This window comes from Heteronotia binoei, chromosome 11, assembly GCF_032191835.1.
Source record: "Heteronotia binoei isolate CCM8104 ecotype False Entrance Well chromosome 11, APGP_CSIRO_Hbin_v1, whole genome shotgun sequence".
Lineage (NCBI taxonomy): Eukaryota > Metazoa > Chordata > Lepidosauria > Squamata > Gekkonidae > Heteronotia > Heteronotia binoei.
The window spans coordinates 5,388,306-5,523,460 of NC_083233.1; the positions used below are offsets into that span (position 1 = coordinate 5,388,306).

The window sequence follows — 135,155 nt, forward strand, 5'->3', positions numbered from 1 at the left end:
CCCGACCTTAATTTAAACCAATTTAAATTAACGGTCTCCAGACCCATCACCATCTTCGTGGCTCTTCACTGGACCCCTTCCAGCTTGTCTACGGTATATCCTTCTTAAAATGTAGTGCCCCAAACTGAATACAAGACTCCAGGGGAAGTCTAACCAGAGCAGAGTAAAGTGATACCATCACTTCATAAGATGGGGACCCTATACTTCTGTTGATACAGCCCAAAATTGCATTGGCATTTTTAGTTACATCACACTGCTGACTCATGTTCAGTGAATGGTTCATTAATACCCCAAGATCCTTTTTGCACAGACTACTGCCAAGACAACTCTCCTCCATCCTATAATGATGCATTTTATTTTTCCTACCTAAATGCCGACCTTTACATTTATCCCTATTAAAATTCATTTTATTTGTTTTAGCCCAGTTTTCCAGTTTGCTTCTTGAGAAGAGAAAAGCAACAGAATTGTTAGGGGCTGGACAAGGCTGGCGTGTGGAGCAGGCCATGGAGGCAGCTGGCCCACGGTGTCTTTCCCCTGCCCGAGACTTGGGCGGAGGAAAAAGGCAGCTTGGCCATGCTCAGAAATGGTCCTCAGACTCCAGTACCTTGCCCTACGGAGCCCAGATGCTTTCATCTGTGGGCGCCTTCTGTGATATGGCAATCTCTCACCCTCTGCCAGGGGGAGTGTTTTGAATTTCCCTGCCACTTCTGGTGCTTCTCCTTCTAGTGCCACTCTAAGCCCTGCAACTGGTTAACAGGGCAGGTAGACCAGCCATGCTGGACCTGATGAATCCCCCCTGCTATGTCCTGCTGGTGTAGCTGCTTCTCTGTAGTACGGCTGCCAAGTCCAATTCAAGAAATATCTGGGGACTTTGGGGGTGGAGCCAGGAGACACTGGGGTGGAGCCAGGAGCAAGGGTGTGACAAGCATAACTGAACTCCAAGGGAGTTCTGGCCATCACATTTAAAGGGACAGCACACCTTTTTAAATGCCTTTCTTCCATAGGAAATAATGGATAGGGGCACCTTCTTTTGGGGCTCATAGAATTGGACCCCCTGGTCCAATCGTTTTGAAACTTGGGGGGTATTTTGAGAAGAGGCACTAGATGCTATACTAAAAACTTGGTGCCTCTACCTCAAAAAACAGGGCCCCCCCCCAGAGCCCCAAATACCCGTGGATCAATTCCCCATTATTCCCTATGGGAATCGTTCTCCACAGGGAATAATAGAGTGCCCAGTAGACATTTCCCTCCTCCCCATGCTTTCTAAAGCGGGGGGGGGGGAGGGCCTCCAAACCAGGGAATCCCCTGCCCCCTCCCTCCCTCTCTCACACAAATACTTACTGGGTCTTGTTCCTGCAGAACTTTACTTGCTCCGAAAACCCAAAGCAAAAGAAAGGGAGGGGCCGTTCTCCTACGGAACTGTTACTGAGCCTTTCCCATGAGGCCCTTCCTGCTTCCTGCTCAGCCTTAAAGGCACACAGACCTGTTTGCAGGTTTCTAAACGTCATGGTGACTGTGGGGGCGGGGCTTCCCCTCCGGCCAGCTGGCTGGGGGTGTGGGGGGGGGAAGCCTGTAAAAACAGGGGATCCCCGCTGGGACCTGGGGATTGGGAAGCCTACTCTGTAGGGGCCTCGGCTGGTGAACCAGAATGAGAGTCGTGCGGCTCCCAGCCAGAGGTGCTGTGCTGTGGTGTGGACACACATGAAGCTGTCTCACGCTGAACCAGGCCGCCCGTTTCTGAGGAGCCTTGCCAGGCTCTTTCCTGCCTTCTGTGCCTTGGAAAATGGGTCTAGCTCTGCCTGGCAGTGATGAGGATAAGTGACGGATGTCATGTACTTTTCAAAGGTGAAAACTATCTGAAAACAAGAAGACTCAGGAGGAGCATTCGGGACATCTCATGCCCCCTCTGAAGGCACAACAGAGCTCCTGGCTGCCAGAGCAGCACTCACATCGAGCTCTTTATGAGCTGGACTCAAACCTCAGCTTTAGGTTTGGCTTGTCATGAGCAGGAGCAATCCCCGGCCTCCCTGAGCTCAACGGAGCTGCTGCCCAGGAAGTGTGCTCAGAACTGCAGACCCCCAGCAACATCTGAAGCTCATCTAAGTAACTCCCTTCTGAGCCCACCCACTTCCCTGTGGAGGATGAGCTTGAGTCTTCATGTTCTAGGCTGCCTGCACCAAGCAGGATGGAGCCGCTCAATTTGTGTCTAGTAGGAGAGACCCCAGAGACTGACAACATTTGAGGGGGGGGGGGGTGTCAGCTGACCAAGGGAGCTTGGACTCTGGGAAGCCTGTGCCCCCAAAGCCTTGCCAGAGTCTCAGGTGCTCGTGGACTCCAATCTGGCTGCTTGGCGCAGACAGACCCAGCTGTCCTCTGCAACTAACAGGACGGAGACCATCTCTCCTCACCCTGGCTTTTGGGGGAAGCCCCCAGCACTGTGCTTGAGGGAGGGGTCATTTCCCAGTTCCTGATTTCAGCTCACAGCCAGACGTCCCTGACATGAAAAATGCCAGCACCCTTCTAAGCGATCCCGATCCCAGAAGCCCTTCACAAGATGACCTGCTGCCCCTTCTGTCAAAAACACACAAAGCACATTTGTGCTGTAGGCTTAAACAGCTGGTGATGACTGGGGTGGGGCACAGGCTCCAAAGACTACAGTACCCAGGACCCTTTGGGGCAGGCCAGGACAGTAAAAACAGTAAAAATCAATACTGAGCCAAAGATTGCACTTCTAATCGCCTCCAAGGCATGTCACACATGACACTGTTCTTTGGACCCGTGTGTGTGGAGGGCCATCAAGTCACTTTTGGCTTATGGCGCTCCTTCCTAGTCTAGTCATGACCTCCAAAACACCCTGCTGTTAAAAGCCTTATTCAGGCCTTGTGAACTGTGACTTCCTTCACTGTGTCCATCCATTTGCAAATGCACATGAAGCTCCTGCTGGCAATTAATAGGGAACATCTTTTCGCTGGCAACCCAATTCAATTAAAACAAGGAAGTGTGATATGCTGAAATGTGCACAAAGAATCCCCCCCCCCGCCAATTTGGGGATCCTTCCAGTTTTGAAAATTATTGTGTTCTTTATTTGGGGTATTACTCTTATCCACTTTCTTCATTCTTTACTCATCTCCATTGGTTCCAACAGGAAATACATTTCCAACTATAACTTTTGCTTGTTTCTTTCCCACCCAGCTAGGATGAAACGCAGAGGGGCTGCACTCCCTGCACAAGAGTCCCCCCCCCCCCCGCCGATTTGCAGGAGAAGAAAAGGTCTCCGGTTTTTAGGCAACTTAAATTGTCAGTCACAGGACAAGCTGAGGCAGATGTTTGGCAGCCAAAGAAGTGAGAATTGTGCAGAAATAATATATAATTTTAGGGACAAAAAACTTCTGTTTTAACAGAATTATAAATTAACTAGGAGTAAAGCTCATTGAGAAAAAATGCAACGGGCTTTAGAAGGAGAGTCTGGGCAAGAGCCTTTGCTGTCTTTCCACCCACCCAAGTGAGGGCATTAACCTCCCCCCACCTCAAGGGGAGCTGATCTCTGCCATCTAGAGAGCAGTTGTAAATCTGAGTGATCTCCAGTGGTTCCCTAGGAGGAAGTTGCATTTTACCTGTCTGAGGCTCCACCCTTCCACAGACCCCACCCCTTAAATATCCATGAATTTCCTAACCTGGAGTTGGCAACCCTATCTCCTTCCTTTTATCTGCCCCTCTGACTTCGGCTGTCTTTCTCCACAGTGAGGGGGGAGAAACCAAAGCAGCTTGCATCATACTCCTCAGGGCCAGCGCATGGGAGTCGGTGGGGTACACTATAATAATTATATATATATATATATATATATATATATGTATGTTTGTTGAAAATTGCATAGTCTTCTCATTGTTTTTGTCTAGCTTGGAGACCGTGGTGTCTTGTGTTTTGCTAGCAATAAATGTGGTGTCAACTTGCCAACAGCAGACTGCGAAATCCCTGAAGATTTGGGGCCAGACCTCAGGAGGGATGTAATGCGATGCAGCCATGATTCCAAAACAGCTGTTTTCTCCAGAGTCTGAAGATCTGCTGTAATTCCAAGAGAACTCCAGGCCACACCAAGACGTTGGTGAGCTCACCAGTTGTTTCTCCTGGACAGAGAGCAAGAGAGCTCGCTTGCAACGGGCCCAGTCACTGAACTTCATGGCTCTGGTGACTGTCGACCCACCAGGATGAAACAGAGACCCTCGTGTGTGGTAGGGCCAGTCACACCATGGCCATATCTCATTCTAGCCTCACAACAACTCTGTGAAGTAGGTCTAAATCCTGTGCTACTGAGGCAGTATGGAAGACCCAGGCGCTCTGAATCAGATGGTGACTGAGTTGGACGTCAGGTGAACAGCTGACTCCCAGAAGGCCTGTGGGTGTGCCTGCTGCAGCTGCCTGCACTGGCCGTGGGGCAAGGAGCCCAGTTCTAGCTCCAGGTCGCTGGCAATGGAAAGTCTTCAAAGATAAGAGAGGAGCTTGCTGGGCATTGTTCTTCTTGTGCTTTCCTCAGAGGATAATGTATTCCGTGGTTCTGACATTTTGTTCTCCTCCCTACCCTCCCCACCTCAAAAAGAACTCCACAAAGTTTCCATATATGCGGCTTGAAAGCCCCCCTCTAAACACTGTGTTTTTTGGTCGACATGAGCTTGAACCCTTCGTCCAGGATGGAGCGCCTGTTGCGCCTCAGCCGCCTCTGCCTCTGGAGGTAAACGACCACTCCCAGGAGGGCGCTGGCCATGAGGAAGAGCACAATCCCTGCGATGGTGAGGAGGAGGAGGGTGGCCTCCACTTGTCCCGGGGCCACTTTGGCGCCAAACAAAAGGATCTGGCCGGAGTCCTCCTCTTCCGAGTCAAGAGGAACTTCTGAGAATAAAAATGGGTGGGGAAGAGAGTCCCAGTTTAGGAAGCAGCATGACTGATGGGGAGCAAAAGCCCTCCCGCCCCCTCCCCGCTGTTGTCATCACTCTGAGAGGGACCATCCAGAGGAAGCCTGCTGCACTCCAGTCCTCCCTGGCAGGAGCTGACCGCTTTGTTGCTACATCTGGCTGAAAAACTGCCCACCGATTTGAGATCTAACCTATTAGGAGGAGGCCAGGATAGAGCTCTCCTTAGCAAAGCCCCCGATTCCCCATTCAGAAAGTGCTTGACAGACAAGAACAACATTTCAAGCCTCTCCGCCCCCCCATAAAAACAGACATTTAGTGGTGGAGGGGGGGATAGAGAGAGACTTAATAATAGCTTTACTGCTTTCAAAATATGAAATGTAGAATTTGCTTAAAACTGTGCTCCTTGATATATTTCTGAAATTTAAAAATATAAAAGCCTTAATTTTATTCAGCAATAATTGCTAATCTACCAATAATAAGACATGGAACTCCAACCTAAATCACCCTTTAAGAGCTCCTAAATCTCTCAGATTTCTCCAGATGTGAAATTAGGAAAACAGAAAGAAGAAATGAGTAATGTGGTAGCAAACCAAAAAAACTCTTATTATCTGAGTTCAGAAAATGTCTGAGTTCAAAAAATGTCACAGCGTGTCTTTTTGAAGAGGCAAAGCCTATATAAGTTAAACGTCCTTATGATTGGGTAAGGTGGGGCAATAAGGCTGGATTAGATATAGATTAGATATAGACTGCAGTCCTGTGCGCATTTCAGTGGGAGGGAGCCCCACTGAGCACAGTGGGACTTGTTTCTGCGTTACAGCGCCTTTCTAAACAATTATGCCCTTCTAAATCTATTGAAGTCAATGGGCTTAGAATAATGTAACTCTGTTTAGGATTGCGCTGTCAGTGTGCAAAGGACCTGTCTGCAACTGCGAGTAACTGTAGATAAAATATGGTGTTCTAAACCCATGTTTGCTTTTTATTTCTCATTGAAGCTCATTAAATTATATACCTCTAAAAAACTAGCAGACGAATGTTTATTTCTCTACCTGGTGTCTGCAGGATTTCCCCCCAGAAAGATCTCAGCTTCCAGTTCTGAACAGCACCCTAACCACTATACACCACTGGAGTACAGCACACTAACCCTTCCCACAGCTCAGAATCTTCAACGTTCTTTGCCATCTGGGACACTTGAGACGCATAAGGATTTGTGAGGAAATGGAAGTCTTACCTGCATCGGAATCAGCATCCAAGAGCACTGGACCTGCCAGGAACGAGCAACATCTTAGTGGGCAGCATAAAAAGAGGACATTTGACAGATACCCCTTGGTCCCTCTTCAAAGAGATGGGGATGTGCTCTGGGCCCCTGCGGTGCCTGTATGAGGGCAGACATTCCTCCAGGAAGTGGTGGTGCGTGGCCCTGGCCCTGACTCCAGCTCCACCACTCCTCCCCAGGAGCTCAAGGGCAGACCCTCCTGCCAGTGGATGGCTCCCTGCCTCTTTGCTCTGGGCCAAGCCTTCCTTAGGGCAGACTGCCTTGCCACTCTGGCCTGGAGCTCTTCTCAGCCCCAAGGGCTTGTCAGCCTTTCCACTCTGCTCGTTCTTGGGGGATGGGGCTTTTGCAGTCCCTGGCACAGGGCTGATGTCAGCATACCCTGGGGTGGGGCAGCTGCCAGAACCCAGGGGTCCTGCCCACATACTCCTCCTGCTATCGGTCCATGTTTCAGGGCTGGGGCTCTTTAGCTTAGAGAAACGTCAACTGCGGAGTGACATGATAGAGGTTTACAAGATAATGCATGGGAAGGAGAAAGTAGAGAAAGAGGTACTTTTCTCCCTTTCTCACAATACAAGAACTCGTGGACATTCGTTGAAATTGCTGAGCAGTCGGGTTAAAACGGATAAAAGGAAGTACTTCTTCACCCAAAGGGTGATTAAACCATGGAATTCACTGCCACAGGAGGTGGTGGCGGCTACAAGCATAGCCAGCTTCAAGAAGGGGTTAGATAAAAATATGGAGCAGAGGTCCATCAGCGGCTATTAGCCACAGTGTGTATGTATATATATAATATATTTGGCCACTGTGACACAGAGTGTTGGACTGGATGGGCCACTGGCCTGATCCCACACGGCTTCTCTTATGTTCTCAGAGCCAAGGACAGAGCAAATGCTGTGCCGCCACCCCCTGCCCCTTTCTTCTTCCTGGTCTGTGCACACAGACCCAGGCAGGAGAGAGCAGCCACCTTGCAGCTGTGTGTGTTGTGTCCTCAGACCAAGGACAGAGCAAACACTGCAGTGCCGCCCCCACCCCTTTTTCCTTCCCGGGGTTCCATCCACAGTGGATGGGAAAGGGTGCCTCCTGGCTTTTTAAAAAGCCCCCAACTTTTAAAATCCTGGCTATGTCCCTGCTGGTGGGGGAACTGATCCTTTGATTTGGGGGAATCCGAAGCCTGGGGGGGGGGGGGAGCAACTGCTGCTGCAGAATGGGCCACAGGCACTCACAGTCCCAGGAAGACTCTTGGATGGAAATTAAAGACATGTGGCAAAGACACTGTTGCTGGGAAAAACCAGCTTGTCCTCTCAAAGTAGGAAAAAAATTAATTGATTATTAGATTATATTTTAATGGCTCTCCAATAAGAACTAGTTTCTTTGCTTTGATAAGAAAACAAAAAAAAATCAAGGGCTAAATTGGCTGCACGAAGATCAAAAGCATTTGCAAGTGACTAAACTGGAATATGGACTGACCACACAATCTAGCTGTCATTCTTACAAGTCACTTTGAATGAGAATAAGGCAAGGATCTTTGCTGTGGACCCCACAGCTGCAGCCACAATTTTAAAAGTCGGGGGGGGGGGGCTTTTTAAAAAGTCTGGGGGCCCCTTTCCCATCCCCTGGAGGGCTTCCCGCTTCTCAGAAGCTTTCTGAGTTAGGGGTAAAAGCTGGAGGCTCTGAATGTGGCCTAGTCGAGGCAGCCGACCCTCAAACTTTGGAGTCCAGAAGGGGCTGCACCTGGCTTCCTTCCACCTCCCTCTCCCCAACTCTGGCACTTCACACTGAAGCTCACAGTCAGCAGCTCCATCCATCCCCCCTCTGCAGCCCATTCTGTGTGGCCACCTCTGCCTTCTGTTCCTCTCCCTCCCTCCTCTCCGCCTGCTGCTTTTGCTGCTGCAGTGCACTACTCCCTGCTCAGGTCTCCCGTCTCTGGCTGCCTCTGCTGCTGCTTCACCAGCTCAGCCACAACAAAAAAAAAAAAGAGCAGAGAAAAAAGAAAAGAAAAGAAAAGAAAAGAAAAGAAAAAAGCAGGCTGTGCTCTGGAGGGTCGCTGGGGAGTCAGGGGGCCAAGCCTAAAACTCAGGAGGCAGGGCCCCATACAAAATGCTTTCTGCAGTCATTATTTTGTCATTTCTAAAAATGACTTTCTTTTTTTCCAGTTTAAAAAATAGTGATGCAATCTGATCAACATGGAGCTAAAATATCAAAGCGCAATCTGTTTTAAAGGAAACTCTGTAGAACTGATCTAGATTGTCATAAGCAGAATTTTTATTATTACTGTATAATAATATTTATTTTATTTTTGTTCGATTTATATCCCGCCCTACCCCACTAAAGCGGGCTCAAGATGCTTTTCTCCCCAGGGGGGATCCAAAGCAACTTGCAACATTGCTCTCCTTTCTTCCACTTTATCCTCACAACAACCTTGTCAGGTAGGTTAGGCAGAATGTGAGACTGGCCCAAGGTCACCAGCAAGCTGGCATAACTGAACCTGGCTCTCCCAGATCCTGGCGTGGCACTCTAACCATGGGCTGTCCCCAGTTAGGACACCTCCACAACACTACAGTTGTTACCCCAATGGCATATCTGAGTTTGCTGCAGCTGACAAGTAGGTTGTACGTGTGTATATACATTTTTAAGCACTTATGCACACATGTCTGGGAAATTAGGCTGGAACTGAATTCCCACACATTTTTAAAGAGATATTTAGTACTTTTTTTTATCTTGCTCATTCACCCAAGTTGCACAGAGTTCTGTCCATTGTTTTCTCATCCTCTCTCTTATCTTCACAACAACCTTGTGAAGTAGACTAGGTTTATGCAATAATTAAATGTTGGCTCAATTACAAGTTTAATGAAGTAGGATTTTTGCTCACAAGGCTCAGCAGCTTAGCGGGAACATTGTATAGATTGCTAGAGGGTGGCCACCTTACCTGGCCTGGGCAAGACAGTGAAGAGGGTCTCCATGCCGGCGTGGATGTGGTCAGCCACATGGCAGTGCAGCAGCCATGTACCAGGGTTGCCAACCAACATTTCCACCATTTCAAAAGTCCCAGGAAAGAGGTCCACAACATCTGCTCTGTAGCTCTTGCCGCTCTGTCAGAAGGAGAATGAGGAAAGGGAGCGTTAGTTGGGAACAGATCTGTGTAGTGTAGAGAACTAACTACCTGAATCTCATTGAAGGGTGTGTCTAGTCTGTGCCAAAAAAACCCTGAATCAATAACTGATGGATTATGCTAGTTGAGAGAAATTTCTTTTGCATGGCAATGGTTTATTCTACCTCTGCGCATCATCAGGGGGAGGCCAAGGGCGTTTTCGCACTGACCTTAATCGGCAGCGACGCCCCTCTTCACCGCGCAGGATCTGCGCGGATTTTGCACTAATTGCCGCAGAGCACCCGGAAGAGCCGGAAAGTCCCGCGGCTTTTGTGGCGCAAATGGAAACTGGTTTTTGGCGGTTTCCGTTTGCGCCGAAAAGCCGCGGGACTTTCCGGCTATTCCAGGTGCTCCGCGGCAATTAGTGCGAAATCTGCGCAGTGAAGAGGGGCGTCGCTACCGATTAAGGTCAGTGCGAAAATGCCCCAAGAGTTCTGCAAGGCAGGGCAACTCATACCAGCTGAGGAGAATACCTGGCACGGGGGAGATCTGCTGGCACCATGAGGTGAGATTTGCTAAAGCAGATCATGACAGGAGAACAAGAGTGAGCTTGTGGCCGAGTCCCTCCTTGAAAACAATGCCTGTCATATAGTGGGAGACCTCCAAGCAATTAAGTCCCGACCACAGAGTTCCTGGCAATTCTTACAGGCAGCTACCCAGAAGTGACAAAGGGTGGCTCTAGAAATTGCCAGGAACTCTGTGGTCAGAACTTCCTGTAAGTTGATGAGGACTTCTTTTTCTTTTTAATTCTACCTCTGGATGCTGCCCCCCTCATGGATCACTGCCTTGACACGGTGAGGGGGCTTGCGTGGTTCGATGAGGCTGTGGGCTATACTGTGAAGGGCCACCCTGGACAGACAGGCCGCAGTGGAGAACTCAGACAAAACACAAGCCACTGGAGAAGGATATGGCAACCCACTCCACTATCCTTGCCAAGAAAACCGCATGAACAATAACAAAAGGCTAAAAGATACGGTGCTGGAAGATGAGCCCCTCAGGTCAGAAGGTCCCCAAGAAGAGAAGAAGAGCGGAGAGAGGAGGGCAAGTCCAAGTAATCACAGAAAGAGTGAAGCGGCTGGGCCAAAGCCGAAAGGATGCTCAGCTGTGGATGTGTCTGATGGTGAAAGAATAGTCCGATGCTTAGCGTTGCCAAGTCCAATTCAAGAAATATCTGGGGACTTTGGGGGTGGAGCCAGGAGACATTGGGGGCAGAGCCAGGAGCAAGGGTGTGACAAGCATAATTGAACTCCAAGAGAGTTCTGGCCATCACATTTAAAGGGACAGCACACCTTTTTAAATGTCTTCCTTCCATAGGAAATAATGAAAGATAGGGGCACCTTTTGGGGCTCATAGAATTGGATCCCCTGGTCCAATTGTTTTGGGGGCAGGGTATCCCCTGGTTTGGAGACCCTCCCCCCGCTTCAGGGTTGTCAGAAAGCGGGGGGAGGGGAGGGAAATGTCTGCTGGGTACTCTATTATTCCCTATGGAGATTTATTCCCATAGAAAATCATGGAGAATTGATCCGCGGGTATCTGGGGCTCTGGGGGGGCTGTTTTTGGGGGTAGAGGCACCAAATTTTCAGTATAGCATCTAGTTCCTCTCCCCAAAATACCCCCCAAGTTTCAAAAAGATTGGACCAGGGGTCCAATTCTATGAGCCCCAAAAGAAGGTGCCCCTATCTTTCATTATTTCCTATGGAAGGAAGACATTTAAAAAGGTTGCTGAAAAGGTGTGCTGTCCCTTTAAATGTGATGGCCAGAACTCCCTTTGGAGTTCTATTATGCTTGTCCCCGCCTTGATCTTGGCTGCACCCTTAATGTCTCCTGGCTCCACCCCCAAAGTCTCCTGGCTCCACCCCCAAAGTCCCCAGATATTTCTTGAATTGGACTTGGCAACCCTAATCTCCACATAGGGAATAATGAAGTGCTCAGCAGAAGTTTCCCTCCCCTTTCCCTCCCCCCCCAACCCCGTTTCTGGCGACTCTGAAGGGGGATTGGCCTCTCTACTCACGAGTTGCTGCCAACTTCTTCACAGCAACACAGACACCCCATCCCAAGTCTCCTTTCAATCGGAAACTGAAGCCTCCGGATGTGCAAAGGCACATAGTCCTCTGGGGGCGGGTCTTCCCCCCTCCCCCGCTGGCCAGCTGACTGGGGGCGGGAAGGAGTCTGGGAAAGCGGAAGAACCCCCACTGGGACCTGGGGATCAGCAAGCCTAGAACATCAGCATCTTGGGAATCAGTGAATTAAAATGCATGGGAATGGGCGAATTTAACTCAGAGGATCACTACATCTATTACTGTGGGCAAGAGTAATGGGATACAATCTCAGTCCATATCCAAGGCAAACCATTCAGTATCACAATAATCCAAGTCTATGCCCCAACCAGTTGATGCAGAAGAGGCTGAAGTGGACCAGTTCTATGAAGATCTACAACACCTAGAACTAACACAAAAAAAGATGTCCTCCTCATCATAGGGGACTAGAATGCCAAAGTAGGAAGTCAAAAGGTAACCGGGACAACAGACAAGTTTGGCCTTGGAGAACAAAACGAAGCCGGGCAAAGGCTAAAAGAGTTTTGTCAAGAGAACAAGCTGGTCATAGCGAACACCCTCTTCCAACAACCTTGTCCCAGGGGAAGATCAGGCATTCAGGGGACACCTGGTACCACCCTCCCCAGAGCCCCTGGATCCTGAGGCTTTGGTCAGAGGGCCCTGAAGCCTCAGCTCCAGGTGGTGCTGCCATCTGGCCAGACGCTGGAGCAGCAAGCTCTCTTCCTTGGTGCCAGACCCTGGATCACCATTCACCCCGCTGAGTAAAAGCAGCAGATGCAGTGGGCCCACCAGGAGGCACCTCAACAACCATGCCAGCCTAGCGGCCACCTTCCTGCCACGGAGCCAGATCACTACCTGGGCACATTTTCTTCCTTTGCAGGGTCAGGGTTCCATAAAACCCTGACTGGAGCCCAGAAACAGGTGGGGCTGCTTCCTCCTCAGGATATTTCAGCTCTGAGCTATGTCCAGCCGGCGAGTGTTTGCTCTGCCCATGAATAGGGGATGCAGCTAAATTCAGACTGACTGCAGTGCTGCCCTGAAAACCAGACTGAGCCTCCAGCTATGGCGCAGAGATGCCTCTTTGCCAAGCGTCCAAAGTCCATTTCTGTTGAGTTCAGAACAGGCCTAGACTAGAAGTGGTACTATTCCCTCAGGAAGACTGGTCTCAGAGAGATCTCATTAGGTCTTCTGAGTTCGAGGGTTCACTGCGTTTCAGATTGCATACATTCTGTCCCAAGAAACAAGTGGGCACTAGGAAACACCCCGGTGGGTGCCACCGTGCCTGCAGGTGCCTCACTGAGGATCATTGTTCTAGTTTATGTTTCAGTTGTGCCAGTGAAGATGCTTTGCTAGGGTACTTCTGCGTGTCCTAGAAAGTTGCATCCTGATGTACACAGCAGCCCTGCATCTTAGAATTTGAAATATGAAGTTTATTTTCTAAGGGAAGCCGGAAGACAGCAAGCTAGGCCACTTCTAGGGCAGTAGCTTCATGTCATGCTCCTCCATCAGGCACTGGCCACAGGTTTGGATTGTGCAGGAAGACAGATGAACCTCGAGAAGCTACGACAGGAACATGCAACTAGGCTTCAGAACGCAAACTGAATGCACTGGAAATGCTAGCGAAGCTTACAGAATAGCTCTGGAAAATCCTGTGGCACACAAGACTGTGCTTGCTGTGTGGCTTCAGCCCTAGTTACTGACTCATTTTGGTGCTATGCAGAGCAGACATTTCTTCAGCCAAGGGACAAGCCCATTTGGCCCCTTTAGGTTCCTCTGGATTTTGCATCCTATCCTTTCTGCCAGTTTTGGTTTATCTCAGCTTTGTGGCTGTCAATAATGGTTCTTTCACATGTCATTTGTATGCTGTGAGAGACACACAATGCTGAGGAAAGCATCGGTCTCCAGGGAGAAAAATCTGTATCCAGAAAAAGAAAATAAAGACTCATGGGTTCATTTCTGTCAAGAAAAAGGAAACCCAAACAGGGGTATTTGCGTTGAGCCAGACCACTTTTGATATTTGGTCCATACCTTGTGGCAGAATTTTCTCCTTCCTCCCTGTTACATGATTACATTCTGTGCTAACTCCCAACCAAAGTTCTTAAAACAGCTTATGATAAGTTACTACAATTAATAAAGGCAATAAAAGTACAGGCATCAGTCCAATCTGTATAAATTTTTATGCTCATAAAAGTGCCAAAAGTACAAAAGCCAATCAAACCAGCAGTTCAACAGCATCAACACGGCATCCCACCAGCAAGCCAAGGGGGGAGAGAAACACCAGTCGTATTTCTTAGGGGGTTTTTTAAAAGTTTTTTTTTTAAGCCAAGCTGCCATTTAAAAATTTCCAAGCACAAAAATAACACTTGGTCTTGTGATGTCTAAAATCAGCTCAAAGGAGTAACTTTCCCACAATATCACCAGCCATTGATTGCTGACAGATGACTGTCCAGCCATGCAGAAAGTGGGTTCTTTAAGACCCCAAATTTTATCACCCATGAGAATGCAGAAAAAGTTGCACCACACTTTTAGAACTGCAAGACAATTGAGCAACCACCCTAGTTTTCTGTATATGCTCAGTGTGAATAATCAAAAGGCTCATACAGATGAAACGAAGATCACACATCTCAGTCTCTCCATAAATGTTTTCCAAGGACACATCTTTTCTCAGAGCTAGTTTCAAAGCAAAGCCAAGCAGAGGTTGAATGATTACATTCCTTCTTCCTTCCAAGCACGGTCCCAAGGCCAATTGAGGCTGTACAAATACTTCTTGTGCCCCTTGCCTGATCAGCTCATAACTCTGAGTTCTGCAACTCTATCCCCTGAAGACGCGTTCTCTGAAAGGACTTCACCCATTCCCCCTTCCTGACCCTTAATCCTGAAGCATTCTGTCAGAATGCTCGTGTGATGTGCCCTTCTCTCTCATTCTTCAGATCACTCCTTAACAACTCATCTCTTTGTGAAGCCTTTGGCTAAAGGCCTTTCTTTCTTAACCTGCATCCCTTCCTTCTCTCTATCTGACTTCCCTTCCTGTTCTTCTGCAGCCATTCCCACTGTCAACATGGTGGGTTGCAGCCACCTTGGGGGCAAGAACCCCATTTTTCCTGCTCAGAATCTAAAGTGCTATGTGAACACATAGCACAACATCATGATTTTAACCTACAACATGCATTTCCACCACTCTGCTGTGGCTGTTAACATCCAAACTGATCAGCCCACTCCCCAGAGGGCACTGCATTCAGGAAGTCAGCATCTGTTATCCATCCCCGGACCAAAGGAGGCCAGATTATGCTTGGAGAGCCAGTTTGGTGTAGTGGTTAAGTGTGCGGACTTTTATCTGGGAGAACCGGGTTTGATTCCCCACTCCTCCACTTGCACCTGCTAGCATGGCCTTGGGTCAGCCATAGATCTAATAGAGAGCCAGTTGGGTGTAGTGGTTAAATGTGCAGACTCTTATCTGGGAGAACCGGGTTTGATTCCCCCCTCCTCCACTTGCACCTGCTAGCATGGCCTTGGGTCAGCCATAGCTCTGGCAGAGGTTGTCCTTGAAAGGGCAGCTGCTGTGAGAGCCCTCTCCAGCCCCACCCACCTCACAGGGTGTCTGTTGTGGGGGAGGAAGGTAAAGGAGATTGTGAGCTGCTCTGAGACTCTTCGGAGTGGAGGGTGGGATATAAATCCAATATCTTCATCTACCTCACAGGCTGTCTGTTGTGGGGGAGGAAGGTAAAGGAGATTGTGAGCCGCTCTGAGACTCTTCGGAGTGGAGGGCAGGATATAAATCCAATATCTTCGTCGTCTTCTACACGGGCCAAGACCTTCTGTGTGGCAGCCCCTAATCTATGGAAAGCACTTCCAGAGGCCACGAGAGCCCTGCGGGATCTCTCCCAATTCCTCAGGGCCTGTAAAACCGACCTTTTCCGGCAGGCCTACAGTAACTAATGCGTGAGGAGCTGCCACTAGTATGTCGCTGAATACTACCATCCATCTATAAGGCACCTAATACAGCAATACAGAGAATTGAGAACTATAATGAAGCTGGACCGCCTATGTAAGAAATTTTATAGCACCCTTTTAAAGTTTTTAAATTATAAATTGTTATATATGTTTTGATTTTATAACCATAAGGTATTGTGATTGTGGTATAGTGACTGTGAGCCGCCCAGAGTCCGCATGGAGTGGGCAGCATACAAATTTAAGGCAAATAAATAAATAAAATAAACCTTGTACAAGCTGGTGCTCTGCTCCTGGGAACTGATGGGCTTTCAGACCCCATTGCATTTCAGTTAAAGAAAACACCCATGAGAGCACAGGAGTCTTTGGCTGCAGCTCATCAAAGCTCTTCTGCTTGTTAACTATGCTATAAAGCTCTGCCATCCATGTTTGATCAATCAGTAGAGAGTCTTACTCGGAATAAGAATGTCTCAGCATGAAAGTGAACTGTGTGGACATCGATTTCCTGGCCCATCCCCAGCAGGAACCAGTTCACCCAGTCTCCTTGATACATCGTCAACCCGGGCAAGTTTGCATAGAGTTTACCGTTGATGGCTGCAGAAGGAAGAAAAGAAAAACAGTCTGTTGATGGAACAGTACAGCCGGCATCTCTCGTGAGTATAATGCTCCAGAGTGCAGGAGATGGGCAGAGTTTCCACGTTTGTACGGGCAAAAAGTCTGTGCCAGTAGCAGCTGCAGAGCAGAGAGACTTCAAAAACAGTGATGGAGAAAGCTTGGCTGGTTAAAAGCACAAAGAAGGTGGCCACGTGGCTCGGTGCCCGAGTCCTGGTGAGACTCCAAAGCATCCGGTTTTCAGAGCCCTTGACCAGCTGAGAGTCACCCTAAATTTGGGAAGAGGCAGCAGAGGCAGGTGATTTGACTCCTCCCCCCCCATTTAGACAAGGTGGAGAGGCGCAAAAGTAGTCAATCTTTCTTGCCCCCCTCCCACCCCAGGGGGTGCCCAATTCAGAGCCCCCCTGGAGGCACCTGGGGCAAGTGCTTCCTCTGCCCCCCCCCCCCCCCAGATCCTGCCCCAGACTTCACGGTGCAGGGCTTTTCTGATTCCCCCTCTTGCTACAGACCACTGAGATTCTCAGCTGCTGTTTCTGGGTGGGGACCTCAAGAACAGCATCGGGATGGAGCAAGGCGACAGTCTGCAGCGGGAGGAGGGAATTAACCGGACTGAGCCCACTCTCTTCCGTGAGTGGAAACGCCGTTTCATTGGAAGAACTGTGTCACTGGAAACATGCTAATGTGCTCCCACCTGCATGCTGTAACCAACAGGTGAGCCACCCTCTTGTGCACCAACTGATGCTCCTGGACAGGCTTCAAGGGAGGCCTCACATACAGCACACTGCAACAGTCTGCCTTCAAAGTTTCGCCTTTCTTTGGTGCTCCTCTCCCCCAGGAGTGCCTGTGGGGCTAGAAACATTTAAGTGGCCCATTTGAAAAGCACTTCTGATTACAGCTGATTGCAAGCACAATGAGCCATGATAGCTGAAATATTTGCAGTCTCCCACACATCAGGAGCTGAAACAGGAAGGATGTTGGGGTGGCACGGAGATGCAGCCAGTTATGTCTCTTGGCTTCTGTCGCATTTGGGGGGTGGGTGAGTGTCCTGTTGAGTCAAAAAGAGACTTTGCTGCAGAGCAGATCAGATTTGGCTTGTTTGTCTTTCTCTGCTGCTTGGTTCAGTTGCATGAGTCACCTCCGGCCCTTCACTTTGTACATCTGCTTGCGCCTGCTGCCAGCCCACTCCAGGATCTGTGCTCTTGATCTGGGGAGGGCTGGTTGTGCCTTCCAGCAGGGATCTGAGCTCAACATCTGCTGGTTTCAGTGCAGTGGATTTATTCAGAAAGCCCAGCTGCAGCTGAGGCCAACGAGCATTCTCTGAATTTCTCACAGATTACTCTCAGGAATGAATCATGTGTCAATTGGCACCCAGCAGGATTTCATTTCCAACACAGCAACAATGAGAGCCAAGCTTTGTTGGCAAAGAGCCCCAGGAAGACCAGAGGGGGCAGCATGCCCACTGGGGAAGCAAGGGGCGAATTGCCAGGAAACAGCATCTTTGGAGGCAGACGCGGACCCTCACGTGCCAGGCCTGTTCTTTTGGGGGACGGGCATCCTGAGAGAGGCCAGGGAGGGGAGGGGGGAGGTCTGTCCTGACTCTGTCGGGGTGTGGAGTCAGCCTAGGGGCAAGTGCTGGTTCACACACCAACATGAGGCTGCCTTCTACTGGATTGGACCCTTGGGGTCTGTCAAGGCCAGAGTGGCAGTGGCTCTCCAAGGCCTCAGGCAGACAAAGGGCTTTGACATCACCTCCTATCTGGTCCTTCTAAGTGGAGATGCCGGGGACTGAGCCTGGGACTTTCTGCATGCCAAGCAGAGGCTCTTCCTGTTGTATACTGAGTTCAGCTGTGGGTAGATGCAACTCTATTTTATTTTGAATCAGGGACAGAGAAGACACACAGACAAGCAGGGAATATATACAGTGGGAAAACACCAAAACATGCCCAATCGTTGGCAGGACACCGCCCTATTGGTCCCTCCGGGATCTTATTATTTGCATAATATGATTACATGCCCAGGGCCCCGATTGGCTGGTTCGCCGGGAACGGCCAATCGTAGTGTAGGCCTTAGGATTCTGGAGGGCAGAATCATGCTTTGTTACAGAACTAGATGCCAATACATAACACTTCCCCTGAGCCACAGCTCTCCCCTTTGCTGCAGATGGTTGTTGGAGTACCCAGGAGGTACATGAATGGAAGCTGGCACTGATGCCACCAGGAACAGCAAACACCTGGTGAGTCCCTCTTCCCTTGCATCCCATCCAGGTCCTCGACCTGGATACAGCCAGTCTGGCCACCTGGATCTACACCACATTCACATTGAGACCAGACTACTGTGACACACTCTACACAGGCCTCCCTCCCTTCAGAGTCAGTTTAGAGACTTCTGCTGGTGCAGAAGGCCACGCTCGGCTATCATCAGTATCCAGACAGGGCAAGCACTTCAGTCCCATTTTCCAGTTACTCCATTGGTCACTCTATCAGTTATTGAGCTCAGTTGAAGGTATTGGCTATCATATACATGACCTTTGACCATGGCCTGAGTCCCTCATATCTCCCCCATGCTCTACCACAACAGCTTCCGTCCTCTGAGCAAGGCTTTCTGCAGATGCCATCCTACCAGTGGAGGCCCCCAGGTTGGGGAAGGGCCTGCCTGAGACCATCAGGAAGGCTTCTTCTCTTGGCTTTCTGCAAACTGCAAAACTGAATGTCTTGCTTTAGCTCCGCTCAGCTTTCGGCTTAGTTTGAGGTTTCTGCAATCCACAATCTATTGCTCTGCCTTGGGATGTCCAGTTCCTGTTGACTGAATTCATATAATCTGCCTTGAGACCCAGTGAGGAATGCAGCCGATAAATAATGCAAATAAGGAAGTAAGTAAACTTGACTTGTGTCCTGACATGACAGCCCCACCCCCACATCCCTGGCTGCTCTTGGCAGGGGTGGAAATTTGGAGTCGGGTCGCCTTGCACTAGTCTCTAAAAGCTCAACAAAGCGATGCCATTCTGGGCACGAGACTCTTCTTTCTTGTCCTGCCTGAAGACTCAAACCCATACAAGGCTTTTTGCAAAATGCCAGCATTCCTCTTGGGATGGAGAGTAGCTCTAAAGTCTGCAATATCCTCAAAAACCCTTCCCCCACCATACCAAATGTTTCCATTTTTGTTTTCATTCATAAGGTGTTATATATAAGGTTTTAGTATGGGATTCCTGCCTGGCTCATTGGAGCCATGGGAGCAGAACTTGGGGACTTGAGAACAATGAGTAGGAGGATCCAAATACCTGCTGCCCTACACCAATCACAGGCCCCCTGCCTGTTTGAATGACCCAATAACATGCTTGCGCAGGAACCAGTAGGTGTATAGGTTTGGCCCATAGGCCCGTTTCTCAGTCTTGTTCAGGCAGCCCTGGACCATGCTGCGTATAATAAAGAGCTTGTTATCACTACCACCTCATCTTGTCAAGGCCTAAGAACCCTCTGTATTATAGTGGCGATGAAGGTGGGATCCTGGTAGGCGGCCCAGCAACCGGTACCGCACCATGCCTTGCAGCAGCTGCTCCAGCTCTGTGCATTGCACCACCGTTGCTGAAGGCCGCCAAGTGAGGACCAAGCATCCAGCTCCTCCAGTGCCTCCGCACCAACAAGGGCTCCTTAGAGGCCCAACCCTGACCAGGCCGCTATGCCCGGGCTGCATGGACACCTTCCGGAGTTCAATCCCGCTCACCCGGAGCGGTGGGAGAGATGGGAGAAGAGGCTAAACTTCTATCTCCTCTACCACGACATCACGAACGAGCTAAAGAAGAAACAGCTTTTACTCAGCCTCTGCGGAAAAGACACTCTGGAGTTAGCAGAGAACCTGATGTTGCCCGTGTCGCTGACCGACAATGCTGCCACCTACCAGGTCATCACAGAGAAGCTCACAGAGCACTTCTCACCCTGGCCAACGCGGTTGGCTAGGTGCCTGAAATTCCACAAGCGGGTACAAAAGGGCAGCGAGCTGGTCACCACATTCCTGGCGGAGCTGTGCCACCTCACCCGGGAGTGCGGCTTCACTGGCCTTGACGAAGGTATACTGGACCGTTTCATGGCTGGCCTCCAAGCCATGAGAAGCTTGGGGTCCAATTGTAGTGTCTGGCCTCCAGGCCATGAGAAGCTACAGGCGAAGCTGATGAGACACAAGACCCTCACACTGGCAGATGCCCTGAGTGAGGCAGCTGCCTATGAAAAATCGCACAAAGAGCGGAGTACAGCAGGAGCGCACCAGGTCGCCAGCGGGTCCAACACAGAAGACTCTGGTGAGGAAGATGTGCTAAAGACGCACCAGGCCCTGAAGCGCCAACCGCCATGTGCAACCGAGCCTGCCCCGACGGGAGGATGTGCCAGCTGTGGGGAAGTCCACGAGCTCGTTCCTGCAAGTTCCGGAACACAGCATGCCACATATGTGGAAAAACTGGACGTCTAGCATGTGTTTGTTGGGCAAAGTAGATGAGCCAAGGGGCCACCTCAAAACAGAAAGATGACTGCTGCCGCGAGGTCGCACTCATGGAAGATATCCAGGCGCTCACCATGGTGGGGGATCAGGTATGCCAGCCTCCCATGCCCTCCCCTGACAAGTACAAGGTGACTGTACTAACAGAGGGCAGGCCCTGCAGGATGGAGGTAGACTCTGGGGCGGGCCAGACTGTTATATCGTCTTGAATATTCAGGGAATTATGCTCGGGGAGGGAATCCCAGCTGTCCCCATCCCTGTTCATAGCCCGTGACTTCCAGAAGAGGGAGGTTGCCGTCCTGAGGGTGGGAAAGGTCCATGTAAAATACAGGCAGTTTTCGGGCTGGCTTTCCCTAATAGTAGTGGAGGGAGACCTGTGCCATTTACTGGGGCGGTCCTGGTTTGAGGCCCTGGGAATTCAGGTAACGGGTATCCACCACACCCCTTCCCAGAAAGATTTTCAGAGGGTGTGTGAGGAATTCCCCGCCATTTTCGATGACATCTTGGGAATGTACATCGGAAACCCCATGACACTACAATTGGATCCCAATGCGCAGTGCATTAGGCTAAAGGCCCAGCGCGTCCCCCTAGCACTAAGACCCAAGATTGAGAAGTTAGACCGCCTCATGGCCCAAGGAGTACTGGAGCCGGTGGCAAACACCAAATGGGAAACCCCAATAGTCACCCCAATTAAGCCTAACGGCTGTGTGCGCATTTGTGCTGATTACAAATGCACAATTAACAAGACACTACAAGGCCATGCTTATCCGGTGCTCGTGGTCGGTCACGTGCTGGCCTCCCTAGCGGGGGCTAAGATTTTTAGAAAGCTCAATTTGGCTCAGGCATATCAGCAACTTCCGGTGGATGCCGCCACCACAGAGACCTAAACCATTGTTATGCACAGGGGGGCTTTTCGGGTCAAACGGCTGCAATTTGGCATTAGCGTGGCCCCAGGGATCTTCCAGAACTTAATGGACTCTCTCCTTAAAGGGATTCCCAGGGTCCAGTTGTTTTTCGACGATGTGCTGATCGCCGCAGCCACAGAGGAGGAATTCACATCCTGTCTCTGGGCCGTATTGCAGCGTTTCAATGGGGCGGGGATGAAGGTTAAAAGGGAGAAGTGTGAGTTGGGAAGCTCCACCATTGATTTCCTGGGGTACACGGTGGATGCGAAGGGAATTCACAGGACAAAATCAGGGCGATATGTGATGCGCCAGCCCCAAAGAACAAAGGGGAACTACAGTCATTTCACCATGCCTTCCTTCCCCACAAGGTGGTGGTAGCGGAGCCTCTGCATTGCCTCCTGGACAAAAGGGCTCCGTGGGTTTGGGATCGCCAGCAAGCTGCTGCTTTTCAGGCACTGAAAGACATTTTAACTTCAAATAGCTTGCTGGCACACTTTGACAATCGGCTGCCCGTCATCTTGGCCGGTGGCGTGTCACCATACGGTGTAGGGGAGGTCTTGGCACACGTGCTTCCGGACGGCTGCTCCAAGAAGAACAAGTCCCTCTCGTGGGTTCTGGACTGGGTGTCGAGGGGGTGGCCTACCGGCTGGGAGGGGTCAGAATTTTCTGCGTTTATGTCCCGCTGGGACAAACTGTCTGTGTACAAGGGGTGTCTGTTATGGGGTAACAGGGTGATGGTGCCCCCGGTGCTGAGGCAGTGCTGAGGTCCTCAATGCGCTACATGAGACCCATGCCGGAATAGTGCGCATGAAGGCACTGGCCCGCAGTTATGTATGGTGGCCGGGGATAGAAGATGCCATTGAGTCCTGGGTAGCCTGATGCCAGCCATGTCAGGAGACCTGTCCAGCCTCCCTGAGAGCCCCAGCCCAACAGTGGGAACACACACGCAACCCTTGATCCCGCCTGCACCTTGATTTTGCAGGGCCTTTTCAGGGGCAGATATTCTTCTTAATCATAGACTCCCACTCCAAGTGGTTAGAAGTAATTCTGGTAGCATCCACCTCTACCAGGGCCAAGCTAGGGGCATTCCGAAGGGTTTTCGCCACATACAGCTTGCCTGATACCCTTGTCTCAGACAACGGGACAGCATTCACTTTGGCCGAATTCCAGGACTTCTGCGGCCGAAATTTAATGAAGCATATAAGGTCAGCCCCCTTCCATCCAGCCACAAATGGCCAAGCAGAACGGATGGTGAGGGCAACGAAGGAATCACTCTGCTGCATCATCCAGGGCGATTGGGAAGCCTGCCTAGCTGAATGCCTACTAGCCCAGCATTACACCCCTAGTACGGTCACCAGTTGGAGTCTGGCCAATCTTTTCATGGGTAGGAGGTTAAACACACTACCGACCGCATGCAACCAGACCGGGCCCCAAACCTACAGGAGGTAACAGGTGGTCCGGGTTCGACACTGGGGACTTGGTGTTTGCTAAAAACTTGGGGGGGGGGCAGCTGTATACCAGCCTGAGTCCCCAGGGTATTAGGGGTGGTCATGTATGAGGTCACCTCAGAGGGGGTGTCACCAGTTGCGGTCATGTGATGCACCGGAGGTCAGGGAGGTGAGCCCAGTCAACCCACCGGCCGCTATCCCAGGACCGGAGACAACAGAAGCAGAAGCCCCCGCAGCCGTGGTTCAGCCACCACCTGAGACTCCAGAGGAACTGTAACATCTGGCCGCAACTGAGACTCTGGGAGAACCCAAACTGCCGGCTGAGGCACCAACGCCACCGGCCCCCCAGCTCGCAACACCCAAAGCCGCAACCACGCCACTGGCAGCTCCAGCACTCAGATGGTCAACACACGAGCACCGCAAGCCTGTGAACCTACAGGATTATGTGCGATAGGCTTGTGAATTTAGGGGGAGGGATGTTATGTATATGGTTTTAGTATGGGATTCCTGCCTGGCTCATTGGAGCCATAACAGCAGAGCCTGGGGACTTGGGAATAATGGGCAGGAGGCTCCAAATACCTGCTGCCCTACACCTATCACAGGACCCTGCCTGTTTGAATGACCCAATAACATGACGTTTCTCAGTCTTGTTCGGGCAGCCCTGGACCATGCTGCCTGTAATAAAGAGCTTGTTATCACTACCACCTCGCCTTGGCAATGCCTAAGAACCCACTATATCAGGGGTGGCCAATGGTAGCTCTCCAGATGATTTTTGCCTACAACTCCCAGCAGCCCCAGCCATTGGTCATGCTGGCTGGGACTGATGGGAGTTGTAGGCAAAAAACATCTGGAGAGCTACCGTTGGCCACCCCTGCACTATATTATATAAGGGTAAATCTACACCAGCACCTTTAAATGTGAAAAAAGTCAGACAGTTGGCCTGAAGTACATGGTAAAGAAGGTAGTGAATATTTGTTTTGCTGGTTCACATGTCTGCCATTACAAGATCAGGAAAAAGCCAGTTTCATCCCAAGGCTGTGGAATGCAGAGTGAGCAGATGACAACTGTGCTTCCTTTTTATGGAGCTTCTGGAAGTGATGTCATCTCTTTTCATTAATGGCAGGGATTAGCCAGGGCTGTGCTATACAAAAATTAAAATTAGCCACTGGGGAAAGCTGCCCTTTCTAAATTATGGAAATCCAGATTTGGCATGTCCTTATGGATTCTCTGATCATGTGAAAGGGTCTGATGTCCTGCTGAGCTGAAGTCCATCTCCTGACCCCTGGAAAACCTCCTCTGCATACCCTCCCCAGTGCCTGAGGTTTCAAGAGGAATCGCTCATACACTTTCAAGGCTATTTCACAGCCACGAGAGCTAGAAATGTGACATTCTACACAGGAAAGTTGAGCATATTTAGTAGATGGAGGTAAACAAGGATTATTTTTAGCCATGACTATTTTTTAGTAAGTTTCGGGTTTATGTCCTTAATGTCTTTATACCCCTCCTGGAGCCCTTTCAACAAGAAGCCTAAAGGAAAAATATGAGCATTTTTCTCCCCCATCTGAGAGAACAAACACTGCCCTGTCTGGGAACAATTCTAGGCGATTCTTTGCAAAGAATAATGACAGCAATGCATGGATCTGATGCAAGACACAAAAGCAGGGGACCAAGTACCGTGCATTTTGTTGCTTTCCACAAATTCTTCATCCTGTTGGTGCCCACGGGGCCACTCTCCCTGAGCAGCGTAATTCTTCACATTCTCCTCCAAGTACCAGGACTGATTTTCATCAAAAACCAAGAAGAGGAGGGCAAACTCTTTGCTTACGCCTTTAATTCTCCCATCAGAATCCAACATCCCTTTACGGCAGACCTTCAAGGGCCCAATGAGGCCGCTAAAGAGATCCTGAAGAAAAAGATCAGGGATTGAACGACCAGAGGAGAAACTGTTTCCTGGAAGAGTCATAAAGGTTGTGCAAAGTGGTTGACACCCCAGGTCCATTTTCCTAGGCCACAGCTATGGATTCCCTCAAAAAATCCTGCCGGATTTTGACTGAGAACTCCCATGAGTCAATAGTCCACATTTCATCTATTTTTATACGTCTATATTTTTATCAGAAATTTTAGTTATCTGCTTTGGCTTTATAGATTCACTGTGTATGCATTATGTACATTGCAAGGCATTTATATATTTTTAATGCTGATTTATTGATGCACAATACTGAAAAAGGTGTATATTATGTAAGTAATTCTGCATGAGAAAAGAGAAAATGGCATGAAAAGAGAAAGTCACAGGTTCAGTTCACCCAAGAGGAAAAGTGGAATCAAAATGGGGATTTGAGGGTCAAAAGAATGGGGCTGAAATATGTGAATGAACTTTCAAAAATATGCTCATTTGCAGTTACAACCTCCAGATGCTTTCTGGAGGCATAGTTCACTCACAGTCACACTGCATCATAAGCCTTGCACTGAATCATGGGTCTTGAGTAATAAACAGCTAAAAGTCCTAATGCAGGCCCATTTAATTATGTTATACTGCAGCACAACTTTTTGTAGTCTTGAGATTTAATGTCTAACTGCAACCTTAAAACTTCCATCTATATAATATTGTGCAAAATATGCATGCAGAATAACTGTAATTTATGGGATAACTGTATGCACAGCCTTTGAACCACTGGAAGATGGCTAATAGTAGTGTTACATCAATATAAGGAGAGCAGCTGTAAGATCTTGTGGGCAGGGTGAAGGGGTGGCTGCAGCGTTCAATATGGTGCTGCTGCTCTCTGTATTTATATAGAAAAAACAAAGGAGGAAGAAACCCAGCCAGGGAAACAGGGTGCATACTCAGAAGGCTGAATATAACAAACTCAAAAATATAACGTATTTACTACACAGTGTAACAATTAACAGTTAAAAACAAAATAGATACATAGAGATGATAAAACTCAACCTACAGAAATTGCACATCAACTGAACATGGGGCTGCCAATCCCCAGGTGGGGGCAGGGGATCCCCCAGTTTGGAGGCCCTCCCCCCGCTTCAGGGTCATTAGAAAACTGGAGGAGGGGAGGGAAATGTCTGCTGGGAACTCTATTATTCTCTATGGAGACTTATTCCCATAGAAAATAATGGAGAATTGATCCGCGGGTATATGGGGCTCTGAGGGGGGCAGTTTTTTGAGGCAGATGCACCAAATTATCAGTGTAGCATCCAGTGCCTCTCCCCAAAATACCTCCCAAATTTCAAAAAGATTGGACCAGGGGGTACAATTCTATGGCCCCAAAAGAAGGTACCCCAATCCTTCATTATTTACAATGGAGGGAAGGCATTTAAAAGGTGAGCGGTCCCTTTAAATGCGATGGCCAGAACTCAATTGTGCTTGTCACACCCTCGCTCCTGGCTCCACCCCCAAAGTCTCCTGGCTCCACCCCCAAAGTCCCCAGATATTTCTTGAATTGGATTTGTCAACCCTAACTGAACATGAATCACATAACAGAATATCTCAAAAAAAGCCACTAGATTAGATGTGTTTTGGCTCTGAGAGCCTTCTCCAGTGACCTAAAACCAAGTAGCACACACGTAAGACAAATTGTAAAAATTAAGATTTTTAATATTTTAAAATTATAATAATATTTGTAATATTTTAATATAAGAGTGGGCTCCAAATGAAAATCAGACCTGTATGAGCCAACCCCAAAAGAGGACGGTGTCTCTCTCTGATTATTCTGTCTCTGGCCAAGTCTCTCTCATCTCCATGTGTGCTGGTGAAAATCCAGCCAGCAGTTCCTCAGTGCTCTCTCTATCGGTGATCAGATGATTGATCCCTCAGCAACACTGCCACAAGGCAGGAGCTTTTAGAAACAGCACCAGCCCACTAGATATGCCAAGCATGGATCTTTCTAGCTGGCTGCCTTCACATGAATAAAGACAAAACAATACTAAGCAGTTTGGTGGGGGGTAAGAATCACATTCCTGTATCATTCACACATAGAGCCACACATGTATCATACGAAGGGGATGAAAAGCAGAGAGGTGAAATCCTCTTTAAAAGAGGTCTATTTTCCTCCCTTTCTTTATTATGTGGATGGAAGCTCAGAAAGCCAAGGTCTTCTGTTTCTGAACAGAAGCTAGTGTGAACACAGGCTTCATTTCAACATCTTGAACCCCCCCCCCTCAAAAAAAAAGTAGTGGAAAAATCTCACCTTTACTGGGTCAACTTTGGAATAATAGACCCAAGAAATACAGGCAGAATCGTTTGGTCCTGGGCCAGATCGTTCAGGAACATCCCAGCGGTACGTTGCAATTTCACCTAAGAATGAAAGGGGGGTTGGGAGGGGGAGCATTTTATTATTTCTGTTAAGAATCTCATCTCAGACCTCTATCTAGCCGTGGCTAGATGGCTCAGGTTGAGTAGGTTGAAACTAAATCCAGCGAAGACAGAGGTCCTTTGCTTGGGTCGCTGTGGTCTGGGAAGGGAAATTCCCCTTCCAGCTCTTGACGGTGTGCCATTGACAATGGCGCACAGGGTCAAGAGCTTGGGGATACTACTTGAGCCTGCCTTAACCATGGAGGCCCAAGTAGCAGCATTTTTTCATCTTAGGTGGGCAAGGCAGTTGACTCCTTTCCTGGAGCAGGACGATCTGGCAACAGTGATCCATGCAACGGTCACCTCAAGATTGGATTACTGTAATGTCCTCTACATGGGGCTGCCCCTGTGCCAAACCTGGAAGTTGCAGCTAGTGCAGAACGCCGCCGCTCGGCTGTTATTAGGGCTCCCTAGAGGGGAGTACATTCAGCCGGGCCTCTGGGACTGCACTGGCTGCCAATAATATACCGAGTCTGGTACAAGGTGCTGGTTATTACCTTTAAAGCCCTATATGGCCTAGGACCTGCCTACCTTAGGGACCGTCTCTTCCCATATGTCCCCCAGAGAGTGCTGTGATCTGGCTCTCGAAATCTGCTTGTAATCCCCGGGCCAAAGGAGGCCCGGTTGAAGTCAACTAGGGACAGGGCCTTCTCAATCACAGCCCCTTGCTGGTGGAACCAGCTACCGGAAGAGGTCAGGGCCCTGCGGGACATTGGACAGTTCCGCAGGGCCTGACAGACAGTCCTCTTCCTGTTGGCTTATAACTGACCGGCATTGAAATACTCTGAAGGAAGTCTATAAGACAGCACACTGACATTGATTGATGTAGCGATATATTAGTTGTTTTAATTATGTAAATTATTATTGTATTTTAATTCTGAATTTTATTGTTAGAACTTTTATGCTGTGAGCCGCCCTGAGCCCGCTTCGGTGGGGTAGGGCGAGATATAAATCAAATAAATGAATGAATGAATGAATGAATGAATGAGGTGAATCTGGTACTGCTAGGCAATGGGGCTGATCTCAATCTGTCCTCCCGTGCAGTTTTTGAGTCGTTCTGTGGGGAAGAAATGGCTCCGCAAGATCAGCATCTCTCTGGTTTGACTATTAAAGACAGTATGGAAATATGTCAGAAGAAAGGGTGATGTGAGTCAAAGACATGCTGGATTTTCTTTTTCAAGCCCATCTGCCACCTTCCTGAAAGCACATTGTGAAGGCACTGAAGGGGCTCAGAGGAAGAATGGAGTATGGTAACCACCCAGCACACCCAGCACCCAGCTCCAGGGCCCTAGAGAGCAACATTCTGCTCCTTCCCTGGGCCCTGGCCTGGTGTTCCTTTTCTGCCTCCAGGAATCAGCCTGGGAAGTCCGTGACCCCTGGCAAGTGTGCCACCATGTTGGGATTATACCAATATATATATTGCTTCAGTCAGACTGACTAACGAGGAGAAATATATTTTTATGTCCCTCAATTCTATGTAGGGTTGCCAAATCCAATTCAAGAAATATCTGGGGACTTTGGGGGTGGAGCCAGGAGACTTTGGGGTGAAGCCAGGAGATATTGGGGGTGGAGCCAGGAGCAAAGTCGTGACAAGCATAATTGAACTCCAAAGGGAGTTCTGGCTATCATATTTAAAGGGACCACACACCTTTTAAATGCCTTCCCTCCATTGGAAATAATGGATAGGGGCACCTTCTTTTGGGGCTCATAGAACTGGACCCCCTGGACCAGTCTTTTTGAAACTTGAAGGGTATTTTGGGGAGAGGCACCAGATGCTATGCCGAAAATTTGGTGCCTCTAGCTCAAAAAACAGCACCCCAAAAGCCCCAGATACTTGTGGATCATTTTCCATTATACCCATAGGAATTGGTCTCCATGGGGAATAATGGAGTGCCCAGCAGATATTTCCCTCCCTCCCTCCCTCCCCCCGCTTTCTGATGACCCTAAAGCAGGGAGCCCCTGCCCCCACTTGGGGACTGGCAACCCTAATCCTATGTTATGAGCCCAGAGAGAGGAGAGAACTCCATCATGCCAGAAGCCTTGTCTAATAACAGGATGAAGGTGCAGCAGCAGGGGCTCAGCTGCGGGCACTAACCAAAGGGGAAACAGCAGAAGGAGACTCACCAGGCTTTGCCACTTCAGGCTCCGTCTTGCTCTTCTCCACTATCCCATGGGCATGAATGGAATAAGGCCGTGTAGCATTGTTCTTGAACACAAGGTTGAGGACTTCGCCCACTTCTGCCCAAATGAACGGCCCTGGAAATGGGAAGAATCATAGAGTTGGAAGGGACCTCCAGGGTCATCTAGTCCAACCTCCTGCACAATGCAGGAAACTCACAAACACCTCCCCCTAAATTCATGGAATCCTCATTAGTGTCAGATGCCCATCTAGCCTCTGTTTCAAAACCTCCAAGGAAGGAGAGCCCACCACCTCCCGAGGAAGCCTGTTCCACTGAGGAATCGCTCTAACGGTCAGGAAGTTCTTCCTAATGTTGAGCCAGAAACTCTTTTGATTTAATTTCAACCCCTTGGTTCTGGTCTTACCTTCCGGGGCCACAGAAAACAATTCCACACCCTCCTCTATATGACAGCCCTTCAGGGACTTGAAGATGGTGATCATGAGTTGCCCATGGAGTTTAAATATTTGCACGTAGGGCCAGTTCCAGGTTTAGGGGAGCCTTTGCCCACCACCAGGTACTTCTGGCCTCCTCCCAAAACCTATGTGCCTCCCCCCCGCCCTGCTTATGTGTCCTTCCCTTGTCTGCCCACAAGCCCAGCCTGCAGATGTTTCCCCAGTGGTTCTGGGCAGTGTGGACAGCAGGGGAGCATGAGGAGTGGAGTTCTAGGGGGTGCCACCACCAGTGGGCCCTGCCATAAACCCTGGGCCCCAGCAGCTGCCCCCTCCCTGGGGTATGCTGACACCAGACCTGGGCCAGAGACTGTAGCAAGGAGGAAGCTGGTGGCTCTAAGCAGCAGCAGGTCTAGCTTCAGTCTCTGCTCCCCAACTGAGTGCCCCTGGTCACTGGAGGCAGCCGAGTCAGTCTTGCCTACTCAGACAGGCAGCAGCTTCCTGGGGCTTCGGTCTTTCCCTGCTTCTTACTGGAGATGTGGGGATTGACCCTGGGACCTTTTTCATGCCAAGTAGGTAGATGCTGCTGTTTGGACAGGAGTTAAGAGTAATAGAATCATAGAGTTGGAAGGGACCTCCAGGGTCATCTAGTCCAACCTCCTGCACAATGCAGGAAACTAACAAACACCTCCCCCTAAATTCACGGGATCCTCATTGCTGTCAGATGCCATTCAGCCTCTGTTTAAAAACCTCCAAGGAAGGAGAGCCCACCACCTCCTGAGGAAGCCTGTTCCACTGAGGAATTGCTCTAACGGTCAGGAAGTTCTTCCTAATGTTGAGCCGGAAACTCTTTTGATTTAATTTCAACCCATTGGTTCTGGTCCTACCTTCCAGGGCCACAGAAAACAATTCCACACCCTCCTCTATATGACAGCTCTTCAAGTACTTGAAGATGGTGATCTTATCACCTCTCAGCTGCCTCCTCATAAGAACATAAGAGAAGCCATGTTTTCACGCTAAACATTCCCAGCTCCTTCAACCTTTCCTCATAGGACATTGTCTCCAGACCCCTCACCATCTTCACTGCCCTCCTCTGGGCCCGTTCCAGCTTGCTTTAGGTTACAAAGGCTATAGTCTGCAAAACGTCCAGGAATGGTCCAGAAGTGACAGCAAAACACCACATGCCAAGGGTAATCTAATTTAATTTTTTTATTTATACCCTGCCCTATCCCGCAAGTGGGCTCAAAAACCAGGAAGAAAAGGAAGACATTCTTGCGTTGCTCACAGCATTACTGGGTAACCTGGAGGGAGAATCAGGTATCTGCTGACAGAATGACAATTCCACAATCCAAACTCAGTTGTCTGTTCCTTTGCTACTGGTGGCATCTGATCTTATTTTTCTGTCTTAAGAGACTGAGGCTGAAGTGCTAGACACATTTACATGGGAGAAACCCTTTACCAGCAAGTATGCACAAGACTGTGCTTTAAGCAATGGGACACTTCTGAAGAAATGGGCATATACAGGTGCCTTATAGAACTGGCTGACCCAGGTTGGCACTGGTGGGGCCTTTCCAGAACGTCAGACAGGTGTGCTGCATGTCTCTTTACATTGTTGATTGAATGCATGACCTGCAGCATGCAAAGCAAGAACTTCCACCGCATTCCCAGCAACCCAAAATGAGCTGCAGTCTTCTGGGCATTACTTGGGACTGAACACGGTGGGCTCTGACTCTAAGGCCTGCAGCATCAGGGACTAAGGCGATCCAGTCTACACTCTGCAGAGCCCTTGAATTTGTTGGTGGACAACCTGAGGTCTGTTGATCTGGTGGTCAGTCAGAGTTCTGCATCTCCCAGAAGCATGCAAAATCCCAGTGCTTGTGTGGCTGCATGTAAGTTTCACAATAAAGCCAGTAACGGCCCCACAAGGTAGTCTGAGGAAGCAAAAATGGCACAAGAGAAAGTGGAAGTCACTTCTTCCCATGTACTGCAGCCACAAGGAGGAATGGGCAAGTGTGAACCTGGGAGGCACAAAAATCCCATTGAGTGGCCCCAACCAAATGAGGGTTTTGCCACACGCAGAGCACTAGCCCTAAGAGGGAGCCCTCATTGTCCTGGTGCCTCAGAGGGCTTTCTGGTCCTGAGTAATTGTCCATCCACAAAAATGTGTTGCTGTGGCCAGGCACCTTCTGGCATGCCTTCAGGTGTGTGCAGACACTTTTCAATGGCTGTGTGAGTTTCCCCACACACATAACAAAAGTTGCCTGCCTTCAGCACAAGAAAATTTCCAAGGGAGCTTCCAGTAGGAATTACTGAATCAGAGGGTGATTCCGCATTAGCCTTTGCTCCGGCTCCGGTGCTGTGTTTCCCCCGGGGCAGACGTTGGTTTCCACATCTCTTGACCCAGAGAAGCAGTTTGACCCGCCTCTAAAGCGGTGTCACCCCGCATCTAGGAGATCATCATTTTGCGAGAAGTTTATTTTTGATGCAGTTTTGGAGCTCGAAATTTATGTGCGAAACTCACACCAATGCGCTGTCAAACTACTCGTATCAGTAGAACACACCCACATAACGCCACGCCCATGATTCTGCCCAATTATTTCGTCATACTTCCTTAATTTTACTCCCTTTGAAAATTAGCCAATATTTTCCTGAAATAAAGTAATTTTTTTAAAACAAATCACGTTTTACGTTACAACACGAAAAATATATAACGATGTAACGCGATTTTCTTTTACTGAATACATCCCTTGCTTCCACCCGGCCCCATTCTTTATGGTATTCCACGTGATTTTGATAATGTGTCATTGCATTGTGATTACTTTCTTCCCCCCTCCGATTAAAATCATTGCTATTATAATTTTTTTTCAAATGAGATTGTTACAACACAACTAAATAAATAGCAATGTGACACAAACTACTTTAAAGATGCGCGACTGCCACCTTTATCGATCCCCCCCTCATGGCCTCAAATGGAACGGGAATTTGATTATGTTTATAGGTTTATATTTTTGATAGGTTGGGGAAACTTTCTTTCTTAACCCCTTGGCATAAATCTCCCCCCCCCCCCACCATCTTCATGCATCTATTCGTAATTTGTTATAGCTTTTAATGGAAAACTGTGTACTTAACATTCAGCATGTGTGGATAAAAATGGTGGATCACCGACACAGATTTCCCAGGGCTTAGATAACCTGCCAATGGCAGGGCGAAAGGAAAACAAGTGACTTTGCCAGTATTATGCCTCTGGCATTATGTTGTAATGCAAACAAACACGATCACGTTGTAAGGTGAACACGCATGCGTGTTAAAAAAAAGGGGGAAATGTATGAGGGAGGGGGAGATTGCTACGATTGTGGGGGAAACTCCGGGAGCAGCAGCAATGCGGAATCAGAACACACAGAACAGATTGGGAATTGAATCCGGGAGAAATCCTCTAGTGCGGAATCGGGAAATCACACCCGCATGGAACAACCACAGAGCAAAAGGGAGGCAAACGCCAAATGCGGAATCAGACAGAATTTCACCTTCTGGTTTGACACTACCAGGCTTGACTTTAAAAGAGGATGAAGGAAAATTTGACTACTACAGAACATCATCATCTCCTTTTGGGTTTTGTGCCCACTCTTCCCACTTAGCCAGCTAATCAGCACTTGACTGTGGTCCATCATCCCCCTGACCAGCTTCTTCACTCTTCTGAATGGGTCTCGTTTTCATTTGTGTGCTGCAGAAGAACAGAATCCATCTTGCTCTTAGATTGCTGCATCTTCTGGCCTCCCTTTGCAACACTTCTCAACTCATTCTGACCAATTTCCCACTCGCCTTTGCCTCTTTCACACTCCTCTTCTCTGCGGGGCTTCTGCTGGATTTCACGCTATCTGCCCCGGGGCTGCAACTAGCATCACTTTTTTCGTGCAGCAAGCAGAAACCGGTTTTTAGAGGATCTTGTTTGCTGTGCAAAAGAGGCAGAGCAAGTTGCAGCCCCGGGGCAGATAGTGAGAAATCCGATGGAAGCCCTGCAGAGAGGAGGAGCGTGAGAGTGGTGTATGGCTAGTGGGGAATCAGTCTGTGTCCTTCCTCTCCTTGCACCCATGTCTATTTTTGCCAACTGAGGACAACACCTCATGCACTCAATGAAGGATTCCCTGGCTTATGAAAGTGTGACTATAGATTTGGTAGTTTTTAAGTGCCACAAGTCTCTGCCTTGTTTTGGCTACGATGATGATGATGATGATGATGATGATGATGATGATGATGATGATGATGATGATGATGATGATGATGATATTGGATTGATATCCCGCCCTCCACTCTGAATCTCAGAGCTACTCACAATCTCCTTTACCTTCCTCCCCCACAACAGACACCCTGTGAGGTGGGTGGGGCTGCCCTTTCAAGGACAACCTCTGCCAGAGCTATGGCTGACCCAAGGCCATTCCAGCGGGTGCAAGTGGAGGAGTGGGGAATCAAACCCGGTTCTCCCAGATAAGAGTCCGCACACTTCACTACTTCACCAAACTGTCTAGAAAGAAGGGGCAGAGGTGCTAGAACGGTCTGTACCATTCAGACATAGTTTTTTCATTTAAAAAACCAAGAAATTACTGGGCTTGAATTTTGTTCATGATGTGTTAATTGTACTTTAAGACATTTATTTGACATGGGAAATGATTCAAAAATGGCATCACCCATCTACAGCATGAACTGGTACAGTCCACTTTGTAGCCTCAGAATCCTAACAGGCCAGGCTCCTGCATTAGAGAAAACTTAATGTAGCCTGAGCGAAAGCAGTCAGCATCAGTATATGCTTCTTACCCAAGATGCCCAAATGTTCTTCATCACTGCTCCTGTTCTTCGGGGTCTTGAATGTCCCATCCGTATATTCCCTGTAGACAGCTTTCTTGTACCTGGAGCCAAGGAGTCCATTCCCACGGCTGAGAAATACATTGCCGTAGCTGTGAAATTCAAAGTTCTTTGTTGCATTACTGAAGCTCTGTTGATATTAATAAAACAACACATATCTGCCTGCAAGAGGGCTCCTGACTGTGAATGGATGTCACCTCTGGGGACCTGAGCTTCCACAAAGGAAAGGCTCCAGGGAGTTCGAGAAGAAAGCGTGGCTCTAACTGGCAGAGCTCTTGGACTGAGGACAGTCTCTTTCTGCTCTACTGCCTGAGATCCTGCAAGGCCAGGGACTTGGTCAGCTGCTAAACTGTTGAATATATATAATAATTACTATATTATAATACTATAACATTTATAACATAATATTATGATGTATAAAAATTCACCACAACAAATTCCACAATGTTTGTTGTTGTTTTGCAAATTAATCTTGACTTGTATGCATCAGTGAGTGGGCCTTCAAACTTTGCCTGTCCCCACAGAAATACTCCCTGCCTCCATCTCCTGCCTGAACAGTCCATCTGGATTTTCTGACACTCCCCCAGGAAGCAGCTGGCTTCCCATCTGCAGCATCTTCTCTGCTCCCTGTAGGGGACTGTCACAGGCAGGAAGGAGTTGCCCAACTATTGCCACCTAAAAATATGGCTAACTGTCCCCACTTCTGGTCCACAGAGATAAAGCAAGTATATTCTTGCCACTGTGCTTCATAGTGGAGGAGGCAAAAAGCAGATTCTTTTTCCTGGCAATTTGTGGAAATGAGGCAACCAAAGCTCATTTACTTCTGTAGCGTTACCTTTCCTCACCAGAGCCATTGTGTCTTTCCAGCTCCCAACTGCGGTCTGGGGCGTAGTCCCAAACCACCTCCTCTGCCATGATGTAAACAGTCCTCACTCTCTCATATCGTCTGCTGAGAAAAGGTTCCTTCTTCTTCCCACACTGCTGAACTGAGTAACGTCCCCTCATCCCAGATTGGTAATGGTTGCTTGTCTGACAGTAGACCTCAGAAGACCCTAGAAGAAAAACATCATGGATGGGGCTGCAGAGATCCTTCACCAGACGACATCAGACAGACCTGAGACTTAAAGAGAAGTCATTGAGGTCTCTCCATCTGCTGTGGGAGCCTGGCTGCCAAATGACTTTACAGTTTGCATGACAAACACATTCAGTCAAATCAAACAAGGGGCTGTTCTCAACCTGCCTGTGATGTTTCAATCCAGCTTCCTGCCTTTCCCTGCTTACATATAAACTGCCACATGCATCTTCCTCCTCCTGTTTCTCTTTAAAGAACAACTGCAAAGCTGATCTGGGGATGAGAAAGAAGAAGACATCTTGCATTAGAGGCAGTAGCCAACTGCTGCCATCTGCAGCTAGCTGTGGATGCAAACCGGCAGAGCCACGTTTTTTAAAAAATGGAATCCAGAACCACCAACAAAATATAAAAACAAAATGAAACGTAGCCTAGGGTTGCCAATCCCCAGGTGCGGGCAGGGGATCCCCCTGGTTTGGAGGCCCTCCCCCCGCTTTAGGGTCATCGGGGGGGGGGAATGTCTGCTGGGAACATTCTTTGCTTTGGTATTATAAAGGCATTTCTTTCCCATATGGTATAATGGAGAATTGATGGGCAGATACCTGGGGCTCTGTGGGAGCATAGCATCCAGTGTCTCTCCTCAAAACACCCTTCAAGTTTCAAAAGGATTGGACGAGGAGGTCCAATTCTATGAGCCCCAAAAGAAGGTGCCCCTATCCTTCATGATTTCCAGTGGAGGGAAGGCGTTCAAAAGGTGTGCAACCCTTTTAAATGTGATGGCTTGTCACAACCTTGCTCCTGCCTCCACCCCCAAAGTCCCCAGATATTTCCTGAATTGGACCTGGCAACTCTAACTTGGCCCCAGAGAGAAGAAATTAGATCTGCACTAAGGACACTTCCAACTTGATCCCACTGCTCTACAAAAGAAAGAAAGAAATGCCTTTATAACACTGAAGCAAAGCATATGTTCATCCAAACCTGCGTGGCCCAGGCCAGCCTGATTTTGTCAGATCTCGGAAGCTAAGCAGGCTCAGCCATGGTTAGTATTTGGATGGGAGACTATCAAGGCAGGCAATGGCAAACCACCTCTGAGATCTCTCTTGCCTGGTAAACTTGTAGAATGTAGGCCCGAGTGAGTTTAGCCCTTTTCCATCAGAGCAAATGGGGCCCAGTACTTCTATCCCTTGGTTCAGCATTCTCACAAGGCTTTGCAGTCTAGGTGACTGCTGTTTTTCCCAAGCAAGTACATTTTACATTCTCAAGTCTGTGGTGTCAGCCCGAAGTCTAAACGTCTAGGTATCAGGGTACTTTTCCTTGGCCCAGGGGGTGTCTAGATCTTTCTGACCTCACAGCCTATGAGCTGACTCCAAGCGGAGTTCAGTGGGCTGCTGAGGGGCACGGCTTGGGTCTTGTCAAGCTCATCCCATTTCCAGATTGACAGCTACCTGCAATTCTACAGATTCCTAGAAAGGCATATAATGGGTGTTTTTCACTTACTCTGGGCTGCATATCAACAACCCACCAGTGATTCTGTGGGGGTCATGATTTGCAGATAAGAATATTCCCATTCAGTACACACTGTCTTTTCTTTGGTGAATTATGCATTGAGGCGATGTTGTTATGTTTTCTGCTATGTGTGTTCAAGGATTAAGGTTCAATAAATAGACTTTAGTGTGAAGCAGTTGTCATCCCTCCCTCCCTCTCTCTCTCTGAGGAGATTCAGCCTCTCACCAGCCCAGTCCAGCCCACTGAACCCCAGCAAGGTCTGGGGGTCTCAAGCAATTTTCTGAGCACTAGTATTCTGCTACATAAACCCTTTTGTGACCTGGCAGACTCCTCTTTGCTGAGAGGTTGTTTGGAAATGAGCACCCTTCGTTTCATAGCACCCCAGGAGTTCATATACCAGGCCTTTTGGACTAATCGTACACAAGATTGATGGCAGGCCTCATATACATGGATGTGCAGGAGACTGTGGCCTGACCCAGCTGCTACCCCTCCCCCTTCACCCTCTGGGATGCCTCAGCTGGAAGGACAGGCTTGCCTCACCCTAGAGCTAACAGTGTCCACCTGGATCCTTAATCCTGTCAGCCTCCCATTACCTTCCCTTACCCACACTTCCCCTCACAAAAGAATCCCTGAACAAAGGCAGGTGTTTCATCAGACACAAAAAAGCACTATTTTATGTTTTGATTAGTCTAATTAACAAGCTATTAGCATCCTGACTCAGCCAGAGGAAGCAATCAGAGTTTCAGCTCAGCTTTTGTTTTCATTAGGAGATCGTCTCAACCATCTCGTTTGTTTGTCTGCTCCTCAGAACACCATTCAGCTATTCACAGATATCTCTAACTAATCTTAAGCATATTAACACTTTAGGACCTCAGCTCACATGCAGACTGTCAGAAGTTTTCAGGTCTTTGCCATTCTGAGGCACAAACATCAGACTGCCTCAGGACACTTTTTTGGAGATCAGTCTCTCTTTGTGTTTTCCTGGATCCAAACTGCACACCTAAGAAGTTGGATGTTTTTTTTTTTCCTCCCCAGACTTCTCGGTTGGTAACTAAACTCCCCCCAAACCTGCCTATATCCCACTAATTCCTATTTTCCACTTAGCTTGCATGTTTGCTTTTCCAGTGTGCATTCATCTCTGTATGTGTGCATTATTTTATTAGCATTTCCTTTTTCAATAAAGCAATCTTTTCTTGGTTAAGCAAGTGAGTTCTCCAAGGGAGAAATCCCTGTGGACACTGGTAGCCAATTTTGCTAGTTACCACCCTCTTGCAAGACTGGTCTCCTTGCTAATTCCCCCAACAAAAACTGGAGACATTGCCCCCTTTGGGCAGCCAACAGCATTTAGGGTAACACTATGTGGTTGCCAGCTGCGACCTGATGTCACTTGCAACCACTAACGAATGCTTTCACTGTAAACCGAACGCAGCTCTGTTAAGAAAAGCCATAGAGATCAGTGTGGCATGAACATAAGAGAAGCCACGTTGGATTAGGCCAGTGGCCCATCCAGTCCAACACTGTGTCACACAGTGGCCAAAATACACACACACACACACACACACAGAGTGGATGGTCCTCTGCTCCATATGAATGGATCTGGCCCTCACCTTCGTTGTCCATTTGCATGAATGCTGTGGCGAATGTGTGAGGGAAGAGGCTGGCTGTGTCTCGCCTCATCCCATCCATCAGGACAGTATTTCCTTGGAAGGCCACTCCATGGACATCGGTTTCAGTGCCCAGGCCCAAGAGGTGCCAGGAGACCTTTTCTCCTGTACAGACGTCCAGACTAGGCAAGTTACTGAACATGAATCCATTAATGGCTTCAGGGAGGAAAAACATACACACATCATATTAATACAAACAGTGCCACAGATGACCCCTCCCCTCTGAGGGCACTGAATCTTTTAATGTATCTGTTACACTGACATCCTGCTTTTTCTCCACAGATGAATGGAGACATAGTCTGGGTCCCTGGGCTTCCCCTCAAGATTGGGCCACACCTAGAGCCTCATAACTGTCACACTTTGTGCCTTCAGACCGCTGCCTCAGAACATTTGTGCATTCCCTGCTCCTACCTGCTCAGACAGTGGGCAAGCTTTTGAACCTTCTTTACTTTTATCTGAAGTGTAGGGGAAAGCACTGTGCAGACTAGATGCTCATGCTACTGAATACAAACCACTGAACCAGGCTCATTGGTTGTGCTATTATTATCACCTAATTTAAGGCAAATTCTGAGTTGCGTCTGGGTTTCATCTGGGTGTCTTAATTTCCCAAAACCTGGTGGATTTGCTTGGCATGATAGACACTCCTTGATCCAGTACAGAGGCTGGAACTAAGTCTGTTTGCCAGGCAACAAAGACATTTGGTTATTGAGATCTGCGTTGTACTTTATGACGCCCACAACCCACTGTAGTGAGACTCCCTTCCTGACCTGGTGCAGCTGGGGACATACCGTGCATCCTGTTGGACTCCTGGAAGCCGCGATCCTCCAAAGCCTCTTCTTCCCTCAAGTAATATTTCAGATTTGCATCCAGATACCAGCTAAGGTTTTCATCAAACACTCCGAACAAAAGATAAAACTCTTTGTCAACTCCTTTCTAGGAAAATAAGAACACATGGAATTCATCCCATTTCTGAAACATCCAATCTCAACATTACAACATGGATTGTAATGTACACTCCCAGCCCCATAGCACCCAGAGCCGGCTCGCCCACTAGGCAAATTAGGCAGTTGCCTAGGGCACCAGGAGGAGGGTACCAAATTGGGTTCCCCCTCTCAAGGTGCCGAAGACAATCGCCTAGTTTGCCTCTCCTACCCGCCCCTGCTGCCACCGCAGCTGCCGCCAGCCCCCCCCCCCCCCAGCTACCTGGGCCCTACCAGCTTCGAGGCAGCTGCACAGTTTTTGAAGCCAGTGCTGGAGGAGGCTTCGCTCCCCCTCACCTCCAGTTCCGGAAAGGATGTGGGGGGAGAAGTTAGTAGGGCCAGCCTTGTTGCGGCAAGCTTCGGAGGGAGGGTAGGAGGCAGTGGCGGCAGGAGGCAACAGGGGGATGGCGGGCAGGGAGCCTGCCTGGAGCGCCATGCAGCTTAGGGCTGGCTCTGTTAGCACTCAATGGTGGGGCTGAGAGGAGAAAGGATTGCAGCTGTGCAGCCACGTACAGTTTGGCTGGGACTACAAGGAAGAAGTATAAGAGAATGACAACACATGTAATCCAGGATGCAGTTCCTGTACAGAGCTGTAACCGGGGGTGGGGGGTGGGCAGGGAGTGCACAGCCCCTCTAGACCACTGACTAAAAAGGAGATTTTAAAATAACCACAACTGCTCTCTGTGCCTTCAGTCAGCCTGATGATTATGTTTTAACAGCTTCCCTTGACAATGAAGAAAGTTCTAGAAAAATATCAGAGGTGGTGAAAAGTATAATAATTCCAAGCTCTGCTCACCTGCTCCGCTTAGCTCTGCCTTCCCCCCTGACCAGGATGCCCAGCAAGCCCTCCCTCTTCAGATCTTGGAAGCGAAGCAGAATTGGCCCTGGTTAGAGACACCCAGGAATGTCAGGGTCTCTGGGCAGAGTCAGACACTGGCAAACAACTTCTCTTGCCTTGAAAACCCGACAGTCACCTTCAGTGAGCTGCAACTTGATGAAACTTTCTTTCATGACCTTAGATTATGCTAGGTGGCTATTAAACTCACACTCCCCTATTGTGGTTATGGGATTCAGTGTGAGCAGGTGAGCATTCACTGTGAGCAGGTGTGGGGCAGAACTCAAGGAGGTTATTCACAGTTCAAGAAAGGTGCCCAACTACCTATAAATTGTTCTGCTGGGCTATTTGTTTATGGAATAATTGTAATTGCTTTTATTAATATATGATTTTAATGTGATTTTATTTATGTTGTGCTCCGCCCTGAGCCCCCACAGAGGAAAGGGTGGGATATAAATAAACTAATAATAATAATAATAGCACTGAAGTCGTCTGAACTCAGAGAAAATTATTCTTATCCAGATTATGTTTCTGAGTCTCCCCTCACTGGTTTGAAGCTCCAGCAAATGAGGAACCCTGGCTATGGCTTTGTTCCTCCCACCGGGGCCACTCAGATTCTTCCAGGAAGCCCACAGATGGGGCACAAAGATGATGGCTGTCAGCCAATGTAACTTCTCTGAAATAAAAGACTTAGCTGAACTGTCGCCATCTTGAAACGCTGTTACTAACCATGAGAAAGGCCTTGCATATCAAAGTAGAGAGTTGTAGATTGTTGCTAATGCCTGGTGTGAACATTTCTTTCCCTTGATACTAACAAAGGCAGAAATTCCCCTTTGAAGATAAAGCGCCTCCAGGGACAGCCGCCTGGCCATCCTCGGAAGACTAACCGTAACAATAAGATAAGAGGAGACCGTGTGAATCTTTGCACCTCAACTCAGCAATGTTTAGAATTGTGGCTTTGTGTAGTTCCCTTTGATGTATTCCTTTATAGCCTGCTTCCTACAGCTACAATGTATCAGTCTCAATTTTCCTTCCTGCTGATGCTTATGGATTATCAAATAAAGCCTAACTTTGCAACAATTCAAGGTCTGGTTAATTTGAGATCCCATCGTCTGACAATGGCAAGTAGAATTCATAGGCCCTGAGTAAGTAGCCGCCCTGAGCCTGCTTCGACGGGGAGGGCGGGATATAAATAAAATGATGATGATGATGATGATGATGATGATGATGATGATGGGCATTCTGCCTGTGCACCTGGAGGCTCCATTGAGGGAACAGGTAAATAGCTCTGTTTGGCTAATGGCTGTCACAGATCTGTCCTCCTCCGTGAAGTTGCCTGGTCCTATTTCAAATCCATATAAAGCCACTATCTCGGGACACTGAGCTTCAAGGAAAGAGAAATTGACCCTGGAGATCTCCCAGCCAGTACTACAGCTAGTCTCCAGATGACAGATATCAGTTCCTTCCTCTGAAGAAAAAGGCAGCTTGGCAGGTGGACTATGGCATTAGATCTGCTGAACTCTCTCCCCTCCCCAAACTCAACCCCTCCTAGATGCCACCTACCAAAATTTCCAAGTATTTTCCAACTGTGAACAGCCAACCCTATTGCAAGCCCTAAATGCAGGTGCAAGATCATGAGCTTTGAGATGTGCTCTAAACCTGCACAATGGATCTATCAAAACCAGCAGAGCGTATTTCAAAGGCAACACTCAGGATGTGACCACCCTGTGGAAAGTCCCTGGTCCAACACCCCCCACAAGTGGCAGCTGGAAGGAGGAGACATGGAGGCTAGGCTGTAGTTCTCAACGGCAGCCAAATGCCAGCCCTTGCAGAGGCCTTGCCTTCTTCTCTGGCTCCTGCTGAGATAGAAACAGTGTCCTGCTGGGCAGTCCCTACCTGCTTGTTCTCTTCACTGAGGGCTCCAGCCCGACAGATCAGCAAGGGGCCCACTAAGCCAGCGCTGGTGTCTCTGGTGGCATCTACTGCAGAGGAATACATCCGGGTCAGACAAGGAGGGTCTGTGGCTGTGGGCCCCACGTCCTGGGGGACTGTCCAGTGGTACGTGAAGTTCCCCAGAGGTTTCACCACAGCTCCATTCCGGGAGAAGCCTTTTGAAATGCAAACATACATTGCATGGCTTGTACTTGCACTGTAAAGATGGAACAAGCCGTTCTGAGGGAAGACGGCAGAAACACTTCACACCCTGTTGCACTCTGTGTCTGCTCCCAAGATCTTCTGAAAGATCTTCCCCCAGATACTCAATCCCTGGATGACTTGATGTCTTTGAAAAGCAGCTGGCTGTTAGCTAAGCACACCTAGCAAGATGGAAAATGTCCAAGGTACTGTCATGCCTCTCTAGAGGAGAGAGAACCAAAGAAGAGCCTGGCTGGACTGGGCCATTCAGCCCAGCACCCTGTTTTAAAAAGAGGCTTGCCAAGCGGCAGGCATCAGCCCTCCCCTGTTGTCGGATACCAGCTCTTGGAATTTAGAAAGAGACATATCAGAAGGGCTCTTAACTAACAGCCATTGGTAAACCTCTCCTCAGTACGTTCTTTCTGAGAGAGATCTATGCTAAATGGCTTACATCCTGTGGCACTGTGTGAATAATTGTTTCCTTTTGTCAGTCTTGAACATTCAGGCAATCACTTTCATTAGGTGTCCTTGAGTTCTGAGGCATAAACCTCTGTCATGTTTCCCCTTCGCTATTTAAACTAAAAAGAACACACAGAAACAATTTAGTCCTTTGCCTTAATCATTCCCCTTCTCGGTGCTTTTTCCCCCTTTAAACTTTGAAGTCTTCTTTGTATTTGCAATATTGATTCATGTATCTGACAAAAGGGAGCTCTGACTTTTGAAAGCTCCTTCCTCCAAAATATGGTTAGTCTCTATGATGCTCCTAGACTCAGCTCCAGCTCATCGGCTGCTGACCGGCACAGCTGCGACCCTCTGAAAGTGTTGACACAAAACGGTGTTGTGAGTCTTGGCTTTTTGTTTTCTACCTTTCCCCGAATAACTAGTTTTTCATCCCAAGTATTCTTCTTGCACAGATCTGAGAATCATTTTTATGTGATTGGGATTTTTGTGAGAGATCATATAATAAGAATACCAACCGTCATGGTAGGGGGTTCCCTCCCACTCCTTGACATAAAACGCGCCGTGGGGTTGGATACTGAACGGCCAGGAGGCTTTGTTTGCAAAGGTGATCTGGATGGTGTCTCCCACTTCGGCTTTGATGACGGGTCCTGGAGGAGAAGGAGAGGAGGAGGGTATGGGGGGATGTCCAAAAAGGAAGACTGTTCAATCCAAGGCCATTCAACGGTTCCCAGAAAGCTCAGAGATAAAGGGCACCAAAGATTTGGGCTACTTAGTCCCTTTCCAAGTCTCTCTTTATTTTGGATTGGAAGGGCTGAAACGAAAGCAGGGTCATGGAATAAGATTATAGCTTGAAAAGAAAAGTGGGGGAGGGGGGAGAGGCTCCATTGTTCTCTTAAACCTTGCCTAAACGAAAACTGCATTTATTAATCTGGTGGGGGGGGGGCAAACAGAAATAAAACAAATCTTGGGGGTTGCAGTGAGCAGCAGATTCCCGGGGGTGGGGGGTGGGGGAGAGGACCCTTTATTAAGTATTTCCCTTTGGCAGTAAAAGAACAGAACAGCAGCAAAGACGCCAGGGAGAAAAACAGAAGAAAATTAAGTAACACAGGTAATGTCATTTTCACACAGATACTGATTTAAGTTTTCCACCCAGTGCAGTTGACTCAGTGTTATGGCCTCAACACTATCTTGCAAAAGAGGCTTGAAATGGCAGAGGGCCATTGACTGAATCTAGCTCACATCATGTGCGAGGCTTCCAAGCTCAGCCTTTATTTAAACAAAAAAACCCAAGCAAGCCAAAACCCCACAAACACAGCTCTATGGTAATAAATGTGTGCATGTGAAAATCCACATTAACTGAATGCCACCCTTTTGTTTATGATGACTTTCCCAGGCACCCTTTATTCTGGTCCACGACTCCTATCAATAGTGCTTTTGGAGACATTATTTTGCCACATTACCAAGTATACCAAGGTGCTTCTCTTCTTCTGGCCGTTCTTTCTCCACCCGGAAAGTTTCATCTGTGTATTCCACATATCTGGCCTTCCAGTATGTCCCCCCAATCCGAGTGGAACTCTTCTTAAAAAACAACTCTGAGAAGCTAAACACAGAAAATTACAAGCCTCTTGCAACAGCTGGATTCTAAAACTTTGCAGCTATTTACAACAGTGTTTATGGAGATCCAGCTGTGTCAAAGCTCAAAGCATTTTGCACCTGAAATTTGTATAAAGGATCTTGACAAACAAATACCGCCTTTGTGCAGAGGACACTGAACACTTACAATGACACGAGCTGTCCTCTGCACAAAAATGATTAGAAAAGAGAAAAAACCAGACCTCCAGCAGCCAGTTGACTGAGCACATCAAGATTCAAAATCTGAAATCAGAACCCAAAATGTTAACACTTGCCAGTAGCTTCATTTGATCTGCAATGCTTGCACAGAGATAGATTCAGGTAGAAGCTTTCAAGTGCAAGCACATGTCTTCAGAGAATCACTCCTGGAAGATTCTTGACAGGAGTCACTCCAAGCCTCTCTCTTCCCCTTCCTCCTCCCTTTCAGTAATTTCCCCTATAAAAATGTTGCATCTGAAGAAATGAAATCTAAAACATGGAAGCTCATGCTGGAATAAATGTTGTTAGTGTCCAAGGTGCCCTGGACTTCTGTTTCTTTCACTCTGACTGATTTCTCACTAGCCTTGCTCCACTTCTGTCCCACCCCCCACCACCCGGCAAGCAAACAATTTCTCACCAGTTGCTCCGGGGGTGCATTTTGAAGCTCCCTCCAGTTCCCCTTGTGGCTTCTCAATCCTTAAAAGACAGCATTGCAAGGTTGCGAAGGGAACTGAAAGGAGCCCTGGGTCAAAATGTACCTGTGGAGCAACTGGTGGGAGATGGATCACTTGCGCTGGGGAAAACAGAAGCCTCGGGGCAGAGCAATCCTTGTGAGAAAGCCGTGCCTGACTCAGCACTTGGAGCCCTGCTCATCAACTGGAGCTCATTCTGCATCTTGTGGAATTCACAGTATGTTGTAAATTCCAGAAAACAATTATGCATTTAATGGGAAAACATTCAAGCTTGAGTCCTGACCCCTCGGCCAAGAACTTTAGTTGGGCTTCCTTGGATTCTTGCATTATGAGAAAGGGAGAAAGTTGTTTCTCCATACTGTAGGAGAGCAGGTGGGCCAGGCACACAACTCAGCCCAAAGTGCAGATCCCCTCTGCCACCGGGAATGCAGCCAGCGATTTGCTCTTTAGAAGCCCTGCTCCTCTCTTCTTCTTCTTGACTTGGGCAGAGGCTGGCAAGCGACATATTGGGGATTCTGTGAGAGCTGAAAATGATGAAAGAGCCAGCATTGCTGCTTTCCTGGATGACTCCTCTGTGCTGGACCCTGCCCAGTCTGACTTCTCTCCTGGCTATGGGACAGAGATGGCACCGGTTGTCCTCGTGGCTGACCTCTGGAGACACCTAGATCAAGGTGGGCCAGCACTGCTCTTGCTTCTTGATTTCACTGTTGATCACCACCTGACCAACGTGGGGATATGAGGGACTGCCTTGCAGTGGCTTGTCTCCTTTCTCCATGGTTGGGGATAGAGCATGGTGCTTGGAGAGATGGTTTCACCACATTACAGTATGCAGTGTTCCTTGGGGGGGGATCCTCTACAACATGGATATGCGCCCCCTTACCCAGCAGATCCGGGGGTTTGGGCTGGGTTAGGCTGATAACACCCAGCTGTATCTGTTGATGGGCTATTTTTGCCAGGGCTTTGGAGGCCATCACTGGTTGGTTAAAGCAGAGCTGACTGAAACTGAATCCATCAAAGATGGAGGTCCTGTGCCTGAGCCATGGGGGAGTGAAGTTAGGAATCCAACGCCCAACCCTTGGTGAGGTGTCCTTGATGCAAGTGCCAGTGGTCTGGGTGTGATCTTGGATGCCTCACTTTCAATGGCAGCCCAAGTCACAAATGTTGCCAGGTCAGCATTTTACCAACTTTGGCTGGTCAGGCAACTGGTTGCCTATCTCTTCCCCTGTGACTTAGCCACAGTGATCCACACAATGGTCACCTTCAGACTAGACTACTGTAACTTGTTCTACATGGGGCTGCATTTGAAATGTACCTGGAAACTACAGTTGGTTCAAAATCATAGAGTCATAGTGTTGGAAGGGACCTCCAGGGTCGTCTCCTGCATAATGCAGGGATTCCACAAATGCCTCTCCCACAAACACCCCAGTGACCCCTGCTCCATGTCCAGAAGATGGCAGAAACCTCCAGGATCCTTTGCTAAACTGGCCAGGAGAAAAATTGCTGCCTGATGCCAAAGTGGCAATCAGCATTTCCCTGGGCTTATAATAAAGGGTCACAAGAATTAAGCACTGATGCAGCCCTTCCTGCCCTCCATCTCATAATCTGCCTAATTCACAGAATCAGCATCGCTGTCAGATGGCCATCTAGCCTCTGTTTAAAAACCTCCAAGGAAGGAGAGCCCACCTCCTCCCGAGGAAGCCTGTTCCACTGATGAATCCCTCCAACTGTCAGGAAGTTCTTCCTAATGTTGAGCCGGAACCTCTTTTGATTTAATTTCAACCCATTGGTTCTGGTCCTACCTTCCGGGGCCACAGAAAACAATTCCACACCATCCTCTATATGACAGCCCTTCAAGTCCTTGAAGATGGTGATCCTATCACCTCTCAGCCATCTCCTTTCCATAAACAGACCCAGTTCCTTCAACCTTTTCTCATAGAACTATAATGATGCATTCGATTTTTCCTACCTAAATGCAAAACTTTACATTTATCCAGTAACATACATTTAATTTGTTTTAGCCCAGTTTTCCAGACTGTCAAAATCATCTTGTATCCTGTCTTTGTCTTCTACTGTATTTGCAACCCCTCCCAATTAGTATCATCTGCAAATTTAATAAGTGTTCCCTCTATTCCTTCATCCAAATCCTTCCTTCATCCAAATCATCCAAGATGTTGAATAAAATGGACCCGTTGAGGCACTCCACTTGTCACTCCTCTCCAAGAGGATTAGGAACCATTCACAAGCACTCTTTGAGTCCAATCTGTCAACCAGTTGCAGATCCACCTAACAGTAATAGGATCCAAACCACATTTTACCAACTTGTCAACAAGAATAGTATGTGGAGCCTTATCAAAGGCCTTACTGAAATCGATAAACTATGTCTACAACATTCCCCTGATCCAGCAAGGTAGTAACTTAAAAAAAGAGAGTTAAGGTTAGTCTGATATGACTTGTTCTTGAGAAACCCAGGTTGGCTTTTAGTGATCACAGCTGTCCTTTCTAAATGCTCAAGGACAGACTGACTGATTATTTGTTCTAAAACTATTCCAGGAATAGATATCAAGCTGACAGGTCAGTAGTTACCCGGATCCTCCTCAGCTGTCTCTCTAACTATTACCTCCAGTGTCAGCCTTCACTCCTCCTCGACCACTTGGGCATCCTCCTTTTATTCCCTTTTACAGGGCTCCACCCCACACAGGGCTTCCTTGCCACTAGGCTCTGCCCCTGCTTTTAACCCTAGACATTCAGGCAGGGTTTCAGGACACCTGAGTCCAGCTCACCAGCCAGGCTCGGGGTGGGGGGTGGGAAGCTGTGCTGCTGCGGCAGCTCCCTTCTGCTTCCTGCTCCGCCTCGGTGCTGCCTGCAGAGGGCCCTGCTGCTGCTGTCTTGAATGGGGTCTTTGTGCCACCTGCAGGAGCCCCCAACAGACTGGGCACAGGCAGGGGAGGAGATCAGCCCATCCCAGTAGCCTCCCAAACAGCAGCTGCAGCCGCAAAGGATCACAGCTCCAAATACTGACCTACGATAAGATATCCCATCCTGCTGTCTCCATGGGAAAGCACATGTGGTGTACTCTAATTCTTTGTACATACCTGGAAGCATTTCATCTGTTTTTGAAAATTGTTTATCAGTGGGAGCCAGAAGCAAGGTTGTGACAAACACAATTGAACTCCGAAGGGAGTTCTGGCCATCACATTTAAAGGGACCATTCCACACCTTTTAAATGTCTTGGAAATAATTTGAAAATAATGTGTCAAGCATGGTAAAACTCAATAGTGATCTATAGTTTTAGGGCCCTCCATAAAGCTGGTCTGCAAAACATCACAGAGGGCCAAGGTAACATGGCTCTGTTATTCTTCCTTCCCCCCCCCCCCCGCCTCCTGCTTTATGGCTTTGTGTAGTGGAATAGGAAACGAAACTAGTAGAGAGATGAGAAGAAGTGTCACCTTCCCATACATTCCTGCATGGGAGTAAAGACCATCTGGGAAAACAAGAACAAGATACTGATAACGTAGTGAGAATGTAGACTTTATGCGCCGGCTGGCATTCCTCACCCCTTCCCGTGAGAACCCTTTGAAGCGTGTCTTAAAAGAAGTGTATCAATGTATTGTTGGTATCACTCTCAAGGTCCTGTACCATGAGAGCATCTCGATTTAGCAATAAACGTAGTTTTGTATGCACTTGACTCGTTCTTTTGAAAATCGCATGGTTGACATAATGAAGGGTAGGGGCAGCTTCTTTGGGGGATCGTACAATTGAACCTCTGGTCCAATCTTTTTGAAACTTGGGGGGTGTTTTGAGGAGAGGCACCGGATGCTATGCTGAAAATTTGGTGCCTCTACCTCAAAAAGCAACCCCTAGAGCCCCGGATATCCATGGATTGAGTCTCCATTATACCCTATGTCTCCATATGGAATAATGGAGTGCCCAGCAGACATTTCCTCCCCCCCCCGCTGCTTTCTGACGACCCTGAAGCGGGGGGAGGGCCTCCAGCCAGGAGATCCTCTGCCCCCACCTGGGGATTGGCAACCCTACAAGGCACCAGCAGGAAAAGGAGCAGAATGCCTGGCCTCCTTATAGGATGTCATCCCTTCAAGTGGAGGACTGGGTTGGAGGAGGGGGTGAAGAAGGGTCCATGGCAGGTTTCAGGAGGCTACTTAGACAGAGAATCAAGGAGCCAGGCTCCCTTTGAGAATAAAAAAGCTGGAAGTTTGGTGTATTTTCAGTCTTGCACCCAACACAGCTGAATTACATTAATTCTGCAACAGATCCTGTACTCTATCTGAAGATTTTTTTGGTCCTGAATATCCCGCGTGGGGAAGAGTTCGAGGGGACTTGACAGCTTGCTCCTTTTTGATGATGTTTGGCTTGATTCAATAAGAAAGAACTGCATGGCTGCTATTTTTGGTCCTTCTTAATGGATGAATAGAGAAGTCCCTGATCTTTTAGAGCCTCTGGGCACCTTTTGAATTCTGAGACGGCATGGTGGGTGCAGTCACAAAATGGCTGCCACAGGTTACTTTACTCACACGGTGAAGAGCCTTGTGCGGTGGTTTCACCTGCTGCCAAAGTAACATTTTTAAAAACCTGCACAGTCAGTCAGAAAGCCTTGCTGGCCACAGGACTGAAGCAATGTTCCCTCTAAGCTGCAGAGTCCTGTGAGCAAAAATTCTACTTTGTGAGCTACTGGCATTAAAGTTGTGAGCTACTGCATCAATTAATGTGCTCTGGGGTCCTCCTTCCTAAACTGAGACAAAAATGTGTGAGCTGGAGGCTAAAAATCTGTGAGCTAGCTCAGCTAACTCAGCTGGGAACACTGGACTGGAGGAAGCTTCGGTTCCCAAGACTGGAGAGGGAGGATAGGGGGTAGACATTATGAACAATCCTTTTCAACTATGTTTCATATCTTGTGCAGGTTCCCTGTATACAAACTCCTTGTTTAACCAACTGAGCCACAAAGTTTCTCTAGGGAGGGGCTGTGAATGGTGCAAAACCCAAACTTGGTGCTTTGTGAGTTTCAGATTAGAGCAAGGCAGGTGCTGGGGTTCCGCTGCCCCAGGCAATTACATTCCCCCCCCCCGCCTCTTTTGTCTGCGCTGCTCGGAGGAGGCTGCCTCTTTTGCCTGCCTGAGTCTCTGACCATCGCCTCTGCACCGCCTCTTTCATCTGCCCACATCTGTAAGGGGCTGGGTGGGGCACATGGCATGTCCGCTCAGCTCTGAGGTGAGCAGGCCTGCGCAAGCGGGGATGAGAGGGGGGCGCCCATCCCTGCCCCCCCGTGGCCAGGTGGTGCCCTAGGCGGTTGCCTATCTGGCCTACTGCAGCATGCCAGCCATTCTGCTGAAAACTGCATATCCCTCCTATGAAGCCCCTCTCAATAACATGGCAAAGTGATCCCAAGCAAAGGGCTAAGCTTCTGAAATCCCCCCCCCCTTACCTGTGTGGGTCCTGCAGACTTTCCCCAGTGCTCTGGTCTAATCCCGAGGGTCCATAATTCCACTGAACTTCCTTTGCTGCGATGTAATATTTCCGTGGTTTCCCTCGCAGGGCTTGCTCTGGGTCTTGAGAGGAACAGTTTCTGACCTCATAGAAAGCCTCCATCCCTGCTGTAGAAAGCACAAAGGAGACTCACACTCCTGCCCGTGAGCTAGTCGGAGAGGGAGGCCCACCGACTGAGCTTTGCCAGGACACGGTGGGGGAAGGAGACAAGCTTCAGTGGAGGATGAGAAAGTTGGAGTTCGCCCAGAAGGGAGCAGGCCTGCCCCAAGAGCAGGCGTAGGGAACGTTGGCTCTCCAGATGTTTTTGCCTACAACTCCCATCAGCCCCAGCCATTGGCCATGCTGGCTGGGGCTGATGGGAGTTGTAGGCAAAAACATCTGGAGAGCCAACGTTCCCTACCCCTGCCCAAGAGAAAGCCATTCTTCTGAGAGAATCAACAGGGCCAGCTGCGTCCCATGGAGTCAGGGTAGGGATACCAATCTCCAGATGTGGCCTGGAATCCTCCCAAAATTGCAATTGATCTCCAGACTATGAAGAAGGGGTGCAGACTTCTCCATTTTGTGGTGGGGGGACATGGCTTGAACTTGGTCCAGGCCCATTCTTAGTAATAAGTATTAAATAATTTCAATATGAAATTATTTAGATTTCCAATAACCATATGCCATCAACAATTAATCATGTGGGTTTACTTTTTTCCACTTTTAATAGTCTGACTTTCAGTCAAAGAAACTCAGTCATAAACTCCTTTTCTGAGACAATCTGAGCAAATATTTCATTTCTGTATGAAAGGAAATACTCCCACCCCCTTTCTCTTTTCCTCACAATTCAGGGTGAGTGAGTGTGTCATTGATCCAAGGAATAGTGTGGCTTTTTTGAGCAGGAATGCACAGGAACGCAATTCCGGCTGGCTTGGCATCAGGGGGTGTGGCCTGATATGCAAATTATTCCTGCTGGGCTTTTTCTACAAAAAAAAGGTCCTGCAAGAAACAATGGTGACGTCATGCAAATGAGTTCCTGTTGGGGGTTTTCTGGCGGTTTTTGTGGCTAAGTGTGTATTGGAACTCTAGCCTCCCCATCTTAGACTGACACTCTAAAAACTACACCTTTCACATACTCAGTACAAATCTCCAAATGCATCATTAGATTCACAATTAATAATGGTGTTCTGATGTGGAATTGTTTTCTGTGGCCCCGGAAGGTAGGACCAGAACCAATGGGTTGAAATTAAATCAAATGAGTTTCTGGCTAAACATTATGAAGAACTTCCTGACCGTTAGAGCGATTCCTCAGTGGAACAGGCTTCCTCGGGAGGTGGTGGGCTCTCCTGCCTTGGAGGTTTTTAAACAGAGGCTAGAGGGCCATCTGACAGCAATGAGGATCCTGTGAATTTAGGGGGAGGTGTTTGTGAGTTTCCTGCATTGGGCAGGGGGTTGGACTAGATGACTCTGGAGGTCCTTTCCAACTCTATGATTCTATTAGGAAGAACTTCCTGACCATTAGAGCAATTCCTCAGTGGAACAGGCTTCCTCGGGAGGTGGTGGGCTCTCCTGCCTTGGAGGTTTTTAAACAGAGGCTACATGGCCATCTGACAGCAATGAAGATCCTGTGAATCAGGCAGATCATGAGAAGGAGGGCAGGAAGGGTTGCACGAGTGCTTGGTATTAATGGTCCTTTCTTACATACCCACAGAAATGTTGACCGCTACTTTGGCGTCAGGCAGCAACTTTTCTCCAGGCCATTTTGGCCAGGGGTCCTGGAGGTTGGTGGGGGTTTTTTTTTGCCATTTTCTGGCCATGGAGCAGGGGTCATTGGGGTGTGAGGGAGAGGTATTTGTGAATTTCCTGCATTGTGCAGGGGGTTGTACTGGGTGACCATGGAAGTCTCTTCCAACTCTATGATTATATGATTCTAAGTCCCAGGATACCAGAATTACATTAACTTCCAGTACGTTGTCTGTTTCAGGGATCCACAGGTTGAGACTAGAGTCTTTAGGTAGATGTTTCAAAGATCCCAAGGGGGGGTGGAGAACGGTAAGACAGTGGACTGCAGGGTTGAATTAACAATTAGGCCAAGTAGACACTGGCCTATGGGCCCCCACGCCTTTAGGGGCCCTGGGCCGCTCCCCGCCCCCGGTTTCCCCCCTGCTTGCAGCCCTCACAGCCTGCACCCACAACCAGTAACTGAGCTGCTTTTTGCCCGACTTGCCTGGTGCAGCTGATACTTTGCCTTTTTCTGCCTCTCCTCTGTAGCCAGGACTGGTGCATGGGGTTCTGCCACCTGAAGCAGAGCCCCGACGCCCCCCCCCCCCAAAGCGCACGCACAGCACGGTGACGTCACATGGTGATGTCATCACAAGCTTGTTTCTGCTTGTTGAGGGGCCGGAAGACTTCTCCAACCTCTCAGCAAGCAAAAACAACATGCCCCCCCCCCCCAAGAGCCGATGCCTGAGGCAGCTGCAGAATGTTGCCTAATGGATGCGTCGGCTCTGCCTGTAGCTTTGTCAAAGGGGCTTCTGAGAAGGTGCCTGCAGGCTGTGGCAGGGGCCATGGGCAGGTGCTCCAACTCTGAGGTAATTTGTGAGGGGCCCGAGATTTTGACTGCCTCAGGGTCTCCACAGGGTTTAATCCAGCCCTGGTCAACTGGTGCTCCTGTGTTGCAAGTAAATGCTCCAAAGTCCCAAGGGGGGGGAAGTGGAGCTGGCAGCCTCTATACAAGTGGAGAGGATGAGACGGCACAGTTTTGTCTGGCGGAGCAGTTATAGTTAGAGGAACCTGCATAAGAATCCCAAATAACTAAGATCTAGGAATTCAGGGTGAGTCCAGGATGAGGATCTATGGATTTCCTGGCACAGATTGAGTTGGGGGTGGGACTTCCCCGAAAATTTACAAAGGCAGATTACATCCAAGCAGATGGAGAAATGGACTGGCAGGGTGGAGGCTTCCCCCACGGGTGGAGCAGGCTAGTGGGTTAGGAGACATTTAGGCAAGGTTAGTAAAAAGGCAATGAAACCCACCTGGCTGCTTGATAGTAATTAGTTTTTGCACTCAGGAAGCCTTGTGTTTGCTGACTGACTAAGAAGGCAGAGCGCTCAAGTGCTGAGCATGCATGGAGCCCAGCTCTGAGACACCTGCTGCCGCCCTGACATCACCCAGGCTTCCCGAGTCTCAGGAAGTCTGTGCAATGTTGCGGGGGGGGGGGGGGGTGGAGCAGGCATGCTCAGAGCCAGGCTCCAAGTGTGCTCACTGCTAGAACAACAACACATTTTATTTATATCCCGCCCTCCCCGCCGGAGCAGGCTCAGGGCGGCTCACAACAAAATTCATTGAATTATACATTGAGTTAAAATACATTAGGTTATAATTAACAATATAAACCAGCAGATAATTAAAAACTATTAAAATTCTAAAAACAATAAGTTAGCGTTGATATGTTGGCGCTATTCAGATGATGAATTTACTTAGCAATTTACTCAGTAAAAGCCATTCGAAAGAGAACGGTCTTGCAGGCCCTGCGGAGCTGTTCAAGGTCCCGCAGGGCCCGCATTTCTTCTGGAAGCTGATTCCACAGCTGTGGAGCCATAACAGAGAAAGCCCGGGTACGGGTACTCTGGAGTTTTGCGTCTCTTGGCCCGGGAATAGTCAGCAGGTTCTTGCCTGCTGACCTCAGTGCTCCCTGGGGTTCATACGGGGAGAGACGGTCCCTAAGGTAGGCAGGTCCTTGGCCATATAGGGCTTTAAAGGTAATGACCAGCACTTTGTAACGAATCTGGTATATAACTGGCAGCCAGTACAGTTCACGCAGCCCCGGCTGTATGTGCTTCCACTTTGGGAGCCCCAACAGCAATCTGGCAGCCGTGTTCTGCACTAGCTGCAGCTTCCGGGTTCGCCTTCCAGAAGCTTCCGGCTACGCCTCCCCCCAACATCACGCAGGCTTCCTGAGTCTCAGGGCAGCAGCAGGTGTGCTCAGAGCCAGGCTCCAAGCGTGCTCAGTGCTTGGGTGCTCCGCTGACACCGCTCAGCTAGGTGGGGAGGCTGGGTGGCCAGGTACAGTCCAAGAAGCGCACTGAGCAGGCACCACCCACTTCGTGTTCCCCAGGTCTGTGCTATAGACTCTGGGAATGCAAAACTGTCTGGGCAGTGCTTGTGCTCCATGGCGAAGGCAGGCTCCACGGAGCACATGTTGCAAGTGGGGAGAGGGGGCACCTGCTATTTCTGTAAGTTGGATAATTGCTTATTAAGATCTCCTTGTAAGTAAACCCGGATCTCACATGCCATTTCCTTGGGATTTCTGTGAACTGGGAGCTCTGACCCAGAGCCCCTAACAACAGCTTAATCAGTAGTGGGAGCGAAGAGTCGTTTCTGTGGGTGGGAGATAGAAAGGAGCGCAAAAATGACTTTTAATAGCCCAAGCGGCTTGAATGGGAGCAAGAGGAGCAGCCATTCTGCCTGCAGGTTAATGTGATTTTAAGGGCATCTGGTAATAACTGTTGGAATCATCTGAGAGAGAGGAGGAAGGGCCGGGGGACCCACTCATTCTATCAGCCTTAGACGAGGTTGTTCATGCAGCAGAGGAAGAAAATAAAGAAGGGGAGCATCTTTCTGAAGGTGGTTGGAAAAGACAACTTTGGAATGCCTGATGTTACACTCATCGTGCTACTCTTGGGAGTGAAGACAGCTTAATCAATTAAAAATATTGGTCTATCAGTGGGAGAATGCATTTTCAAACAGCTATGTGGAGGGCAAAGAGCACAACTAGCCTTCTATGGCCGATTTTAAAATGCTGCAGCACAGCTGGACCAGTTGCTCTCACACCAAGCTGAGTTCTCTCTCTAAGAGAGTTAGTGTGAGCTAGCTCGCAGTTTTTTAGCCTCTGGCTCACACATTTTTGTCTTAGCTTACAAAAAATGGCCCAGAGCAAACTAATTTATGCAGTGGCTCACAACTTTAATCCTAATAGTTCACAAGACTCCACAGCTTAGAGGGAACATTGCTCACCACACACCTTTTCTGAGTGCCAAAAGGTTTCAGCACTTGAAAAGGCAAGCGGCGGGGGGGGGGGGGGGAGACAAGAGCGCCTGGCCCTTCTATGGCCCCTCTACGCTGCAGGCCCAGTTGCAACATCTTTACATTGCTTGAAATTGGTGGTGGTCTCGGGGCTGAGCAAGGGAATCTGTCATAATGCCCGAAGGGCCAAAGGAGATGCCGCGTTTACATAACGGTGTGCTCAGAACATTGTGCTGTTCCCAAGCTGTATAAATGACCTCCCGGCAGGGTCTGTTTCAGCTTCTCAAAATGCTAAGGGGACGGGGTGGGGACTGGGGAGGCAGGCATCCCTCCTTCCCCCAGGCTACTTTCCCAAGCAGCAAACAGCTGCCTCTGGCCTTTAAAATGACTTTCCCTGCCATTGATGGGAGACTGCAGGGAACACAACTTGCTTCAGGGAAACTCGACTTGCCAAAGAAACGTCACCTCTCGCAAGCAGAGCCCCAAGCAGAACAGTCTGCTGGAGGCAACAGCCCCTCTCGGTGGACGTTGCTAGAAATGCAAGATCCTGTGGAGAAATTTGCGAGCTACTAATTTCAAGCTGAAAGTCATTGTGTAATGATTCTCTTAGTGTTTGAGCTGTCTATTGCTAATAAATTGCATTGATAAAGTGAATATAACATCTTCAAAAACGAAAACGGCCCCTAAAAACGTGAGGGAAATTTAACTGATGTGGCTCAGTTGTGGAAGAGACTCTGCTTTGCACGCAGAAGGTCCCAGCCCAGGTTCAACTCCCACCATCTCCAGCTGAAAGGGGCAGGCAGGAAGGGATGGGAAAGGCCTTTCTCTGCCTGAGACCCCAGAGAGCCACTGCTGTCCCTTGGAGCAGACAAGACTGACTCTGATGGGCCTTCTTGTTTTATTCTGGTTTAACTTAATTTTTTTTTAAAAAAAAAAAAGAAAAAAAAAAGAAAAACTTGTTATTGTAAGCTGCTTTGAACCACGAGAAAAGACAGAGAGAGAGAGAGAGAGAGAGAGAGAGTTAATTAATGGGCCAATACAAGGCCTTGCAATGGTCTGATTCTCTATAAGGCATCTTAAATTGTGTTTATGAGGGAGGAACATGATGCGGTGGAGTCTAAGTTACTGCTTATTAAAGACTTTTTGGATTAAAGACTTAAAACAATCTGTAGAAAGAATTAACCAAATGATAAGAGAAAGAGATGGACAGCTAAAGACTCCAAAAAAGCATGAAGAATAATTAGATAGGGAACTATCATAATGTTCCAGATCTTTTACACTGAACTTGCCATCTTCCATTTTGTTAAATGTTGAACTTGGAAAGTTAGACATTCCAAATGAAGGCCAAAAACACAATCTGAAATTGAAGCATGATGGAATAAATTTAACTTATTAAATTTTAAAAGTGAAGTATTTTTTTCTTTTGAAAATGGCCGAAAAGAAAACAAAGGAACGACTAGCCCAGTCTTAATGACACCACTAGGGAATATGTGGGCAGGCAAGTCTACAGCAGAGGAAGGATGTGGGGGGGGGATCTTTCATGGGCAAGAGAGGAGTCCTTTTGGGCACCATAGCAGGGTTGGCCGCAAGGATAATTAGAGGAAGAGACAGTCAGCTGGAAGAGAAACCTTGAAGGGGGACTCTGAGAAGATTTGGGAGAGAAGGCAAGGCAAGGCGTCACCTGAGAAGACAAGAACAGAAGTCTGACTTTTATGCAAGGAGACTGCCTGCCCAGGCAGCTAGCACACAAGAGGTGGCATTTTTTAAAATACTGAATTCCAAAAGTAACATTTAAAAACACTGGAAAGTCAAATGCTGGATGTTTTTCAAGATTTAATTGAAGTCAAGCTTTGTTTCAATCCTGCCTCCTGCATGGCTGTAGTGTTGTCCCTATTTCATGGGAAAGAAGTCCTTGTTCCAGGGCTCTGCAGTGCGCAAGGGAGACGGGCAACCAGAGTCCCACTTGCCATGACTCCTTACCTTGCAGGTGCTTGTGGACCTGGCAGCTCAGCAGCCACTTCCCAAGGTTATGAGGGATCATTTCAGCTGTGACAAAAGTGGCTGGGAAGAGGCTGACCACGTCGGTTCTGTGGCCTCGGACAGTTAGGGTCTGTCCATGGAAGAAGGCAGTGTGGACGTCCATCTCATTGCCCATCCCAAAGAGATGCCACGATATACGATCCCCAGTGCACATGGTCATCGTGGGTAGGTTACCAAACACATAACCATTAATGGCTGTAGAAACAAAGGCCAAGATGGCAGTCAAACGACAGTCAAGCAACAGTAATTGGGCATTGCTTTTATAATTATGGGTTTTGCTTTTAACTGTTGCCAGCTACTCTGAGCCTGAGGGAGGGAATTGACAGAATTTGAAATCAACTAGAGAAAGTGCCTCCTCCATCCCACCCAACAGCCAATACGGCAGAGATCCCTTTCCATCGTGGATCTTGGTCTGAATTGCAACTTCAGCCTTTGAAAGACGACGCCTAAGGCAGCAGGGATGGGGGTGCTGGTGGCTTTGGTACCCACCTTAGCGAGAAAGATGGACTATAAATGAAGACGATTCAGCTGACCCCCCAGGTACCCTCATTCTGCCATAGAAATGCAAAAGTAACTCAAGAAGTTAACAAGTAGATGTTTTCTACTCAATCCTTCAGGCCACTGTCAGTAACCTGATTTCAACTCTTGAGGGAAACTGTGAACCAGGAGGGCCTTTCTACGGCCTTCATGTGACCGATCCCACAGGATACATTGAGTGTGGACTGGCTGCTTGGAACCATACTCTTTCTCTGTGAAGGGAAGCTATCATATGGGCACACACTTCTAATTAAAAGGGAAATAATTAAAGATTGCCTCTTCTTTCAATTAGTAGCTTTGGTGTAATGAATTGTACATTGCTAATATGCAGATGTGAGATTTAGATACTATGAAAATGTATTAGATGAATATTAGGAGATGAATCAACCAGCGAAAGGTATTTTAACTAGTTGGCAGCATGACCATGCATATCTGTCGTTTCTGGTAGATTTAGGGATGACTGTCTCAGTCCTTTCTACGTGGGATCTCAAATGCAGGAAAGGCAAGGGGGCATTTACCATGCATCTGGTTGCTCTCCCTGAACGCCTCGTCTTCCTCATCAACGGATTCTGGATCTCCACAGAAAGACACAATGTTTTCTCTCAGGTGCCAGCTTTCGTTCTCATCAACCACACTGAACATCAGAAAGAAACTGAGATCCACATCATGGCGTCTTTGAGAAACACTTTTCAGAGTTCCTGCACCAGGAAAGGACATGAATGAACAGAGGTGGGAATCCACTGAATGGACACCAGCAGGAATGTACGACATCAAAGAGATAATCAGCTTCTGATTGTCTGCTCAGAGACTGGCTAACAGATCCCTCTTGGTGACAAGCAAGACGGGGGCCACTTTCAAGAGCTCTTTGCCTCATTCCTCTGTTTCCTTTGGGTGTGGGCACTGTTACAAAGTAGGCTCCTCCCACACTGCTCCCTTGGAAGATGCTGGGTTGTGTGAGAAGCCTGAACCATGGCCCCATTCCAAGCCATGGGGGACCACCCAGGAAGTCCACCTCTGAACATCACTTGCCTTGAAAACCTTACAGGGTTGCCAGAAGTTGGCTGTGACTTGACAGCACTGTCTAACACCAGGGTAATTTCTAGGTAGGCTACAAAACCGATGATAGGCTTACCTTCTTTACATATAAGTAACGGCCCAATTAAGCCAGTGGCAATATCTTTCGGTGCATCAATGTGAGAATGGTAGATCCAAGTCAAGCATGTTGGATCATCAGCAGTTGGGCCGTGATCCTCAGGAACAGTCCAGATATAGGTGTGGTTCCCTCCGGGCAGGACAGCATCATCCTTCTTGAGATCCCGTGAGGACATGTCTGGATACTGAGACCCTGCAAGCAGCAGGCAACCCATTCACATGGCTGGAAAGTTTTAATGCCTTAACAATAGAGAACTAGAAGCTGTCAGCTCTGGGACTATCCTCAAGTAAAGGAGACTTTCAGTTTATTCAGAAAGTTGGCTTTCATTATAGATAGGTCAGTAGCATCCATGTTAGTGTCAGAACTGGAACCCCTGTGCGGCGTCCAGTCTTATATACCTTATCTAGGGCCATTAAGCAGCCCGCCTAAATTACAATGCAAAAGTCTGTGCAAATCATATGAACTGTTTCCCACCAGTTTCTTTCACACAGCAGACAGTGGGTAGATGTGCTGTCTGTACAGACGGATAACATGGCATACCAGTCTGAATGGCAGAAATGGTTACTTCTATGAGTTACAAAGTGAAAGCACTTCAAAAGCAAGCAAGCATATTCTTTACCCTCCTCCCAGCCTTCCTACAAGCTGAGTACATGAAACGAATATGCAAAAATGGCAAGAGATCTTGACATAAGCCACCTTGATGACTGTTTTGCTTTAATAAGAATAATGCAGAAGCATTTTTAAAAAAATGAAACAAATGTGTATTAGGAGTCTGAGACAGAGACTGTGGCTCATTTTTCTTGGAACACCAGAATGCATGGTCCACCAGATACTCCTGAGTGCCGGCTGACAGCTCTCCGCGTTTCACATGGGCCTGGCCATGGACGGCAGAACCAGTTGAGTGGACTGTGATTGACAAGGGCTGCCAACTTTTTAGGGTTGCCAGGTTGTGTTGGAAAATACCTGGAGATTTGGGGGGGGGGGTGGATCTGGGAGAGGAAGGGGCTTGGGGAGGCAGGGGAGGGGCTTGGGGAGGGAAGGGAGGGGCCTCAGCATGCTGTAATGCCATAGAGCACCCTTCAAAGCAGCCATTTTCTCCAGAGGAGCTGATCTCTGCCAGCTGGAAATAGTTGTAAAAGTGGGAGATCTCTAGGCTCCACCTGGAGGCTGCGTAACCCTACAGCCTCTGGATCCGGCCTGGAGATTTCCTGGAATTACAATTGAACTCCAGACAACAGAGATCAGTTTCTCTGGAAAAAATTGCTGCATGGGGGTGTGGGGTGTGTGTGGACTGTATGACATCATACCCCACTGAGGTCTCTCTCCTTTGCAAACTCCACCCTCTGCAGGCATTTCCCAGCCTGGCTCTTCTGTTGACAGCTTCAGTTGAACTAGATGAATTTGATGTGAGCCAAAAGTAGATAAGCATGAGCATAGGCCCTGGTTCCAAACCCTCTAAGGAACTTTCTGTCAGGTTTTGTGCCATGCCACAACTCACAGGGAGTCCTAGATGTGGTTTTGTAGGCAGCCTAACATACCAGTCATTCCGCCCCCTCTCCCCAGTGTCTGTTGGGAGGCCCTGAATAACTTAGCCTGCATCCAACCATGACTGTTACAGAAGAATTTTTGCATTCATCTAACCCCGGCTTGCTGGGAGTAATGACTGGAGAAGGCAATGGCAAACCACTCCATAAATATCTGCCAAGAAAACGTCCTGATGTGACGTCACCCCAGGGGTCAGCAATGACCCAGTGCTTGCACAGGGGACTGTCTTTACCTTTTAACCCCCATTTTGCTCCTTAGTGTATCAGACCATTCTATTGTCTGAAAGCAAGTGCTGAGTTCCTTTTGTACTCTGGGCCCTTCCTTCTCGGCCTGTGTCTTTGTCTCCTCTCTCATGGCACTGCAAGGAACACAGGGTTGCCAGGGCTGACGATCCAGAGACTGGTGGTGAAGCCAGGAGCAAGGCTGTGTGACAAGCACGACTGAAGGGAGATCTGGCCATCACATTTAAAGGGACTGCATTTCTTTTAAATGCCTTTCCTCTCTTGGAAGTAATGGAGGATGGGGGCACCTTCTGTTGGGGCTCATAGAACTGGACCCCCAGCTCTAGAATATGGTGGTTGTGTAATTTAAAGTGACTGGGGTGGGGTTGTTTGTTTGTTTTTTAACTACAAAAGAGTTTTGTTTGTCTGTTTGTTTGTGGCCAGCACGCTAGGCTGCCGGGTTTCTTGCTATGGGGCAGACCTCCCCAGAAAACCCGATTGTTGCCTGGCAGCACTTGAAATGCTGGTGGGAGGGAAATGGTACGAAATGGGTGCCTCCGTGTTGACATGAGCTTTATTTAAAAAAATTGGAAGGAACATCATGATATCAGGGGACATGCTAGGATTTGGGGAAAGCCACTCTATTTAAACCATTCTGTTTAAATTCTATGGATTTTTATTAATCCTAGAACGTCCCTTCCATGCCCTGACATCACTTCCTGTTTTCACCAGAAGTGACATCAGGACGCAAGCATGATTCTGAGGTGCTTCACCTCCCAGGCTGCAGCCTGGCAACCCTGAGCTATGCCCACACACAGTAAGAAAGGTCCGTGTTCCTTCTTTATGGCACGCTTAACAGCTTAGCCCATGCACAGCAAAATGAGTCAGGTTTATCTCCCTTCTGAATCGGAAAAAAGGCGCAAAGATATGCAACTCTTCTCAAGCTCTGTGGAGACAATTTCCATGCGCAGATTTTTCAAATTAAAAACCGGTTCCAGTAATAGGGAGCTGCAGAGCTGCTAACCAAAAGCAAGCCCCCTGTTAGAGGTGAGGACACTGAAATGAATCTGCTGTGAAATGGGAGAAGCAAGATAATAACAAATTAAAAAGGTAAAGGTAGTTCCCTGTGCAAGCATCAGTCGTTCCTGACTCTGGGGTGATGCTGCAACAAGACGTTTTCATGGCAGACTTTTCGTTACGGGGTGGTTTGCCATTGCCTTCCCCAGTCATCTACACTCCCCACCCCCCCGAAAGCTGGGTACTCATTTTACTGACCTTGAAAGGATGGAAGGCTGAGTCAACCTTGAGCCGGCTACCTGAACCCAGCTTCCGCCGGGATCAAACTCAGGTTGTGAGCAGAGAGCTTGGACTGCAGTACTGCAGCTTTCCCACTCTGCGCCATGGGGCTCATAATAACAAGCTATCAACTGGCAGGCCTCGGATTCAGTGGGAACTCACAGGAGCACAGCTCCTGAACCTTTCTGAGAATTCCACCTCCTCCTTCCCACCTTGTCTATTGAATAGTAGGTGCAGCTGTGTAACAATCCTGGATGAGCTCCACCACCTATTTTTCTACAAAATGACCCTTGCCAACTGGTATATATAAAAAGGGGAGAAAATTTCTAAGGACATGATTGATGCATTGTGGAGACTGTATATCCTGCAAGGATGATCATAATAGATTGGATGAGAATTCTCATTTCCAAAGAGAAGCCTTTAGATAAGTGGGTAAAGTATTACATGAAATGCTAGAAGAGACTTTTAAAATCCACTTTCCAAAAGTTATTCATTTTCACTTTCAGTGAAAAGGATTGTAAACTACAAGATGTGCTTGCTTTAATAAGAATCCAGCCCCTTGGACAAAGTTTCTAGGAGGATCAGCACAAAACTGATTTCAAATTATATGATCAAAGGGGCCAGAGTGTAAAAGGAATTGGCCTCTCCTTCCTTTCACATCCCCTCAGTTGGGAGAAGGCACACATTCCAGTACAAAGAGGAAAGAGTGCCCTCAAGTGTCCAAAGAATGGAAAGTCTCCTTTACTTTCTAGATACATTTTCACAAGGCAATTTCCTGTACCTTCGGAGTCCTTCTCGTAAAAGACACCGTGAGGATGGATGGTGAATGGCCGAGTGGCAAAGTTTTTCAGGTGTACTGTGATTGTGTCACCCACTTCAGCTTGGATGACGGGGCCAAGGAATCCCAGCCAGGCAGGTCGGGGTACTTCTGTCGTATATGTGGAATCGGAATACTGTTTATAGACAGACTTCTTGTAAATGCTCCCGATTCTGTTCTTGGCAGGCTGGAGGAATTTAGAGGCTGTCCTGGAAGGGGGGGCGGGGTGGGGAGAGAAGGCAAGAAAAGCAAAATTGCAAGATTTCTACCCACATGTACACCCAATTCAGTGTTTAATTCTACACCCTACATTTAATCCTACATCTCCAGGCCCCAGCTAGCAGTTGGCAACCATAGACTCTGCCCATCCTAATTTACACTGTGCAAATATCTCTCTACCAACAACAGTGCTTTTGCTTTGCACAAGGGCTTCGTGTCTCTTCCGAGATCTCCCGCTTTTACAACTCATCTTCAGCTGGCAGAGATCAGCTCCCCTGCAGAAAACGGCTGCTTTGAAGGGTGGACTGTGTGGCCTTGCACTATGCTGAGGCCCCTCCCCTCCCCTCCCCAAACCCCGCCCTCTCCCACACCCAACACAGGCCTGGCAACCCTGCTCCTTCCTCCTGTATGAGACCTGGAATTAATGTGTGAATGAGCAATGGAACAACAGCGTTCAAGAGAACAGTGGAATGGCTTTTATTAGTATGAGACGGCAGGAGAGAAGTGAGCAGATTTGCAAGTATAATGGCAGGCACGAGGCATTGCCTGGTGGGTCTCAACATTCTCAAACAAGAAGAAGAGGAGGAGCTCTTCACCCTGCTGGGGAGGAGTGAAGGGCTTCCCTCAGCCTTTTGCCATCTTCCAGACAGAATTCAGACAGAGCTGATTTCCTTCCCCCTGCATGACAAAGAGCTCCAAATAAAACCATGATCAAAATCTGTAGCATGTGTCTGCACACATCGCCTGGCAGTAACCCTCCACAACTTGCTAAGGTAGCCCTCTCATATGATTCCTGTCTTGAAAACGGGAGGCTCAAGCCAGGGAAGAGTGGGTGGCTCAAGTTAGCGGCAAAGGGGAGGCAAAACCCCAAACCAGCACAACTAACACGAAGCATCCTTTCTTTGCCATTGCTGTTCCCCCATTTTTGCTTGAGAAAACGTCTGGGCAGGAGGGATGAGTGACCAGACCCAAAGGAGCTCTCCTTTATTTTTTAGCAGACATTCCCCCAGCTGCTGCCTGCCTGCAAGGGAGCTCTTTAAAAACAGCACATCTGTGGTGCTTTGAACACTAAAAACAAAGTAGAGTAGCAGGCTAAGGTGTTAACATACGAAGAAAGCTGTAATAATCTGCACAATCACCATCGCCTAGCTCTCTTAAGGCACGATGGATGTTCTGCTATCACAATATGGAAATGCCTGAGATAAACGCAGTTACCCAAAGCCAGCAAAGATTATGTCTATGATCCTCTAGTTTCCTTTTTGAAGAGGAGTGCAACCTACGGGTCGTTTGTGATGCTCCGTCCCAGGACTTCATTCTTCTGTAGGGGAGCATAACTCCATTCCACCTCCCGTATGCCAGATAGTAGACTCTGGTGGTGCCTTCTGCCAGAACCAGCAAGAGGAGATGGATGTGGACCATGGTGTGCTGACAGGATCCCATCTCAGCTCTCGGAAGCTCCTCTGGTGATCTGTGGAAAGAGAGGAAAGAACCCGCTTGAGCCCAAAGAACCAGAAGGGCTGATAGGGCAGCACCCCAAGCCTTTGACTGGAGTGGAGGACTGAGCCGGACCTGCTATAGAGGCAAAGCAGAGTCAGCCTAATGGCATTCTTGCTCCGTTGGTGGGGTGTCAAGATCAGGAGTGACCTGAAGAGGATGGCGGCACCCTGGTCCCTCACCTCGCAATGAACATGTGAGGCCAACGAATGGAAAGAGTTGCATTGCCAGAGCTGACAACTTCTCATTGGGACGTTCCTGGAGATTTGGGGGTGGAGCTTGGGGAGGCTGGAAACTGGGGAGGAACCGTAGAGTCCACCCTCCAAAGCAGCTTTTTCTCCAGGGGAACTGATCTCTGTTGCCTGGAGATAGTTGCAGTTCCAGGAGATCTCCAGGCCCCACCTGGAGGGTGGCAACCCTATCCCAGGCCCCAGCATGGCTTCACCACCTGGCAGCCCCCTTGCTCCTCACGACTATAATAGCTTCCCTTTCGGGCCTGGCTGGGGGTTGCCAAGGGAGACGACGACAAAGCTGAAGCCTAAATGGTGTGATTGGAATTGTCATATGACCCTCCCAGTCACAAGTGCGTTATTATAACGAAACCCAGTGCATTTTGGCAGTCCTTTGCAGGTTCCTTTTAAAGACTGGACATGCGTGATAACAGAACGGAGTCTCCTTGCATACCTGTTTGCTTGCAAAGTCAGGTCAGCAGCTGGCCAGGTGCCAGCAGCCACATGCTGAACACACTGTTTCCAGTGGCTACCAGATACTAAGAACTGGCAACTTGCTGCTGAGCTTCCTTCTGCAGTCAAACATTTAACCGCCTCTGCCCACACACGGTTGCCAGCCTGGAATGATAGAGGCGGGCCTTACTTGTCTCCTGGGCGCATGCACTGTTCAGAGAAATAGCTCCTTTCCAAAGTGCAAATGGATCCAGGAAAGGCAAGGGTGTTATTTGTGGACACAGGGAGCTGCCTTATACTGACTCAGACCCTTGGCCCATTCAGTTCAGTGTCATCTACTCTGACTGCCAGTGGCTTTCAAGCACCTCAGGCTGAGGTCTCCCACATCAGCTACTCCCTAGTCCTTTTAACTGGAGATGCCGGGGATTGAACCTGGGACCCTCTGCATGCCAAGCAGAGGCTCTCCCATTGAACCACAGCCCCTCGCCATTCATCAGGGCCAGCGAGGCACCTAAATAACGTCCTGGGGCAATAGACTCCACATTTTGGATCCCCTGGCCCAGCATTGCTTCTCCCTCTGCTCCGAGGGGGCTCCAGCCTCAAAGTCACCTGCTCTGATGCCCGGTCTTCTGCATGGGGCCTCATCAGAAATCCACCCGTCAACATTTAGGTTCATTTGTTTATTTCAAAAGATCACGTTGCCTCCTCAGTGTCTTGCCATTTATCTATTGGTTGCATTTTTATCTTGCCCTTTCCCCAAGGGGGGGGGGGCCTCGGGGCAGCCTCATGTCACCCTTCGGAACCTTTATCTTCACAACAACCCTGTGAGGTGGGTCAAGCTGTAAATGAAACATATTTGGCACTGTGTACCATTTGTAAGTGTGCACACTGACCATTGGATGCAGCATGGTGTTGTGGTCAGAGGGCTGGACAAGGCTCTGGGAGATCCAGGTTCAAATCCCTTTGCTGCCGCGGAAGCTGGCTGGTGATCTTGGGGCAGTCACACCCTCTCAGCCTTGCCTACCTCACCGGGTTGTCATGAGGATAAAATCGAGGAGAAGAGAAGGACGTAAGCTTTGGGTCCCCGTGGGGGGGGGGAGGCGGGGTGTAAATGAATAAATGGTCAAACGCGGAAACCAGTCGTGTCTCCTACACACGGTTCTAATCCTGTGCACACTTCCTCAGAAGTAGGTTCCAGGGTGTTGAGTCAGGCTGACAAGTCCCAAGGTTATATGCAGAGGACTGCCGTTTTTAACAGTGGATGAGCTGATCAAAGAGCATTCCTGGTCCATCCAGCAGCAGTCCTAGCCTGCCTCCCATCAAAGGGGGTCAACAACACATTGCCACGGGAGAATCAACACTTACCACAGAATATTAATGCCCTCATTCTTTGGCTTTCTTCTCAGTGGCAGAGAGTACAAAATTCTTGTGCCGTTAGTACAGATAAAGGGCCCCCTCTTACAGAACCAGCTGCTCTGATCAAGGGGAGCACCCTTCACGACCCACATTTCAGGCCTTACGCACTCTGTCCGGCAGCCTGACATCCCACTTCCAGACCTCAAGCCCTTCCTCCCCCTCCCCCGTTCAGGTTCTCCCCACCAAGAGCCCAGCCCTTTGCACCTTTGCTGAGAAGGAAGTCCCAGTCAGACTGGCACTGCTCGCTGTGCCTAGCCCTGCAGCCAAGAAGGTAGTGCAGAGCATTCAGTGAAGTAAAGGAACAGACGTCTCTCTTCCTTTGCCAAAGAAGGCAGCTGGCGGCTAGCATGAAGGGCTTGAGAAATATCTCCCCAGCATTTCCTTTCAGCACCTGAAGCACCAACAAAACTGCACCAGAGCTACCGAAGCTGGACGGGGGCAAAGTCTCGTCCATAAAACAGGGTGATGCCTGGGCTGGAGTATCGGTCTGGCGGGGCTGGGTAGTGCCTTGGGAGTGCGTGATTGGCTGCTGCTACTGCTGCAGAACCATCACGGTCAGCAGCAAGACCCAGCAGTCTCCATTAGCTTATCACCCCAGGTTTCAGTGGCAAGGGGCAAGCAGGGTAGGTGGAGTTCCTAATGAGGGCTGGCCACGGATTACGTTAAGGTGGGGAAGACAGCCAGCGAAAATATGGATAAAAACAAAGGGCAAACCATGAGGACCCTGACCTGGAGGGCCTGATCTTCTCAGACCACATGGTGTGTTCATACTACACTAAATAGTGCGTTTTACATCTGGATTTGTACTGTGTAAGAATAGCCAAAACCCAGGTGTAAACTGGCTCTTTTAGTGAAGTGAACGCACCATCAGGAGCTAAGCAGGGTTAGCCTTGGCCAGGGGCCACCCAGGAAGTGCAGTCGTGCCGCACAGAGGCAGGCAGTGGCCAAGCACCTCTGCTCCTCTCTTGCCCTGGCCTGGATGGGCCCGGCTAGCCTGATCTCAGCAGCTTTGGAAGGTTTGGCCCTGAGGACTAATACTTGGATGGGAGAGCACCAAGGCAGGCCGATGGCCAAGCACCTCTGAACATCTGTCCTCACCTGCTAGATCCCAGAAGCTAAGCAGGGTCCCCTCTGGTGAGGACTTGGATGAGAGACCACCAAGGACTGGTCCAGGGTCTCAGCGCAGAGGCAGGCAACTCCCCACCTCTGAAAGTCTCTTGCCTTGGAAAGCCCACCCTACGTTGGCTGTGACTTGATGGAATGTTCCACACGCCTGCAATGCAGGGAGTGGAGGGTGGCATTAGGATCCTGTTCCACCCCCCCCCCCCCCCGCCCTCCAGCCCAACGGCTTGGGCCAGGCCCCCACTCTCAGCCCGACCTACCTCCCAGGGTTGCTCTGAGGATGAAATGAGGACAGGAGAGCCCCTTGGAGGAAGGGTGGGATGTGACGTCTGCAGGGGTTCTTGGTGGTGAGACTGCCAGAGATCAGCTGGAGGGATGGAACCCAAGGCACAAAGGGTTGCGCTCTCACAGTACACTGCCAAGCTGCTGGAGGGAAGGTCTGGCGGGGCAACTGGACCGAGGCGGTGCGGCAATACTGATGTTACTAGGCCTGTTACTAGACCTGTCGGCTGCATTTGATACAGTTGACCATCAGTTGCTGATCCACCGCCTCGCCGACATAGCGGTTGAGGGGCTGGCCCTACAATGGCTTTCCTCCTTCCTCATGGGTCGGGGACAGAGGGTGGCGATTGGGGGTGAGCGATCCCAGAGGCGCACACTTGATTGTGGGGTGCCCCAGGGAGCAGTTCTCTCCCCGATGTTATTCAACATCTATAAGCGCCCCCTTGCCCAGATTGCCCGGAGATTTGGGCTGGGTTGCCATCAATATGCAGATGACACCCAGCTCTATCTACTAATGGACGGACGGCCCGCCTCCACCCCGGGGAACCTGGATCAGGCTTTGCGGGCTGTTGCAACGTGGCTTAGACTGAGTGAGCTGAAGTTAAATCCAGCGAAGACAGAGGTTCTCCATGTGGGTCGTGGCACTCTGGGAAAGGAAATATCCCTCCCGGCCTTTGACGGGGCGCCGCTGAAGACGGCGCAGCGGGTAAAGAGCCTGGGTGTTTTACTGGAGCCTTCATTATCAATGGAGGCCCAGATAACAGCCACTGCCAAGTCAGCATTCTTCCACCTGAGGCGGGCGAGGCAGTTGGCCCCTTTCCTAGAGCGTCGGGACCTAGCAATGGTGATCCATGCGACGGTCACCTCAAAACTGGACTACTGTAACGCTCTCTACATGGGGCTGCCTCTGTACCGGACCCGGGAGCTGCAGCTAGTGCAGAATGCGGCGGCCAGGCTGTTACTTGGTCTCCCAAGATGGGAGCATATGCGGCCAGGGCTGCGCGGACTGCACTGGCTGCCGATCGTATACCGGATCCAGTACAAAGTGCTGGTCATAACCTTTAAAGCCCTATATGGCCAAGGACCGACCTACCTGAGGGACCGTCTCTCCCCATATGAGCCCCAGAGAGCACTGAGGTCAATGGGAAAAAACAGACTGAATATCCCTGGGCCAAAAGAAGTTAAACTTCAAAGCACCCGCACTCGGGCCTTTTCCGCTGCGGCCCCACAACTCTGGAACCAGCTCCCAGAGGAGGTGCGGGCCCTGCGGAACTTAGACCAGTTCCGCAGGGCCTGCAAGACCGTCCTCTTTAAACAGGCGTTCACCAATGACTAAATTAATGTTTACCGCCAGATTAATAATGTTTACCGCCAGTATCAGATCTAGGAATGTTTTAATCATTGATTGGTTTTAATGTGAATTTAATATGAATTTATTGTTTTATTATTGTGTTGTTCACCTTAAATGTTGTTAGCCGCCCTAAGCCTGCTTCGGCGGGGGAGGGCGGGATACAAATAAAATTTTACATTACATTACAAATGTTACAGCACGTTGGATGGGGGCTGGAGAGAGAGTTGGGTTATGAATTAGGTACATACATGGATAAAGAGCCAGTGTGGTGTAGCGACTACCCAGGTTAGAAACCTCCCTCTGCCTTGGAAGCTTGCTGGGTGACCTTGGGCCAGTCACACACTCTCTGCCTAATCTAACCTCACAGGGGTTGTTGTGAAGATAAAATGGAGAAGAGGGGAATGACATCAGCCACCTTGACTCCCTAATGGGGAAAAGGTGGGGTATAAATAAAGCAAATAATATAATAGCAAATAAATAATAGCTAGACAGACTAAGATGGGTACAATAGCTAGACAAACTGGGAATTTCAAGGAGGCTGCAGGCCATTCTGAGAGTCTTTTTACACACTCCCAAGAAGTTTGTGTGCCGTCAAACAACTTCAAGTCTGGCTTTAACAAGACTCCAGGTAGGTGAACAAGAGCCTCGAACCTGACATTTGTCATTGGGAGTTTTGCCCCTCCCCCCAACTCACAGGAGCCCTTTTTCTCCTCACAACCAGGCCACACAGGCAGAATGGCTATGGCCTTCTCCCCCTGTGCTATTTCCCCCTACTTAGACAACCTCAGCTCAGTTTGTGAACTGACACCACTTACAGGCCACACAGAACCACAAGAGAGTGGTACTGATTCCCCACTAGGCTTGTTCCGGCATTGGAGCTCTTCCCTCCCCTCCCCCAATGCTTCGGGGCTGCGACTTGCTGTGCCTCTTTCCCCACGGCAAGCAAAATCCTCTGAAAACAAAGGAGCCTGCTGGTTAGGGTTGCCAAGTCCAATTCAAGAAATATCTGGGGACTTTGGGGGTGGAGCCAGGAGACTTTGGGGGTGGGGCCAGGAGGCATTAGGGGTGGAGCCAAGATCAAGGCTGTGACAAGCATAATTGTACTCCAAAGGGAGTTCTGGCCATCACATTGAAAAGGACAGCACACCTTTTCAATGCCTTCCTTCCATAGGAAATAATGAAGGATAGGGGCGCCTTCTTTTGGGGCTCATAGAATTGGACCCCCTGGTCCAATCCTTTTGAAACTTGGGGGGTATTTTGGGGAGAGGCACTAGATGCTATGCTGAAAATTTGGTGCCTCTATCCCAAAAAACAGCCCCTCCAGAGCCCCAGATACCCGCGGATCAACTCTCCATGATTTTCTATGAGAATAAAACTCTATAGGGAATAATAGAGTTCCCAGCAGACATTTCCCTCCCCTCCCCCCGCTTTCTGACAACCCTGAAGCGGGGGGAGGGCTTCCAAACTGGGGGATCCCCTGCCCCCACCTGGGGATTGGCAACCCTACTGCTGGTTGCTGAAAGTGACATTTCTTGTACCTCAGTCATGAGAATGCTGTGGATCTGACCCATCTGGATTTCAACAAAGCATCTGACACTCGTCTGAAGAAGTCTGCATGCATACGAAAGCTTCCATTCTGAATAAAACTTTGTTGGTCTTAAAAGGTGCTACTGGACTCCTACTTTGTTCTTCTGCTTCAGACCAACATGGCTGCCCACCAGGATCAATGCTCCCTCTAAGCTGTGGAGTATTGTGAGCAAAAACAACATATAAGGAGGGTATGAAGTTCCAATCTAGGATCAGCATAGGGGTAGTACATAAACACCTAGTTTCTTTAAATGAAACTAAGTCTTCAGGGCCAGATGAACTGCATCCGAGGGTTCTAAAAGAGCTTGCGGAAGTAATTTCTGAGCCTCTGGCTAGTATTTTTGAGAATTCTTGGAGAACAGGAGAGGTGCTGGAAGATTGGAGGCGGGCGAATGTTGTCCCCATCTTCAAGAAGGGGAAAAAAGAGGATCCAGGTAATTACCGATGTTTCAGCTTGACATCTATACCTGGAAAAGTTTTAGAACAAATAATCAAACAGTTGGTTCTGGAACATTTAGAAAGAATATATATATGTGTGTATATGTATGTATGTATGTGTGTGTGTGTATATACACGCACACACACATACACACACACACACATATTGGCCACTGTGTGACACAGCGTGTTGGACTAGGTGGGCCATTGGCCTGATCCAACATGGCTTCTCTTATGTTCTTAATGGATGTGATTACTAAGAGTCAGCATGGGTTTCTCAAGAACAAGTCATGTCAAACTAATCTGATCTCTTTTTTTTTGAGAAAGTGACTACCTTGCTGGATCAGGGGAATGCTGTAGACATCGTTTATCTTGATTTCAGTAAGGCTTTTGATAAGGTTCCACATGCTGTCCTTGTTGACAAGTTGGTAAAATGTGGTTTGGATCCTGTTACCTTTAGGTGGATCTGTAACTGGTTGACAGATCGCACCCAAAGAGTGCTTGTGAATGGTTCCTCATCCTCTTGGAGAGGAGTGACAAGTGGAGTGCCTCAAGGATCTGTCCCGGGACCTGTCTTGTTCAACATCTTTATCAATGATTTGGATGTAGGAATAGAGAGAATGCTTATTAAATTTGCCAATGATACTAAATTGGGAGGGGTTGCAAATACAGTAGAAGACAGAAACAGGATACAGGATGACCTTGACAAGCTGGAAAAGTGGACTAAAAGCAAAAAAATGAATTTTAACAGGGATAAATGTAAAGTTCTGCATTTAGGTAGGGAAAATCCCATGCATAGTTATAGGATGGGAGAGACTTGTCTTAGCAGTAGTATGTGCGAAAAGGATCTAGGGGTCTTAGTGGATCATACGCTGAACATGAGTCAACAGCGTGATGCGGTGGCTAAAAAGGCAAATGCAATTTTGGGCTGTATCAACAGATCACTGTATAGTGTACAGATCACGTGATGTGATAGTATCGCTTTACTCTGCTCTGTTAAAACCTCACCTGGAGTATTGTGTTCAGTTTTGGGCACCACATTTTAAGAAGGATATAGACAAGCTGGAACGGGTCCAGAGAAGGGCGACAAAGATGGTGAGGGGTCGGGAGACAAAGTCCTATGAGGAAAGGTTGAAGGAGCTGGGGATGTTTAGCCTGGAAAGGAGGTGGCTGAGAGGTGATATGATCACCATCTTCAAGTACCTGAAGGGCTGTCCTATAGAGGAGGGTGTGGAATTGTTTTCTGTGGCCCTGGAAGGTAAGACCAGAACCAACGGGTTGAAATTAAATCAAGAGTTTCCAGCTCAACATTAGGAAGAACTTCCTGACAGTTAGAGCGATCCCTCAGTGGAACAGGCTTCCTCGGGAGGTGGTGGGCTCTCCTTTCTTGGAGGTTTTGAAACAGAGGCTAAATGGCCATCTGACAGCAATGAAGATCCTGTGAACTTAAGGGGAGGTGTTTGTGAGTTTCCTGCATTGTGCAGGGGGTTGGACTAGATGACCTGGAGGACCCTTCCAACTCTATGATTGTACTTTTGCGGGAGGTAGAGTGTCATGATCTACCTCCTTATACCGAGGCCTGTGGGCCCAGGAAAGCCTGAGTGGTAGTAGTGGGATGGGCCTACAACTCTCAGAAACTTTTGGTGCCATTTTAGGCCAATCAGAGAGAGGAAGGCTTGAATAAAAGGCCTGGGAAGGAGAAGCCTTGGTTCTCAGGAGGCAGAGCTGGGGAAGGGTGAGGCAGACTCCAGGTCTGACTGAGACAGTCTAGGTGCAGGAAGTCCAGATGTGTTAGGCCAGGGGTGGCCAATGGTAACTCTCCAGACGTTTTTGCCTACAACTCCCATTAGCCCCAGCCAGCATAGCCAATGGCTGGGGCTGATGGGAGTTGTAGGCAAAAAAAAGTCTGGCGAGCTACCGTTGGCCACCCCTGCGTTAGGGCATTGGCTTATTTTCTCTTCGCCCCTTTTACTGTTTAATGCACCTTGTTTGTTTATATTGCACTGAAACGATCTTTTAAATAAACCTTGTTTCTGTTCTGTTGTTCACGCTGCGTGGTCCCCCCGCCTATTGTTCGGCCTAAGCTAAAGGGTTTGGGCGGCAGCGATTGGGTTAAGGTCATAGAGCCAGGCACAAAGCGGCCGCTTCCCTTCAGGCCCAGCTCTTGCGCCACTAAGCCTGAAATCCTGGCGGGGCGGGGCTTGGTCCACTGGCACCTTTGAGACCCAGCAAAGCTTTATGGGGGGGGTGCTTATAAAACGCGCATCTCTGGCCGGCTCTATGTCACTCTCTCCCTTTGTAAGCAGGAGCCCTCAGAAGGCAAAAGGAGGCCCAAGGGCTGCGCAACGACGGGCAGGAGAACTTTGCCTGCGCCTCTTTTCGGGGATGCGCGGTAGTGGCGAGCCTTCGCGCAGGCGTGAGCAAGGCGACGCGGCCCCTCATTGGCTGTCGTCAGACGTCGCGTTGGGGGCGGGGCCCGGAGGGAGTGCGGGATGCAGAAGGCGGCGGCGGAGGCCTCGGGGGTCGTGGGCGGCGGCGGGGGTGCCGCGGCGGTGCCCGGCTTCCTGGCCAAGCTCTGGGCGCTCGTGGAAGACCCTGGAAGCGACGCCGTGATCTGCTGGAGCCGGGTGAGGGCGCGCCGCCGCCTGGCTGCTCCGCGTGCACAGGGGAGAGAGAGGAGGGGCTGCCCCGGGGACCGGCAGCAGGAGGAGGAGGAGGAAGGGGTTTTGCGTGCAGGGGCCGCCGCGGAAGGAGAGCCCAAGGCAGTGACTCGTGCAGAGATGCGGCAGGCGGCCTCATGGGAAGGCAGGCGGTTTTGCATCCTCGCAAGAAGTAGGGTTGCCAAGTCCAATGTAAGAAACATCTGGGGACTTTGGGGGTGGAGCCAGGAGACTTTGGGGGTGGAGCCAGGATTAAGGCTGTGACAAGTATAATTGAACCCTTCCCAATGCCAAAACAGAGAAGCTCCAATCTGTATTGGGGAGGCGCCGGGTTGCCAGCTCCAGGTCGGGAAACCCCTGAAGCTTTGGAGGCAGAGTCTGTTAAGGACAGGGACCTGGGGGGGGGGGGGATGCAAGCCATGCCCACGAGGGCGCCCACCCTCCTCCAAAGCTGCCGTCTTTTCCCAGTGGGGGCGGGGCTCCCTGCAGCCAGGAGCTCCGTGGCCATTCCGGGAGCTCTCCAGGCCCCACTTGGAGAAAGGTAGCCCTCCTGAGCGGGCCCCTGGCTGCGGGGAGGGTGTCTCCCAGGCCTGGTAGTAAAGGAGGGAGGCCGGGGCGCTTTGCCTGCAGGCTCCCCGGAAAGGCAGCGCTTGCTGGAGGGCTGGCCGGGCTGCAGTCGGTGGCGCTGGGGCTGCCCGCCTCCTTCTCGGGGCCGTGCGCAGGCAGGGCAGGGCGGAGAGGGCCACGGAGCAAGGGCAGCAGTGCAGGGCCCGCCTGGTGGGAGCCCCGCCGCCTTACCCTCCTTGACGCCGGGCAGCTTGGACTGGTCGATGCCAATCTCGGCCATGGCAGCGCCCGCAGCTCCTTGCCTGGCGTCAGGGCTCCTCCGGAGCAAGGAAGGCTACAAGCGAGGCGGCCGCTGCCCGCACCCCGTCGCCCTCCTCGCGAGCAAGACGCCGCTGCAGCCACTCCAGCTTCCCTCCCTCCAAAGCTGCCGTCTTTTCCCGGTGGGGGCGGGGCTCCCTGAAGCTCCGTGGAAAGGAGGGAGGCCAGGGCGCTTTGCCTGCGGGCTCCCCGGAAAGGCAGGCGCTTGCTGGAGGGCTGGCCAGGCTGCAGTCGGTGGCGCTGGGGCTGCCCGCCTCCTTCTCCTCGGGGCCGTGCGCAGGCAGGGCAGGGCGGAGAGGGCTGCGGGGCAAGAAGGCTGCAAGCGAGGCGGCCGCTGCCCGCGCCCCGTCGCCCTCCTCGCGAGCAAGATGCCGCTGCAGCCGCTCCAGCTTCCCTCCCTCCGGGGACAGCCGGCGCTCCACCACCAGGGCGCGGAAGAGCCCCCAGACAGCCGGGCTGAGGTGGGAGGAGGTAGGGAGAGAAGAAAAGGGCTCAGAGAAGGCGCGCTTAGCTCCAGCCCACCCCGCTGGCGCGGCGCGAGACCTCGATCGGCAGCCTGAACCCAGCCAGAGGCCTGCTCGCGCTTAGCTTGTATTGGGCAGGTGGGAAGCGCCGCCATTCCCCCCCCCCCCCCCCGCTTTCCAGATTTCTGGCGAGCGGGGGGAGGAGGCTCCAAATCGGGGGTCCCCCGCCCAGGCGGGGGATTTGGGAACCCTAGCAAGAAGCCTTCTGCTGTCGCCACCGGGTTCCCCCAGTCAGTAGACTGGCCACCCCATCCCTGTTGGAGTCATGCCCTGGGTGGTGACTCCTGCAGAGACGTAGCGGGCAGCTTCCCTAGGGTAGTCTAGGCAGGGAGTGTCAAACTCATTTGCTATGAAGGCCGGATCTGACATGAATGACACCTTGTCGGGATGGATACCTATTTAAAATTTGGTAGCAAACACATAAACTTTTTAAAGGACACAATTAAAGATTTTTTTTAAAAAACACCAAAACATTAGCAGTTGTTGTTCTTAAAGGCGATTTTTTTGTATTTCTCCCAGGGGATCCAGGGAACGGGGCCGCTCTGGCTCTTTACCTCCCTCCCCAGGGGACCAGAAGGGGGAGGAGCCTCAACAAATGTAGAAAATATAGGTTTTGCTTTATAGCTCTATAGAGCCAAGACAGTCTCATGGTATCATTTGTGTACCCATGATTTCTAGCAGGGTGTTTGATGTGAGTTTCTCTGTGACAATAGGGACACTTGCATAGCAGCTTCTAACAATTTTCAAAGCTGACAGAAGGCTTCACTATTTGCCTGGGTTTTAGTTGGTTGAATCCATTTGACTGGTTAAACCATTAGTGGTAAGTTTAGTCTCCTCGAGGGTCATGGGGCCTTAAGTAACAAAAATAATTTTCCTGAACGTTCTGCACTGTTTTCTAAAACTACGTTCTCAAAGCAGGTTACCATTCTCCTTTTGAACCTGTGAATGTCTGTGATTTTTAGGATTGGCCTCTAGCACTGAGCAACTGCTGGCTTCAATAAACTTGTCTGCAAGTTACAGCGAGCACATGTACAATATATGTATAGCGCCCACTTGATGTTTTTAAGTACTTGTGCTGGGTACTTCTCACATTACATTCAACACATTGTGCAACTGAATGTATGAAAAAACACTCCCTCTCCCATTTATCCAGGTACTGTTTCCCAGTTTCATTTTTAGAGGGAATGTACATTGGGTCTTTCTTACAAACAGACACACGTGCACTGATTGAAACATGAACAGGACTTGTGTTCTCAACAGATTGGTCACTGCTTCATCCAAGAATTCTTTGGTGTACCTGTGGCTCTTTTGAGCCAGTTTGGTGTAGTGAATAAGTGCGCCGACTCTTATCTGGGAGAACCAGGTTTGATTCCCCACTCCTCCACTTGCACCTGCTGAGATGGCCTTGGGTCAGGCACAGCTCTCTTATCTGGGAGAACCGGGTTTGATTCCCCCCTCCTCCACTTGCACCTGCTGGAATGGCCTTGGGTCAGCCAGAGCTCTCTTATCTGGGAGAACCAGGTTTGATTCCCCACTCCTCCACTTGCACCTGCTGAGATGGCCTTGGGTCAGCCAGAGCTTTCATAGAAGTTGTCCTTGAAAAGGCAGCTGCTGTAAAAGCACTCTCAGCCCCACCTATCTCACCGGGTGTTTATTATGTGTGTGGGGGAAGGTAGAAGAGATTCTGACTGCTCAGAAACTCTGAGATTCAGAGTATAGGGCGGGATATAAATCCAAAATCTTCATCTTCTTCTTTTAGACATGGTACAAACTAGCTTGCTTAGTCTGCAAATATACATCCTGGATCACCATTTTAAGAAGACCAATACTCCCTCTAAGCTGTGGAGTCTTGTGAGCAACAATTCTTCTTTGTGAACTACTGGCATTCAAGTTGTGAGCTACAGTATAAGTAGTTTGCTCTGGGACCATTTTTCCTAAGCTAAGACAAAAATGTGTGAGCCTGAGGCTAAAAAACTGTAAGTTAGCTTACACTAACTCAGTTTAGAGGAAACATTGCTTAAAACTCTTACATTTTGCTCAAGTCTCTTCTAATCCTGCACCAGCAGTGTCTTTTTTGCAGATGAATTCTGTGGAATGTGAAAGACATCTCTGGTTTTCACTTGCTCTTAATGAGGAAGTTCTGTTGCTGCTGTTTTCCCTGAGAACAGCAGATATTTTGTGTCTTGATCCATCTAGCATGAGCCTTGCTGAAAGTACTTCTTGCATGTGTCTCATCCCATCTTGTTTTTAATCTGCAGTTAAACAGGAAAAAGATGAGTTTTAGTTTTACTTTCTGTTTTGCTAATATGAAGGCTAAAGACTGCCTTAAACACAGTTTTGTGGTTCAAAGGGGAGGGGGATAACATTAAAATTTCGCCTTTCTTTCACATTGGTCACTCTGTACCTTTCATTGTTATCTGTGGATTATCCTTGTATTTATAGTAATGTTGTTCTAGGTTGCGAAGGTGAGCATTCTGGTGCAATGGCACTTGAACAAGCCTTCCTAAGTCCCCAGAGAAGTGATCTTTCCCTGCTGTGAGTGGATTCCTGAATGATGCTTGGATCTCCCTTGCAGTAAGGACAGTGCAATACCAAACAACATTGCCAAGTATCCTGTCTTCAATAAGTTTATTTTATTTTTATTTCCTGTATTTATAGTCTGCCTTTCTTGCTGAAATTAGGCAGATTCCACACTGCAAGTCAACGTAATTTGTAGGGTGAGGCATCTAATAACCAATATACTAGAACTAGCATTACAAAAATCTGGTGCAAGTGTAAATATTAGACATGCTACTGAATGCAGACAGTACTGGTCGCCCTGGTGGATGACCTCCAGTGGCATCTGGATCGAGGCGGCTCAGCGGTGCTGATGGTGTTAGACCTATCGGCTGCGTTCAATACGGTCAACTATTGGTTGCTGTCCCGATGCCTCGCTGACGCAGGGATTCAGGGGTTGGCTTCCCAATGGCTTTCCTCCTTCCTGGAGGGTCAGGGACAAAGGGTGGCGATGGGGGGGGGGGAGAGTCGTCCTGGAGGCATGCGCTTAAGTGTGTCCCCGGTGTTGTTTAACATCTATATGCACCCCCTTGCCCAGATATCCCGGAGGTATTGGCTGGGTTGCCATCAGTACGCTGAAGACACCCAGCTCGGTCTACTGATGGACGGCCAGTCTGGCTGTGTCCCAGAAAATCTGGACCGGGTGCTGCAGGTTGGCTTAGGCGGAGCCAACTGAAGCTGAATCCAACGAAGACAGAGGTCCTTTACCTGAGTCGTGGCGATCTGGGCAGGGAAATCCCCTTACTAGCTTTTGATGGTGAGCCACTGACAACGGCACACAAGGTTAGAAGCTTGGGGGTGCTGCTAGAGCCTGCCTTGACAATGGAGGCCCAGATAGCAGCCACTACCAAATCCACATTTTTTCATCTTAGGTGGATGAGACAGTTGGCCCCCTTCCTTGAGTGCGACGACCTGGCAACTGTGATCCATGCAGTTGTCACCTCAAGGTTGGACTACTGTAATCCCCTCTACTTGGGGCTGCCCTTGTCTCAAACTCAGAAACTCCAGCTAGTGCAGAACGCGGCAGCCGGGCTGCTATTAGGGCTTCCTAGGTGGGAGCACATACAGCCGGGGCTGTGGGAACTGCACTGGTTTCCAGTAGTATACTGGATTCGCTACAAGGTGCTGGTCATTACCTTTAAAGCCCTATATGGCCAAGGACCTGCTTACCTTAGGGACCATCTCTCCCCACATGTTCCCCAGAGAGTACTTACTAGTGATCCCTGGGCCAAGGGAGGCAAGATTAATATCTACCAGAGAGAGGGCTTTCTTGGTAGCAGCCCCCTACTGGTGGAACCAGCTACCGTAGGATGTGAGGGCCTTGTGGGACCTCACCCAGTTCCGCAAGGCCTGTAAAACCACACTCTTCCGGTTAGCCTTTAACTGATCTAGAGTTACCGTTATTGTGGGAGAAAATGTAAGAACACTGAAGCCATCGGATGTGAAACAACTACATATGATATCAGCACCAGATTGTTTTAATGATTGTTTAATCATTGAATTTTAAATTGTCGTATTAATGTTATGTAATTTTTAAACTGATTGTGTTTATTTTATTGTTGTGAGCCACCCTGAGCCTGCTCCAACAGGGAGGGTGGGCTATAAATAAAATCAAATAAATCAAATAAGATACAACACAGAAAAATGGTGCTACATCAGTGGAAAACAATGCAGTGACAGCATTATTTACTTATTGCATTAAATACTTATGCTTTGCTTAGCCAACAGTTTTTCTTCAGATTTCTCCAGTCGTACTCCTGTTACATTGCTTGTTAGATGTATCATCGTACTCATCCTACATGAGTAATCTGCTTGAGTCTCTGTGAGAAAGCAGTAGGATACCAGGCCTTCATTTACAAATATGGACTGGATCTAAGTATAACAATACTTTCCTGGTTTGAAGGATTTTATCAAGTGTTTGCTTGAGAAAAAGTTACGGTGACTTTTTCTTGTTAGGGTTTCTTATTAAAATAATGATTTTTAAAAGTGTGTTCTGGAAGTACTGAGCAATGTGAATACATTTGTTTACTGTATGTCTGTGGTGGCAACAACCACCGTAGAGGCCATCAGAAGCAGAAGAGGAACAGCCAGGCATTCCTCCATCAGGCTCAGGCTTACATCTCCTTCCCTCCAGTATCCAGTTGCCACTATGGAGGTAATTGGAGGGAAAGGGGAATGCTGCCAGGATCGCCATTGACCCTGGGCAATGCTAGGAGGCAGCTTCAGTGGAAGGCCTTGTTCATTGGCTGTCTGTAGCAACTGGTTGGCCACAATGTGGAACAGAATGCTAGATTAGGACTGCTGGTCTGACCCCAGCAGGGTCATAGTCTTAAAAAGCCCTACTGGCCGCTGAAAGCAAACTTAGGAGCTTGTGCCTAGAGGTGCTCTTTGTGGCAAATGCCATTACCTTGGATCACTGTCTCTCACCACCTTCCAATTTGAGGAGCTGCAGAACAGCTTTGCAGCTTTTACATGCACAGGTGGAAGACGCTTCTTCACAGCTTCGTTCCCAGTTTTGTGTTTTCAGCTGTTTCAATGGCATCGCTGCTCTCGGAGGTCATCCATAACGTGTACCTGGTCTGCTGCATGTGTAGGGCAGCCATCAGCATCTCCTCAGGTGTGCATGGTGGTAGAAACGAATGTCAAGCCATGGCGGATTTATGGTGACCTCTGGTGGGGTTTTCAAGGCAAGAGATGCTCAGAGGTAGTTTGCCATTGCCTTCCTCCATGTCATGGCTCTGGTGTTCCTTGGAGGTCTCCCATCCAAATACCAGCCAGGGCCAAGCCTGCTTAGCTTCTGAGATCTGATGAGCCTGGGCGGTCCAGGCCAGGGCAGAAGATGTCCTTACATGGTAGTGGGATGCTTGTCCTGTTTCTACAGGTGCAAAAGAGATATAAAGTGTCATATGCTGGCTGCAAGAGCAGGTGTGGCAAAATCTGATTCTTCCCAAAGTGTTTTGTGTTCCCTGAATAAAACTTCTACCAGCTTGTTCTGTGCTGAAAATGGGTGTGTTGCTGTTGCTTCTCGGTCATCCCTGAAGCCTTTGGGAAGCTCTGAGCTGTGCTGGCCACAGTCCAGCTATCTGGGGCAGCGACCTATTTTAGAAAGGATTTATACATCAGAGCTAAAAATTACATGGCTCTGTTGGCGGCGGGGCGGGGGGGGGCTGAAGGAGATTTAGCAAATAGCTTGTGGTTTGAGGCAAGTTATTGAGCTTTTCAACTTATTGTATTTGCTAGTTAGCCTATTCAAAGTAATGTTCTAGTTTGCCTGAACATGCCTGCCTTAGTCATGCATAGGCTACAGACATGCTCACCATGAAACTTCCCTGCGTAGTAGCCAAAAGGTAATTCTTGCCTCTGAGGGATCGAGTAATAAGCAATTCATGTTTTCCAGATACGTCTCCCCAGAGCAATGGCTATGAAAGCCAAACAAGCAGGCCATACAGCTGCTTTCCAATTGGATCATTCTTCATGAGACTTTTCCCACTGCTAGGCTGCTGTTTTTAGTTCTCTCGCAAGGCTTTTCTCATCCTTCAGCTCCTTGCAGCCGTACTTAGCTTTTGCTCTCTCTTCTGTGGTACTACTTCTACATTCTACTGGCTGGAACGATGTGTGAGTCCTTATAATATTTCAGATATTATCCAATGGCAGCGCTGGATTTGGCCATGCTGCAGGAGAATTATTATTATAGATGTTCATGAAATGAATACATGTATGAACACCTGAAATAATATAGTTATGGAGACATGAATGTACTTTGGATTATTGATTCTTCATTAGCAATGACAGTACCATTATGAAAACCAATAGACAGTTCCTGAACCACAAGTTAGAGACAGATCCTTGTCCGGAACTTGTACCTGACGCATATACCGTAAGCCAACCTGAGCTGGTCTGTGCGGAGGCATCACATAATCTTACTAAATAAGTACTCTTTCGACAACATCAGGAAGCCTTCAACAACAAAGTAATCTTTGTTACATTAGGATTGGCAGAAATACTGCCAGTCACCTGCCTATTTGATAGTGTCAGACTTTACACAAAGCCAAGGGCGGGCGCTGTTGCTGCTGTCTTTTATTCATTGAATGCTGCTGTCCTGTCTTAGTGGGGTGGGAGGTGGCTTGTTCCTGCTGCAGCCCTAGTGCCAGACAGTTCCCTTCAGACCTCCCGCTGGAACTGCAGGAACTGCCCAGCAGATTTCTGCTTCTCACTTTGTTTCTGATCTCATTTTTATTTTATTTTTGCAACTGTGGGCTGAGCCCGGAGCTCCACGATAAAACATTCAAGAGGGAAATATGCACGAATTGTTTACATTTATCGAGACCTTGTCTAGCATTACTAAGTTACAGTCATTACAACCTTTTTAAAAAAAAAAAGTTAAACGCACTGTTTTACGGTAACAGCTAATTTGTTTTTTAACTAGCATAAGTATCAAATTGTTGGATGATAAGGGAATCTTTTCTGTAACTTGTGTTGTTAAATGACTTGACCTTAATTGACACGGTTTGTCTAATATCTGAACTGCCCGTTAACGATATATTTTCTGAGTCTCCCAGAGTTCAGTTTATTGTAGAATATTCCTTTGCTGTCTCTAGTATTGTGATGATATTTAATAACCTCTGTTCTTGTTAAAGTGTTTGTTTATCCACTCAGAAGCCTTTTAAGGTATGGGAGGCCAAGGAAGTGCTGGGAGCTTCCCACACTTGCCTTTGTGAGTTTTCCAGGCAAGAGGAAAGTTGAACCTCCAGTTTCTGGCCTGCTGACCTCCCGTACTAATTGTTGCACCATGATGCTTTGTGTCTCTTTCCCCCCTTTTCTCTTACAAGAGCACTTCCTAGTGAATTAAAATGTGGCTTGATGTGTGGATCGTGTGTCTGTGGCTCAGGACTGTTTTCCTTGCCATCCTTATTGTGGCATTTCTCCTTTTCCTCTAGAATGGACAGAACTTTAGCATTCTGGATGAGCAGAGGTTTGCAAAAGAGTTGCTTCCCAAGTACTTCAAACACAACAACCTGTCCAGCTTTATTCGTCAGCTCAACATCTGTAAGTATCTGTTACTTGCACAGAACTCAAAATGTACCTTGTGACGGAACCGGCCCGATTCAGCCTTCAGACCCAGTCCCGTCAATTCTTTTGGGTTGCCAACTCTTGGAGGGAGCTAGTCTTCCTGCCACTTGGGTGCGTTGCCACCACCTGCTCAATTTAGGAGTTCGTGACTGAGAGGAAGAGGACTCCCAGTCCCCCTTGCCAGTTCTGAGGTCTGGCCTCAAGGTCCTCTGGCAGCCCAGCACCTGGTTATCAGAGAGACCAAAGTCCTTCTTTGGGAGACCCCTGGAGGATTGGCACCCTTGCCAACTGCATGCCTTTCCCCTTCCCAGGACTCTCCTCTTACAGTAGCGAGCTCTAAGGCAGTGGGGGAAACTATGTGGCACAGAGTGACTCAAGATTATAACAAAAAAAATATTTATTTACATTATATAACTATTTACAGGCATTTTTAAAAAGTGAACTGAAGCAACAAATCATATTAGGGGAAAAAATGCTCCTTCTCTCCTTATTCTAATACTTGCCCTGACCACACCTTCCAGAACAGACAGACTCACCAACTCAGCTGAACTGACTGAACGAAAACCGCCGGCTTCCCACCCAAAATCTCCAATATATCACCCAGTTCCCCCTCCCCCCGAAGGAACTGGTTTACCCTCCTGCAGCCTTCTGGGAAACCAGCCTGAAAGACTTCCTGTCTCTCTAGGAGGCCTCCTCAGAATTGCTGCTTCCAGACAGGAGGAAGAGACTAGGCCCCAAAGCCTGCCTCCAGTTAAACACAGGCCTAAAATGGCATTCTCCACATACCTCAATTCAAACACAGAACTCAAAAATGTACCTCAGATTTTAAGTAGAATTCCACTGAAAGACTCAATGATGGTAATGCAAAACCTCAGGCAGTATACTAATGAAAATGTTTATAGACTAATAATAATAAATTTTATTTATATCCCGCCCTCCCCGCCGAAGCAGGCTCAGGGCGGCTAACAAGACATGGTATGTACCATGATTATTATGCAAGTCAATTATAAAATTCAGTTAATAAATAACAATTAAAACAGTTACATAAAATTTTTAAAAACTACAATAAATTAAAGGTGCTACATTCAATAAGGCGTGTATCCATATGGCTAGATATTAGGGTTCCTTACAGGCTTGTTGGAAGAGGGTGGTTTTGCAAGCCCTGCGGAACTGGTTAAAGTCCCGCAGGGCTCGCACCTCCTCCGGTAGCTGATTCCACCAGTGGGGAGCCATTACCGAGAAAGCCTGCTCCCTCGTTACTTTCAGTTTGGCCTCCTTTGGTCCAGGGATTTTTAAAAGACTTTGGGAGCTGGATCTCAGTGCTCTCTGGGGAACATATGGAGAGAGGCGGTCCCTAAGGTAGGCAGGTCCTCGGCCATATAGGGCTTTAAAGGTAATAACCAGCACCTTGTAGCGAACTCGGAATACAATTGGAAGCCAGTGCAGCTCCCTCGGCCCAGGCCACACGTGTTCCCACCAAGGTAGTCTTACTAGCAGCCTGGCTGCCGCATTCTGCACTATCTGCAACTTCCGAGTTCGGCACAAGGGCAGCCCCATGTAGAGGGCATTACAGTAGTCTAATCTCGAGGTGACCATTGCATGGATCACTGTTGCTAGGTCGCTACGTTCTAGGAAGGGGGCCAACTGCCTCGCCCTTCTAAGATGGAAGAAGGCGGATTTAGCAGTGGCTGCTATCTGTGCCTCCATTGTCAGGGAGGGCTCCAGTAGCACTCCCAGGCTCTTGACCCTGCGCACTGGTATCAGTGACGCACCGTCAAAGACCGGTAGGGGAATCTCCCCCCACAGCTCGCTGCGACCCACGCAAAGGACCTCTGTCTTCGCTGGATTCAGCTTCAGCCCACTCAGCTTAATCCAATCCGCCACGGCTTGCAATGCCCGGTCCAAATTTATAGGGGTGTCGGCGGTCCGGCCGCCCATCAATAGATAGAGCTGAGTGTCATCAGCGTACTGATGGCAACCCAGCCCATGTCTCTGGGCGATCTGGGCAAGGGGGCGCATAAAGATATTAAACAACATTGGGGAGAGAACTGCCCCTTGAGGCACCCCACAATTAAGTAGGCGTCTCTGGGACACCTCTCCTCCAACTGCCACCCTTTGTCCCCGACCTTCCAGGAAGGAGGAAAGCCACTGTAAGGCTAGCCCCCGAATTCCTACATCGGTGAGGCGGCGGGTCAGCAGCCGATGATCGACCATATCGAACGCAGCCGATAGGTCTAACAACAGCAATACCGCCGAGCCGCCTCGATCCAGATGTCTCCGGAGATCATCCATGAGGGCAACCAACACCGTCTCCACCCCATGGCCCGGGCAGAAGCCGGACTGGTATGGATCCAAGGTGGAAGCGTCATCCAAGAAGCTCTGTAACTGCAACGCCACAGCCCTCTCAATAATTTTGCCCCAAAAGGGCAAATTTGAGACCGGCTGATAATGAGCCAATTCGGCCGGATCTGATGTAACTTTTTTCAGGAGGGGGTGGACCACTGCCTCCTTCAGGGGCGTTGGAAAGAAGCCCTCTGAAAGAGATCTATTTATGATGTCCCGTATAGGACATCTTAGCTCTTCCCGGCAGGTCTTAATTAACCAGGAGGGGCACGGGTCCAGATTGCATGTAGTTGGGCGTGCAGTGACAAGGATTCTGTCAACTTCCTCCGAGCTGAGTGGGTCGAAGCAGTCCAGGATCAAACTAGAAGACACGCACGGAGCCTCGAGTTCACTCACTGTATCCAATATGGCAGGGCAGTCATGGCGGAGTGATTGGACCTTGTCTGCAAAAAATTTCGCAAAAGCCTCACAGCCTATTTCCAATTCCTTAACATTTGGCTTGCCTTGTGGCAATGTAGTGAAATTCCGAATTATCCTAAATAATTGTGCCGGGCGCGACTTTGCAGACGCAATCTTGGTCGCAAAGTATGTTTTCTTTGCGGCCTTGATTGCCATCTCATAGGACCTCATAAACTCCCTATAAGATGTTCTAGTCACTTTGTCACGGGTGCGTCGCCATTGCCTCTCTAGCCGTCTGAGGCCTTGTTTCAGCTGGCGCAACTCCGGAGCCAGCCTATTCCGAGGCTGTAGAGGGCGCCGAGGTGCGATCTCGTCAATGGCCCTAGATAGTTGGCTATTCCATATCTCGACCAGGCCATTGAGGGAATCGCCAGAGGGCCAGGGATCCCGCAGGGCTGTTTGGAACCGTTTCGGGTCCATTTGGCTCCACGGGTGAGCCATAATAGGCTCATCGCCTAAACAGGTTTGGGGTGGCATATCCATACGAGCCCTAAGGGCGAGGTGGTCCGACCATGGCACCACTTCAGTGGTTATATCGTCCACCATAACTCTGGCCGCAAAGATCAGGTCTAACATGTGCCTGGCCTGGTGAGTGGGGGCTGCAACAAATTGAGAGAGTCCTAGTGTTGCCATGGATGACACCAGGACCGTCGCCTGACTAGAGGCCGGGTCATCAGCATGGACGTTGAAGTCACCCAGGATCACCAGCCTTGGGTGCTCCAGCACCCAGCCTGTCGCCGCCTCGAGTAGGGACGGTAAGGCGCTGGCTGGTGCGTTAGGCGTACGGTATACCAGCCAGATCGCCAATCCCTCTCCAGCCTCCAATGCCAGGCCAGCACATTCAATGCCCTCGATCTTTGGAGCCGGGAGCGCCCTAAAGGAGTAAGCCTCACGTACAAATAACGCCACTCCTCCCCCCCGCCCGCTAGTCCGCGATTGGTGAAAGACCGAATAACCGAGGCTGAAAAATACTCCAGTCAGGCAGCTTTGAGACCAACAAAGTTTTCTCAAGGTATTCATGTCCCTTGAATAAAGTTTCGTTAGCCTTAAAGGTGCCTGACTGAACTTGAAGTTTTTTCTGCTGCTTCAGACCAACGCAGCTGCCCTCCTGGGTCTACCTCTGGAGGCTTGAGCTGTTTTTGAATTCAAAAACCTTTAATGGGATAAAAAAGTGAAATAAAAGTAGAAACAGAATCAGATGAGTAAAATGCAGTAGAAGTTATACTCTCCAAGGGTAGTTAAGACAATATAATAGAGAAACAGTGCATGGTAGTAAACATTGGTCAAATATTAATAGTCTGTGTAATACAACAGCCAAATACTCAGCTACAAGTTCGGTCAATATGGAAGATTTGTCAGCAAGTAAATACTGGGTGATTCTTTCTGGAGGACCAGAAAAATTAGAGATAACAGGGTCGAGAAGTTGCTAACAAATATTACAAAACGTAGGGCAACGAAGTAAAATATGAGTAACTGAATTAGGTTCAAATGAACAGTATTTGCACAGCCTGCTCTTAAAGGGAGTATTGCGGTATCAGCTGATGGGGAAATGTTCAGCCCAAACCTGCCAAGAATTAGTAAGATTTTGCATGTCAGCAGCTCCTTGTCCTGAAGTGGGCAACAAGCCAATTTGGAAGGGGGGGGGTGTTTTAGAATGTTGTGGTATTATTAGTGTGAGATCTTGAGCAGCCTGTTGTATCAGTAAAAAAAATCAGAAATACCGGCATGAGGATTGAGACGTTTCAAAAAACCGACCCAGGATGAATTCCTGATCTAGTCTTAAACGTAAGGAAAGATTTAAAAGTCTCACCTGTTGTATTGCCACAGAAGAATGTTAACTTTTCAAATGCCTTCACAGATGGCTTCCGGAAGGTGGTTGCCCTAGAAAATGGCATGATGACTTCTGCGAAGAACTCGGCCATTGAGTTTCAGCACCCATTTTTCAAGCGAGACAAGTTCAGCTTGCTGACAAACATTAAACGCAAGGTAGCAACCCCTCCCCCCAGTTGCACCCCAGTGAGAATGTCCTGTGTCCAATGGGACTGCTGCGGAGGCCGCTGCTGTCTCTTCTCTGATGATCAAGTGCATGGAAACAGTGCTTGCTTGGATGGGGGGGGGGGAGGAAGCAAGGAGGTGCTGCTGGCTGTGCCTCTCTCTCCCCTCCCCCCAGCTTTTCATCAGGAAGCCACTAGAGTAGAGTTTGGGCCTCTGTGGCAATTTCGCCCCCTAGAATAGGGGTCCCTAAGCTTTTAGAGCTGGCAGGTGCCTTTGGAATTATGTCGCAGTGTGGTGGTTTTAAAAATCTGCACAGCCGATCAAAATCTCCAGTGGGCAATCAGGGTCAAGAAGTTGTTGGGCAAAAGCTCCACCTGGCCTTGTCCGCTTTTCAAGAACACTCGGCAGGGGCCCGGGGGCTGCTCTAAAATGTGCCCTTCATGCTAGTCAAAGCAAGCTTTCACTTATTCTTCATTGGGAAATTTAATATTTGTACTTAAACGGTACAGGGAAAAACTTCAGTATCTGTTCATTCCAAATAAATTATATCCAAAACTTGCACAGCTTTTTCTTGGTCATCTCTGCCTTGCAGCTTAGACTAGCAGCCTCTGTGCCTTACAGAGAGGAGACTGAGGCCAGGGCAGGAACATATGAAGCTGCCTTATACTGAATCAGACCCTTGGTCCATCAAAGTCAGTATTGTCTTCTCAGACTGGCAGCGGCTCTCCAGGGTCTCAAGCTGAGGTTTTTCACACCTATTTGCCTGGACCCTTTTTAGTTGGAGATGCCAGGGATTGAACCTGGGACCTTCTGCTTCCCAAGCAGATGCTCTACCACTGAGCCACCATCCCTCCCCAGGAATAGGTGGGCTTCCAAGTAATGGTGCATAGGATTGAGGTGCTAAAGTGGATTCAGTTTTTCTGTAGGCAAGGTGGGATTTGAACCCTGTGTGCTTAGCCAGCCATGTCAGATAAAAAGTCTTCAACTCCCTCTGCTGTTGCTCTGTGCCCCTTCCTGATTTTGGACGTATAAATACAGTTTAGCCCGATTCCAGATCTAGTTGGGATTTTTGTGTGTTGTTTCTAAGCAGTTAACCTGTCTGCACATTGTTACTGGATCCTGAGCTACTGGATCCCGAGTTGCTGCTACTTTACTGAAGATCCTCAGCAAAGCTGTTTCTCTGATTTCTGGGCAGGACTCTGGGAGTCTCACCCCCCCCCCCCCAACTGACTGTTAATTGAATTCGCCCTTCAGACTTATTCTGTGAAATTTTAAATGTGAATTCTAAAAAGGGCAGATGTGGCTTGAATTTCTACACTGTCTTTTCACATCTTCTGAAGTCTCTACTACTTAAGAAGAAGAGTCCTTTAAAAATGGTGTTTCCATTGTGTGTTTATCAAACTGCTCTTTGAGTATACAGTCAGTAAAGCAGCCTGAAGGGAGGATGCATGTAATTTCCTACCAGTTCTTTTGCCATCTATTTTTCTATCATTGGTAGATGTTCTGAATGCAGAAGCCTTCGAAACTCTGCCATCAGGCAATTCTTGTGCATTTGTGTTTTAGAGGAACTGAGGAAGGGCACACAGGTGTAAGGACTGAGGAGAGACCAAAGTTAGCAGTTGGCTACTGCCCTCTCCTTAAAACGGCTGCTTTCCCTCTTTTCTGGACAATTTGATATGTTCTTCTGAAGTAGCTGCTTCTATGCTCATGGCCTGCAGAGTGTGATTTCTTGCAATGAGGAGTCCTCAGTCCTGAGAACAGAAAGTGTGCCAGTGCAGCAAGTGGCTGGCAGACATGTTCTTTACCTACGGTTGCCAGCCTCCACATGAGGTCTAACCTGTTCCCCTGGAGAAAATGGCTGCTCTGTGGCACTGTATCCCACGGAGGGCCCTCCTTCCCCAGGCTCCATCCCCAGATCTACCAGAATCTCCCAACATGGATTTGGCAACCCTGTCCTTACTGCGAGCTCACAGTTGGAAGCCTCTCCTGTTGTCCTCATGAGCTGCTAGGAATAGATCTTGAGATCACAGCACGTGCTCTTAAAGTTGCTGTCAGGCATCTGAAGTCTCTCCTGCTCTCATCTGCAGGATCTTTGTCCTGCCTTTGGGGGAAGCGCAGATGGGGGCAGCATCCTGTGTCCTCCAGATGCAGGGTTGTTGTGGCTGAACTCGGCACCTGCATTGTGTTGGTGTGTACCTTGGCCAACCAGTGAGGCCTTTTGATGAATGCCTTTTGTCTGGTTCAAGGGTGGCCAAACCGCAGCTCGGGAACCACATTGGCTCTTATACATATATTGTGGATCTTGAAGCCCCCATTGGCCAGCTCGGAGAAGACATTTGCCTCTTTAAATCACTTCACCTTCTGGAGACAGAGGTACCTCCTAGGCCACATGCAGTTGTACTTAGAATGATAGAAAGTTGGCAGGTGGCTCCAGGGTCTAGTCCAGCCCCCTACACAAAGCAGGAAATTCACAAATACCACCTGCTCCTCAGTGACCCCTGCTCTATGCCCAGAGGGTGGCAGAAAACCTCCAGGATCTCTGGCCAGTGGCTTGGGGAATGCATTTAAAGTTAAAGTTGCTTTCTTTTCACCTTTTCTTCCATCCCCCTGCGCATATCTATTTCATGCCTGCCTGCTCTCAAACATCTAACATTCATGTCTTGTGGGTCTTATGCTAAGCAAGTCTGGCGAGCCCTGGTCTGGCTCTTGATCTTGTTGCTAATGTTCCCACCACTGTGTTTTTAAGAAATGGCCTGAGGCCATGGAAATTGGGCACAGCACAAACATGGTGAGGTCATTTCAGTCACGCCTGGCAACAGAGTGTTGGGCCAAGGAATCCAGTTCATTTTGCAAACAAAAATAGGTCTCTAAACTTCTGCCCTGCCTCCTCTTTGCTTCCCTGGGAGTAGGGAAGTGGCTTTTGTCGTATTCCTGTAAAGGGAGGGAGCTGCAGTTGGACTGGGCTGTGGCTGGGGGCAGAACCAGTTGCATTTTGCCCAGTGCACTGCTTTACCTTGGGGGGGGGGGATGATGGAATTGCCGCTAAAAATTTGTTTGCAAAATTTGTATCTTTCCTCAGAAGAGCCGCCAAGGCTATCCTTTACGCCTGTCACATAATGGTACCATTATGGGAAGGGGAGGTGATTGGATTGTGTCTTTAGTGGGCTGTTTTAAAATTCCAAGGGACTGAATGGCTGAGGATTGCAAATAGAGGCTGGATCAGGACCACCATTCCAAAGCAAGGAATGGTGACCCTCCATTCATAGGCCTGAATTTCCCCACCAGTGGTAGTTACATTATGCTGCCTGCTGGTCCTTCATGGCCAAGAGGTGGGGAGGGAGGGAGGGGGGAGAGAGGCTTTACCTCAAAGTGGAGCTTTTCCTGGCACCTGCCAAGGGTTTTTAAAAAGTGGGTGGGGTCAGGCAGGGATTTCCCCCAATGAAGGTTCTGTTTGGCCTTGAAGACGGGATTGGCTGTGCAGATTTTTAAAACTATTGCTTTGGCAACAGCTGCCCTCACTGCCTAGGGGCCTTCGCAGTGTGACTGGAGGTAAACCGAGGCAGCCATTTTGTGGTTGGCTCCACCTCTTGTGGCAGCCATTTTACGGCTGTGGCCACCGAGTTGTGGCAAATATCCAAAGGTGCCCACAAGCTCAAAAAGGTTGGGACCCCTGAAGTCAGAGTCTTCCTCTGAGGGCCTTCTGCAGACAGAGGTACCTCCTAGGCCACATGCAGTTGTACTTAGAATGATAGAAAGTTGGCAGGTGGCTCCAGGGTCTAGTCCAACCCCCTACACAAAGCAGGAAACTCACAAATACCACCTGCTCCTCCTCAGTGACCCCTGCTCTATGCCCAGAGGGTGGCAAAAAACCTCCAGGATCTCTGGCCAAACCGGCCTGGAGAAAATTGCTTTCTGACCCCAACGTAGCAATTGGCATTTCCCTGGGCATGTAAGAAAGGACCATCAGGGCAAAGCACTGCTGCAACCTGTGTTGGTGGAGTTATTAGGAAGCATAGCACAATTCTTCCCTGCAGCATCTGGCACCTGCCCATCTGGGGGCAGCAGACTCTGCTCACTAGCCTGACTTCAGGTCAGTTTTGCACTCAAAGGCAGCACTGCGAGCATTTTGCTGAGCAATGCCTGGATTCCAGATGACTGAATGGCCCCAGACCCGTGTGTGCTCATCAGACCAGTACTTTGGCACTGCTGCTTGGGAGGAAAGAATCAGACATTTGGCAAGCCCTGGAGTAGGCATTCAGCAGTCCTCTCTGGGGTTTTGCCTTGTTAAAACATAAAGCTCTGCTTGTCAAAATCAAGTCTCTTTATCTCCCAAGGAAAAAGCAAAAGGCTGTTGCTGAAGGTAGGAGGAGCCTGTGGTTATTCTGGCTTAGCAGCTGGATGTCGATCTGGTTTCATTTTGGAGCCAGCAGCGGGGAAGTCTGCCTGGCTTACCTGGCTGCTGGTCTTATAACATCATCACAAGTTTTTGTTGTTCTTGGAGAGGTCAGACTGGTTCTGTTTTCTTGGCTCAGTTCCGCTCTCAGAAATCCCAGCACAGTTCCCCAGTTCATGGTGGATGGAGAGGTTTCTGTCAGGGGCCGAGGCAAGCCTTGCTGTATCAATAGAGGCCTGATTCCCAAGCTTTTGGGGCAGCTTAGTGTCTTTTCCTTGTCTTACCACTTGTGCATAGGGCCAGATCAGTTAAGATGTTCCCATGCCCTTTGGAAAGGCTCCGCTGTCTGTTTGTGGGCAGTGAGGAGTGTGTTGCCATCTTCTCTTATGGAGCTTCATGTGTGAAGATCAGTGGGTGGGGCCCAGCTTTCGTGTTCATCCTGCCAGGAGGTTAAACTTGATGGAAATCTGAGCAGCTCTTTGGGATCGTGACTTGCCAGCTCTTGAATTGCTGCCCCAGAGGAGCCCCTCCTCAGAGCCTGGGATGGTCAGGAGCAGAGAAATGTTGATATCCTGCTGCAGCTTGCAGACGAGGATCGTATGATGTGGCCTCGGTTGCTCTTACTATATTTAGTATGGCATTTGGAGCTCTGTTTGTGAATGAGCAGCCCAAATAAGGGAGGGGTGTGCGGGAGTGAAACATTCATAAACTCTCCAGCATGGTGGAACTCCAGAACTTTCCCGTGTGTTTATACCATTGTGACCTGGGGAAAACAACAATCACACAATAAGGTTTTTATTTAGCATATTACAGTAACTACATTAGCTTGGTAATTCATACAGCTTCCTGTGGAGAGGCCAGTTCTGTAGTTCCCAGGTTATGTGAGGTTTTGCCCAAGTTCAGTCACGAGGCTCCTTGTCAAGTCTGCTTCAACTCTGGTCAAGCCTGTGGTTAAACATTGGTTCAGGGGGAAAGTACCCTGGGTAAAGCCACACTGTATGCCAATGCTGCTAGCCTGAATGCTCCTCACCTTCCCCCCTCCTTTCCTTTGTTATGTAGTATTGCTTTGAAATGGGAATTTGGGAAAGAGATTATGGCACCTTCTCAGACAGAGTGTCGTGGGAGGATGGGAGCTTGAAAGACACTCAAGGCTGAGCTGGTTCTGAGAATGAAGTAGTAACATCAATGTGTGAATGTACCCTGCATAGAGTGCCCCTCCCTAAAGAATTCCTTTGATGTGTACCTTATATGCTTGCTCCTATTGTATACTCGCCAGTCTTTCAATCTTACAGCAGTCGAGAATCATTATAACAATAAACTAGAAACTTTGTATCAACAAAGGTCTCGTTATTGAATCAGCCGACTTGACACTCCTTAGGTCAAAAGAAGCCTTTAATGATGAGGCTTGAAGCCCACCCTAACAACATGCATTGCAAGATCAGGTCTCGCCAGACTGGATTGAATTGGCAGGCCCTTGGCACTTACAGGCCACAGCACAACAGCTCCCCTTCTTCCTGCACCCACAAGAAGTCTTTTGAATTAATATAAAGTCCTTTGCTCAGGCCTCAGTGTTACTTCCAGTCAAGGTCACATCCCAACACGCTCTTCCCAGTTCAGTTGGTTCCTATCTGCATTACCCTTGGAGACTAGATTAATGGTGTCTCCCTGAGCTCCTCTTCCACCTGCAGGCCTGGAACATCCCACAGCACACAAAATACCAAAAGGCTACAAAGATCAATGGGGTTAGTATTCATAGGTATGCTTGTAATATGGAGTTAGTACATCATATAAGTGCAGTGGCAATAACATGATAATAATGGAGCATTAATAAGCAAAGGAAATAATACCAGTAAAAGCAGCAGCCGTAACTGCCAGGGACTTGGCAGAGCTGGTCAAAGGAACAGAGGCTCAGCCAGTGTTGCCTCGGGAGTCTTGGAGCAGGGACTCTTGGTCGTTCTGCAGCTCTCGGTCATCAGTGTGACTCTCGTGTGACCCTCTCCTTTGAGAATATTAACAAAATGGTTGCCTCTTGTAGCTGCCCTTTGGTTGCCACCTTGGCTACAGGGATGCAGATCTCATGCAGCTGGGAGAATGCTGCCGTGCCCCATCCTCATGGGAAAGCCCCCTGTCTCCAAAGGAGGCTGCCTTTTTCTTTGAGCTTGAGCATTAAGCAAAGTCCCAGCACGGGTCCCAGTCCCTTTTCTCCTGAAACCTGTAGCAGTACATAGATGATGTAGTGGGTTAATAGACGAAGCAGCTGCTCTGGGATGTTCTGTGGAAGTTTGTTTGGGGCTCCGTTTCTGCTTATAGCATTTAGACAATATATCTAAGAGTGAGCATTTTTTGACTTGCTGTATCAGCATTGTGTGGTTCTCACCTTTTGCAGACTTCTTTAACTGTAAATGCTAAATGGCCACCGAGCTGACATAAGGTCTGGCACTTCTGCCCTTTGCGTTCCTTGGCTGCTCTTCCTTGTCCTCTCTGGGAGAAGCAGTCCTCTTATTGCGTGTGATCCTAGTGAGGCTGAGTCTTTGAAAGGAGCCTGTGAGAAACCCCTGTGCCTTGGTCCTCCTGCCACAGGTATCTGCAGTGAGAGCAGAGGAGCTCAAGGTCTGCCCAGAGGACTTGCACAAAGTGTTGTCTGAAGTCCAGGAGATGAGAGACCAGCAGAACAACATGGACCTCAAGCTGACCAGTATGAAAAGGTGCCGACAACATCGCTCATGACGTGACCACTGGTTGCATCTTGGACAGGAAAGCCGGTCAGGGCACTGCAGGGCGTTCATTGGTGTCAGCAGTTGGATAATGGTTAATATAAAGCATAACAGTTGTGTGTGCATATAATAATCTTGCAGTGTGACCCACCAAATGCTAATCCTGAATAATCCAGTGGTAAGACTGTGGAGCATTTATGTTTCCAAGATCATAAGTTGTTATGTGCCTGCAGAGAGAGAGAGAGGAAAAAAGCAAAGGACAACAGAACTGAGGGACAACAGCAAAGAAAGTGACAAATGAAGCAAAAGTGAAAGTTTGTACACTTTTCTTTTGTAGACTTTTAAAAGTGGTTCTCTCTTCCTGCTTGGATAGATGTCCATTCAGGAGAAAACCCATTGCATGCACACCTGTAGCTGCCTTCTGCTCTTGGTCCGTCAAGGCCAGTCTTCTCTGCTCAGAGCGCCAGCAGCTCTCTGGGGCCCCAGACAGAGGTCTTTCACATCACCGCTTACCAGATCCTTTTGCCAGGGACTGAACCTGGGACCTTGTGCCTCCCAAGGAGAAGCTCTGCCATTTGAACCCTGGCCCCTCCTGACTGGGGGAGGGTTAGTGACAGTGATGTGGGTGTTCTGGCAAAATTTGAACTGGGAAATTTTCAGCGTCCTAAATTGGAATTTTTTCAGTGACCTAAATGGAGGCTGTTCTGGTTTTGCATGTTTATTTTTAGTTAGTAAAAAACATTTTTGAAGTATCTGATCATTTAATATTCCAATAGGAAGAATTAGATTTGAATGGAAATACTTGGTTAGGATAATATAGCACATCCTTCCTTGCATTGTGCAAAGGGGAAAAACAGTGCAGTACAAGCTGCTGACAGGATGGCTTTAGCACGACCAAAGAAGTGGTTGCCACACATCTGTTTCAGCGGTCTTTGACTTTTTTCTGCCGAGGTTATTGGGGCTCCTCATTACTTCTGTTAACTTTGTTGGTCCCTCAGAAGACTGCAGGTTGCAGCATCTCTTCCACCCGTTTAGATGAGGCCTGCAAACAAGAATCTTTACTGGTTTTTGTTTGATGGGCTGTGGAGCCCAGCGGGTCAGTTCATAACTTGACTTTTGGTTTATGGAGTTCAGATTTTATCCCCTCCCCCTTAAGAATCAGGACAGCCTGTCTGAACTCAAGCAGTTCTCAGGGAAATGTTAACTACTATTTTGGAACTGTGAAGCTTGCCGATTGTTGTACCGGCAGCGACACCTATTGATCAATTCTTTTTCTTTCTTTGTGAATAAAGCATTGATTGTAAAAAATTATAAAAGAAGCTTTCTTTAATCAGAAAGCATCTTAATAACAAGAGAAAGAATAGTCAAAATATGCGATATGACAGACAATAATAACTTGTACAATCAAGCTTATCATAAGGGTAACCTAGGTTAAAAATAAGAATAGAAACAGCATAGATGTTGATGCAGTATCCTGTGAAAGGATCAATGGCCAGATTAAGGTACATATATAAGTCAGAAAGAAAATAACCATGTGTTCAGTAGTGGGGAACTCAAGACAAAAGTGCAAAAAATAATAATTAAAGAAATAAGTAAAAGAAAATAATAATAATAATAATAATAAAGATGAAGTAAGAGAGGGAAAGGAAAAAAATAAGCATTGAATTTTTAGAAATGGAAAATGTATTGTTGTAAAATAAAGCACTGGAAACATTTTCCACCCTACTCTTCTTGCTGCTGATGACAGAGTGGATTCGTAGGTTCTGCCCCAGCTGTGTGCTGGTGGAAAGGGTGGCCTGTACTGTTTTCAAGGGGAGAGATGTTTAGAGGCGGTTTGCCATCGCCTGCCTCGGTGCAGCCAGCCTGGGCTTTCCAGGTGGTCTCCCATCCAAGAACTCGCTGGGGCTGACCCTGCTTCGATTCCAAGATCTGCCAAGGACAGGCTAGCCTGGGTCCTACTTTTGGGTCCACCCCTTTATGCTCTGCCAGCTGATTGCACCAGCCTGCTCTCACCCCCTTTCTGTGTCCTGATCATGCCTGAGAAACATGTTCAGAGGCATTTGCTTAGGCTGCTGATCTCAGCACTTGTGGCACTTCGTGGGCAGTGTACGTGGACTCACCACGCAGCCCCTGGCAGGGCGTTGTGTCCAGTTCTGGCTCCCTGAATCCACCTGTATAAAAACGAGTGTGCAGCCTTTCGAGACACACCCATAAACATCTTATGTGTACTCCTAAGGACTTAAGGCATGGATTACCTCTGGTATTCGGTGCTGAAGGTGAAATGTATGACCCCAGGTGAAAAGTGTTGTCTAGAGCAAGCAAAGTAAATGTCCCTGTTCTTTCCCTTGTTTTTGGTGCCTTTTCATGCAGGGAGAATGAAGCCCTGTGGAAGGAGGTGGCATCTCTTCGGCAGAAGCACAGCCAGCAGCAGCAGCTCCTCTCCAAGGTGCCAGTCACAGCCTGTCCTTTCTCTGGGTAGCTCTTGAGCAGGCAGGTCTGGGGCAGGGGTTGCCTGCTGTAGAGGGGAGCAGAGCCTGGAGGAACTGTTGACTCCTTGGTCTTCCTCTGGGCTTTGCAAGATCTCAGAAAGTCAAAACTGGTGATGGTGGAGGGTGCCGTCAGGTCACAGCTGACTCATGGCTATTCAGAGGGTTTTCGAGACAGGTAACAGCACCTGCCTAATCAATGCTAATCCTGCTTAGCTTCCACAGTGGGGCTAGCCAGGCCACTCAGGTCAGGGCAGAGGAAAGTCAGAACACGTGACTGAGAAACTGGGGGGAGGGAGGCACTTGGATCAGATGCTTGCAAGATGCTGGAACTGTCCCTGTTTTAGGCAGTGCAAGCTCGAGGAGCCATGCAAACCAGCTGTCATGCAGATGTGAGTTTTCAGTTGGTGTGCTGCACCTTGAGCCTGACACAAATTTTTGCAAAAGTGGGGCCTTAGTAGAAATTAATAGTATGGATGAGTGGGCAGTTGACTGGGTGGCATGTTAACTGGGCCTTGCCTGAGTGCGATGCTGCTGATGGGGCACTCCTAACATTTGTTTTCTCCTCTCTCTTCAGATCCTTGAGTTTATACTAAACTTGATGAGGCGGAACTGCATTGTGGGGCTCAAGCGGAAGCGGTAACTGTTCCCTCTTCTGTTGCTAGGCTGGGATGCCATTTGGGCCTGGCTAGACAGGGCACAGGAGGAATGCTGCACGGGGCCATGATCTGGGTGGGGCCTTGTCGCATTTTTTTTGCAGCAGCCAGTTTCTGTGTAAGAATATAAATGCCATTTATTCTGGGAACAGTGGAACACAAAGGGTTATAGGTCGTTGTGTAGTTTTTGTTTTAATTATTTAATTACTTCCCCCTTCCTCCAGGGAGCTCAGGGCTGGGGAGGTGGGGTTTCTTCCCTCTCAATTTTATCTCCTTGGCAACCCAGTGGGGGGTGTGAGACAGAGAGAGGGATGCTCTCACACAGCGAGCTTCATGGCGGAAGGGGGATTTGAATCCAGGTCTCCAGATCCTGGTTTCACAGTCCAACTGTGACACTTCAGTAGCTGAGATGCCAGGCTGCATTCGTGGTGTTCATTGTGGTATAGGGTCCCCTCCCATACCTCAGGACCGTGCTGGAAGTCTGTCTGGTGTTGTATCCTGAGGGGATTCTATCTCCAATAACGATACACATTGAAACTTATAACTAACAGACTAAGGTAAATTTTTAAAACTGCTTTGGATGATTCGGAAACCATAACTCTTGTGAAACTCAAGCCCCACCCACCCCGCCATGATTAGCATTGCTAGCTTGGAAAGTGGCTTCTCGTTTACGAGGGCAGCATCAGGAATCATGCGCAGTTGGACTTCATTTACAACTTCCGATTTTAGAAAAAAGATAACTTTTCATTATGATGGCTGACTTGTTCTCGTTAGGGCATTTATGTATGTGAAGGGTTGATCAGCATTCTTCAGTTACCCTGCAGAGAGTGTTGTGCCGTCCCTGCAAAAATGTCAAACCAAAAGGGCGTGGGAATCCCTGTCTTGCACCTTATTTTCTGCTGCAGCAAATAGAAGTAAGAAATCAAGAGGATTTTTCAGGAAGAAATTAAAGGCAGGATTTACAATGGAGTACTGACTAATGCTCCCTCTAAGCTGTTGAGTCTCGAGAGCAAAAAGTCTACTTCGTGAGCTACCAGCATCAAAGTTGTGATCTACTGCATAACTTGGTTTGCTCTGGGGCCATTTTTCCCTCAGCTAAGACAAAAATGCTTGATCCAGAGGCTAAAAACTGTGATCTAGCTCACACTAACTTAGAGGGAGCACTGGACTGACATCATTTTCCTGGAGTAAACCCTCCTGAGTCAACTTGAGTAGGATTCTTCGTAGACCTGCTTAAGATTGGTCTCTTGCACCAGCTAATCTGGGTTTCTGTTACCTGCCTTGTCTTCCATATCCGTAAGAGAGGACTCTGGTGTTAGGAACTTCTTGCATGGGAAATGTCTGTGAACATCATTCTCTGCATGCAACCATCATTTTGAACAACTTTCTGGACTCATTAAGCAAGTTATGAGAATCTGCGTTTGTCTCCCACTAGTTCACTGTCTGATGGTTCAGGTGCCTCGCCTGCAAAATATGGCCGTCAGTATATTCACATTCCTATTGAAGATTGTGAACCAGTAAGTCTTTTTGTTTCTGGGACGGCTTTGATTCTTTTCGGGGTGGGTGACAGAATCTCCTGATCACTGAGGTTAAATACTCTTTGATTATACGTCTCAAGGTAATCTATAGCTATTCTTGTTCCTTTCCTGACTCAGTAATGCACATTAATACAATGGCAGTGTTTGTAAAATGGTGAGAATAATAATTGTAGTAAGAATGGCGCCTGTGTGTCATTGTTCTGCTGTGGTTCCCTCTCTCCTGTAGGCGGCTATTTCTGAGCACCAGGTGGGCTGCAAAGATGCCCTCGTGATTCGCGACATCACCAATGTTCCTGAGGAGGGAGAGGAGGACGCTGGGGATTGCCCAGAGAGACCGCTTGCTCTAGCTCACATGGTCCATGGGAACTGGTGAGGATGTGCTGGTGAAAGAGAAAGGAGATTGCGAGCCATTCAGAGTGAAGGGTGGGGTATAAATCCAATATTATTATCTTCTTCTTGAGTGCCATTTTTTGAATGAGACTTTTCCTTAAACAAGGAGGGCTGTGACATTTTAGCTGTCGGGGGAGAAGCCTGGGGTCTTCTGCTGAATCAGGTGATGGCCTGTCTAGCCCAATATTTTCCCTTGGCTGGTTTTCTGAGGCTGAGGCCTGGGGTGCAAGTTAGGGGCTGTTTCTTCATTCAGGGCATCCGCACATGGTGCTTGTGGGCACTGTGGTGTTTACCAAGTGGCTGCAGCCAGGTGGGGCTTCTGATTGGCCATTAGAGATCTGGTTGGGTGGATAAGCTGGGAGTGCCACCAGGGCCACGCCAACCCAGGGGTGGATGTCTGCAATGTGGACAGAAGCCTCTGCTGCCATGACTGAGGGCCTTGAGAGCTGCCACCCCAAAAGCTGGCGTCCTGCAGAAGCTACAGAAAGCTGCTTCTTCCCTTCCCTCCCTCCCTCTGTTTGGGGGTGCGGCCCATATCCTGGAGCCCCTTTGGCCTCCCAGTCCACCCCTCTGTGCCTCTGGAGCCCATAGATGCTGTGAGCTCAGGGGAGTCGGATGGCATGCTGTGATCATCGCTGGGCCATCGGTCCATTTGCAGGAAGTGTAATGTTGAGGCTGTCAGTTCTCTCACGTCACTTCTGGTTTTGTGCCTTCGTTGTGAAGAATTCGTCATAAAAAGGCTCCTAAGACCTCCAGACCGTCTCTTCTCAGCCTTGTGCCCTTTGCATGTGCTGTGTGTTCTCAGGGGTGGCCAGCTACCCACTGCAGAAGGCATCCCTCCCATGAAGCTGGAACTACCAGAGGCCAGCTGTCCAGTTCAGCTTGTGGACAACCCCGTGGGGGGCAGTGCAGAAGAGAGCAGTGCTGTGGAGCTGCGTTCTGCACAGCCCAGCGTGACTGAAGACCCTGCTGCAGTGATAGCTTCCATCCTGGACGAAAGCCAGACAGTGGCACAGAGCAGCCCTGTGCTGAAGAGGTACAGCTGGTTTGGTGGGACAGATTTTGGGGCTTTGCAGCAGCCAGCAGGCTGGAGTTGACGTAGTCAGTCATGCTGGGGAAAGTGGAAGGTCCAGCGTGAGAGGGACAGACTCAGCCAAGGAGCCAGGAGGGCCCTCTGTCCGCAAGGCCTGAGCCAGGCTGTGAAGGACGGGACATTTTGGAGAATGTTAATTTGTGGGCTTGCCATAAGTCAGGACCAACTTGATGGTACTTATTACACACACACACTACTTGAAAGAGCACTCACATAGAATTTGCAAAGGGACAGTGCATAGTTATTTAATTTATATGACTCCTTTCTCCCTGGGGGGACCCAGAGCAACTTCCACCCTCGGGGTCTCTTTGGACTTCAGATGCAAGTCATCTGTTCCAAGTGATGCTGAATCTGCACCTGGTTTATGAACGCATAAAGTGTCTCACTAGGAGAAGATTAACCTGAGGGCCTGATGGTGCTTGTGAGACTCCAGTGGGCTGTAAGGGGGTCCGTCAGAAGTTCCCGGTTTCTGATCTGCTGCTCAGACACATCATTGTTCTGCAGAGATTCTTGGGGGTGGGGTTCTCACAGGTGAGAACTGCCACTTGTTCAAGTCTTTGGTAAATCCTAGAATCATGGAGTTGGAAGGGACCTCCAGGGTCATCTAGTCCAACCCCCTGCACAATGCAGGAAATTCACAAACACCTCCCCCTAAATTCACAGGATCTGCATTGCTGTCAGGTGTCCATCTAGCCTCTGTTGCAAAACCTCCAAGGAAGGAGAGCTCACCACCTCCCGAGGAGGAAGCCTGTTCCACTGAGGAATCGCTCTAACGCTCAGGACAGAAGGAGCCCGGCTCCTTGGGTTCTGTCACCAGGCCTAGCTCTGAGTTGCTGCTCCTGCTTTGAGCTTTTCCCAAGCAGAGCACCTTCACAGGCATCTTTCCCAGTTCCACGAACATCTGTGGGGGCAAATGAATTGGGCCCTCAGAGCACATGAGGATCACCTGAATGGCAGAGAAGGCAGGACTCCCTTGTTGGGCTCTTCGGCCAAGGCCATAGAAGTGGTTTGTGGTTTATTAGATTTACATCCTGCCCTCCCCACCGAGGCAGGCTCAGGCGGCTGAATGAGGGGCACCATGTTCTTGTTCTGTGCCAGTTTTTATTTCTGTGAGATGTGATCTAAGACTGGGCAGCGGGGTGCCAGGTAGGGGTGTGCAAGGAAAATAATTTTGGTAGAATTTGGATTCACATGCTTTGGACCTGAAAATATTTGGTATTTCCAAATATCCCTGAATCAGTATGTGCTGGTATTTGGGGTCAATATTTGGGCAACCAAATATATTTGGCTCCTTTATGCCCTGTGGAGACCATCCCCATAGGGTATGATGGAGAGTTTCACTCCCTGCCATCCTCTGTTAGTTTTAGGCCATTTGAACCTAACAGCTGAGCTGTGAGGAGTGAAACGGACATGTGGAAGGGGATCGACATGCCTTCCTTTCTCTGGGGCTTTGCTGTGGTGGGGTGCCTGGAGAAGGGATGGCAGGTTGTGGAGGCATCTTCATATGCCTCCCCTTCCCTTTCCAGATGCTGTGCCACAGCAGGGGGCCCAGAGAAGGTATGCCTCCCCCCCCCCGCCCCGAAGAAGCTATTCCTAGACTCTCCCTCTCCACCATGCAGACCTGGCCAGCAGGGCTTCTTCTCCAGGGTGGCTTAACCCTCCCCCCCCCGAAGCTGGCCCCCGGATCTGTACACACAGGGAGGTCTCTCACCCCCCCACACGGACATGGCTGGAAGGGGAGGAGCATGTTCTAGAAAGCCACTGGGAGGAAAGTGGGGTCTACATCAGCAAAGGCAGGTTGGCCTCCTGCAGATCCTTGGAGCTTGGTTTTGGAAGAGACATTCCTGGCTTCCTCCTGTTATTCTGTGCTGGGGCCAGTCTGCTGGGGAATGTGGCTCGTCCCTGTACTGTGGCAGCAGCTGCGACCTTCCATTTTCCCTTCGCACTTTGACTTTGTGGGTTTCCCACCTTCTGTTCCAGGGAGGAGATGCAGGACTTCTTGAACTGCATTGATGCCAGCCTGGAGGAACTTCAGGCGATGTTGTCTGGAAAGAAGTTCAGCTATGGATCGGAATCGCTCTCTGATGTGAGTACCTCTCTCTGTGGGCTGCTGTGGGAAGCTGCCTTGAGTTGGCCCCTGCAGGGCTTCCTGATTGGGTAAGCAGCAGCCATTAGCATTGCCGGACATTGATGTCACCTTTCTAAGGGAGCCAAAGCAGCTTTTATGAACAAGATCACCTGTGCGTTGATCTCAGCCTTGGAAAACCTACACAGGTACCTACACAGAATGTTATTTACAACATTCCTACTCTGCCTCTAGACTAGCATTTATATAAGGTGACCAATAGCACATTAAACAGAGCAGCATTATATAGCCACAGCAGTACAATACAGAGTTGCCAGCATATCAGAATGAGAAATTCAGGAACTGGTAACCAAGTGTAGAGCCTGAGGACTGCAGTTCAGCAGATGAGGCATTGCTCTCAGAGAAGGGGGCAAAAGCAGGACCTGTGTGGGGCTGAGCAGACAGTCTCTGGCGCTCCTGGACTTGAAGAACTTTCAGCTATAGCCAGAAGTAAGTTGGTGAGATGTTGGATTAATAGGGAAGGATGGGAAGAAGTGAGGAATGGCACCTGCCCCGCTCCTTCCTTGCTGGGCTTGTTTCTACGCAGAGGGTGGAGGGGGTCTCTTGGTAGCTGTCACTTCTGTTTCCAGGTCCTCAGTGAGAGAATGGGGAGACTTTCTTTTCCAACCCGTTACTCGTCTCAGAATCTGTGCATAGATGATGATGTGTGAACAAACTGAGCGAAAGAGGCCTCAGTTCCAAGGAAAAGGAAAGATCTTTAGGTGGAAAAGCCAACGAGAGAGAGGATTGCCTCAGGAACTCCAAGCAGAGCTCTGAGGCTGGGGGAAGGAAGCCTAGAATGCAACAGAGAAACCAACAGAACTCAGAACACAAAGACTGTTCCCTGCCCTTCAGCTCATGTGGGCTCTCCCATCTGTGAGTTTGTGCTCCTGCACCTGCCCTGGGTGGTGCCCATGGGGAAATGTGCACATGGGTTTCCTTGTTCTGGTAGGTTTGCAGAGCTGGCAAAGCCCACAGCCCTTCCTTGGGATGGGGATTGTTCTGAGCAGCTGCCAGTTCCTTGCCAGTTATCCATGAGTAGTTTCCGCAAAGCAAGGGAGTAGGGAATTTTTGCATCTCTCTGGGCAAGGAACTTGGGTCTCCACTAGGGGGGTGCAAAAAAAAAAAATCTGATTCAGAAATATACAGGGCCAAAGAATTCAGAATACTCTATATTTCCAAATACCGGTACTCGGAATAGCCATATATACGGTAGATGCGCGGCTATTTCCGAATATATGGCCCCATTATACCCTATGGCCATTGAAATCAATGGCAAAATAGGGTATATTGGAAGCTGCCTGGAGGGGAGGGGATTTGAGGGAGAGCCCCCAAATTTGCAGGGGACTCTCCCCTACAAACCCCCCAAGTCCAAAAAAGATTGGCCCAGGGGGTCCCATTCCAGGGGCACCCAAAGAGGGCGCCCCTATCCCACCATTATACCCTATGGGCCATTGAAATCAATGGCAACATAGGGCATAATTAGTGGTTACTGGGGGGCAGGGGGTTTGAGAGAAAGCCTCCAAAACTGCAGGGAACTCACAGGGGGCACTCCCCTACAAAAACTTCCAAGTCCCAAAAAGATTGGGCCAGGGGGTCCAATTCCTGGGGCACCCAAATCCAAACCCCAACTTCATACCAGAGAATCGCTTAAGGACCCAAATGCACTACATCCATCTATCTACTATGAACCCTGCTGGACTGGAACCAATATAAACCCAGTTGCCAACGTCACTGCCACACAAAACACAATCTGCTGGCTGCAGCAAACCCAGATGCCAGCTCTCCAGCCCTGCCCCAAACAACACGGGGAGAACTGACCAAGCACAACAAGTATGCTGGTTCTGGGTCTCTCACCCAGGTGCCAGCTTCCCTGCCACAGAACACACAATCTACAGATGCCAGCTCTCCAGCTCTGCCCCAAACAACAAAACTCTCAAACAAGAGAAGCGGTGGACAGATCCAAACAACAGATCCAAACAGATCACTGAGAAAAGGCCAAGAAATTCAACTGTTAAAAAGTGGTCAATGAAAATTAGGCCAAACAGCCCACCCCCCAAGAAGAGAAAAGGAACAACAGCAGCACAACACAGCAGCAACAAATCAAACACAGAATCCTTTTAAAACAGTAAAAAACTTGACTTTTTACAATACAGGAACTTTACCAACCCCTCCCCCCAAAAAACCTTCACCCTAACCCCAACAAATCCAAGCCACCCTAATCAGGAAAAGTAAAAGGCCACTGCACTTTTAAAAGTCCTCTCACTAAAGTAAGAAATGGGCAAATTGGCAAACCCCACCCCACCCCAGGCCCCCACCGCCAGCAGGACCCCCTAACTCCAAATAAGCTACCCAGTACTCACCCACCCAAATCTGGATAAGTAAAGGGACTGAGTCTTAAAAAGTCCTTTTACTAACTAAAATAAAAACAAGAACCCCATCTTACCTTAGATGTCTTCTCTTCTCCAAGTAGGTCAGGCAAGGCTGAGAGAGAGCAGCAGCAGCTGAGGACACGGGCCAGCGCAGCACAATCTCTCTCTCACACCAACACACCAGCAATGGAATGGAGTCCAGCCAGGCAGACTCCTTAAAAAGGTTCTCTGGCCCTACACAGAGCAGTTTCAAAAAATACCACTGCTCTGTGATTGGCCAGAGAACATTGTTTACCCAAGCAAACAAAAGAACAACAATGCTGCTGATGGCTGGGGGATTAGCCCAGCCATCAGCTACACAACAGCCCTACAAAGCATGCATTTGCAATGCATTTTGCAAATGCATGCTTTGGATTGGCTGCTGGGCCTCCTCTCCCCCTCCCTCCCTAATCCCAGGGAGGCTATGGGAGAGGCAGGAAAAGGCTTCCAAAGGCGGGAAAGGAGGCAAGCAGCTCCCCTGAGGCTGCAGAAGCTCCTTTCCCACCTTTTCCATGGAGTTCTGATTCGGAAGTATACGGGGAGCCGTATACGGCTCCCGTTTACTGGCTTCAAAATGGATTCGGAAGTATACGGCGCCATACACTTCCAAATCAGGTGATTCGGAGGTTTCTTTGATTGGGCCGAACCGAATGCACACCCCTAGTCTCCACACCTGAATATTTGCTTCTGGGTGTAGAGAGGCCACTAGAATGAGCTGAGCATCTCTGGGGAGCTTTCTGGGTGTGTGACAGGAATGCCATGGCTGATGTTGTTGTTATTATTATTATTATTAGTTTATATTCCGCCCATTCCCTCATAGGGGTTCAGGGTGGAGCACAACATAATAATAACATTACAATAAAAGCATATAATAAGAAGTCAATTTCAGTATTCAATAGAACAAGATAGCCCGGCAGAACAATATGATGAGATGGTGCAGCAAGTGCAGCAAATCAGCACAGCAAGATTTCCTTTTGTCCCTGCTGCTGTATTTGGAACCAGCTTTACTGATGAACTCTCTCTCTAAAAACACGTTGCCCACTGAGTTAATTAGGCAGGCAGGTACCCTTTGAATTTCTGAATGCTGAACAGCCTGTCTAAATGTTTCCTGTCTGCTGATTGCTGTTTCTCACTTTTTTGACTTCTTTAGCCCTGCAGCCCTGAACTAGTGTTGGATGGCAGCTTGACAGAAGTTCCCACCGATTTGGAGGGTGTAAGTGGCGCAGACCTCTTGTGGCGGGGGGGCGGGGGCTGTGGAGACAGTGGGTCCCCGTGGAGCCGAGGGCCGCCTCTCGCTTCCCTCCTCTTCTGCTAAAGCTGGCAGCACCAGACTGTCCCCGGCAGCTTCCTTTCCATTGAACTCTGAATGGCCTTCTGTAGGTTGTGGCGATTTGAAATGGCACAGCAAGCCAGGTAGATGACTGGATTAGGGGAGGACTGAGCCCTGTCAGGGCAGGATCCATCCAGCCATGGTGACTGGCTTGTGGGGGGGCGGGTTGGGTGCTTTCCCTTTCTCCACAAAGCTCAGGCTTGTGTTTCAGGAAGAACGCTGCATTCTCTTCTCCTTGTCATGACCATGTGATGAGGTGAGTTGAGCTACCCAAACTGAGCTTTGTGACTGAGCAGGCATTTCAGTGGAGGTCTCTTGGGCCAACTCCAGTCTGCCACTCCTGGCCCCACAGAGCACTTCTTGGATGTGACTCCAGAGCCTCTGTTTTGCAACCTGCTTGTGCGTTGCAGTGGTTAGTCCTCTAGCTCCCCTGTGGCACCATTGACACTCTGTCCTCCTGTGACTTTCCCCTTTGTGTACTTTCAGGGGGGGGGGCAGCTGCCCTATTCTTCACTTATGCAGATGCTTCTGTGGCGGGCCTTCCTTTGTAGATACCTTCAACTCCTTTGGTGTTCCCCATGAGACATCACAGAGGGCATCTGCTGGTCTGTGCAGAGGGAGGAAAGGCCCTTTTCTCTCACCCCCACCCTGGTCCAGTTTGTAAAAAGCTTTCTGTGTTTTTTACTTCTCCGTTGAGCTGCCTTTGACTTGTGAGGAAGGCTCCAACTTCACTTTAACCCCCCTTTTAAAGAAATATTGTTGGCGCTGTTCTAGGAAGCTTTCTGCTACTTGGGCATGGCAGGGGAGGTTTCACTTGTGACATCTCTGTGTTCTGAGCTATCATGAGCAGCATGGAGGCTTCTCTCGCTTGCATTCTGTGTCTTCAGGTCAAAGGAAGAGCCGTCCTGAAATCCCTTTGACAGAAGAGAACAAGAGCACTTGATAACTAGTTGAGGGGCAATACAAACCAGGTTTGGGAGGCATGTCTCACCTGGCAATTTAGAGCTGCTGCTTCAGTGAAGAGGCAAGAGAGGCTCTTGGGGAAGCCCCGGAGGGGCCAGGTTGACATGACAGCCAGATTTCGGACACTAGAATGGCCACTTGATTCTGCTGCCTGGAAACAATGTAGGAGAGTCATAGAAAGAAGATGCAGTCCTACAATGTCAAAACATCCCATGACTGAATCACAAGAAACAACTTAAGTGCACAGACAATCAGTATATTTCAAGAACCTTTTCAAAGATTCAGAAAATGACAAGAGACAGTATAAACAAATCACATCAATAAATACTCAGCATTGTCTAGAAGTCAAACTGTACAAATATATAGGAACTGTGAATCCAAACTCCTTCCAGTCAGCGACTTCGTGTGACTGAGTCCCAATTTTCAGCGAAGTCTTAAAAATTCCCAAGTGCTTTAGACAAAATTCTATGGAAGTCGTAGTGGAATGTGAAAATTCTTCCGTGCAGATAAGTGTCAAAATTTCTTCTGAAAATAATGCATCGGATGTGGCTGCTAGCTTTACTGTTTCACAAAGAGATTTATTCAAAGACAGATTTGTTCATATCTTGACTTCGCTACAGACAAAAATTCCATTGAAGAGAAGGTAGGATTTATAAATCAGATTCACAAAACAATAAAGAAAAGTGTAACACTCGCCCAGCTCATATCCGACACATCTTTGACAGGTTCCAATGGATTCTAACATCACTCATCCCACTCATGAAACTTGTTGAACATGGCAGCCATTATTAAAAAACAACAGATAAATCATTACACAAATTCATAGAATCATAGAGTTGGAAGGGACCTCTAGGGTCATCTAGTCCAACTCCCTGCACAATGCAGGAAACTCACAAACACCTCCTCCTAAGTTCACAGGATCTTCATTGCTGTCAGATGGCCATCTAGCCTTTGCTTAAAAACCTCCACCACCTCCCGAGGAAGGCTGTTCCACTGAGGAATTGCTCTAATGGTCAGGAATTTCTTCCTAATATTGAGCCGTAAACTCTTTTGATTTAATTTCAACCCCTTGGTTCTGGTCCTACCTTCTGGGGCCACTGAAAACAAGTACACACCATCCTCTATATGACAGCCCTTCAAGTACTTGAAGATAGTGATCCTATCACCTCTCAGCTGCCTCCTCTTGTTAGGTGTTAAAGTGTTCAACCTGAAAATCCAGTAACATTTTTCTCTTCTTTTTGAATATCTTGTTTCAGAAGAGGGGCCCCCTCATACTTATAAATAAGTCTTGTCATTTTATAAATCTTTGAAAAAGTTCTTTGGGGGTTGGACTAGATGACCCTAGAGGTCCCTTTCAGCTCTGTGATTCTATGACTTTATCGATTGTAGGTGCACTTAAGTTGTTGCTTGTGATTCAGTCACGGGACGTTTTGATGGTTTGGAGTAAAAGTCTGGCTCTGAGAGAACTGCCTGAAGAAGCTCCTTTTTGTCTGCTCTTGGGGGAGAGGATGGCCTGTGGGCTTCCTAGAAGCCCAGTGATCTCCGGGGTGGGGAGGGAGGGATTCCTGCAGTGTACAGGGGGTTGGACTAGATGACCCTGGATATCCCTTTCAACTGATTCTATGCTTTCTCCCAGCATGCAGTGCAACCGATGGATCAGCAGGCACTGGTTTTGCTGCCTGTGCTGATGGTTCCTGCTGTCTGGGGAAGCTGAGGCCAACAGCCGGGTGTGGAATGGGTCAGTCTTGGGGGCTGAAATGGAGCAGAGGCCGCACAATACATATTGGGGAAGTTACCTGTCAAATCCTAACTCTTCGAAGAGTCCTCACAACATCAGCAAACCAGCCCTTAGAAATGTACCAGTTGTCGGGTCCCTGCTCAGAGATGGCCTGAGGTCACATGACTTAAGGTCAGAGGTCTGGTTAAATTTCAGGGCAGTTCTGACACCTGCAGGGGGGTCTGAGGGACCCAGCATTGGGCTGGGGCTGGCGAGGCCCAGGTTCAAATCTCTGCTCAGCCAGGAAGATGGTTTGGGTGGCATTGGCCAGTTACTGTCTCAAGGAGTAGCCTACCTCACAGGGTTGTTTTGAAGGTAGGAGAGAGGCCTGCGTTCCAGTCTGAGCTCTCTGGATGAAAGGTCAGGTAAAAGTGTTGTGTGCCAGTCTCCAGGCATAGATGTTGGTCTTGGGTCGCTTAATATTTGTGCAGCTGTATATTAAAAGTAATCAGAATCCATTACTGGGATCACCTGGGGGGGGTCTGTGGAATGTGAAGGCCAGCAGTGGGGACAGAGGGGAGCCACGGTGTCAGAGTGGCCACACTGGCAGACCACGCTGGAGGTGTGGGGAGGGGATGCTGGGCCCACAGGCTACTTTGGACTTAGTAGAACTTTGTATTGTGGAAGCAAGCTCTGTAGGAGTCCTGGAGGCAGAACTGGTGCTAAAGGGTTCCTGTCTTATGACTTCTTGTATAATGTTGTGAGTGCAGTCCAGCCAAAGATAAAGCCCTGTTGACTTCAGGGGCAGGGGTGAAGCGTCTTCTTGAATTCAAGGGGCTTGAAAGCCCTCAGGGGTGGCTGGGCTGAGCTCTGTAGTAGTGCTTCATCCCGAGGAATCCTTAAGGGCCCACTAAACCAGTTTTCTCACTTCCTCTAGATGGAGTACTTGCCAGTAAATACAGATGCTGCTGAGACGGACAGACTGCAGACATTAGGGAAGACAGGTGAGCTGTTGGGGAAACCATGAATGGCTTTGACAATCTGATTCCAGGGTAAGCTGAAATAGTCTGAGAAACTGAAGTGCAAATGTGGGTTCTGAAAGCCGGGAAGCCATTTGGGAAGAGCCGTATTCAAGTCCAGTCATGCCTTCGCAGAACACTTTCAGGAGTCCAGAGGGTGTCTGAGGAAGGGGGTGTGGACTTCAAAAGCCTTCCCCCCCGGAAGGTGCTCCTGGGCTGCAGTCTGCCAGTCTGAAAGAGTATCCCTGTTTTCTTTGTGGAATCATCAATATAATCTTGATTCAATTTCCCCTGGAATTAGGGAAGCACTTTTAAAAATGGGCGTCCTTCATGGTCCTTTGAAGCTCTGCTTGGTAGGGGGCCATTGGCCCTGAGAGTGCAGCATTCCCACCTCCTCTGGCACCGCTGCTGCAGTTCTGCCAATCAGAAACAGAGAGAAGAGTCTGGGGAAGTGATGCCAGATGGTTGGCCTTCAGCCCTTGGCCCAGCAGCAGCAGCACCCCACAGGAAGTGCAGGTTCCATGAAGCAGGGCCTTCCCACCTTCTCTGAGATTCAGCTCCTATCTTTGAGCCTGTGGACACCTTTGGAATTCTGACACAGCATGGTGGGCACAACCACACAATGGCTGTTGCAGGAGGCGGAGCCAGCCACAAAATGGCCAACACAGCTTAACTTCAGTCACACAGTGAAGATCCGTGGGCGAGGTCACAGCTGCTGCCAGAATAGCATTTCAGAAAATCTGCATAGCCAATCATATCTCCAATAGCAAATTAGAAGCCCTGCTTGGCGCCACCCACTTCCTAAAAAAGCCGTGGCGGGCACCAGAAGAGGTGTGAGCGGGCACTGTGCGCCACGTTGGGGACCCCTGTGCTGCAGTGACGTAGATACTCCTCTCTAGATTTCTCTTGACTGGCAGCTGGATTGGAGTCCAGGAGCAGCCTTGGGAGCAACAAGCTGTTTTAGGGGGGATGAGCATTTGAGAATCAGCCGGGTATGGACTGATGGGAAACTTCATTGTCCAGGACTTGATCTGTAGCTCTTTCAGATGAGCAAGTCCTCCCTTGAGACTTGTGTGGTCATTGCTGCATGCAGGCCCGAGCATTCCGCTTTCCTAATGCGTGGATTTCCCCCCCCCCCCACAGACATGCAGCTGATCCAGTATAGGGGGAACCCCTTGCTTTCCTTAGTGGAAGAAGCCTCTGCGAATGAGGCAGCCTGCAAGACGGAGAGTCCCGCTGATGTTCTCTTGGCTTCGCTGGAGGACAGACCTCCCTCGCCTCCTTCTCCAGCCAGGGAGGCAGCTGCTCAGCAGTTTCCAGATCCAGCTGGCCTGGAGCCCCAAGAGCCTCTCCTTCTCCCTGAAGACCTGAATGCGGAATGTAAGCTTTTCCCGCTCCTCCTTCTCAGCCCCGTTTCAAACTTCATCGAAGAAGCCTCTGAAATCAAGCCGCTTGAACCAGACAAAGACCTTCTGGATCCTGCTGTCCAGCTCTAGAATGTGCCCCAAGCTGTCCGAGGGGGCAACATGGAGAAAGCCCCCAAAGCCTGGCAGGCAGGCAGCCTCCGGAGCCAGGCAGGGGCTCCACTGCGTTTTCTAGAAAAGATCAGAGCAGCTAGTGATTGACTTCCAGCTCCTTTTTATATGCATCTCTTCTATTGGCAGGACAACCTCTTTGTGTGGCTTGGTTAGGTTAGGTTTTTTTAACCGCACGGCTTTCTTTTCCTATCATTAGCCACAGTCCACTTTTTGTACTGGGCTAAATCATATCGTATGCACTCCTCAGTATGCCTCAGTATCTGCGTAAGCAAGTTCTGTTTCCTATGGAAAACAATGTATTTTTAACGCTGATCCATAAAATTATGCAGAAATTGGGTTTCTTATTCATGTTGCATGATAAAAACCTACGCTTGGTTGGGGGTGGGGAAGGGGTGACAATTACAAAAAGAAACAAAAAAGATTCAGCAGAAGCCATGGGTCTGCGTGATGAAACACCTCTGATATGGGGAAAGTGGGGCCCCTGGCCTGGCCTGCCCTGTCTGCCACCCCATGGTTGAGCATGCTGGCCCACACCTCTCCCTGCAGCTGTGCCCAGGTACTTTCTGTCTCCACAACTGGGAACGCTGCTTTTCCAGCACGCACAATTTGGGGTTAAAACCTCCCTTTTTAGTGCTGTTCCAGTCAGGGGAGGAGGTCAATGGGGTGGGGGGCAGCCGTCACTGCCGTTGCCTCCTCTCAGTTGCTCTGTTCCTGGGGGGGGGAGGGGCGGGAGGCACAACACACCTCCTCCTCTCGTATCCCACGTGGCTCATTTCCTAATAGGGCTTTCCAGGCACCAAGGGAGGAAAACCACTTCAGCTCCCAGGTGGAGGTGGGAGACACAACTGGGCAGGGGGTAGACTCAGAAGCTCAGTGCTCACTTTGGGGTTGGGTCTTCTCCACCTGTGGTTGCCCCAGCTGTCCTGCCCTTTGCCTGCAGGGCCCAAAGTTTTGGGACAGCCAGTCTCTGGCGGATGCTGTCCAGAAGGCCATTAGCTGGTGCCTCTTGGCTTTGCCTCCTTTTCCCCTTCAGATGCTCAGTTATCTAGGTCTGGTGTATATTTCCTGGCTTTCCTTACCACTGTGCTCAGAGAGCCTGTGTGGTGTAGTGGTTGAGTGCGCTTAATCCGGGAGAACCAGGTTCTCCACTCCCCCACATGCACCTGCTGAGTGAGCTTGGGTCAGTCACAGTTCTCGAAAGAGCAGCTTTCTCAAAAGCAGTTCTTTGAGCGCTCTCTCAGCCCCACCTACCACGCAGCGTGTCTGTTGTGATGAGGGAAAGGAGATTGGAAGCCACTCTGAGTGAAGGGCAGGGTATAAATCCAATCTCTTATACTTCTTAATTCACAGACAACAACTGGGGCTTTATCGATAGAATCGTAGAACCACAGAGTTGGAAGGGCCACACAGGCCATTGAGTCCAGTCCTCTGCTCAATAGAGGATCAGCCTACAGCATCCCTGACAAGTTGTTGTCCGGCTGCTGCTCCAAGACTGCCAGGGAGGGGAGCTCCCCACCACCCGCCTCCGTAGCTAGTTCCTCTCCTGGTTGACTGACTGGGAAGATGAGAGAATAAAGTAGGAGTCAAGTCGCACCTTAAATACCAACAAAGTTTTATTCAGAATGTAAGCTTTCGTATGCGTGCAGACTTCTTCAGGTGAGGGGATAGCTACTGCTTTTACTCCTGCTGGGTTTTACAGGCAGTCAGGCTCCACCCCTGCGGTGGGGCATCAGAATAATGAATAAAATTGTTTGAACCCAGAATAATGAGTGTCAGGAGGCAACTGGAGAGGGTGCGCAACTTGTGCCAGAGGCCTCAGAGCGTGTATGAGCACTGAGGAAGTCACTGTCAGCTTTTTCTGCTCTTTGCCTCTTATCCAACAGGGCTCTCGTGAATGTATCTCAGACTTCTCTCATACTGTGTGAAAATATGAAAGTTTGCAACTAGTTCCTCTTTTGAAAGTGAATTCAAGACATCAGACTTGAAGCAGCTTCACCCATGATCTTGCAAGCTCCTTGTCTCCTCCTTTATTCTGGTCAGGTACCACTAAGTAACTTTGTCCCAAACCAGCAATATTTGACCTGGTGCCCTGATACTGGACTGTGATGCCAAGATCAGTTCCGCTGCCTGAGTCCCCGCACTGTGGGCACTGGGGCCGGCATCATGGGCAGAGGTGCCAGGCAGGGCTGCAACATTTCATTGCCTCTCAGTCCTGTGCAGCCAGGTTTGGAGTGAGCCCCTGGGGGGCTGGTGATGGTGCTGGCTCTCAGTGCCTGGCCAAGGACAAGCTTTTGTGTGTGTGTACGCATTTTGGACAAACAGCTCTGCCACCTTTCCCCCTCATTTTGTTCAAGGGCTTATACGTCCTGATTTTTAAACTTCTGCAGGAGATGGGAAAAGTCTGAGATACGTTCTTTGACTTTCTCCGAAATGTGCCAACTCTGCTAGAAGTAAAGGTAACTGAAAATGTCCTGCTTAAGAGTTTCTTTTCTTTCCAAATGCTACTTGTTAAATGAGGAAGCTCGTTGCATAGTGATCAAAGCTCTTTATTAGTGTTTCAGCAAGTTTTATTAAGTGATTACAAAGTACAGCTAAGCACCAGAATATGTGGCAATATATACAGTTGGGACAGGGGAAGCTGCAGCTGGAGATAAACCTAATGGGAGGTGAGCAGCCCTATGCCGCCCCCCGTGGGCTTCCTCGGATATTGGGGTCTACATGAAGCTACTTTATGAGCCTCCTTGCGAGTGGACCTTGTCAACTACTGCTGGTGGAGGTCTCAGGTTTGAGGAGGAGAGATGAATCTCTAAACTTCCAGATATCCTGACTGAACTGGAAATACCAGCAATTATACCTTGGGCCTTCTGCAAAGCTGGCATACTTGACCATGGATGGAGCCACAGCCCCATGTTCTGTTAGTAATTAGGGATGCCAGCTATGACTTGGAGATTCCTGGAGACTTAGGAGGAGTGCCTGGAGAGGGCGAATGGGTTTTTTGGGGGGAGGGAGAGATCAACAGGGATGGGGATGCTGTTGGTGCCAGCCATATTTGTAAGGTCAGCCTGGTCTTTAGCGAATAGGTTGGGCTTCCAGTCAACTATGCCCAGGCAAAGGTTCCTGTGGCCAGCACAGTGCTGTAGATCGGGGTGGCCAACAGTAGCTCTCCAGATGTTTTTTGCCTACAACTTCCATCAGCCCCAGCCGTTGGCCATGCTGGCTGGGGCTGATGGGAGTTGTAGGCAAAAAACATCTGGAGAGCTACCCTTGGCCACCCCTGCTGTAGATGATGGGGTGGGTATTGGGCTGGAGCATTGGGGGGGGGGGAAGTATTCCAGCAGAACTGTTGTGCCTTCAAGACCTGCTGAACTTCTTTATGGGGCAGCAAAGCAGGGAATGGAAACAACGGCATCATGCCCTTCTACCTGTTGCTCAGAGGGATGGGGGGAGGATCACAAGTGGCAACTAGCTCAATTTGCAGCCCTTAAATGGGAGCGCTGTGCTGTGTAGGCAGGCAGTGGGGCAGTGGAGAGGGCAGGGGTCCCTTTGCAGCACTTTTGTGCTGATCTGCTTGTACATTCCCAGAGAAAATGCAGCCAGTGAAGCATGTGTGTGAGATGCTGCAGGCCAGCAGAGAGGCCTGAAGTTTTTGTGCTCTGCTTAAGGATGCCTCCCAGGCACATCTGCCCTAGATCTGGCCTGCAGCATTCAGGAATCGCATGGCTTCTGCAACTGTAGGTAAGCCACAGAAGCAGTATGTGCTTTGGGACCCTGAGAAATACCACTCTTGGCCTGTGTTTGTTTGGATGGCTGCAAGTTGTGCACTAGCCCGTGGAATTCACTGCCACAAAAGACGGTGCGATAGCACTAACAAGCTGTGAGGACCAACCAGGTACCAACCAAGCAGACTCTCGCTTATGGTATAAAGTAGAGTTTAATAGTTTGGTACAGGAATCAATCCTCTAATGGAGGATTGCTGGTAATGAATGTGTCATGAGCCCTGATGAGGGGGAACTGGAAGGGTTAACAGACCTGGAAGAATTGACAAACAGCTCCTCAACCGAACAACCAGCAGCTGGCTCATCAATCACTCTCCCCACATCCCAGGCACCAGTGTCTGCTGTTGACAGTCAATCTCCTCCAGGCTCTGCCCCTCCCATCTCAAGAGTTTGAAGCAGACTCTTGGAAAGAACTTTCAGAGCGAAGACATGAGGCACGCTGATGCTTCAGGTCTCTCAGCCCTGAGTTGTAGCAGAGTTGCTGCCACCCAGGGAGCAGGCTGATTGAGGCTCCCATATAATTTCCACCCAGGACCTGGTAACTTTGTGGAAGCAACAGGTCATTTCCTGGCTTGCATCCATGCTCCTTCCTGATTCCAGATCCTGACCTGCTTAAATTCCTTGGTACCCTGACCCTTTGCCTTTTGGGCACTGACTTCTGATTCCAGTTTGCGATTTTGCTTTGGTGACTTGGCCCCTACTTGACTTCCTGGACTTTGACCTTGGACTGGCTTTGAACTCCCGCCTGCCTGCGCCCTGAGAACGTGACAGAATGTAATAGACACAAACAGCAAATATTTACTCAAAATGCGTGAGCAATTGTGGCTCTCCCCCCTCCCTGTTTTTCACACCAAATTGTATATCAGTCAGAGACAACATAGTCCTTTTGGATCACACATTCTCAAAGTCGCTCACATAACCTGGGCAAGGGAGGCACCCAGTGCCAGGTCTCCATTCCCATGGCAATGAGATGAGCCATGAGTTACAGACGCCGAATCCCAACCATTTACCAGGACTGTTAGGATTTTTTAGGGATATGATCAGCAGAGTAATGTGGAGTAAACCACAGTAACAGCGAGGCACACGGTTTAGCTTAAGAAATAAAGTAGTTTAGTTTACTGATGAGGAAAGGGATGACTGGGAATTCTAGAAAACAAAGAAAGGATTCAATATCCTATCTAGCTTCTAAACTACATGTTGACTCTCTCAAGTCTTAACATCAACTGCATGGAGATCTAAGGGTTTGAAACAAAGGGCAATAAAGTTACCATATGCTCTCCCCTAGACCACCACCCCAATATATGGATTAGCCTATTAGGGCTCTCCCTCAATGGTCACTTTGCGTATTGACACCTAGCCTTGGCTGGAAGTACGTGCAGACATTGTCATGCAATTAGATCTCAAAGGAACCAGTCCTTGAAATGATACAAAGTTAGGCTTTATTTGATAATCCATATGCATTGAACGAACAGAAATTGGGACTGATACCAAATAATGTTGCAAAGCATACTTAAGGATACTACATCAAAGGTTCCCCAAACAAAAGCCACTATTCTAAACAATGTGGAGGCCAAGTGTGAAGATTCACACGGTACCCTTCTCTTATCTTTTTCCTGTGGTCTTTCTTCCTTGGACTCACTGGCATCTGGTCCCTGGAGGCATGTTAACTTCAAAGGAATACATTCCTACATTTGTTAGCAATTGCAAAGTGAGTTCAAGCGGTACACTGGCAGCATTACACTTTGATGTGCATAGAAGTTGAAGCAGCAATGCAGAAGCTGTATGGAGTGGATTGGATCCATAGCCAGTTGCTGGTATGCAGGGCTTTCTTGAGCCCGGAGTGCCCCAGACTGGCTCAAAAATGGTCTGCAGCAGAGCTCTGGCTGGATTCAGGGCTGCGACAGTATCCTGGGGCCGTTTGCGGGGTTGAACCACACTGTAGCATGGCTTCTTGGAGCTCCTGCTGGGCTTTTTCTGACCCTGCTGGTATGGATGAATGAGGAAAGTTGCATTAACAAGTTGCCCTCTACTTTTTAAAAATGACATGCTGATGGACACTTTGGGGTCAGTCAGCAATTTTTCTCCAGGCCAGTTTGGCGAGGGATCCTGGAGGTTCTCCCCATCTTCTGGGCATGGAGCCTGCAGGGGTTCCTGGGGATGTATGTGTGTGGAGAAGGTATTTGTGATTTTTCCGTATTGTGCAGGGGGTTAGACTAGATGGCCCTGGAGGACCCTTCCAACTCTATGATTCATCTAGTAAGAGGGAGCCCTGAGGCTGAGTTGTGTTTGCAGTTCCATAAATATAGAGCCAAGAGAGAGGCAACAGCAGCATTTTGGCTCACTGTTTGACAGAATGCAGGACTTGGTGGATACCGGTCAGTTCCAGTTGGGATTCTCACTTGATGCAAAACACAAGATGACACTTTGCAGGAACATTGCAAAAGGCGCTGTGCTGGAGGCAAAGAATTTCTGCAGGTCATTGGCAAGATGACGTGAGAAGCTTTCGATGCTTCTTCTTTCTGGTGACCTTGAGTCCAGAGCTGGGACAGCAGCATGATAGGGCAGTCCTCAGCAATCCCTCACAGAGTTACACCCTTGATTTAGAAGGTCGTTGTACCTCTGCTTAGGATTTCATTGCCAAATGCCTGCCTGCAAAACAGCTGAGTAAGCAGGACAGGGGAGCCTGGGTAAGTGTTTCAGTATTGCCATGAACCAAAGCAAGCTGTGCAAGCAGAAATGGCATGTTATTTACCCCCTCAGAGAGGAGCATTGCCTTGAAGAGCAGCCTGGCTCAGAATTGCCAGCCAACTGCTTCCTTCCAGAGAGGAAAAGCTCAGCCAAAGTCTGAGGTGTTTGAGCTTTGACCTAAAAGGCTCACACTGTGCTGCAGACGGCCTTTAACAAAACAAGAGCAGATGTCAGCTGACAAGTGATGGGTATTTCAATGCCTGAAATCAATCCCTGCCCAGCCTGCTGGGGTTGCCTCTTTGTAAGCCAAAATGCCCTCAAAACCGAGGTTGGGGAATTGACAGGTGGGCACTTGATTTTAAGAGGAACAAGAGTCTATATATAGAGGCTCCACGTCCAGAAACTATTGCTCAAATATGCCAAGGACACTAATTAAGTAAAAACAATTAAAATTTATTCTAGAAAATTATAGATCACACACACAAGATCAAAATACCCATAAAACCATACATACAGTCCTAAGAAAATTAGATAGAGATATAGAGAAACACATGGGTAGATGAACAGGGTGATATTTACCGATCATAGTCTTCAAGGAAGGCTCCAATGGCGACGAGCAAGGAAGTGGGAGAGGGGACCCAAAACGTGGCCTTAGAATCGGGGATGGATCTAGACAGCGGAATTGGAATACTGCTAGAAGCACACCTGTGGGTAGCTAGTCCACAGGTTATAAGGACTCTCTTGAGCCCTTAGGGGATGGGAGGTACGAGGGAGGAGGAAGGTGATCAGCTGATGCATGACCTCACAAAAAGGGTAGCCTTCACAGTGATCATAAGGGTTGAACTACTGCGATAGCCAATAGCAAGTTAATTGGTGGCACCTAATTGGGTGCCCATAACTGACCAATGAACAGGCTTGGGTCCTGGTTACCTGAGTGAACTTTGAGGTTGGAATGGACCAGGGTGGGGGTGCTCCAAGGTGACAGTACAGAGAAGGATGGGGGAAATCACTGGGGTGGAGGTTCATGGGAGTGGTTTGAACTAGGCCGAGGTGATGACAATAGATGGCCAAATTGTTATCTAAGGTAACACCCAGTCGGTAAAAAGACACTTGGCTCCGGGTGAAGATGTTCTTCCTCTTCAATCTTCTATTGTCACCAGTGTTTTGTCCAAGGTTTCGCTGGACAAAGACAGTGGCGGTTGGAGGAGGTACGACCCATCCATGCCTGGGGTGGGTCGATTGCCTGCAGTTACAGGTGACATCTGGCGAGTACGTGAGCCGTTCGCTTCGCTGGAATGGAGTCTGGCCTGGTAGGAAGATAGCTGCATGTGGTGTTAGCCCTCCACAGTGGATTCCATGGTCAGTGCTTCAAAACCGTTCGCCTGGATAGCTCCTGGCAGCGCAACCTCCTCTGCTCCATGGCCGAGATGGACGTCATACAGAACGACGGGAAGCCATCCGTTCTCCTGGTGGGCACTCTTGTACCGGTCTCGAGTGCCTTCGCAGCATTATGGCTGCTAGTACTGCATAAGTCCCTTTCGCCCCTGGATAGGTTTATTCACACTCTCTGGCCAGACGTGCGTGAGCTGCTTCTCCAGGTGCTCTGGCAACCAAGTTGGTGACTACGATGTTCTATAAGGGGTTTTTCCTCACATCTTGGCTTGGGAAGAGGGTTGCCAACCTTGGCTTGGGAAACTCCTGGAAGTCTGGGGGGAAAGTCTCAGGAAGGAGGAATTTGGGAGAGGAGGGAGCTCAGTAGGGATACGACCCCATAGAGGAGTCCACCCTCTGAAGATGCCATTTCCTGTTGCCTGGAGATCAGTTCTAATTCCAGAAGATCTCCAGCCACCACCTGGAGGTTAGCAATCCCGCCTGTTCACCAAATCAAAGAATGCCGAATTCTTGTTGAAACAGGTTTGCTACTGTAAGGTAGGTGACCATCTTGGCCCCCATTCTCAAGATTCCCCCACTCTTACTTTGGCCTTTCACAAGCCTGACATTGTGAAACTGCCCCCCCCCCCCAGCACTGGTTGAGTGAGCTGGCTGCTTAAGAAAAGGGGCAGATCCCCCCTCCCTTGGCAACCGGCCACTGGTCAGTGTTTGCTGTCTTTGGACTTTCTTCAGAATCAGGCCTCCTTGAACGAGGGGGAAAGTGTTTCCTTTCCATGCTGCTCTTTGCAAGTCATGCAGGCTTCTTTTTCCTGGGATTGTGGTTATGGGTTGAAGTGGCTATTCTAAAATAGCACCCAGTATGTCCACATGCAGCATACAGAACTTCCTGTGCTGTTCTGCAACTTTGCAATTTTGTGCAAAAATAACTAATTACAACAAAAAGACAAGAATAACTTGTTTGCTAGGGAAAATACCATTATTGTGAGCATTACCCATCTACATGCACGCACTCATATAAAATTGCAAGGATCCCTCGTGGCAGGAGGTCTGTGAGGGGAAAATAAATCAAACCAAGCCAGGCTGCATTCCCCCACCCCTCGCCTATCAGGGAGGACCGAGGGGAACAAGTCACTGCAAACCGTAATATAGGTCAAACCTCTGAAGCCATCTTAAGGTATTGAAACCAGCAGGTGCACAACAGCAAATCTGCCCCCCGTGGGCTCAAGGTGGCTGCTCCCATCAGCCTTGCACAAGCTTGTAGGTTAGATGAACATCAAAAGATGGGGGGAGAAAGGTGAGCAGCATAGATCTGGCAGCATCTACCTGCTAGGGTTGCCACTCTCCAGGTGGAAGCTGGAGATGTGGAATTACAGCTGGCCTTCAAACCACATAAATTACTTTTATTCACACATTTTATTTCATTCAAACATTTCTCTCACCCCAAACCCCGCCCTCCCCAGGCTCCACCCTCCAGGTATTTTGCAACCCAGAGTTGGCAATCCTAGCTGCCCCACATAATTATCATGCTCCAACATCTGCCATGACAAACGGGGGAATATCACTGGACACGTGGCTGAAGGAGGAGGGAGGCTGGTCAGATCTGTCCAGTTTGCCAACTGAAACAGACAAGAGGGAGGCAGCGGCTAGAAACAGTGAACTAAAAGCTCACAGGCCAATGTTTTAAAGATGTGGTGGTCGGAAGTGCTGTCCAGTTGGAGCCAAATCATGGCGAACCCTTAGGATTTACAAGGCAAGAGACTTCCTTGGTGGGCTTCCATTCAGTACTAACTGCAGTCAGCCCTGCTAAGCTCCTGAGATCAGACGCCTGGGCTATCCGGGTCGGGGCTTGAAAGACACACGCAACTAACGGAGGATGTGTCTCCATCTGTTTTTTTGGGGGAAGGGTGGTTGCTTCCCTTTTCATTGTGCTCCCCAACGTTGACAAGGACTTTAAAAGCAGCAGTTTTGGAGCCTCAGAACTTGGCCCCCACTTCCCTTTTCAGAGTCACCCTGTTGCAATCATGGAGGAAAGTGAGGCGTAGCCCTTCCGTTGGCCTTGACGTATGGGGCCCAGAGTGGGTGACTCCATGAGTCAGCCCTGGAAAAACTCGTGCACCTTGCAGCTCTCTTGTCAGCATCTCTCTCTCTCTCTTTCAGTTTTTTTGCATTAAACTTTTAAAAATGATATACAACAAGTGCAGTCAAATAGCCACAAAATCTTAACCCTTTAAATCCCCCTTCCCCCCAGACAAAAACCTATAACAACACATCTATACCATTATCCTAGGATCAGATTCAGACAGGCAACGTTCAAAAGGTAAATACAAGACAATATGATCAAAATAAGAAGCTGCAAAATAAACTCCCTCCATAGAAAATACATACTGATGAGTTCAAAAGAGCTCAGCTTATAGGATGCACGGAATGCACAGGGTGAACTAACTTCCCGGAAAGGGAAGGTGAAGGGGAAAGGGGGAAAACAAACAAACATATTCATAATAAAGCCAAAATGCAATTGTAAAGGAGGGTCACTGCTTTTAGAAAAATATCAGAATATGATAAAAGGCCCTGGGTAATGCACCCCCTTGTTAGGGGTTGAGATGAGCAATGCAAACAGAGTTCTCTGAGCAGGGCCTATTGTGAAGTGAGTTCAGTCAGCTCTTAGCAAGCAACAACAGTTTATTCAAGAAGAAAGAGTCACAAATACCACAGGAAACTCAGTATATGCACAGAGGCTGACTAAAACGCACCCCCTTTGGTTGGTGGCAATCCTTCCTATTGGTCTCTCTGGGATCCTTCATGTGTATTTCCTGTAAGAAATACCTTGCATCTGGATTGGCCAGTTCTAAGAGAACAGCCAATCAGAATGTAGGCATCAGGATCCTGGAGAGTAATGGAAGCCGCCTTCAAGCTCAGGCCCAGGACAGCAGTAGGAACCAGAATGCAGAACACCCCTCCCCCCTAAGTCAAGGCAGCAACCCTGGCCCACCGGGAGTCTCGAGGTCCCAGAGCTGGCTCCCGCTCAGCTGCAGGGGTTGCCTCACTAGGAGGGACAGAGTGAGGAGTAAGTCCAGTAGTCGGCTGGCAGCTCTGGCTAGGGTTGCCAATCCCCAGGTGGGGGCAGGGGATCCCCCAGTTTGGGGACCCTTTCCCAGCTTCAGGGTCGTCAGAAAGTGGGGGGAGGGGAGGGAAATGTCTGCTGGGAACTCTATTATTCCCTATGGAGATTTATTCCCTTAGAAAATCATGGAGAATTGATCTGCAGGTATCTGGGGCTCTGGGGGGCTGTTTTTTGGGGTAGAGGCACCAAATTTTCAGTATAGCATCTAGTGCCTCTCCCCAAAATACCCCCCCAAGTTTCAAAAAGATTGGACCAGGGGGTCCAATTCTACGAGCCCCAAAAGAAGGTGCCCCCATTCTTTATTATTTCCTATGGAAGAAAGGCATTGAAAAGTAGGGTTGCCAAGTCCAATTTAAGAAATATCTGGGGACTTTGGGGGTGGAGCCAGGAGACTTTGGGGGTGGAGCCAGGAGACATTAGGGGTGGAGCCAAGATCAAGGCTGTGACAAACATAATTGAACTCCAAAGGGAGTTTTGGCCCTCGCATTTAAAGGGACGGCACACTTTTTCAATTCCTCCCTTCCATAGGAAATAATGAAAGATAGGGGCACCTTCTTTTGGGGCTCATAGAATTGGACCCTCTGGTGCAATCTTTTTGAAACTTGGGGGTTATTTTAAGGAGAGGCACTAGATGCTATACTGAAAATTTGGTGCCTCTACCTCAAAAAACAGCCCCCGCCCCTGAGCCCCAGATACCCGTGGATCAATTCTCTATGATCTGCCTTGTAGTTAGTAACATTTTGCTCACTTCCCTCCCCCCCCCCCTTTCCATATTCATCACCTTACATTTTAAATATGGTTTTTCTTTGTATGAATTTGGTGTTATCATGGTAACTTTGCACCCACGGACAAAACCTTCTTTTGGACTCCCCAAGGAAGGTCACTAAGAAAATCCAGGCGTTCTTAATATGTAGAAGAGTCTTTCAAGAGGCAGAAAAGATTGTTTAGTTTCCAGGGGAGGGAGGGAAGGGAAGGGAGCGGGCGAAGGGCAGCGGGGCCAATCACCTGCCTGGCTGGGCTTGGCAACATTCAAGGGCGGGCCGTCGGAGACCTTCGGGGTGGCGTCTTGGGAGGGGGCGTCAGGATCCAGCCAGCCAGCCGTGCTGCCAGCAAGAAAGAGGCTCTGCCTGGCGGTAGGGTCTCCTCAGGAGGAGAGAGAGGGGGCTGCCCAGGGAAGGGGTTGGGAGCGCGCTAGGACGGGGGCTGCTGCGCTTCTCCCGAGCTCTGGCGCCTTCGCCTTCCCCCCACCCCCGACAGCTCCCTCCCTCCCCTCCCCTGCCCTCTTTGCCATTTGGGTTCGCCCTCCAGAGCGCCCCCCTCCGGCTGGTCTTGAGGAGAAGCGGGAGTCGCCCTCTCCCGTGGCTGGCTGCGCTCCACTCCGAAGAGTCTCAGAGCAGCTCACAATCGCCTTTCCCTTCCTCCCCCACAACAGAGACCCTTACACTTAAGAGATCCGCACACTTAACCACTACACCAAACTGGCAGGGACTCCTCGGGAGCAGAGAGAGGGACTGCCTCTTTGGCGGCGTGCTGGGCAGGGGCGCTCCTGCTGGGCCGTGTGTGTTTGTGTGCTGCCCTTCTCCGGTCCGGAGCTCCTGCACGTTGGCCTCCCCCGCCCCCACCGCGAAGGCTCCCTCCCTCCCGTCCCCTTCCCTCCTTGCCTTTTGGGGCCTTCTTGATCGAGAAGCCAGCGGGCTCCTGAGCGCCCCTCCGGCTGGCCTGGGGGGAAGGAAAGGGGGGGTTGCCCTTTGTGGCCGGCAGGGCCTTGGAGCGCAGCAGGGCGCGGAGGGGGGGAGGAGCCAGCCAGCAGGTGCCCGGGCCCTGCTGCGCTCGAGGCACAGCCTGTGCCTGGCGGTAGGGTCTCCTCGGGAGGAGCGAGAGGGGCTCCCTCCTGCACCGTTTCCTGAGGAATGGCTTGGGGTAGGGTTGCCATTTCCCCCTTCTCCCCCCGCTTCCATTTTTTTGGGGGAGCAGGAGAAGAGGGTGGAAATCCTGGGGTCCCCCGCCAGGGCGGGAGGGTTGGGACCCCTATTGAAAAGGTGTGCCGTCCCTTTAAATGTGATGGCCAGAACTCCCTTGGAGTTCAATTATGCTTGTCACAGCCTTGATCTTGGCTCCATCCCAATGTCTCCTGGCTCCACCCCCAAAGACTCCTGGCTCCACCCCCAAAGTCCCCAGATATTTCTTGAATTGGACTTGGCAACCCTAGCTCTGGCCCATGTTGTCCTCACAGGGGGCAGGCTCTGCTGGCACAGGGTGGGGAGGGGGCAGGGGCTGGAGTCCACAACCACAGGAGACATTCGATATTAGATAATTCATAAAGAAGATATTAGATCACGCTGCTCGCTACAAACTGGGCTTAGTTGGTCATTTATCACCCAATGAGAGCTGCCAGTAGAAAAGAATGAGAGCTGCTGCTGAAAAATAATTGTCCCCACCCCACCCCGTGGTGGAAGATGCCCGCTCTGCCCGCAGGCCTCATGCCGCCTTGCCCACCTAGGGGTTGCCAACTCTCCTGGAGGGGCTCCTTTTTATTCTCCAGTACTGCTTCCTACCGCCTGCTCTGTGTAGCTCCCCTCCCAAGCTCTGAGGCCTTGCCTGAGTGTCTCCCACCAGCCCAGCCCCAGGTGGCCGCAGGGAGAGACGAATGCCAGGTGCACCCTGGCAGCTGCTTGCCTCCCCCCCCCCCACCTCCTGGGGCTCTTTTGAAATAGTGGAGGTCAATGTGGTACAGAGAACCACTTCCAGAGTCAAAAATGTAAAGTGTTTATTAAAAAGCATACTTTTAGTGGCACGCCAGATTGAAGCAAGGAAGAACAAAAGGAAGTGGCAAAACGCAAATCCTCTGTTCCTCTCTCGAAAACTAGACATTAAAATGAGGAGAGGCTCTTTATCTTAGGTGCCCTAGTTCTCTAAAGAGCCTCATTGCTGTAATGATCGCTCCCAGCAATTTGGGCCACATGGATCAAAAATGTCTGCCCATCCCATTGTCTCTAGCAAGAGCCACTAACATTCCCTAAGAGATGTGTCCAGAAGGCCACGGACTAGCCGCCTCCCCACTTCAGCTTGTTCTTGGCACAGAGGGGGGGAAATGGTTAAAACGCACAGTGAAGCTTTGGACTCATTGCCAGCCTCCCAGGAGACAAGGCATTTCTCCACACCATCACTTTACAAACTTCACACCATCATAAAGTGGAAAATGGCACCGCTATTACTTTATGATGACAGATGCTATGCTTGTCTCCAGGACAAATCGCCCAATCTAATGACCCCTTGTCTTGGTTAACAGCAAATCAGTGGGCATCAAGGAAAACTTTTTGAAATTTCTGCATGTCACAGATACAGCAGGAAGAAGGACTTGCGAGAATTGTGTTAGTTAGAGTGACAGGAAAGTATGGATTGTTGGTGTCTAATTTTTGTCCCAGTACTAAAATGACAGTGCCAAAGGAGTGCAAGCCATTGTTCTTAAAAAAAAAAAAGTTGTTCAGGAATTCTTTGTATCGTGTTTTCCCCACAAGTGGAATCTTGTGTTGATGCACGCTACGGCACTTCTGGCCAGGCAAAGGACTTCTTGTTTTGTAATATTACATCCTATTTTTTTCTTTTTTTTCCTGGAGCAACATAAGCATTTTGAAGCCTTGAAGCATTTTCCAAAATGGATCCCGGATGCTCAGACATCTTGGAATGCTGCATGTTGGAGAAGATGCACTTGTCACAACTAGTCAATGCATTAGAAGTGCTTTCTTGTGGCACGCATCTTGATCATTATGGGTACACACAGACAAAAATATACTTGGCCTTCTTTGTATCCAATTAGAGCCCACAAGGCAGTCAACAGTTTTAAAAATGAGCCCGCTTCGGTGGGGAGGGCGGGATATAAATGGAATTAAATAAATAAATAAATGTAATACAAATCAATACGTATATCTACTGTTTTTAAATGCACACACAAACACAACCAATAATTAAATATTTGGATTTTGATATTTGTTGGAGGATTAAATTAGTTATATCAAAGATGTAGCTCTTTGTTTAAAAAGCTGAGGGAGGGCCAAATGGAAGGGGTGCAGCTGGAGGGGAAAGGGGAAAGGGGGCCTGGTTATGCTCCTTCACCCAGCTCCCAAGCAATCCTGAAACAGCCTCTGTTCACCCTAATGGATTATTGATTTCATTCCAGATGGCCTTTTAATTTACATTGATTTATGACTTGCTGCATTGTGGCGCTGTAAGATCTTGCTTTATATCATTGTGTTGAACTACCATGTTCCACTTTACTGATTGTTGAAGTTAATTTTATTATGATTTTATTGTGATTTTAATTCAAATTGGACTCCACTCTAAGCCCCCCAAAAGGGGGAAGGGGCGGAATAGAAATAAACTAATAATAATAATGATTTTTGCAGTGAATTGGTTAGCCAATTAGAAGCTGGTTGGGGAATTTCTAAGGAGCCTGTACCTCTTTCATAGCTACTCAGTTGTACCACAGAGGGTATAATATTTGATTGGAAAGGCTCTTTCTCAACATTAAGTAACTTTCAGTTGCCCATGTCTGCATTTTATAAACAGCGTAATCACTCAGGCACCAGTCGGTTTATGTAGCCCTCTTCTCTTTAGATCATAATGTACCCTCTGCTTCTTCCAATTGAGAATAGTTGCTAGAGTTCTCTCTTCAGCCACACATTCAGAATTAATTTTATTATTAGTTACATATTACTCTCTAATTTGTTGTTGCTTTTTGGTGTAAAGTTGCAGCTGGTGACCCTGAAGGGTTTTCAAGGCAAGAGATGTTTCAGAGGTGTTTCTGCCATTGCCCGGCTCTGTGTTGCAGTCCTGGTATTCCTCAGAGGTCTGGCCAGGGCTGACGCTGCTTAGCTTCCAGAATCTGAGGAGATTGGGCGAGCCAGAGCTGTCCAGCTCATACCTTCTGAAAATTACATAGCCAGTGCCCCTAGTTATATTCGTAACATTACAGATTTTCTGAGGAAAATACAATCTTTGAACAACCTTCCAGAGAATATTATCTTAGCCACCATGGATATGGAATCTTTGTATACCAACATTCCACGCCGAGATGAATTACAATCTGTAAGTAATATAATCTTTGATAAAAACATAGCTGACTTTGCCACTAAACTGTACCATTTTGTTCTCACCCATAACTACTTCAGATTTGGCAATGAACTTTTCCTACAGATCAATGGTACAGCAATGGGCACCTGCATGGCCCCACAATATGTTAACATCTTCGTGGCTGACTTGGAGCAGTGCTTCCTAGACTCTCATCCACGCATACCTACCTTTTACGTTCGTTACATTGATGACATCTTTATGGTCTGGACACATGGTAAAGAAGCCCTGGACACATTCCACTAGGCTTTCAATGACTTTCAAGCTACCATCAACCTGACAATGAACCAGTCTATGCAAGAAATACATTTTCTGGACACCACTGTAAAACTAAACAATGGACGCATTGACACCACTTTATGCCGAAAATCTACTGACCAAGAAACATACCTGCATGCCTCCAGCTACCACCCCAAACATACCAAACGATCCAATGTATACAGCCAGGCTCTACGCCAGGGGTCCTCAAACTACGGCCCGCAGGCCAGATGCGGCCCGCTGAGGACGTTTATGCGGCCCGCTGGGTTATATGGCAAAATCAGACCGGAAGTGACATTCGACCTAAACTCGCGTTAGCAACGCACACTTCCGGCATTGGGCTGAGGCGGTGGAGACAGAGTGTGAGGTGATACCGAGGTGAGGTGAGTTCCCAGGCCGGGGTGTGTGGTGTGGGGAAGGGAGAGAGATGCAGAAGACGGAGAACTGACGGCCCGCGGCCTTGTACAGTAACGGCAGTCCAGCCCTCCAACAGTCTGAGGGACAGTGAACTGGCCCCCTATTTAAAAAATTTGAGGACCCCTGCTCTAGCTATAGCAGCATTTGCTCCAATCCCGCTGACAGAGATTCTCACCTGAGAGATCTACAACAAACCTTCTGGAACTAAAGTACCCACCTGATGAAGTCAAGACACAGATTAACAAAGCCAGAATGATACCCAGAGAAAACCTGTTATAAGACAGACCCAAAAGAGAAAATAACAGAATACCACTAGTGGTCACACACAACTCTCAACTTAAAACAGTTCAATGTATCATCAACAACTTCCAACCTCTATTGGACAGTGACAACTCTCTTTCAAAAGCACTAGGGGGTAAACCTTTTCTTGCACACAGACAGCCCCCCAACCTCAAACAACTCCTCACCCACAACAATACAGCATCTCATCTGAGCAAGGACACCGGTACCAGAGCTTGCAATAAACCCAAGTGCCAACTTTGCTGTCACATACACCCAGACAACACAATCACTGGGCCTAACAACATTAACTACACCATCTCAGGCTCATTCACTTGTTCATCTTCCAACATTATATATGCCATTAAATGCCAACAATGCCCTTCAGTTCTCTACATAGGGCAAACCCTACGTCAAACGATAAATGGACATAAATCTGACTCTAGGAATTACAGAACTGAGAAATCTGTGAGAGAACATTTTAACCTTCCAAAGCATTCATTGGGTGACCTCAAGGTAGCTGTTTTACTACAAAGGATCTTCAAGAACAGAATGGAGAGAGAAATTGCTGAATTACAAATTATTATGAAACTTGGAACAAACACCTCCCCGGGACTGAACAGGGATATTGGTTTCTTATCTCATTACATGTGCTAAACCCACTCTCAGTGAGTATAGCTATACATCCACAGTATTCCAATGTATTTCTCTTTTATAATAGTGTATCAGAATAATGTTTTATATTTACATACTCAAATAAGGGATATTGGTACTCCCATCAACCCCAGCCATTGGCCATGCTGGCTGGGACTGATGGGAGTTGTAGGCAAAAAAACATCTGGAGAGCTACCATTGGCCACCCCTGTTTTATGGCATGGCTATCCAGACCAAATGGCCAAGCTACACTGGGTTACCATGTGACCAGGCTGCATACTTAACCAACAAACTGCTTGTATTTCAGTCCACAATACCTGATCCCCTCGTCTGATGAAGTGTGCTTAGAGAGCACACGAAAGCTTACATTCTAAATAAAACTTGGTTGGTCTTAAAGGTGCAAATTGACTCCTGCTTCGTTCAACTGCTTCAGACCAACACGGCCGCCCGCTTGGATCTATAGCCATTTACTGGTTATTGACACTGAGTCTCCTCAAAATATAGATTGAAAGAAGTTTTCTGATAAGGGCACTTAGATCCTCCTAGTGAAGTCTGACTAGGATAAATCGGTGGAGGTTTCTCTGGAAAGAATATGACACCCATTTCAACCTGACCTTAAATAAATCATGACACCATACTACATGAGAGGTAGATGCAATGGGACGTGTATTTTTCCACTGCCCCCTCTATAAACAAATTTGAGATAAGACAATTCTTTCCCTTGCTTTATTGTAGCATAAGATTTCGAGAAACACCTCTTTTCGTCTGATGAAGAGTGCTGTGTCTCTTGGAAGCTGGAGCTTGCTATTCCTGAGCATGCAGCAGTAGCACAGATGGGACAAGGGGAAGGGAAACAAATGCAGAGGGGGAAAGGGGATGTCGTCTCCCATCATAGGCTATTCTTGCTGGGGAAAGCAGGCCATAACCTCCTGACCTTCCCCAGCCAATCACAGTGCTGCCTCCATGAGATATTCTGGGTAGGAGGAGTCTGCCCCCCTCCCTTATGACATTTACAGCTCAACCATCTGAGCTAATTAACAGGTCTGGGAGGTCACCTCGACTAGTAACCATCAATGGGGGCGGGGGGGGGGCGTCACTGATACCTGCAAACAAGTCAGAGTGCAGTGAAATGAAGGTTTAGATGGAATTTCCCTCTACAATGGCCTCTCTCTTGACACCTACCTCACAAGGTTGTTGTAAGGATAAAATGGAGGAGAGGAGAATGATTTAAGTCACTTTAGGGCCCCACTGAAGAAGCACAATAAATAAATAGGATCTCAACGTTTTGAAAGGTATGGCATGATGCACTGCAAACACTGCAGAAAATGGAGTTAAACACAGTGACACATACGACAGTCACTTCCAGGCTAGAGTGTTGTAACTCTTTCTACGTGGGGCTGCCCTTGGCTCTGATGCGGAAACTCCAGCTGGTGCAGAATGCGGCTACTTGGATGTTGACTTTGTCACCTGTGCAGGTACGGATCTGTCCTGGGCTCTGCAAACTGCACTGGCTGCCTGTCATGTAGCAGGTCTGTTTCAAGGTGCTGGTGCTTACCTTTAAAGCCATATAGGGCCAGGGACCAGCATGCCTTTGGGACTGCCTCTCCCCATATGAAACCTGTTGGTCCCTACAATCTGCAACTCAACGTCTTCGGGTGGCCCCTGGTCCCAGAGACGTCTGGTTTACCTCAACTAGGACCACAGGTCTTTCTGCCCTGGCTTCTGCCTGATGGAATGAGCTCCCCTTGGAGATGAGGGCCCTGCGGGATCTCGTACAGTTCTGCAGGGCCTGCAAAATGGAGCTCTTCCATTGGGCCTTCAGTTGAGGAGGTGACAGTTGTCTTAATTCGGCCTCCGCCCCCCTCCCGCCCCTTGCTTCCCCAGTTTGGGGATTCGGATTGGCTATTGAGGCAAAGTTCTGAACTGGGATCATGCTGTTTATATCATGCATGGAATCTGTTTTGTTGCCTTTTTAATCTTTTAGATATTTTAACCTGTTGTAACCTGCTCTGAGCCTTATGGGAGGGCAGGATAGAAATCAAAACAAACAAACAAACAGTAGAAGATAATGCAGTTAAGAACAATTAAACATGCAGTAGATATTGGACTAGACTATAGTCCTACTGCTTTTAGAATGAAGCATCTTTCCCGAACCATTCCATTCGCCTGTCCCCTTGATCAAATTCTGTTCCACACCATCTGTACAGTGAGAGGAACTGGGGGGAGGGTGGCTTCCTGGCCTCCTTGGTCAGGCCATTCCATGTAGGGGGACTCAGCGATGTGGTATTTAATATTCCAATTAGGGTGGAGATGTTAAAACTAGCATCATTAAATTACGGTATATATATGTTTAATTTTGTACTTATTGTGCTCACCTTACTTTTAAAGAAGATTAATCTGTATTTGCTGAATGAAATCTTCACCTGTATCGTAACAAGGTACAGTTGTGCCTCCCCCTCCAGAGTGTCCCCCCCAATTCCCTGCCATGAGAGAGGTTCCTGCAGGAAAATTTGTGAGACGCCATGAGAGAGCCAGTACTCTGCATTGGGGGGGGGGGGGGGGAAGAAAGACAGATGTCTACCTCTCAGGCGGGGGAGGGGAGGTGGCACTGATGGCTGATCAGGAAAAAGACTAGTTGCAAGGTAAGGGAGGCGAGGAGAGAGAGCTTGCCAGCCTGCCAGTCTTAAGAACATAAGAGAAACCATGTTGGATCAGACCAGTAGCTCATCCAGTCCAACACTCTGTGTCACACAGTGGCCCCCACCCCCCAAAAAAGGAGGTTCACAAGTGGGGCTAGAAGTCCTTCCACTTTGCCCCTCCCCCCCAAGCACCAAGAATACAGAGCATCACTGCCCCAGACGGTTCCAACAATAAGCTGTGGCTAATAGCCATTGATGGACTTCCATCTGTTCCATATGTTTATCCAATCCACTCTTGAAGCTGACTATGCTTGTAGCCGCCACTACCTCCTGCGGCAGTGAATTCCACATGTTAATCACCCTTTGGGTGAAGAAGTACTTCCTTTTCTAACCTGACTGCTCAGCAATTTCATTGAATGCCCACAAGTTCTTGTATTGTGAGAAAGGGAGAAAAGGACTTCTTTCTCTACTTTCTCCATCCCATGCATAATCTTGTAAACCTCTATCACGTCACCCGGCAGTGGATGTTTCTCCAAGCTAAAGAGTCCCAAGCGTTTTAACCTTTCTTCATAGGGAAAGTGTTCCAAACCTTTAATCATTCTAGTTGCCCTTTTCTGGACTTTTTCCAATGCTATAATATCCTTTTTGAAGTGCAGTGACCAGAATTGTACACATAATTCCAAATGAGACCGCACCATCGATTTATACGGGGGCATTATGATACTGGCTGATTTGTTTTCAATTCCCTTCGTAATAATTCCCAGCATGGCGTTGGCCTTTTTTAATTGCAATCGCACACTGTCTTGACATTTTCAGTGAATTATTTACCATGACCCTCTTGGTCAGTCTCTGTCAGTTCACACCCCATAAACTTCTATTTGTAGCTGGGATTTTTGGTCCCAATGTGCATTACTTTGTACTTGGCCACATTGAACCTCATCTGTCACATTGACGCCCACTTACCGAGCCTCAACAGATCCCTTTGGAGTGCCTCACAATCCTCTCTGGTTCTCACCACCCTGAACAATTTAGTGTCATCTGCAAACTTGGCCACTTCACTGCTTACTCCCAACTCCAGTCTTATTGGTCTAGTGGACAGACCTTTTTTTCTCTTACTTAAAAAATCTTTGAAGTCAGCAAAAAACCTGCCTTCATGCATATGCACAATATGCTGACCACAGGTGGGCATTCCCCAACTGCATCGCTTTGCAGCCACAGGTGACACCTCCATTTGCCCTCCATTTCCTGCTGTGCTGTGGGAGAGGGAGGCAGCCTTGGCCAAGCAATTGGCCAAGCAATTGGCGGGGGTGGGGGGCCCTGCTGTTAGCTTGGCTCCGATCAAAGTCCTCTAAGGTCCTGGTCCCAACAGGATGGCCCTTCTCCTGTTGCCCATGAGGGGCGGAGTCAAGACACACCTACCACAACCCCAACCACCCAAGCATGCAACCTCCTGAGTCAAGAAAGGAAACCTGCCATTTCCATAGGGTGGGCAGGTTGTGCCTCGGGATCTCTTGCTGCTACTGAACTCCAGAGAACCGAGATCAGTTCCTTTGGAGAAAATGGCCACTTTGGAAGGGGAGGGGAGACTCTGAGGCATTTTGCCATTCTGAGGTTGCTCCCCTCTTCAAACCCACCACTCCCACTAAATTTTCAGGAATTTGCCAACCTGGCGTTGGCAGCTACATTTTCATCTGGCGTAATTTGTGAATGTAC

General features: G+C 48.9%; 2 protein-coding genes across 2 annotated transcripts; one reads left to right on the forward strand and one right to left on the reverse strand.

Annotated features, from left to right (window-relative positions):
• Positions 1-4,633: 4,633 nt before the first annotated feature.
• On the reverse strand, positions 4,634-66,237 carry HEPH (hephaestin). Its single transcript, XM_060249100.1, has 21 exons — positions 66,221-66,237; positions 65,199-65,321; positions 63,599-63,843; positions 59,735-59,947; positions 59,121-59,300; positions 58,006-58,260; positions 50,960-51,128; positions 44,680-44,819; positions 43,735-43,866; positions 42,521-42,732; positions 39,598-39,742; positions 38,753-38,965; positions 35,406-35,622; positions 34,523-34,662; positions 29,269-29,400; positions 26,981-27,087; positions 24,456-24,684; positions 15,786-15,925; positions 9,108-9,270; positions 6,137-6,169; positions 4,634-4,885 (listed from the first exon to the last, which is right to left on the reverse strand). The coding sequence occupies exons 1-21, from the start codon at positions 66,235-66,237 to the stop codon at positions 4,638-4,640; spliced, it is 3,453 nt and encodes a 1,150-aa protein (XP_060105083.1). The 3' UTR covers positions 4,634-4,637.
• An 8,481-nt stretch (positions 66,238-74,718) lies between these two features.
• Positions 74,719-113,423, forward strand: LOC132579088 (heat shock factor protein 3-like). The gene is made up of 13 exons (XM_060249240.1): positions 74,719-74,853; positions 83,789-83,897; positions 88,582-88,709; positions 95,692-95,816; positions 98,196-98,271; positions 98,889-98,950; positions 100,403-100,484; positions 100,732-100,874; positions 101,701-101,931; positions 103,969-104,074; positions 107,675-107,737; positions 111,472-111,538; positions 112,697-113,423. Exons 1-13 carry the CDS (start codon positions 74,719-74,721, stop codon positions 113,047-113,049), a joined length of 1,680 nt encoding a protein of 559 aa, XP_060105223.1. The 3' UTR covers positions 113,050-113,423.
• Positions 113,424-135,155: the final 21,732 nt, after the last annotated feature.

Bases quoted from the DNA above. Each gene is read 5' to 3' on its own strand.
- HEPH (XM_060249100.1), bottom strand. The intron at 59,948-63,598 runs GTACAGGAAATT...TGCTGCTTGCAG, and splicing joins TTACGAGAAGGACTCCGAAG to GGTCTCAGTATCCAGACATG. The intron at 15,926-24,455 runs GTACTTGGTCCC...TTCCTTCTGCAG, and splicing joins GGAAAGCAACAAAATGCACG to CCATCAACGGTAAACTCTAT.
- LOC132579088 (XM_060249240.1), top strand. From the start codon at position 74,719: ATGCAGAAGGCGGCGGCGGAGGCCTCGGGGGTCGTGGGCGGCGGCGGG. The intron at 83,898-88,581 runs GTAAGTATCTGT...ATGCCTTCACAG, and splicing joins TATTCGTCAGCTCAACATCT to ATGGCTTCCGGAAGGTGGTT. The intron at 104,075-107,674 runs GTGAGTACCTCT...TGACTTCTTTAG, and splicing joins GATCGGAATCGCTCTCTGAT to CCCTGCAGCCCTGAACTAGT.